The following is a 144,179-nucleotide window of genomic DNA, read 5'->3' on the forward strand; positions in this document are numbered from 1 at the left end:
TTGAAACATTTACTATTAACAGGATAACCTTGGTAACCCTGCTTTACATTTTTCTCAGGCTAAAATTATCACAATCATGCTCTACGTGGGAACTTTGATTCTTTGTTCATCCATATGTGAGAATGAACCCAGAATGTTTCCTGAGGAAAATCTTAAGCCTGCCTATAGTATTCCAGAATTCTCTCAGCCCACTCCTGTGCATGTCTATTCTGACCTGTGTCTTGGTCTTACTCCTGAATTTCCCTGAGACTATTAATTTTAAATTCCATTTATTTTAATGCCGAAGTTTATATCTTGTCTTTAATTGGCAACATAGAGCATGCTCACATTCTTGCCAAAGAATATAACCTTGAGCTGTCTAATGCTCAAAAAGATCTAATCTTTTGATCTAATGATCAAAAGCTCAGTTATGAAAAATGATATTTTAGGAGGATTGCCAGAAGGCTCTGCAGTCCATCCTTTCCTCCATCAGCATATCTTAAACTATCTTCCACAGAATATTAATTATGATAGATATTAATACCTGTTTCTTGGAAAAGAAAAAAGGGTTTTTAAAAGTCAAATGTTTCAAATGTTAACATGCAACATCAATCACAAGAATATAATATGCAGTACCACCCAAACATATTTGAAATCTTTTCGGGGGTGGATACCTATTAGCATTTCTAATATTTTTGGAAATTGCCCACTTGAGATCTTCTAAAGTTGATCCCTGAATCAGGTCACACCATAGGAGAAATGAGCAATTAGCATTTTTTAAAACTCCTGATTTACTTACTTTTACTGATTTGTGCTTTGGCATTATGACTTTGACTTGTACTATAAGAAGTAGCCTGGAGAAACTGCTCCTACTGAATTGCTGATTTGTACTGAAAACATGTTTTGGGTTGTCTTCGAGTACAAATCTAAAAAAGCCATCATTTTAACTCTTTCACAGTTGGCAAGGAGACAATCTGTTAATTATAACTAATAATTATTTCTTTGCTTTACTATTGGTTTACAACTAATGGTTATATTGTCCCTTAGTGGGTATCACAATAATTAGGAGTAGGGGATAATTCTGACAGTTAGTGAGTGGAGGTTAATAATACTAACAAATCTGTCTCATAAAGCATAATCTCACATAATAAAGTACTGTCTAATCTAAAATGAAAATAATGTCTCTTTGAGAAACTCTTTAGCCACTAAGAAGCTTATAGTCAAATTTATCACACACCTCTAAAATATGATCAAACTCTTATGATTACTGAGGCTATATAATTTATTATCCAAACTTGACAACTTGACTCTAAAATATATATATATATAAAAAGCATCAAGAACAGCCAAAACAAGTATGAAAAGTAAGGTATAAAAACCCTTCCAGATATCAAGACTTACTTTAAAGCAACTATAATTAAAACCATGTATTTAGAGACGCAACTATAAAACTATGTGTTAGTAAACTATGTATAGATGGACAACTCAATCCATAAAATAGAGTTCAGAAACAGACACATGTGTATGAAATGTGACATATGACAGCAATGGTATTGCTGCCATATGAGATGAGGGAGAAAGGATTATTATTCTAAAATTCATACTAGAACAATTGGTTATCCATAAGAAAAACTAGAATACAAGTGAACCTAGTGGTATGTTGGTGCTAGATCAAACCGACCAGTTGCTAAATAAATAGTCAAGAATTTCACAAGTGTATTGTTAAAACAATGGTAGATGGGAATCAGCCACAGTGGGAGTATTTATACTGGAAATCTGCAAATGCTACATATCAGGGCTATTTTTTCCCCCCTGGAGAGGCAGTTTACCATCACATCATTGATTGGATTTCTACCTCATACCATACACAAAAATCAGCTCTAAGTGGATTAAAAACCTAAGTGTTTAAGAGCAAAACGTTAAAACTAGAAGAAAATATACAGAAGAAAATATCTTTAAAATCTTGGTACTAGTAAGGAGTTCTAAACAACAAAATCATGTAACTTAAGGATCAAGTCTGTCAAATTTGACTACATTATAGTAAATTTAAAACTACGCTAAGGGGCTTCCCTGGTGGCGCAGTGGTTAAGAATCCGCCTGCCAATGCAGGGGACACGGGTTCGAGCCCTGGTCTGGGAAGATCCCACATGCCGCGGAGCAACTGGGCCCGTGAGCCACAACTACTGAGCCTGCGCGTCTGGAGCCTGTGCTCCACAACAAGAGAGGCCGTGATAGTGAGAGGCCCGCGCACCGCGATGAAGAGTGGCCCCCGCTTGCCTCAACTAGAGAAAGCCCTCGCACAGAAACGAAGACCCAACACAGCCAAAAATAAAATAAATAAATAAATAAATAAATAATTATAAAAAAAAAAAAAAAAACTACGCTAAGGTGTCATCAAAGGACACCACAAAAAAGTGAAAGAATAAGTCCAGACTGGGAGATGTAATTGCTCCACACGTAACAAAGAATTTGTATCCAAAAACATATTAAAACCATCTACAAATCAATAAAGTATAGATGGATAACCCAACTGATAAATGGGCAAAAGACTTGAAAAGGCACTTTATTCAGAAGAGGATGTTGCAATGGTCAATAACAAAAGTTCTCAATCTTACTAGTTATCAGGGAAATGCAAATTGATAGTATAATGAGACATTTCACTTCTCTCATGTTAGCTGAAGTGTGACAAACCCAAGTGCTGAGAAAGATGTGGAGCAATTCTCATGCACTGCTGGAGAAAGTGTACATTGGTAAAACCACTTTGAAGAGCAATTTGCAACAGTCAAGAAATTGAAGACATTGTAGCAAGATTGCTAGTTGGTCCCTAACATTCATTCATTATGATCATCTCTTGGTGGAGGGGGAGGAGCAATTCTATTTGTAATGTTTTATTTCTTGAAGACAGGGGAAAGTTCATGGTTATGACGTTATTCTCTTTACCTTTTTGTAGGTCAAAATATTTCAAAATTTAAAGATGTTTGTATTAATAGCTTATTGGGTGATACTTCACTTTCTTACACTTTGCATTTAATTGCCCATTAGGCATCCAGTTGAATCCCCTTACGGAGATGAAAATGTGGATCTGCCCCTCCGTCTTGAAACTCTGTACTACTTGCACGCCACTCCTTCTTAACTGGATTTGGTAGATCTTCTGATCTCCCATAATTGTAGAGCCCCTAAAATGTCTTCCCAAGGATTGTGATAAATCAAACTTGTGTAGAAGCTATGATCTTTATAGTGGAGATACCACTTTATTTTTTGATTGCATACAAGAGGTCGATCTCATATAAGCAACTATAAGCCTACCTGAGGAAAAGACACAGCTCTGCAATCATAAATTGCAACTGAGTAGCTCTCTAGATGATCAATTAAGATTAAGTGCTATATGGGTTTTATACATAAAGGTATCAAGGGATCTCTTTTCTCAGAATATCTTCAGGGACTAATCACTATAAAAATAACTGGAACTTTTAGTGAATACATTCCATGGAGATGTCCATTATCACCTATGGACAGGGTCTAAATGTTTCCTCAACAGCTCGTGACATTCAGTAGAATCAATAACATGTTTGAGTTATTACTAAGTCTTATCTAACTAATTTAAAAATTTTAAATATGCAAACTTCTTGTAACATCTTAATAGGACAAGAAATTAAAGTGCGTTCTCAATCGCAAACAGTGATAGAACTGGAAACACCCAAATGAGTAGAAATATCCCAGTAAAACCTGGCCTAGGCACTGGGCTTCAGAAATAAGTTGAGAACATAAGTGGGAAAAAAAAAGATGCAAAAGTTGAAAAACGAGACGCGTTCGGGAGTTGAATTGGAAGAGTAATCGCGCAAGAAGCTAGCCTCGGGTTCCAGGGTCGCGCATGCGCAACCCCAGTACTCCACCCTCCCCCTCCCCAGGCCACGAAGGAAGTGACGCAAGCTGAGGGGGCGGGGTGCGCTCTGCGCCGGAAGTGGCTTGTAGTTAGTAAATAAGCACGAAAAGGCGAGAGGCGCTGTCTCCATCTTGTTGGCATCTGCTATTCCTGCGACGCTGTGGAGATGGGGAGCGTCTTGGGGCTGTGCTCCATGGCGAGCTGGGTAAGGTGGTTTTTAGCGGCCTTCGGGGTGCTAGCGTGAGAGACAGAAGAAAGGCACCAGAGCTGGGCTGGGTGAGGCCCAGCGGGACCGTGGCACCCCACCCAACGGGGAGTGCCTTCCTTCCCCATTTTCTCCCTGTCTCGCCTGGCCACTCCGACTCAGCTTCGGGGCCCTGAGTCTTTCGAAGAGCTGACCGGGGTGGCCGTGAGGAGCAATGGACATGAGAAGTTGAGCCCGGTGGGAGAAGTGTAGCAGAGAGCTGGTGGTCTCCCTCCCCCACCCGTCTTTCGTGAAAGCTTTTCCCGATTCTTCCAGGCCCCTTTTTGTCCTATTTTTCTTATGTCTGCCTAGGCTATTTCTACAAAGGTTTTAGGCCCCTTCCTTTTGTGGAGTACCCCATCTCTTCTCGTCATCTCTTCCCAGCGACCTCAGACTGCAGCACTGTCATCCCTGGGGGCATGTCGGCCTCTTTGTTCTGTCGCGCAGACTACAAATAAGTGACGGATATGTAGGGCAGCTTGGCAGTAATACTGATATAGTTATATCCTTTTTAAATAGTCCTAACTCTGCGACTGGGTCCTCGACCTCAATGGTATGAGAAAATTACGTACTTCTCAAGTAATAATTTATGTATCTGAAAAAGCTGGTCAGTTCTGTTGTATTAAATACCTGTTTTTTGACATAAAGATGCTTGTGTAATTTGACATCTCAGTTTTAATTAGGTGCACGTTGCATTTTGATTAGATAGCGTTGTTAGAGTGACACCATTCTTCATTATAGTGGCAAGATTTCTTGTTTCAGGTGGTACAAATAAATTTGAGTTTGATATAACCACTCCCCCGCTCCCCAATAGACAAAAATTGACTTTACAGCTAATAAAGATATTTGTAATATGGGGCGAGATATTTGGGTTCAAGTCATATTTCTTTAATCCATGATTTATAAATTCCACTTACAACAATTGCTGGCCTGACTTCTCAGATGACCCCATTATATACATTAGCCAGCATTTTTAGTGTTTTACATACCTTACCTCTTTTTAAAAAGTTTTTGATATGGCTTGAACTATAAGTGTTAAATTTTAGTTAAATAATACATAGAGGTTACTCCAACCCAGGTCATTGTCTTATGTTATTTTTTCTTGTAGTTCGGTGTGGAAAGCTGGTATATTTTTCTTTCTTTCAAAGCTCAGAAAGTAGAGAATCTACTTGAACCCATTGAGTATCTTATAAGAGGCATATTTAGTGTAATAATTTAAATGTATTACAAAATGATTATTATAGAATTGTCTTAATTTGGGGGATGTTTAATTCGGTTTGTAAAGTCAGATTTTGTCCATTTATCAAGTGGGCCTGTTATTTGTATATAGTAAGTCATTAATTTAGATCAGTTAAGCCAGAATTAAAATGAACCTCATTCTTCCCTTGCTCAAGTTTCTTTAGACTTAATCAATTTTTGTAAAGGTTTTTTGTTTTATAAAACTGTAGAAAATATCTCAACTATGAAAAAAAGTATAAAAAGATTACATGTAACACTACTATGTAGAGATTAGAGTGTTGATTTTTTAATTTCATTTTGTGGTTTTCTTGTTTTGTGTTTTTGTTGTTAAGTGGCCTAGAATTAGATTGATCTTAATTCTTGGTTCAAGCATGGCTATTTGATTGATGATTACTTCAAGCATTATTATAAACATCTGTGGACCTCCTGCCTAATCCTGTAACTACAACATTACCAGCAATTTATGCCTACTTAAGTGCTTTTCCCCACCCCAATCTTACAATGCTGTTAGTGAATAACATTGATTTTTTGAATCACTGTACTTTATATACAGTAACTATCATTTTTTGCCCAAGATATTTAATGTAGTTAAGTAATTGAGAAGAAGGAGCTTGTGATTCCTGACTACTTATTTTGTGCAGCCTCTGCTAGATTTTTATTTTTTAGTACAATGACTTGATTTTGTAGGAATGATTCATAGTTGTTATGAATAGTCAAGCAGTGCAGAGTACAAAATGTAAATGTCACCAACAAAGTCCCACCACCAATAACATTCTTCTCTCTCAATGCATATATACAGTTGGATGAATGAACAGACAAAAATACCTTGTTAAGGAACGGTAGCATGGTGGACATGTATTTTTAAAGAATTTAATTTTTTTTTTCTGAATTTAACAAAAGAATGTAAAAGTAAAGGCATAGCTGAATGTTAAGTAAACATTTCTTCTCAGGAGAGGTTCTGAAAAAGAGTTCTCTAAGGAGGTGTTTCTAGAGCAGTGGTTCTCAGCTGTCCCGCAGGGAATATTTGACAATGTCTGCAGGTATTTTTCATTGTCACAACTTGGGATAAGGGGTGCTAATAGCATCAAGTGGGTAGGATACTGCTAAATATTTCACAATACACAGGATAGTCCTCAACAACAAAGAATTATTTGGCCCAGGATGTCAGTAGTGCCATGGTTGAGAAATCCTGCTTTATCCTCTTCACTTGGCCAGTGTAAGAAAGGGAATGAAATTTAAGAGTCTTAACTGCTCTTTAAAAAGGCATTCAACTAATCATCCTATTTTCACCTCTACCTTCAGCCTCACTTATGGAGGCACCTGGTGCCACCAATTCCTGATGTATATGAGGATTCTATACAAATTTTATTGCTTAACTTTTTCCTTTGATGGTTTATAATTCAACTTTCTTGACCCATTAAATCAGTTATTATTTTGTTCCTTCCAGGTTTATTCTCCTGGGTTTTGTTTTTTTTTACTTTTTTTTTTTATAAAGCAGGTAGGCTTTTTTTTTTTTTTTTTTTTTTTAATTTTTTTTTTTTGGCTGTGTTGGGTCTTCGTTTCTGTGCGAGGGCTTTCTCTAGTTGCGGCAAGCGGGGGCCACTCTTCATCGCGGTGGGCGGGCCTCTCACTATCGCGGCCTCTCTTGTTGCGGAGCACAGGCTCCAGACGCGCAGGCTCAGTAGTTGTGGCTCACGGGCCCAGTTGCTCCGCGGCATGTGGGATCTTCCCAGACCAGGGCTCGAACCCGTGTCCCCTGCATTGGCGGGCAGATTCTCAACCACTGTGCCACCAGGGAAGCCCTTTTTTACTTTTTAAGTTTATTCTTTCTGTTAAAAATCCTTTTATTTTTCATTTTATTGGTGTTTCTAAAGTAATTCATATATTCAGTTTGCCATCTTTAACCAGAATTCCTTTGTATTATTTTTTATATATGGCTGTATTGTCTTATAACCATAATTCCCACAGTTGTTTAATCTTAGAACTAAACCAGTCATTCTTAAAATCCCGGACCCAGTAGCATCAGCACACTGGGAGACTTACTGGAAACAGTGACTGGGCCCCAGCATTCTGTTTTAATATGCTCTCCTCGTGATTCTGATGGAAAACCACAGTTCTACACTTAAATGGATTCAAAGCTCAAAGCATTCCTTTCTACCATGGCTTCTCCCAGTTTTTTTTTTTTTTTTTTTAATGTTAATGTCATCTCATAATTGACCAAATTTGGTCATCCAGTAGATTTTTTCAAAAAGGATTTATGGATGATGAAATCCCTGAATTTTTTCATATTTAAAAATGCCTCGTATGTTCTTGAGAGACATTGTAGACTGGTATAATAGTGTACACATTTCCTTCAGGACATTGTAGTTATTTCTATGAATTGTGTTCTGTCTTATCCCACCCTGGTAGTCATTCCCTTCCAACACATCTCATATACACAATTGACCTGTTTCTTCTGCTTGGGTATCTGAAGAGCTTTACTTATCTTTGAAATTAACCAAGTATGTCTGACTTTAAATCTTTTATCACTTTTTTTTTTCTGGAAAATATTGTTCTTTTGAAAATACAGATTTATTTCTTTAAGGAAATTATTATTGTATTATATCTTTGAATGTCCTTTTTTGTTTTATTTATTTAGAGGATTCTCTCTTTTAAAGGCGTGAGTTACTTTCATGTTATATTGTCTTAGTTTTCCTTCCATATTATTTTTCCTATTTTTATTTTTGTCATTTTTTTAGTTGATATAATTTATATAAAATTCATACTTTGTAGTATGTGGTTCTGTGAGTTTTGACAGATCATGTAGTTGTGTAACCACTACAGAACATTTATCACCTTAAAAAATTATGCCGTCCCCATCCTGGAGAATCCCTGTTTTTTTCAGAGTCCTCCCTTTCCAGAATGTCATGTAAATGGAATCATGCAGCATATAGCCTTTGGAGTCTGGCTTCTTTTACTTAGTGTAATCCATTTGAGATTCATTCATATTGTGGTGTGTATTAGTAGTTTTTTCCTTATTATTGTTGCATAGTATTCCATTGCTTGGATGTACCACAGCTTGTCTGTCTATTCACCAGTTGAGGGGCATTTCCAGATTTTGGTGATTAAGTAGCTGTAAGCACTGCTGTAAAGTCTTTTTCTGTGACTATATTCTTATTTTGTTTACCTAAATACCTTGCAGTAGGATTGCTAAATCATATGGTAAATATACATTTGACTTATAAGAAATTGCCAAACTGATTTCCAAGATGGTCATATTAGTTTTTATTCCCACCAGCAATATTTCTTTCTTCAAGTCTGTGGCTTGTCTTTTCATTCTCGTAATGGTGTCTTTCAAAAAGTAGAAGTAATTGTTCTTTCTGTATTGATTTGCTTTGGCACTTTTGTCAAAATCTTCTTTACCATATTTGTTTAAGTCTGTTTTTGAACTCTGTTCCTTTTATGTGTCCATACTTTTGCCTAAATTACCCTATTTTAATTACTGTAGCTTTAAAGTTAGTCTTGAAATCAGGTAGTGTGAGTCTTCCAACTCTGTTCTTTTTCAAAATACTTCGGGCTACTCTAGTTCTTTTGCCTTTCCATAAAAGTTTTAGAAGCAGCTGGTTTGTTTCTACCAAACTCCTGTTGGAATTATGATTGGAATTGGGTTGAATTCATATATCAGTTTGGAAAGAATTGATATCTTAATATGGATCCTTCCAATCCATGAGCCCAGTTTATCTTGCCATTTATTTAGATCTTTGATTTCTTTCATTAGTGTTTTTTAATTTTCATCATTTGAAAGCTAGTGTATATTTTATTAGATTTATACCTAAGTATTTCTTTTTGTTGGTTTAATTTCAGTTTCCAATTGTTTGTTGCTAGTATGCAGAAGTATAATTGATATGTCCATACTGATCTTGTGTCCTGTGACCTTATTAAACTTTCTTGTAGTTCTAGTAACATTCTTGTAAGTTCTTTGGGGTTTTTCATGTTGACAATTACGTGTGGAAGAAAGCAGTTTTATTTCTTCCTTTCCAAAGTATATACCTTTTCTTTCTTTTTCTTGCCTTGTTATATTGGCTGGGACCTCCAGTGTGCAGTTGAATACAAGTGGTGAGAGCAGAGATTCTTGGCCTTGTTTTGGATCTTAAGGGAAATCATTCAGATTTTCACCATGAAGTATGGGTGACAGCTATGGTTTTTTGTTTTTTGTTTTTTTGGTAAATGTACTTTATCAACTCGAGGATATTCTGTTTGTTTGCGAAAGTTTTTTAGTTTGTTTTTTAATGAATGGGTATTGAGTTTTTTTCAAATGATTTTTCTGCATTCACTGAGATGGCCAAAATGGTTATCCTTTAGTCTGTTAATGTGGTGAATTCATTTGATTGATTTTCAAAAGCTTAATCAGCCTTGCTTTTTCCCAGCTAAACAAACCCCACCTGATCACAGTGTATCCTTTTGTATACTTTTTCTATTTTGTTTAAAGCAGTTTTAGTTTCACAGAAAAATTGAGAGGTAGAGATTTTCCATATATCCCCTGCCCCCACACGTGCATAGCCTCCCCCATTGCCAACATTCCCCACCAGAGTGGTGCATTTGTTACAATTAATGAACCTATCAGTACATCAACACATCATAATCACCCAAAGTCTATAGTTTACATTAGAGTTCATTCTTGGTGCTAGACATTCTATGGATTTGGACAAATGTATAATGACATGTATCCACCATTATAGTAGCATACAGAGTAGTTTTTTCCCTAAAAATCCTCTCTGTGCTTTGCCTATTCATCCCTCCACCCACTCCCCACTCCTGATCTGTTTGCTGTCTCCATAGTTATGCCTTTTCCAGAATGTCATACAGGTGGAACTATACATGTATGTATGTAGCTTTTTCAGATTGGTTTCTTTCAGTTAGTAATATCTATTTAAGTTTCCTCCATGTCTTTTCATGGTTTAATAACTCATTTCCTTTTACCATTGAATTATATTCACTGTCTGAATGTACCAGAGTTTATTTATCCATTTACCTACTGAAGGACATCTCATTTGCTTCAGAGTTAGGGCATTTACAAATAAAGCTGCTATAAACATCCATGTGCAGGTTTTTGTGTGAACATAAGTTTTCAACTCCTTTAGTTAAATACCAAGGAATGCAATTGCTGGATATTATGGTAAGAAATGTTTGGTTTTGTAAGAAACTGCCAAACTGTGGGGATTTTGATTTGGATTGCATTGAGTCTGTAGATCAAGTTTGAGGAACTGACATCTTAACAATATTGAGTCTTCCTAATCCATGAACATGGAATATCTGTCCATTTTTGTAGTTCTTTGATTTTGCTAATCAGAGTTTTGTAATTTTCCTGATATCGATCTTGTACATACTTTGTTAGATTTATACTAAGTAATTTGTGTTTTTGGATGCTAACATAAATGTTATTGTGTTATTTCAAATTCCACTTTTTCATTGCTGGTGTATAGGAAAACAATCGACTTTTGTAAATTAACCTTGTATTCTGCAACCTTGCTGTAATCGTTTATTAGATCCAGGAGTTTTTTTGTTGATTAATTTGCACTTTCTACATAGATGACAATGTCATCTGTGAACGAAGACAATTTAATTTTTTTTTTACTAATATGTATACCTTTAATTTCCTTTTCTTGTCTTATTACATCCTGGACCTTCCAGTAAAACGTTGAAAAGAAGTGGTGAAAGGGAACATCTTTGCCTGATTTTAACGGGAAAACTTCCAGTTTCTCACCATTGAATGTGATGTTGGCTGTAGGTTTTTTTTTTTTTTAATCTGACAAATAGCGGCTTGTTTATTTATTTATTTATGGCTGTGTTGGGTCTTTGTTTCTGTGCGAGGGCTTTCTCTAGTTGTGGCAAGTGGGGGCCACTCTTCATCGTGGTGCGCGGGCCTCTCACTATCGCGGCCTCTCTTGTTGCGGAGCACAGGCTCCAGTCGCGCAGGCTCAGTAATTGTGGCTTATGGGCCCAGTTGCTCCGCGGCATGTGGGATCTTCCCAGACCGGGGATTGAACCTGTGTCCCCTGCATTGGCAGGCAGATTCTCAACCACTGCACCACCAGGGAAGCCCCCTGGCTGTAGGTATTTTGATGATATTCTTTACCAAGTTCAGAAAGTTCTCCTCTACTCCTAGTTTGACAGTTTTTATCATGAATGAGTGTTGGGTTTTGTCAACTGCATTTTCTTTATCTAACATGTGATCATATAATTTTTTCTTATTTTAATCGTCTTGATTTGATGGATTACTTAATTGATTTTTGAATGTTGAACCCAGTCTTGCATTTCTGCGATAACTTGGTCATGGTGTGGAATTCTTTTTATACATTATTGGATTTGATTTGCTAATGTTTTGTTAGACTTATGTCTCTATGTTCATGAGAGAGTTAATCTTTATTTTCTTGTAATGTGTTTGTCAGGTTTTGTTATTAGAGTAATGCTGACTTCATAGAATAAGTTAGGAGGTATTCCCTCTACTCCTGTTCTCTGAGATTGTAGAGAATTGGATATATTTGCTCCTTAAGTGTTTAGTAGAATTCACCAGTGAACCTGTCTTGGGCGTAGTGCTTTCTGTTTTGGAAGGCTATTAATGATTGATTAATTTTCTTTAATAGAGGCCTGTTCAAATTGTCTGTTTCTTGTGTGAGTTTTGGCAGCTTGTATCTTTCAAGGAGTTGGTCCATTTATGAAGGTTATCAAAATTTGTTGGCATAGAATTGTTCGTAGTATTCTTTCATTATTCTTTTAATGTCCATAGGACCTGTAGTGACATCCCCTCTTTCATTTCTGGTATTAGTAATTTGTGTTCTCTCTTTTTACTCAGTTAGCCTTGCTGGGGGCTTATCAATTCTGTTGATCCTTTCAAAGAACCAGCTTTTGGTTTCATTGATTTTTCACTATTTTCTATTCCTACTTGCATTGATATCTGATCTAGTTCTTATTTTTTCTGTTTATTTTTGATTTAATCTGCATTTCTTTTTCTAGTTTCCTAAGATAGAAGCTTAGGTGGTTGATTTTAGATTTTCTTTTCTGATAAATGCATTCAATGCTATAAATTTTCCTTAAAGCACTGCTTTCACTGTATCCCACAAGTTTCTATAATTGTGTTATTTTCATTTAGTTCAAAAATTTTTAAAAATTTCTCTTGAGATTTCTTTGACCTATGTGTTTATTTTAAAAAGTGTATTGTTTAATCTCTAAGAATTTTGGGATTTTCGTTATCTTTTTGCTGTTGATTTTTAGTTAATTTCATTGTAGTCTGAGAGTAGTCAGTGTGTGGTTTCTGCTGTTTTAAGCTTGATAATGTGTTTTATTGTCAAGAATGTGGTTTTGGTGAATGTTCTGTGTGATCTTGGAGAGGAATGTGTATTCTCTGGTTATTGGATAGAGTAGTCTATAAATGTCAGTTACCCATTTGGTGTTGTTGAGTTCAACTGTGTCCTTACTGGTTTTTTGCTTACTAAATCTGTCCATTTCTGAGAGACAGGTGTTGAAGTCTCTTAACTATGATAGTGGATTCATCTATTTTTCCTTGCTGTTTTATCAGTTTTTGCGTTACACAGTTTGATGCTCTGCTGTGAGGTGCATACATATTAAGAATTGTTATGTCTTCTTGGAGAATTGACCCCTGTCATTATGGAATGCCTTTCTTTATCCCAGATAACTTTTGTTGTTTTGAAGTCTGCTCTGTCTGAAACTAATATAGCTATTCCTGCTTTCATTTAGTGTTAGCCTGTTGTATTTTTCTCCATCCATTTACTTTTATTCTGTATATGTGTTTAAAGTGGGTTTCTTGTAGATGACATAATTGGGTCTTATTTTTTGATCCACTCTGACAGTCTCTGTTTTTTAATTGATAAATTTAGACCTCTGATCTCCAAGATGATTATTGATAGATTTGGATTCATATTTACCATATTCGTTAATGTTTTCTGTTTGTTGCCCTTGTTTTTCCTGTTGTGTGTTGGGGGAGGGGCTGTTTAAGCATTGTATATGATTCCATTTTCTCTCTTATTTAGCATATCAGTTAAACTTTTTTTAACTTCTGTAAAGTTTTATTTATTTACTTATTTTTGGGTTGTTGCCCTATTTATTAGTGCATTTGGGCTGCTGTAAAAAAAGACCACAGACTGGGTGGCATGTAAAGAACAGAAGTTTGTTTCTCACAGTTCTAGAGGCTGGTAGTCCAAGATTAGGGTGCCTGTGTGGTTATCTTCTCTGTCTAGTGAAGGCCCTCTTTGGGTTGCAGACTGCGAACTTCTTCATATGTCTTCACATGGCTGAAGGGGTGAGGATCTCTCTCGGGTCTCCTTTGTAAGAGCACTAATCCCATTCATGAGGTCTCTGCCCTTTTGAACTAATTCTTCCCAAAGGCCCTATCTCCTAACATCATCGTATGCATTAGATTTTCAACATATGAATTTCAATCTGTAGCACCATAGGATTTGCAGTGTACGTTTACAATTAACCCACTTTCAAGTAACAGTATATCACTATACACACTTCAGTATAATGCTGTACCAGTTGATGGCTAGTATGAATACCTTGTAATAGCAGAACAGTCCGAATTCTTCCCTCCTTTCCCTTCTACATTACTGTCATTCACTTTGTGTGTGTGTGTGTATATATATATATATAAACAATGTGTGTGTATATATATACCTGCATATACTTATGTATACAGAAATATGTGTATACGCATAACATGTGCAGACATAATTTAATACATTGTTTCTCTTGTTATTTTGAGCAAACGTTAGCTCAACTAAGAAAAGTAAGTTTTAATTTCACTTTCATTTACTTTCTTTATGCTCTTTCCTTTTTTATGTAGATTAGAGTTTCTGATCTATATTATTTTCCTCATCTCTAAAGAACTTTGAACATTTCTTGCAAGTAGGTCTACAATTTGGCAACAAATTCCATCAGCTTTAATTTGAGAAAGTGTTTCTACTTCTTTCAAAGGATAATTTGCAGAGTAGAGACCTATAGGTGGGTGAGTTTTTTTCTCTCAGTGCTAAAATATTTCACTTCACTCTTGTTTGTGGTGTCTGAGGAGAACTTGGATATAATTTGTTACTTGTTTCTCTATAGGTAAGGTGTTTTTTCCTCTGGCTTCTTTCAGGACTTTTTATTTTCTGTAGTTTCAAGCGATTTATCTAGGTGTAGGGTTTGTTTATTTTGTGGAGGGTGGGTTATATATGTCTGATGTTAATTTGGGAAAATTCTGTCATTTAAAAAAAAATTTTTTTTTCCTTCTCCTTCTGGTATTCCCATTATATTATACCATTTGTAGTTGTCTCACAATTCTTGGATATTCTGTTGAACTGAATATCAGTCTTTACTCTCTTGGCTTTTTTTTTTTTCTATTGAGATAGTCTACAGCTCAGAAATTATTTTCTCAGCCATGTCTGCATACTTCATTTCTGTTAGTGTTCTTTATTTCTAGCATTTCTTTTTGGTTCTTTTTTAGGATTTTCATGTCTGCTTCTTGTAGGCTGTCTACTTTATCCATTAGAACGCTTAACGTATTATAGTTGTTTTAAATTTTTGGTTGGTAAGTCTAACTTACCTGCCATGCTGGTTTTGATGCTTGCTCTGTCTCTTCAAATTGTGTCTTTTGCCTTTTGTTATGCCAGTAATTTTATTCCTAATAGCCAGACACTATGTACCAGCTAAAAGGAACTGCTATAAATAGACTTTGGATCGTGTCATGGGGAGGTGTGGGGAAGGAGAAACATTCCATCATTCTCTGATTAGGTCTTAGTCTTTTAATAAGCCTATGCCTCTGGACTGTGAACTTCACAAGTGTTTCTCAGTTTTTTCCTCCCCCCTTAAATGGGGGAGGATGGCTAGAATAGGCTGGAGTTGAATATTTCTCTTCCCCTAGATTATTTATCCTCTGATAATACCCTAGCAAGGTAGACTCTATTTAACTAGTTTCTTTTGAGGTCGGGTGTTAAGAACAGTGTTCTAGTGTATTTCAAAATGGTTCCTTTTCCCCTTTGCTGCAAGAAGCAGGGGGGGAATTTTTCTCTCATGTTTACTATGAGAACCTGGTTGAAGTCCTAGAGGAAAAGTTCACAAATTTGTGGGACCCTTGTATACTGGGTTTTCCTGGAATTTTTAACTCTCAGACTTGTCCACAATGAGGCTCCAGCAATTCTTCAGTTATTCTCCAGGATATCCTTCCTGCACAGTGGTTCCCAAGTCAGTTTCCACTTGTGGGCTCTAGTAAGCCACAACTCCCTATACTCACCTGTCTGTCTCTTCAGTCTTGGGGGCAGTGACTTACCCTGTGTCCTCACCTAGTTTATGGATCCTAGAAGAATTGTTGATTTTTTTAGTCTGCTTGGCTTTTTACTTGTTGTTAGAATGGAGTGGGGTTTCTAAGCTCCTTACCTGTGGAAATGGAAACTGGAAATCTTTGTATACTTTTTATATTGTTGACTTGACAAGATATTAGGGATTTTTTTTAATGTTCATAAAAGATATTGGTCTGTTGTTTCCTTATGGTATCTTTGGATTTAGTATCAGTTTTTTGCCTCTTCAGTTTTCTGGAAGAATTTGGGTAGAGTGGTTTGATTTATTCTTTAAATGTTTAATGGAATTCACTAGTGAAGCCATCTGTGCTTGCGAAGGTTTGTAACTACAAATTCAGTGTCTTGAATAGATACAGGGCTATTCATCCTATATATTTCTTATTGAATGATTTCTGGTAGTTTGGATTTTTCATGGAGCATGTCCATTTTATCTAAGCTGTTGAATTATTGAATAAAATTGCTCATAGTTTTCTCTCATAATCATTTGATGCTTGTAAGATCTGTAATAATGTTTTCTCATTTCCTACACTGATGATTTGTGTGTTCACTTTCTTGCTGTTTTTTATCCTGATCAGTCTGACTATATAGGTTTCTAAATTGTAATGTTCTTCTAAAACTAGCTTCATGGACTTCCTTGTTTACTGTTTTTTACCTCATTGATTTATCTTTATTCTGCCTATTTGGGCTACAATTTGCTCATTTAATAACTTAAGGTGGAAGCTCTGATCAGTGATTTGATATATTTATTCTTATTTAATATAGCCATTTAATGCTATAGGTTTCCTTTAAACACTGCTTTAGGTGCATTCCAAAAATGTGATATGTTATTTCCTTTCTCTTTAATTTATTCTTTGATGTCTTCTGCCTGTGGGTTAATTAGACTATGCTATTTAGTTTCCAGAGATATTTTTCTGTTATTGATCAGTATTTAATTCCATTGTGGATCAAGAATCCATGTATGATTTGAATAATTTTATATTTATTGAGATTTGAGATTTGTTTTATGGCCCAGAATATAGTCTGTTTTGGTTAAGTGTTCTCTGCTTTTGAAAATAGTTTTTACTGTGCTTTCATTAGATGGAGTATTTCCTAAATGTCAGACACAGTTGATTGATAATGTCGTTCAAGTTTTCTATATATTTATTGGGTTTTTTTCATTCTATTTCAGTTAATGAAAGAACATAAATGTGGATTTGTTTGTTACTCCTTTTAGTTTTATTAATTCTTTCCTTGATGCATTTTGAAGTTCTCTTTTAGATGCAGAAATATTTAGGATTGTATGTTGTATGTTTCCTCCCTAAATATCCCATATTTCCATGTATCGATATGTCCCCTTTTATTATGAAATGGCCCTCTTTATCCCTGGTAAAATTCTTTACTCTGAAGTCTACTTTGTCTGATACTGCTGTAGCATGGTATGTGTGTATTTAGTTTTTAGTATTTAGTATTTATCTTTAACTTAACTACAGTCTACCTTTGTGTGATATTCACTTTATTTCTAATTTAAGTGTACAGTAGTATAGTTGAATGTCTCCTCTTCCAGCCTATTTGTTTTTTTAAAAAATTAATTTTTTTTATTATTTATTTTTTGGCTGCATTGGGCCTTCATTGCTGCACGGGCTTTCTCTAGTTGCAGTGAGCGGGGGCTACTCTTTGTTGCGGTGCATGGGCTTCTCACTGCAGTGGCTTCTCTTGTTGCAGAGCACAGGCTCTAGGCTCATGGCCTCTAGAGCACAGCCTTAGTAGTTGTGGCCCATGGGCTTAGTTGCTCCGCGGCATGTGGGATCTTCCCGGACCAGGGCTTGAACCTGTGTCCCCTGCATTGGCAGGCGGATTCTTAACCACTGCGCCACCAGGGAAGTCCTTCCAGCCTATTTGTAATTGTCACACATTTTACTTCCATCTTTGTTATAACCACCAGAATACATTGCTATTATTTTTGCTTTAAAAAAATAATAATCTTTTAAAGTAACCTTTTTGATGTAAGAAAAAATACACACTACTTCTTTTGTTCATTTCTGTTGTTTAGATCCACATTTCTGCTGGTGTAACTTTCCTTCTTGAAAGATAGTTTAGATTTGTTAGTTTTGGATTCTTTTTTCTATGCCTAAAAATGTCTTCACTTTGCCTTAATTTTTGAAAGATATTTTTGCTGAGTATAAACTTCTGTGCTTACAGGTTTTTTTTTCATTCAGTAATGACGTTTGGCTTGCAGTATTTCTTACTAGAAGTCGATACCTTTCTTTGTTCCTCTTTATATAATGTGCCTTTATTATTTTGCCTGCTTTTAAGATTTTTCTGTTTATCATTGTTTTTCAGCAGTTTATGATGTGACTTGGTGTGTAGTTTTCATTATGTTTGTATCACTAGGGCTTTCTTGAGTTTCTTGGATCTGTGAGTTTATAGTTTTCATTAAATCAGGAACATTTTGGCAATTATTTCCTCAAAAGGACTTTCCTGTCTCCTGTCTCCTTCAGGAGCCCCAATTTCACATATATTAGGCTGTTTGAAGTTGTGTCACAACACTAATCCTCTGTTATTTTTTTTTTAGTTTTTTTATCTCTTTAATTTTGGATCATTTCTTTTGTGATGTCTTCAAGTTCATTAGTCTTTTTTGCAGTGTCTTATTATCAAGTACTTTTTGGTTCAGAGATCTTATTTTTCATCTTCATAAGTTTGATATAGATCTTTTAAATTATCTTCCATATCTTTTCTTGACATGCTGTGTTCTCTATTTGAGCAAATGAAGTATAATTACAATAACATTAGAATACCATTATTTATAACTGAATTAAGTCATCTGTGTAATTTCAGGTTGGTTTTGATATATTGACTTTTCTCCTCATTGTAGGTTGTTTTTTCCATACTGGCATGCGTACCAATTTTTTTATTAGCTGTTAGATATTGTAAATTTTACCTTGATGGGTGCTGGATGTGTTGTATTTTTAAAAAACATTCTTAGGCCCTATTCTTAGACACAGGTGAGTTATTTGAAGAGAATTTGATCTTTTCAGTGTTTGCTTTTAGGCTTTGTTAAGTGAGACTGGAGTGGCTTTAGCCTTATGGCTTATTCCCCCCGCCCTGCCATACTGTGTAATAGTAATAGCCTTATAACTCTGCTCAAGGCCTCATGGATTATAAAGTTCTTCCACTCTGGCTGGTAACACCACCCTCCCCACTCTCCCCAGCCCCACCCCACAGAGTAATTTAATCAAATGCATGTACTGATCAGTGCTCTGCTGAAGACACAAGTTGAAGCTTCTGCAGATATCCGGAGCTCACTCTTGGTGTAACTTTCTCCTCTCCTTGTTTCTGCCCTATGAACTTTAGCTGCCTTCACTTCCCTGAACTCTCAACTCTGTCCCAGCTCTGTCTCCTCAATTCATTAGACTGCTGTCCTCTGTCTGGATTCTCCTCCCTGCACTGGAAACTCTTTCCCAGGCAGAAAGATTGGGCCAATCATAGAGTTCACACTGTTTCATCTCTCAGAAACTAGTGTCCTACATTGCCTATTGTTTTCTGAAAAACCATTGTTTCATTAATTTTTTCCCTTGGATTAAGGCAGTAGGGTAAGTCTGGTCACTGTTACTCTATCTTGGCTTGAGTTTATGGTACTTATCCCAAACTTTATTTATCGATCAGATTTTATTTTCAGCTGTTTTTGTTTTGTTCCATGATAACTACTGTTTTTTTAAGCATGTTTTTCCCCTTCTCGTTTCTTCTCAGCCTTGCAATCCTCCTTTTCAACTTGTTCTATTCTTTTCATTTTGAGCTCTCCTTTTTGCTTCAGATATACCAATTTTAGGCAATTTCCTCTTCTTACTGAGTTATATTTTATTTCAGATTGGATTTTTCAAATGCCTTTTTTTTTTGTCTGAGGGGGCATGTTTGCTTATTTTTATGTTTTGCTAAAGTGTGTTTGCATTATTTCCACGACATTTATTTTTATCTTACTGAAGTTTAGTGTAAGTGGTTCTTATCCTACCTTATATTGGTTACTATAGTGTGTCTGACTTCTACAATACTCCCTTCCTGTGGTATCTGATGGTCTGGTGGAGCTCAGCCTAGATTATGTTCAATTCTTTTGAGGATACTTTTCATTTTGCCTTTCTTGAGATATTGTTAAGTTCCCTTACTAGTATTCGCTTCTCCTGCTGAGGGAGATATTCTATTCCCCTAGGATATACTACTAGTTTAGTGTGGAGTTCTGTTAGACAATGCTAGCTAGCCCCACTTGTTCACTTATCCTGTTTCAGCTGATTCTAATAGAAAATTTTACTGTTATCAGTACCACCAAGTCAGAAGAGGGAAAAGATAAGGATACCAATTCACTTCTTTTCCTCCTCTGGCGTATCTGAGAAATATCAGACTTTTGTGAATTCACCAGCATGATTTCTGGGGTTAAAAGGCAGGAGTTGGAGATCAGCTTGTAATTATGAATATTCCATTCCTTTTCTCAGCTAAACTTTGGTTGCTGCTGCTGGGTTTTTTTCCCCTTTTGTTTTAACTGAGTTTACTCATTTTGCTTGATATAAAGGGCAAGCTTTACTTTGCTTCAGTTTTACCCAGAAGTTACTAAATTTTATAGTTTATAAATAATGCATGTGAACCAAATTTCTTGGTAATTACTTTAGCTTCAATCCTTTCTTTTTTGAGTAGATAGAATGTAAATTTTCACTGTATCATTTTAAACTATACTGATTTTTAATGTTCTTTTTCCAGATACCATGTTTGTGTGGCAGTGCCCCATGTTTGCTGTGCCGATGCTGTCCTAGTGGAAACAACTCCACTGTAACTAGGTTGATCTATGCACTTTTTTTGCTTGTTGGAGTGTGTGTAGCTTGTGTAATGTTGATACCTGGAATGGAAGAACAACTAAATAAGGTTAGTTTTCTTTTTTTTTTTAAATGATTAACTGAACCTTTAGTATGTATATGCATAAAACTGCTTCTTGTGTATTGGAAACAGAATACTGGAAAAAGGAAGAATACTTAATCCCAGTTTTAGTAGTTCATGATCATTTAGGAAAGACAAACAGTGAAAGGCAGTTTATTAAAATTCTTTGATGATAGGGCAGAAAATGTGTTGTGTTAATATGAGGAAATCGGTAATTCTAACCAGGGAAATGTCGGAATCACTGTGGGTCTCATGGAAAAAGGGACATTGTAAGAATCAGTAAATTTTTGTATGCAGAAATTGAAAAATAGGAAGCAGAATGAGGATAAAAGCTTTTTGAGCTAAGTGTGTACGCCTTAGGAAGATTGATCTGAGAATTAGGATAGAAGGCAGCAGTTAAGTATGGCGGCTGTTGGAATGGTGTAATCAAGAAAGGCATAGAGGGCCTGAAATAATTCTCTGAATGTAGAATTGACTGAATCTGGATTTAAATATTGGCAGTGATAGAATAATAAATAATAACCAGGTTCTGATCCTAGATAACTGAGAGGAAACTGTTGCTGTTAACTCAGGAAAAACAAGAAAGAAAAGGTGTTTTATTAAACTTTTTTTTTCCCCCAGGGAGTCAGGTTGTGCAAAGAGATGGGGAAAATATAATCTAGTATATAATATTGTTGGCTTGTGGGTACTGCACTACATTGTGTGTGTGTGTGTCCAGCAGGAAGTAAAAAATTTGGGTGTGTAACTCATAAAAGAAATCAGAGATAGAGATGAAATTCAAACTATGGCAGCATATGCTGAAGAAGACCATTTGGAGTGAGGAGAGCTAGAGCTTTGACAAAAGCTCTTAAGGGAGTTGGTGGAAAAAAGGGAACCTCTGAAGGAACAGTGAAAAAAGAGAACCAAGAACCTGTTTAGTAGGCCTTAGGAACAGAGTCTTAAGAATGACAGCATAATGTCTGTGTGAAAAAAGTAAAGGAGTGTGAGGATTAAGAAGTAGCCTTGGGATTTGACAGCCAGTATATGTCTAGTGTCTTGAAAAAGCATTTATAGAGTGCTGGCCTAGAAGGATTGGGAGGGAGGGTTAGATGGCTATGAGGAAATGTATCCAATGAGAATAGACTGCTGATTTAAGGAGTTTTGTAATGCAGATAGTAAGTCTTAGAGGGAGGCTGAATTAAAGAAGTTTTTAGGCTGGGGAGATTTAATTATTTGTATTTTGAGAATAGTCATAAGGGATCTAACCTGTGAGAGAGAATGTGATCAAGAGAAGGCATATAGAAGTTACTTTTCCTCCAAGGAAAAATGAATGATAATAGAAAATTTGAGGTTGAGAGAGTGTTCATGTCAGATAACCTCCATTTTAAACCACAGTTGTCTGCTTAGGGCTGACTTTGGGGTAAGGAAAAATAGTGTAAGTTTGGGAAATGAGCTTATTACAGTTTGAAAGTAGCATTGCACATGGCATATGTAGATGCTCAGTTAATGTTACTCAAGTCCTTGGTATAAGCAGAAGACGTTCATATGGTTTTTGTTATGGATCCAGTTGACTGTTGTTATGAATGGTTTAGTTGATAGATGATAGTTTGTAACCCCCAATATTTCTGCTTCTCTGCTTTCTGAAGGTCATCAGAGAATTGCATTTCCTAGAGTGCTTGTGATATGTAGGGTCATGTCTCTAGTACTGGTCAGTGAGTTATGAGTAGAAGTGATAAACATCACCCTCTACTTGCTAATGCAGATTCTCCTTTCTTTTCTCTCACAACCTGTATATCATTTGAGATGGTGGCTTCTCTGGCAGCCTGGATTCTTTTAGTTGACTACTTAGAACCAACCATGTACATGTACGTGAGCAAGAAATACATCTTTGCTGTTTAAGCCACCTATATTTGGAGGTTGTTACTGTAGCAACTTAACCTGACTAATATAGGTGATTGAATTAAAACTTAATGATGGGAATTAGCCAGGTGGTGTGCTGCTCTCATTTAAGGGCATGGGATAATTAAGGGTGCTAGTGAGTACATGTTGCAAGTGAGTATGGGTAAGTACATACTGCCATAATTGTTAAACTAAGTTGGGAAAGTAGGGTTCAAGTGAGACCAAGAAAGAGCTTATAGATTGTACAGGAACTAGCAAAAAGGAAGTAGCACCTGCATTAACTTATATATAATTTTAGGTTCTTGATTTTAAAGGCACACATTAACAGTTGTATGTTGGCATATTGGTTTACTTTAACGTTTCTGGAGGCAGTAATTCACTCTGATATATGTGAATAGTGTATCTACTCCCATTTGTTTCAATTAAAAATATTTTAAAAATACTTTCTGGTACTCTGATTCCAGTGTGATTTTCTGAAATGGTCATCAGTCTTTTTTAAGATTTCAAGTTAAAAAATAAAAATACAGCCAGCCATTTTGCTGTTAATCCAAATCCATCCATTATCAGAAATAACACTTGTAGAATGAGGGACCTGAACTCAAAATGCCATCATTGTTTTCTTTAGTATTTAGAAACTGATTTAGTTACTCTGTGATTCTTTACACTTTTATTGATTGTATTTTTCTCTTATACATGTGATTAGTATATCCCAGTGGAATGCAAGTTTTAAAAAAAACTTAGAATTAAGTCTGCAAGTTAAAATAAGCATCCAGGGCTTCCCTGGTGGCGCAGTGGTTGGGAGTCTGCCTGCTGGTGCGGGGGACGCGGGTTCGAGCCCTGGTCTGGGGGGATCCCACATGCCGCGGAGCGGCTGGGCCCGTGAGCCACAGCTACTGAGCCTGCGCGTCTGGAGCCTGTGCCCCGCAGCGGGAGGGGCCGCGGTGGTGAGAGGCCCGCGCACCGCGATGAAGAGCGGTCCCCGCACCGCGGTGAAGAGTGGCCCCCGCTTGCCTCAACTAGGGAAAGCCCTCGCATGAACCGAAGACCCAACACAACCAAAAATAAAAAAATAAAAACAGCTTAGGACCAAAACAAATCATTAAAAAAAAAAAAAAAAAAAAAAAAAAAAAATAAGCATCCACTTTAGGATTGACATTTGTAGCTTATCTGGTGCTCACATAAAGTAAAAAAAGAGTTACACTTCTGTCTTATGAAAATGTGTAGACTTACCTTGATTACATTTCAGCATAAACTGTAAAGTGAACTTCAATTTTCTAAACCTTAAACTATTTGATTACACAGAATTTTCATTTTTTCTTGAAAAAATTCTGGATCACAAATTCTTGTTTTGTTTTCAGATTCCTGGATTTTGTGAGAATGAGAAAGGAGTGGTCCCTTGTAATATTCTGGTTGGCTATAAAGCTGTATACCGTTTGTGCTTTGGCTTGGCTATGTTCTACCTTCTCCTATCTCTGTTAATGATCAAAGTGAAGAGCAGCAGTGATCCTAGAGCTGCAGTACACAATGGGTAAGGTTTTTAATAAACGTCAATATAAAGTCTGGATAGTCTCTTCTCAGTAATTTTGAGTCTGTCTAAAGAAAGTTTAAAGTGAAATAAACTTGAACAATCTGCAGAATTATTTTATTCATGAATGACAAGGTAAGAAAATCCTCTTGTCTCTACTAGAGAATGTGTTGGAATTTGGAAATATTAAGTAGTAGCCTTGGGTCATTTATTGGTATAGTCTCTGCATAATGTTTAATAAAGTTGACCCTTGTGAACAACGCAGGTTTGAACTGTGCAGGTCCACTTATACGCAGATTTTTTTCAACAGTAAATACTACAGTGTACTACACAATCCATGTTGATCTCTAGTTGGTTGAATTCACAGATGAGGAACCTCGGATACAGAGGGCCGACTATAAGTTATACATGGATTTTCAACCATGCAGAGAGTTGGCACCCCTAACTCCAGCATTGTTCAAGGGTCAACTGTATTTTCATCCTAAAGAGGAAGATTTATCATATCTGTGACTAATAATGAGGAGCTTATTCCTCCTTCTCCTCTTAGCTTTTTGTAGGCCAATCTCACTACATAAAACTGAACTCAGTTCCTAAGACATACAGTGAAGCCAAAATGAAAAACTTTATTCCTTTGAAACAAGGTGATTGATTGATTTTCTAAATGGTTATACTGAACAACCTAGAAACTTCAGGGTCCCTTTTATCAGTCTCCCTTAATATAGAGCACTACTTCTCACACTCAATTTTGAATGTTTTGAATTTTATCACTGTTTTTTCCCCCCCATAAATTAAAAAATTTTTTTGGAATATTTGCTATCGCTTATCTATTAACATGCTACCAAAGACAGGAAGAATGAACAAGTGAAATATAAATATTAATGAAAAAAGATGTGCTGTGCCAGGTTGATTTGATTTTGTTTATTTTGTTCCCTTAGTCATTGGTTGTTTTAATTTTTTAATTTTAATTTTTTTTGCACTCTTAAAACATCTTTACTAAATGTGTTTTTAAACACTTCTCAAAGTGCATTACAGGATGGCTATCACAGTCATTTCATGAGATAACATTCTTCTCAAAGCATGCACTAAGCACTCATGTCACTGTTAATGTTTTTTTTTAAATTGAGATATAATTGATATATAACATCGTGTTAGGTTTAAAGTGTACAAAGTGCTAATTTCATACTTTTATATATTACAATATGATTACCATCATAGTATTAGCTAACACCTCTATCACATCACGTAATTATTATTTCGTAGTTGTGACGAGAACAGTTAAGATCTAGTCTCTTAGAAGCTTTAAAGTACATTTTTCTTTTTCAGATTCCACATATTGGTAATATCATAAATCTTTGTTTTTCTTTGTCTGGCTTATCTCACTTAGCATAATGCCCTCAAGGTCCACCCATGTTGTTGCAAATGACAGGATTTCCTTCTTTCTCATGGCTGAATAATATTCCATTGTGTATATATACTACAGTTTCTTTATTCATCTGTTGACAGATACTTAAGGTTGTTTTTATATCTTGCCAATTATGAATAATTCTGCAATAAACATGGATGTGCAGATATCGTTTCAGTACCCTATTTTCACTTTCTTTGGATATATATGTAGAAGTGGGATTGCTGGATTGTATGGTAGTTCCACTTTTATTTTTTTTGAGGAACCTTCATACTGTTTTCCATAGTGGCTGAACTAGTGTACATTCCCCCTAACAGTGCATAAGGGTTCCCATTTCACCACATTCTTACCAACACTTGTTATTTCTTGTCATCATGATAGCCATTCTAATAGGTCTGAGGTGGTGATATCTCATAATGGTTTTGATTTACATTTCTCTGATGATTAGTGATGTTGAGCACCTTTTCATATGCCTGTTGGCCATTTGTATGCCGCCTTTGGAAAAATATTTAGTTCCTCTGTCCATTTTTTAATTGGATTGTTTGTTTTTTAATGAGTTGTATGAGTTCTTTATATATATTTGATATTAACCATTTTTTGATACATGGTTTGCAAATATTTTCTCCTATTCTGTAGGTTGTCTTTTCATTTTGTTGATTGTTCCTTTTGCTTTGCAGAAGCTTGTTAGTTTGATGTAGTCCCACTTGTTTGATTTTACTTTTGTTGCTTGTACTTTTGCTGTCTCATCCAAAAACTCATTGCCAAGACTAATGTTGTGGAGTTTCTTCCTTACTTTCTTCTTCCCAGTATCAGCATCTTTCTAGTATTGATATCTTTTATGGTATCAGGTCTTAAATGTTTAAGTCTTTAATCCATTTTGAGTTAATTTTGTGAGTCGTGTAATAAAGGAGTCCATTTTCATTTTTCTGTGGTTACCCAGTTTTCCGAAGACTGTTGAAGAGACTCCTTTCCCCATTGAGTGTTCTTGACTCCCTTGTCAAATATTCGTTGATCCAAAATGGAAGGGTTTATTACTAAGCTCTCTCTATTCTATTCCATTGGTCTATGTGTCTTCTTTTATGGTACTACTGTTTTACTTACTGTAGCTTTGTAGTATAGTTTGAAATCAGTAAGGGTGATATTTCCAGCTTTGTCCTTCTCATGACTGATTTGGCTATTTGGGGTCTTTTGTAGTTACATAACAAATTTTAGGATTGTTTTTTCTATTTTTTTTGTAAGTGGCATTGAAATTTTTATAGGGAGTACTTTGAATCTATAGGTGGCTTTGGGTAGTATGGACATTTTAACTATTCTTCAGATCCACAAACACAAGTTATCTTTCCATTTGTTTGTGTCTTTTTCAGTTTTTTTTAAAAATTCATCCAGCCACTGTGCCTTTTGGTTGGTGAATTCATTACATTTACATTTAGCGTAATTATTGATATGAAGGACTTACTGATGTCATCTTACTCATTGCTGTCTGGCTGTTTCGTATTTCCATAATTTCTTTTTTCTTTGTTAACGCCTATGTAAATTGGTGATTTTCTTTGTAAATTGGTGGTATGGTCTGCTTCCCTATTTTCTGTAAATCTAGTTTAGGTTTTTGCTTTGTGGCTACCATGAGGCTTACATAAAACATCTTACAGATAAAACAGCCCATTTTAAGCTGATAGCAACTTCAGTTGCATACAAAAGACCTACCCATTTTACCCATTTACTCTTTTTTTTTTTGATATCACAATTTATCTCTTTTTATATTGTGTATTTATTAACCAATTATAATAGCTATTGTTTTTTAATACTCTCTTTAATCTTTATACTACAGTTACATAGTTAACACACCATCCTATTAAAGAATTAGATTCTTCTAAATCTGTGTATTTCCATTTACCAGTGTGTTGTATACTTTTGTATGTTTTCGTGTCACTAATTTAGTGTCTTTTCGTTTCAGCTTGAAGAATTCCTTTCACCATTTTTTACAAGACAAGTTTAGTGGTGGTGAATTCTTTGGATTTTGACTGGGAAAATCTTTATTTCTCCTTCGTATCTGAAGGATAACTTTGCTGGACAGAGTAATCTTGGCTGGCATGTTTTTCCTTTCAACACTTTGAGTATGTCTCTTAAAGTCATTCTACTCTCTCTTGGCCTATACAGTTTTCTACTGAGAAATCCACTGAGAGCCTGATGGAAATGACTTTGTAGATTACAATCTTTTTTTCATCTGGCTGCTTTTAGGATTCTCTCATGTTCTTTGATTTTTGACAGTTTTCATTATATAATATGGCTTAAAAGGTTTGTTTGCATTGAGCTGATAGTGTGATCTATTAGCTTTGTGAACTTGGATGTCCAGATTTAGGAAGTTCTCAGCTATTATGTCTTTAAATAAACTTTCTGCCCCCTTCTTCCTCTCTTCTCCTTCTGGAACCCAATCATTCTAATATTTGAATTCCATAGATTACTGAGGCTTTCTTCCCTCTTTTTCATTTTTTTCTCTGTTCACCCCTGATTGGGTTATATCAAAATTCCTGTCCGCTTTTTCTGTCTTCCATTTGATCTGCCCTTCTGCAGATCTCTATTGTATTTTTTTCATGTCTTTTGTTGAATTCTTCAGCTCCAGAGTATGTTTGGTTCTTTTTTATGATTTCTGTCTCTTTGTTAAATTTCTCATTTTATTCATATATTTTTTTCCTGGTTTTTGTTGAATTATCTTTGTGTTTTCTTATAGCTCATTGAGTTTTCTCAAAACAGCTGTTTTGAATTCTTTACCTGCTAGACTGCAAGATTTTATGCCTTTGTGCTCAATTATTGCAGGATTATTGTTTTCTTTTGGTGGTGAAATGTTTTCTTGATTCTTCATGTTCCTTGTAGTTTTGCATTGCTGCTTCCACATTTGAAGTAGCAGATGCCTCAAATCTCTACCAGTTGTCTTCAGGTAAGTTTATTGATCCTGTTATATCTAGGGTTCTCTCTGACTCTGAACACCTGCTTCTCACTTCTTGCTCCTTTCTGTGGCAGAATTCTTAAGCTTTTATGTCTTCTCTGGTTCTTTCAACTCATCTGGCTAGCTAGTGGAAATCTGTTTTCCAGGCATTTATTGTGTGTTTTCAAAACTATTCATTTGTACAGTGTACCTTATTTACACTTTTCATGTACACCAATTATAATAGCTATTGGTGTAATGTAAAATAAACCTGTGAAATGAAACTAATATTCTCATTTTATCATAATGAATTAAAACTGTCCTAAAATAGTTTACATGATATTCTTCACTTCTCGTTTTCAGGATATCCTCAGAAAAAATAGAATAGTCACATAAAGTGTAGCTGTTCTTTAAGAATAGCTCTTCAAAGATTTCATATGTGAAATTACTTGTTGAATTAATATTTATTAATAAAAAATTATTTCTTTTTGTTTTAGATTCTGGTTCTTTAAATTTGCTGCAGCAGTTGCAATTATTATTGGGGCCTTCTTCATTCCAGAAGGAACTTTTACGACTGGTAAGAAATCTTTTTTTTTTTCTTTGTGTGATGTTGATATTTTATAAGGAAATTGAAATAATTGTTGCCTGGAACTGTAACTATTTGTTTTGTTTTTTCCTTTTCCTCCCCCCCCCCCCCCCCCCCCCCCGGTTGGCAAAATCAAGGCATTTATGTAAAATTTTATTTTTTCCTTTTGTGTATTGATTGTGAAAATGAAATAATGAAAAGTGAACCAGTCACTCATTTGTGGTTTTTTGCTTTTTTTTTCCTTTCAGTGTGGTTTTACGTAGGCATGGCAGGTGCCTTTTGCTTCATTCTCATACAGCTAGTCTTACTCATTGATTTTGCCCATTCGTGGAATGAATCATGGGTTGAAAAAATGGAAGAAGGGAACTCAAGATGTTGGTATGCAGGTAAGCTTTTTGTCTTACAGAACATCTTCAAGATAGTTGAACTTTGAAAGTGAGAACAGATATGTAGACTATGGGAAAATCACGATTTTTATGGTATAATTTTCTGTGAGGAGGTTTTTAGCTTAATTTTGTGAGTGGCATCTTATCACATTATATCAGCAACTTTACTTGTAGAGAGAGTTTTTGACATGTCAACTAGGAACATACCCAAGAACCAGGAAATAATCCAGAAGACCATGAATGGCTAAAATAGAAGTTCCAAAGCCTATTGCTGAATGCATGTATATTTTACAGCCTAATTTCCTGGGAAGCCTACAGAAGGTTAAAAGTAAAAATATTAAAGGGACAAGGACTGCTAGAAATAGATGAACAAACAGTGGTACAATTCTTAAACATCAGCAAGCAGGGAAAATAAAAAAGCAACTCTGAAACATTTTGCCTAAGTGCAAAGAATGCCCTTATGTGTAACTAACACCTAAGGGAATTTTTACAGTAGTGTATTTAATGTTTATAATGATGAGCTTGAGTCCTGTGGTTATACTCTAAAACAGGGATCAAAATTCAGATGCTTACAACAGGTAACAAAAATGAGGGAGGAGAACCAGGTTTAAGTGCATTTTCAATCCTTTTGCTAATAGAAGGGACTGTGATGAATTGGAGAATGTAAAGGCCTTTATCTAAAATGCATATAGCTACTGCTCGGTTCCATCTAGTAGTTGCCTTGTGGAAATGTGAACCCAGTGTTGCTTAATTTTTCTGATTTTTCCAAAAGAAGCCATAAATCTGGATTTTTATGTGAAATGATCTGAGTTTCAGCTTAAAAAAAAGAACAATTTTTTTTTTTTTAATCAGAATGAAAGCTAAATCCAGCATGTCTGCTAGCTTCATATTTTCTCTCATACAACTAGTTTGTGGTATTTGATCTCAGTGGTTAAAATAAAGGGTTTGGTGTTCAAAGAAATGAGCTTTGGTCATTTGGAAAATTTACTTATATAGAATATCTCATTTTTTAATGTTAAATCTAGTGTAAGAGTTTCTGCTTTGTTCCCTACTATATCCCTAGGGCCTTTGTAGGTACTCAGTAAATATCTGTTTGATGGATCCCCTGTCAGTGAGGCACATCGACATAAATACATGTATATTAAGCATACATTAGCACAGAAACTAAAACGTGTGTGTGTGCTAGAAGAAGCTTAGGTTGTCTTACTAAATAATAATGACTTACTCTTGAATAATTTTTTTTTTTTTTAAGATTTTAGTTGATGAGGAAAAGCATTGTTTTGCAGGCTTAGCATTAACAAAATAATTTTCTTAATGCCCTTGTTTACAACTGAATGATTATCATTCTTTAAAAACCTTAATATTCTCCTCCTAGTTATTTTTCTGTATTTTGAAAATAATGGCTAATACATCTGAATGTGTTTTGGAAACTCTATGTAAATATTACTATAAATGAAGATCATATTAGTATGTTATTGTCCTTGAAAACACATCATCATAATGAGCTATATGTTAAGACTATAAAATTCTTAATGTGATAAAGCTCAGAATATCTTTACCTACTTATATAGCCTGTGTAATGCTGACACAATGTTAGTTGCTTAAAGTAATATTTTTGAATAAAATAAGATTGCTTGTAAAATGAGCCGTATGCCTAATTCCTAATATTAGTGATAAAATCTAATTGTCCAATGTATTTCTTTCACAGCTTTGTTATCAGCTACAGCTCTGAATTATCTGCTGTCTTTAGTTGCTATCGTCCTATTTTTTGTTTACTATACTCATCCAGCCAGTTGTGCAGAAAATAAAGCGTTCATCAGTGTCAACATGCTCCTCTGCCTTGGTGCTTCTGTAATGTCTATACTGCCAAAGATCCAAGTAAGCTTGGATTAGTTCATTAATTTTTATGAAGCTTCTATTTTTTAAGTTTTTCTAAATCTTGAAGGATAACAATATTTTTCTGTTTTGCTTGTTTTTTTGTAGGAATCACAACCAAGATCTGGTTTGTTACAGTCTTCAGTAATTACAGTCTACACAATGTATTTGACATGGTCTGCTATGACTAATGAACCAGGTATGTTCGTTTGCCTGGATTTGTTTCTTTTTAATGAATCCTACAGCTTTTCGTTTTTCAAAGATGGTCATTTTGTAAAATTAAGCTTACAGAGAAATGAAGAGAATGGGAATAATACTATTTTCATCTTTGATGTATTGCTATATTTTTTCACTTAGTTTCTTCTTTCACTAGCAAAACTATAAGAAATTATATGAAAATTATAAGAAATATACCTCATTTGTACAGTGCATATGATAGTATATGTAGAAAGAAATAAGAGCTGTTAAAATGTTTGTTGATTCTACTGTGAATAGTTTTTTTCACTTATTATTTTTTGTCTGTGATTACCTTAAAAGTGAATATGATTGGTCTTTGTAATCTTTTTATAGGCCAGTTTTATTGCATTCTGTGGGAGTAGAAGCCCGTATATGTCATTTGTGGTGAAACAAATTAGAAATAATTACAGTCGATCCTTGAACAACAGAGTTTTGAACTGCACAGGTCCACTTATCCATGGATTTTTTTCAAATATATGTACTGCATTACTACACGATCTGCAGATATGAATGGCTGGATATGGAGGCCAGCCATAAAATTATATGCAGATTTTCGACTGTGTGAGGGGGTTGGTGCCCCTCATCCACTTGTTGTTCAAGAGTCAACTGTACTATTTTTTGAAAAGGAAAAAAATGGTCTCTCTTCCTCAGAATAAAGAAAAATTATAAAATATGTTTTCTGAATCTTATATTTCATTGAGTTTATAAATTTCATAGGTGCTTTATCACTAGTTGGAGAAAATGTTTTTGTTTTTTTTTTAGTATACTAGAGAAAGATTCCTTATATTTGTCCAGGTAAGTGTCTAGAAAAAAACTAATAGTTAGGGATTATCCTTATATGAATGGCTTAAGGATAAAAATCATTTTTCATTGATAAGGTGGCAATTGACATATCTGGCTTTGTGGGAGGAAAACATATGTGGGACACTTAAGTGAATACCAACCCCATTTAAATTCTTTATTTACGGGAGTCAAGAAGCCGAATAAGCATTAGGTCATTATGCCTTATTTGCTCATTTCCACAAACTATTTGCTAAAATTCTAGTAACTGATTTTATGTATAAACTATATAACAATGTAGTTTGACAAATTGATAATAACAATAGTCATTTTATAAAGTTTATCTCACAGTTTGTAATAGAAAAGCCAGTGCATTTTAGTTTAGAATATCTGAATTTTATTCTTGACTCTACTTGAGCTTTACTATGCTTTAGAGAGGTCATCTAAATTTCACCAGTTTCCTGATCAACAAGAAGCTTAATGTCTCAGCTCCTGCATGAGGTTGAAAATGAAATTGTTTTCCAAGCACGTCTATAAAATTAGCACTATAAAATTTTTATAAAAAGGTGTCTATAAATAAATATAAGTTGTCTTAAAGTATTTTTTTGTTATGTTTGTGCCTTTTTCTAACAAAATGTTTTGAATTTGCAAGAGTATAAGAGTTAAAAAGAACTACATTGTGCTCTGAAAAAATTTTTATACTATTCTAACATTTTAATTTGACCTTAATTTACATTATAGAAACAGAATGCAACCCAAGTCTACTGAGCATAATTGGATACAATACAACAAGCACTGTCCCAAAGGAGGGGCAGTCTGTACAGTGGTGGCATGCTCAAGGAATTATTGGACTAATCCTCTTTTTACTGTGTGTGTTTTATTCAAGGTAAGAAAAGTTATGGATTTTCTTTTTTAAAAAAGAAGTCCAGCTATCATTCATATATGAATCTTTAAATTCCCCTTTTTTTTCCTTCTCTCTTTCTAAACTGTCTTCCATGCAGCATCCGTACTTCAAACAATAGTCAGGTTAATAAACTGACTCTAACAAGTGATGAATCAACATTAATAGAAGATGGTGGAGCCAGAAGTGACGGATCACTGGAGGACAGAGATGATGTTCACCGAGCTATAGATAATGAAAGGGATGGTGTCACTTACAGTTACTCCTTCTTTCACTTTATGCTTTTCCTGGCTTCGCTTTATATCATGATGACCCTTACCAACTGGTACAGGTACTTATATTTCATGAAAACTTTGCATGTGGAAACTGATGGCTTTTTTGTGATTCCATTGTTAAATGTGGTATGGAGTACTTTTTAATCCTCCAATATATTTCAAAATTTACAACTAAATGAATAGTGAGATCAGTTTCAGAAATGCAGGCTTTATTTCCTTGCTTCAGCAATAACAGTCATTGAAATATTTCCAAATCTTGAAGAGACTGAGATAAAGTTTCATGAAACTAACACATTGCTTAGGGAAATACATGTTGACAGTTGATCAAACACAGTGCTTGCTTTTCTTTTTAATACTAACCAGTTCCCAACATAGTACAATAAAAAGATACGTTTCTTCTGTTTTGTTCAAACTTTGTCATTAAAATCTTTGAAGATTTCAAAATTGAGGTGCGAATACATTAACATAGATGGATTCTTAGAATTCTTCAAAACTAATTTGTTTTTTTATCACTTCAAAACTAATAAATCTTTTTCTGTTAGTTGGAAGATAGCGGTTTATATTTTGTTTTTAAAAATTCTAATTTTGGGACTTCCTTGGTGGCACAGTGGTTAAGAATCCGCCTGCCAATGCAGGGGACACGGGTTCGAGCCCTGGTCTGGGAAGATCCCACATGCCGCGGAGCAACTAAGCCTGTGAGCCACAACTCCTGAGCCTGTGCCTAGAGCCCATGCTCTGCAACAAAAGAAGCCACTGCAATGAGAAGCCCGCGCACCGCAGCGAAGAGTAGCCCCCTCCTCACCGCAACTAGAGAAAGCCCATGCACACAGCAACAAACACCCAGTGCAGACAAAAATAAATAAATAAATTAAAAAAAAAATTATGATTTTGTCCAAAGGATTACTGGAAGATTTAAGATTCAAGTTGAACTATATGGTTAGGGCAGTTCTATTTTTAATAATTTTTAATGCATAATATCCTTAAGTTTGTAAGAGGGCTTTGAATACCAGCAAAACATGTAGAGAAAAGATTATTCTTTGCTTTATTTCTTTGAGAGCAGCCTCTACCAGCATTTATTATTGAAAAATACATATATTTAAAAATTCCTACACTGCAGCTTCTTAAGGTATAAGAACCCAAATAGTTCTCAGTAATTCACAGCTTTGGCTGTCAGGTTAATAGTAAATGTTAAGATTAGATGAAAAATATTTTTGGTATGTTTCATCAACATAAAAATCAGCTAACTTTGGGATGTATTTCCTTCCCAGTTTCTTAAATCTGAGAAGGTGGAAGGGGTTCCCATATACACTCTGAACAGATTATATTCTTTATTTATCTATTTATTTATTTATTTATGGCTGTGCTGGGTCTTCGTTTCTGTGCGAGGGCTTTCTCTAGTTGTGGCAAGTGGGGGCTGCTCCTCATCGCGATGCGCAGACCTCTCAGTGTCTCGGCCTCTCCTGTTGCGGAGCACAGGCTCCAGACGCGCAGGCTCAGCAGTCGTGGCTCACGGGCCCAGTTGCTCCGTGGCATGTGGGATCTTCCCAGACCAGGGCTCGAACCCGTGTCCCCTGCATTGGCAGGCAGATTCTCAACCACTGCGCCACCAGGGAAGCCCCAGATTATATTCTTTATACAGTTTAGAATTGCTAAGTCTTTATGTTATAATGTCTTACTTATCTAGAGGTCACACTTCCATTTCTCTATCTCGTAATTAGTGAGCCAGAAAAACATATTCTCTGAGTATTATCTACAAGAGCTATTTCAGAGGCCTATGTCCTCTACTCCTTTAAAGGAAATTGATTTTTTTTTATCTTCACATTAGCTATCAAAGTGTGTGGAAAAGCAAGGCAACAGATAATTAGTCCAGCAACTGTATATCTGTTATCACAAATTATTTACAAAGAATATTTCTGAAGTAATGAAGCCTGATGGCTTGATGACCGATATTCCAACCTCTCTCCCCTTTTTGTTTTCCTTAAATTTTAGGTATGAGCCTTCTCGTGAGATGAAAAGTCAGTGGACAGCTGTCTGGGTGAAAATCTCTTCTAGTTGGATTGGCATTGTGCTGTATGTTTGGACACTGGTGGCACCACTTGTTCTTACAAATCGTGATTTTGACTGAACGGGACTTCTGGCATGAAAGTCTCACTTTGATCATCACTTATTTGAAATTAACAGTATTCCCAACTTTCGTAAAGTTGCGTATATGTGTGCTTCCCATGTAACTTCTCCAGTGTTCTGGCATGAATTAGATTTTACCGCTTGCCATTTTATTCATTATAGTCTTGCCAAGCACATTGATAGGTGTTTTAGATTGAAGCAGAGTTTTGAGTATGTTGGTGGTGGTAAGTTAGGAGAAGTGGACATTGTTAGGTTTATCCTTTGCTCAGTACCTGTGAAAAGAATAAAAACAAAACTGCTTGACAGTTTGATTTTTAAATTGTTAGAACTTAAGCTGTTTTAGAAAAATACGAAAAGAAATGTATGGCTGCCTTCTGAAATATTTGATGCCTTGCCCTACAGGATACTGCAGAGAACATGGCTATCCTAAAATTGTATAAACAAGTCAGTTAAATGCCAGTTTTCTAAAAAATCTTTTCAGATTTTTCCCTTGATATGAAGAGAAGGAACTTACACAGGTATGGAGTGTTTGATTGACAACAGTGTAGCTTATGGTGGAGATTGAGACACAGAGCTTTCAAAGAAAGATTGCTGGTGGTGGGTACTAAATTGAATACCCAAGTTGGTTTGTAATGATTCCTGGGTAGGGATGGCCTTCCTTACTTACATAGTGAACTTTGTTTTGGTCATTATAAACACATGCAGATGTGTTAAAATGTGTTCAGTGGGTTCAGTGGAGTGGTTAGGAACTCTGAAGGATTTAGACAAAGGTCTTGAAAAGGATAATCATGGGTTAGAAGGAGGCTGAAAATCACTTGGAAATTTCATTTTGAAAATCAGAGTTGATAAACTTTTGACAGAACAGGAAGAAACTGCAAAATAGGCTTCAGTAGACAAAGTCTAATTTAGTTTTCTCATTTAAAAAATGAAGAAACTGAAGCATAGGCTTAAACACAGCTAACCAGTGGCAAAGCTGGGAAATCCCAAGTCTGTCAAAACAACTGGCATTCTTTCTGGCATTCAAAAATAATTACTATTCAAATATATGCATAATAGATTTTACACCTTGTGAGTGGTGGATAATTTATGTGATGTGAGTTGCTGGTGTCCAGCATGCCTTCTACACACAGACAGGCCAGGAGAATGATGGACTGCTGTAAACTCCTGCTTACAGTATACTATACAGTTCAAAAGATGCTTTTGTATTTGCTGCCATCCAATTGAAATATATAGGTTATTATAATCTTTCAACCTGAAAATCAAGCAGTATCAGTGTTAATTTAGGTAGAAACTCTTAGGTACCTGTGTCATTAGTGTCTTAATGAATCTTAAAATCTACATTTGCTTCTTTTAAGATATTTATTAATGTGAATGAAGTGTAACAATTTAATTTCCCACCTGTGTTGATATTGTGTTCATTTCAAATGGCTGTGTTCTATCTTTAAATAAATGAATTCAGAGAAAGTGTGTGGAGTATTAATTCTTTAGCAGTTCGAATTTAGGTAGTACAATATTCAGATCTACATTCTTCGTGTGTATTAAAGAACGTGACACTAAGGGTTAACTGACCATTTTCTGTACTGAAAAACTGAATTGTTTTTAAGGTGATAATTCACCCTTTTGGTCCTCTGTAAGAAACTCCTGAGTGGATCTCAAAGGTAATTCAAGTGGTGTTCTCCTAAAGAAACTTCAGGAGGGAGACCAGTTAAGTTTGGAGAATATTTTTAATTCATTTGATTGATTGATAGATATTCTACACTTGCTGTGTCCTCCAGGCATTTTTTCCCTGAGTGGCCAACTGATGCTTCTTTCTCTGACAATTTAGATAGTATTAAAAAAAAAATAATAAAATGCTCTATTCCATAACAATGAAATACCAGGAAGAGAAATTAAAGAAACAATCCCATTTACCTTTGCATCAAAAAGAATAAAATACCTAGAAATAAACCTACCTAAGGAGGCAAAAGACCTGTACTCTGAAAACTTAAGATGCAGATGAGGGAAACTGAAGACAACACAAACAGATGGAAAGATATACCATGTTCTTGGCTTGGAAGACTCAGTATTAAAATGACAATACTACCCACAGTAACCTACAGATTCAATGCAATCCCTATCATATTGCCAATGGCATTCTTCACAGAACTGGAACAAAAAAATTTTTAATTTGTATGGAAACACAGAAAGCCCCAAATAATAGCCAAAACAATCTTGAAAAAGAAAACTGGAGCTGGAGGAATCACGTTCCCTGATTTCAGACTATACTACAAAGCTACAGTAATCAAAGCAGTAATGGCACTGGGACAAAAAAACACATAGATCAATGGAACAGGATAGAAAGCCTGGAAATAAACCCACACACTTGTGGACAATCTATGACAAAGGCAAGAATATACAATGGAGAAAAGACAGTCTTCAGTAAGTGGTGCTGGGAAAACTGGACAGCTACATGTAAAAGAATGAAATTAGAACGTTGTTTAATACCATATACAAAAATAAAATGGATTAAAGACCTAATGTAAGACCGGATACTATAAAACTCCTAGAGGAAAACATAGGCAAAACACTCTGACATAAATTGCAGCACTTTTTTTTTGGACCCGTCTCCTAGAGTAATGGAAATAAAAGTAAATGAATGTGACCTAATTAAACTTAAAAGCTTTTGCACAGCAAAGGAAACCATAAAAGACAAACTGCAGAATGGCAGAAACTATTTGCAAATGATGCTACTGACATGGGATTAATTTCCAAAATATACAAACAGCTCATACAGCTTAATATTAAAAAAAAAACCCAATCAAAAAATGGGCAGAAGACCTAAATAGACAACTTGTCACTATTTGGCCATTGTTACACCCTTTTTAGTACTGTCCTGTTCCAGAGAGACAGACCAATAGGGTATGTGTTTGTGTGTGTGTGTGTGTGTACAAATTACAGAGGCTGACTGGGCTGCTTGGGTTGGTTTTGAGACTGCACAAGAGGTATTACAGCAGCTTTGGGCTCAATTTAGTAAGTCAAGGTTAATATCAGCAGTGAAAAATCAGGTTGATGATAGCATTTACCTTTCATGTGTTGAAAGTGGCACTTCACTTCTATGATCTTTCCCAAAACTCATAATCCCAGTCTAATGGGAAGAAACATCAGGTAAACCCAAATTGGGGGGCACTACAAAATATGCCAGTATGACTCAGAATTGTCAAGGTCTAGCTTATTTGTATTGTAGTTAGTCTGTTTGAAACCAATTCCCTGAAATTTGACTTGCTTTATGGCCTAATATGCAACTGATTCTCAAAATATTTCATGTATACTTGATATTTCAATTAGGCTCTAATTGTCAAATGTAGCATTTTATGTATGTTCATCATGTGTCATTTTCCCAGTCTGTGGACCTTTTGTTCTCACACTTCAGCCTCTTAAGCTCCTGAGTATATACCATCCCTATGAAACACACAGTGACACACCCTAAAAGAACACTTAACTCTAAGTCACAGGCTCTCCTATGGGCCTACTTGTATCCCACTGAGGCAAAAGAAGCTTGGAGGTGGGATGAAGATGAGGGGTACCCTCTAAAGTATTCATACTATGCTATTTGTTTTCCAAACAGCACACAGACTCTGCTGTAAACACAAGTTAGGTTACTTTTAAAGGAATCAGTTTCCAGATCTTCAATTTCCATGCTTACATTTTCCTAAAGTTGATGTGCCTGAAAAGATGCCTCAGGACAAGGCATCATCCCTCTTAACAATTACTCTTTTCACATTTGACAAAGGATATATAATACCTCTTAATTCATTCTGAATCTTAATACCAAGGCACTTTGGATAAAATCGCTAAACACAGAAGTAGAGACAATTTTAAATATTGGTAAGAGAACGACACTGGTTTAAAAAATCCTGAGGTGATTTTTATTTCTTTTCTTTCAATGAAATTGAATCAGGATGATCTAATGAAATTACTCGCTAATAAATTTTAAAATACTTAGTGAATTCTGAAGGACTTCAAATAATTGAGTGACACTGCTGTAACAAAATCCCTTCTATTCTCTTTTTTGTATTATAAAAGTTTCTTAGGACTTTATAGAAACAAAAAAAATTGATGCTCTTATTATATTGATATAAACTTACCCCCAGATAATAAAACATTTGGGGGAAAAAAGATCCCTGAGATCTGTGCACCCCACAAAAAGATGTATTTCTGGTAAAATTTTACTTTGTATGTTTAACAGTTCATCAAAATTTGGACTATATTCTGTTAGTGAACACTAAAATCTCTAACAGATCAGTCCCCCAAAATTCAGAGGCAGAACATAATGAAGGTTTGTCTCCCCCCACCCCACCTGAAGTCTAAATGAATATCCAGGATTGATGGGGGTGGCTCTCCTCTAAGCGGCGATTCAGGAAGCCAGGTTTCTTCCTTCTCGTGTGTATACTTGGAAGCCACATACTCCTCTGCATCAAGCTAGTAGACGGGTAAAAAGGTGAGGAGGGTTGCATGGGGGAGATGTTCACAGACCAGACCTGCAAGTTCTGAACATCACTTTTCCTGATTTATTAGAATTCAATTACATAGCTACCCTGTTTACAAAGGTGGAAATAATCTAACTGCATGATAGGAAATGGTTCAGCAATCAGTTAACAGTCTCTGCCACATACGTTTATACTGTTTTGATCAACTGTGTATTTATAATCGGAGACAAACTTTAATGCTTAGAATCTTAAGGTTACAGGACGCAATTTCAAATTTAGTTGCAGAGAAGTGCAACAATTATTTTCAATGTATGACTGTCACGCATAATAAAAGTAGGATAAAACTCTTTGGAGGAAGTGGAATGGATGATGAAGAACATCAAATCACTATGGCATTTAGATTCTTTCAGATACATTTAAAAGCACATAACAACTATTTTTTAAAATGGCAGTATTAACAATATCCTAAATTCTTCCCGAATACTTAAGATGAAAAAATTTAAATGTCACCTTAAAAAGTACTATGAGGTATAAGGTTTTCAAAATTATTTTTTAAATACTTCTCAAGTTATCCCCAAAGGAGAAGCAACTTAATCATATCCCACAGTGAGGAAGGGAAGCGAAAAAGAGAAAGTCTCTGAAGCTCTCTTCTCCTCAGTCTCTAAGCTCTTCGCACCTTAACAATCTCTAAGAAAGTGACCTCTAAAGCTTACGCAGAAAACTGTTCTGGGTTCTTAAATTAGTTCACCAAGATCCCATTGTCAGAGCCAAGTATTTTAGGATCTGCTAAGGAAGGGTTTCTTATCCCTCTGTGCTATGCTTTATTTGAAATTTTACATCACAGTAAGAGAAGTTCCAAGATACTGAGAGACTATAACCAACAGGAAGGCCATCTTTGCAATTCCTCATCAAGCAGCCCTATAAAATATTCAGATGCTAGCTCACTGCTTTCAGTCCTCTGCTTGAAGGTACAATTCTTCAAGTGATAGTGCCCTGGCCTTGGATTAAGTCTCTCTAATTCTTCTGAGCAAGTGTTCCAAAGGAAAGAAGTGATTTAACTGTTTCTCTTATCTTCTCTCAGGGCAAAAATTATAGGCCCTTGGCATCCAGTGATAATGTTCTTTACCTAATTTGGGACAATTGGAAGCATACTTTTCTCAGTTCTTTAATAGCAACATAGAAAGCAAGCCAGCATAATTTTTAAATTTGGAGGCATTGTATTTCTTCCTTGTTGCAATACACAGTCTCTCCTCTGAGATGAGGCACAAAGATCTTGGTATGACTCATATTAAGAATAATGGACAACAGATAAAGTTTACAGTTTAAGTCTGTCTACTTCCTATGAAAAGGAAAAACTGTCACATGGATGTCACCTCCAAAGAAGACACATAACAGACACTAGTACGCAACATTCATTATATTTATTTTACTAAATAGTATGCTTCAAAAAAACACAAACAAACCCGAAAACTTTTACTTAAAACTAGTCCAGTGAGGTGGATGGGCTGACACCATCCCATCCCCTTTTTCTATGTATATGGGGCTGCAACTGCATCAGACAGCAAGCACTCAAGTGTATGTTGCCTTTCCTGTTGAACATGAATGAACTTCTCTGAACCAAGAGAGACAAATGAAGTTTTACAAGATACAGGCACTTTATGTTCCCAGTTTTATAAAGAAGCCAAGTGAAAAATACTTAATAAAAGCAACTGGAACAGAGGAAGCTTTAGGAGTTCTACCATTAGTTATAGTGACTTACACTCAATGCAAACAAGACAGCATCAACAAGTAAAACAAACAAACAAAAAGTTTAACTGGGGTTAATGAACATACACGTAAAAAACAAATCCAATTTGCTGTAATTGGAGAAAAATGGCCATTTGAATCCAACTTAAAGATATGCCAATACTGTGATTTAACGCATCAAATCTTATGTACCTACGTAGCTGAGTAACATCTGAAAGCTTTGCAAGAGTGTGTGGTTAGTGAGAAAAGCAAAAGGTGCTTTTGATTCCACAGTATCTGATTAAACGAAACAAAGCAATTTACAAAAAAAAAGTACCAAATGATACTTTAAAATAAATAGTTCATCATTTTGATGAATATATACACGTAGAGTCCACTTCTTGGGGATTTAGCTATCTAAAAGTGGCATATCACTATCCAGAGGTGCAGGAGCAAGTTCACATAAATAAAACAGTGTGGCTTCACTAGCTTCAGCTTCAGTCAATGGCTCCAGGCGAACAAGCTTACTTTGGGTTGGTTCTGGGTCCAAGCTGCTGTCCAGAAGCTCATCAACTTCTATGGGTTTATCTACAGAGGACATAACTTCTGATGATGCTGTACTCCCCTGTTCAACAGTAGAAGCAGGGCTCCCATCGAGGAATGCAAGAAGTGGAAAGGCAGTGTACTGTATAAGCTGCTTATCTATAACAAAGATAAGAAGACTGGTCTTTTATCACCAGCTTATATAGAGTTCAAGCTATATGGTGGAAAAAACAGAAGCAGATGTGCATATGCGGCAATCATTACCCTTATATAGCCAAACAAGAAATATCACACTTTGTGTCAGTAAATTTAAAAATGTACAAGTCAGAAAATGTATACTTTTATTCAACAATTAAGAACTGAGGGTTCTTTCAGTTCTCCTGAAGTTAAACAGGGGGGAAAAAATGACAATCTTTAAGAACTATTAATACACCAATTCAATTTCCTTTATATGCTGGAACCTTAATACGTTATGCATAGAACTCAGACTAATACAAATCTGTGTTCAATTGTTAAGCATGGCAAAACCTTCCTTGGCCCCCAGTTTCTACATAAAAATCTTTATTTAAAAAAACTAATACTACATTTATACCTACCTGTTTTGGGTTTAGATTTTCTTCCCTCTTCTGAAACTGGCTGAACTACATTGCTCTTGGTTTCTAATCCTTTATTCTCAGACTAAAAGAGAAAAAATAATATAAAAATACTTGTCTCACATTTTATATGTTCCTGAAAAATAGCAAAAAATTAAAAACTGGTACAGTATAAGAATATTGGTACATTCTCTGAAATATATGGGAAAGGGGAGCATCAGGAAAGATGAACTAGGGAGAGAAAGAGATTTGAGTAGAGGTAATGAAACTGGCTAAGAAAACTACTGCTGTCATCAGGTGGATGAAACAAAGAACCTAAACTAGGATGACACTAAGTACAAAAAGGAGGGAGCATTTCAACAGTAGAACAGACAGAATTTGACAAGAGTAGAAGATGGTAATGAATCAAAGATGGCTAGTTTCTAATTGCTAATGAAGAGATAATTCTTTAAACAATTAAATTCATTTTAAACAGCTTTGATTTAAAACGTATTACACATTTCTTTTCACTCACAAACAGAATATTTAGCATAAGTGAACACGCTTACAGTAACTCAGGATAACATCCTTCAAACTATTTATCCCTATATTTGGAAGCCTCAAAATTGAGGTGGTGTTTCTTCATTTCCTTTTTTGGCTCTTTCAATTCTTTTCTGTCATTTAAATTGCTTCTTTCAACCACTGTCTTCTCTCCTTACATCTGATTGTAAGGGGATTAATCTTTAAATGTTAAGGTCTTCAGTGCTCTTTTCAACGATGTTCAAACTGAGGTGCTGAGGTTCACAATTTTTCCTGAATAGCTGTGAGTCCCAGATATCTGCATGCTTGTAAATTATATATGATGTAACAAACATACTAATTCCTATAATTTCCCTGATATTCATCACAAAATTAAGCAGTACAAGTTTCCAGGCTTCATAGATAATAATGACTCCAAGACATAATAAAAACTACTTAAACTTCCCCAAAAATTTACATTAAAATATTTCTCATTTAGCATTCACAATAAATAAACATTAATGAAATAATACCTTCTGTATTTTTCTACTTCTTAAAATAGGTATTTTCCAAGGATGCCACTGTTGTTATTCTAAAGCATATGAGAACCAGGATGACAAATGGGTTTCATCTCCCATACAAATTGTTGCTTATTAGTAGTGACCACTTAGACTGCTACAGTGAGGAGTATAAGGCATCCTGACTCATTAGTAAAGAGTGCTGTAATACATGTCACATAATACCTGTCATGAGCAAGGGAATGACAGCTGTGTCAATTATTTAAAAACAATCTAGATTCTAAAACTATGATAAAAAAATCACTCTCAATTTTAATTTTTCTATAGTACTATAGAGCAATATGTAAACTTGATGTTTAACTGCTATTTCTAAAAGCTTTTGGGAACAGGAGATGATTCAAGAATAGAGAACAACTCAATGTCTAACAATAAACAAACAGTACAGCACATTCACTAAATGAATGCATGATATGGGTTTATTCAACTTAAGGTCTAACATTCAATAATATATTTACTGAAACACAGTACTGACGTGGTCCACAGATTCTTATAATATAAACCTAGCCAAACTATAGTCCAAATGCCAAATTCAGCATCCTGTCTGTTTCTGAAAGTAAAGTTTTACAGAAGCACAGCCATACTCATTCTTTTATGTATTGTCTACGGCTGCTTTTGCACTACAATTGCAGTTGACTAGTTGTGACAGAGAACACCTGGCTTCATGCAGAACCAAAAATATTTAGTCTTCAAAGAAAAAGTATGACAACCCCTGATATAAATCATCCAAATACTGAATGTATAATCAACCTTCTAGTTCAAAAATTCACAAATTCCTTCAACTTTAAGTTATCCAGGCTATAACTTTGAAAATGTAGAAAATGTGGTCAGGCCATCCTCACACATGACAATGGTCAGAAAAATTCCACCTCCTCACTCTAATACCTCATACTTATTTAATATGTGTTCATTTTTTACTATAAAGAACACGAATAAAAATTAAATTTTGATTCCACTAATCTAGAATTTGTACACATTTCAGGGGACCTGACGTACCTTTTCATTCAACGAAAAACAGGGATTACAGAACAATTTGGTATAAATACAAGATAAATGAAGTATATACCTATTCAAGACAATAAGCTACACAACGAAACAGAATGATTTCTAAATGTCTGCTCTAACAACTTCACATTGTTCTTATTACTCATTAAAAACCAGTTCTAAAGAATTTGTTAACATCTGCTAATCCTAACTGCAGGTACTATACATTTAAGAAAATAAAACAATTACTTAAAAAAAAAGTCCAAAATCCATACTTCACTGTTTCAACTCACCTTACCTACAAATAGTATAAATCCCTGTGCTTTTACTGTATGCTAATAAAATGAAGGAACTTATTTTAAAATATGGGTACCCTTAAATTTTCAATAAAAAATGCTGAGAAGTTATTTATAGATGGAATAAGAATGTAAAATGAAGACACAGAACATGAAGAAATCATACTTTAATAATTTTTTTCAGTGATATACCTGAATATGCCAAATTTAGTCAGTTTATCTCCCAGCACATTGAGGGCTGATTTCACACTGGTACTTAATAGCACAAGGCACAGAAGAACTGGGCAATGATTCACCCCATAACCAAAAGCTAACTTTTCATCTAGAATTTTATTATCTTGATCACATGTACTAGGTAAGAATATAAAATGTTTTTTGTAACTGGGAGTGATACTGCTCTCTACTTACTAGGACTTTTTTCAAATTCTTACAGCTACGGGTCCTGAGCAACACAAATTAAAACTTACTTTTGTATTATTGATGTAATCTGTGGGATTCATCTGCACAGAACTAGTGAAAAGCTGAAAGACCAAACAAGAAAGATGATAAGTTTAAAAAATATTTTTAAAAAATTAACTGTGTGTTCAAAATTTTTATACAGCCATGTTGGGTGAAGAGATGTAGCTCCTGCACTAGGAAGTTTCCATATAGTAAAACAAGTTTGGAAGAGAAAAGCAGGAAAGCGGAAAGAAAAACGAACAAAAGCAGAGCAAGCTAGCCCATGCATTAGCTGTTTTAAGAATTTCTATTCTATAAAGTAGTAAGGTAAATCACTTGAGACAAATGGTGGTTTTCCCCACCTCCCCTCTCCTTCATTTCCTTTATTTTTTCCTCCCTAAAAGCCTCTGGCCTTAAATGGCACCCAAGGCTGAGTCCCTTGCCCTGACAAGAGCCTTCACTGACTACCTGCTAATTATGTGATACATTTCTAGAATCTGCTCTATGACAGTGGTTCCTAAATTACACCTCAAGTAGAGCCCTCTGACCAAATGGCTTAACTCCGTGTTGGTTCTTTTCACCTCACCTAGCAAGGGAAGCCATGAATGCAAAGACCACTGCCTACTGCTTACTGCACTCCTCAGACCAGCCACTTCACAAACATAACTTTTGTTTATGTCATAAGTTTCAAAGTCATCCAGTCCACAGGGATTTATTGAGCATCTAAGAAATAATTGACATCATGAAGAATACAAGATGAAGACACTATTCCTGCTCTCCAGGAGCTTACAATCTAAAAGGCAAAATAAGAACAACATCAAATAGCAACATATGATCAGATACAATCCAGTATTACAATAATAATGGATGGTGGGGCTCAAAAGTACTAAGGAGCTAAGAGAAAGGAAAACAGACACACACACACACCCCGTCCCTCAGATGAAACAAAAAGTCTTGATAAAACTATGTGATATGTAGTTCCTGGAGAATGGTTAGGACTTAGAAAGGAGAGGATGAAGGAGTACACTGTTACAGCATTAGCAACAACAGAGAGGAAGAAATGCTTGTGAGGTAAGTTCTACGAATAAGATGACAAGTCCAAATAATGCAGAAGTTCTGAGTTGAATAGTAAGTTGTATACATAAGGTTCAAAAGGTAAGGCAAGGCCAGTGAATGGACAGGACATTCTGTCAGCAATAAGAGACTTGGGAGTGGCCTGAGTAATGAAATATACTGACTAAAGCATTTTAAGAGAATGAGCACACCAAATGGTTTGCAGGATAGAATGAAATGCAGAGAGGCTCCTCCACCCTCTCTAAACACTGATTCCTCTCCTTCAAGTTCCACATTCATTGTAGCCCTAAAAATATCCCCAGCTCTTCTTTTCCTTTCATTAACTTTTCCTCCTTTCATACCACCTACTGATCCATGAAGAGGAAGAGACTCAGTTTCTTAAGAGTAGGTAACTATACATCACTGCCAATCTCTACCAGTTCAGCTTGTACTTGCCTCAGAGGTCTGACCAGATTTTGTCCCTAATGAGAGTGGCATCTGAGGAGGACCAGAAGTATAAACTCCTCACTCCTTCTTTGCCCCAATCCCTCTACCCACTGACTCAGGGATACCTTCATGCATTCCCAGCAGACACATGGTCTGAAGTCGGAAAATAGATCATGTATGAGGAGCTGACACGGTTGAATTCTAAGGTCAAGTCTCTCCTACTGATTCCACACTGGGTCACTTGCACTGAACTCTGCAGCAAGAACCCATGAGCTTCTCAGCATACTTAAGACTCCCACATGTTCTTACCATCTTTGCCATCTCAGAGAACAAGGCAACCTATGGGTAGATTTTTTATTTATGACAATACCCCATAATTCAAGGATGAAACAATAAACAATAAAGGTCTTAGATGAGAAAGGCAACAGTGAAAATATTGGGTTGGCCCAGAAGTTCGTTTGGTTTTTCTGTAAGATGGCTCTAGTAGCACTTAGTTGTCTTTAACTTCATTTGAAACAATCTTGCTAGACTGTATTGTGACAGCTGTCATATCAGCGTGTATTTAAAAAAAAAATTAAAATTGGTGAATTTTTATGTAGTCATTTTAATATTGAAGAGGGAAGAAAAAAAGCAACATCTTCAGCATATTATGCTTCACTATTTCAAGAAAGGTAAAAACGCAACTGAAACGCACAAAAAGATTTGTGCAGTGTATGGAGAAGGTGCTGTGACTGACTGAACGTGTCAAAAGTAGTTTGCAAAGTTTCGTGGAGATTTCTCGCTGGACCATGCTCCACGGTTGGGTAGACCAGTTGAAGTTGATAGCGATCAAATCGAGACATTAATTAGAACAAGCAACATTATACCATGCAGCAGATAGCTGACATATTCAAAATATTCAAATTGAGCACTGAAAGTCACTATGAAGTTTGTTATGTTAATATATATATTAATCGCTTAGAAGTTTGGGTTCCACATATGTTAAATGAAAAAACCTTCTCGAACATATTTCTACATGCGATTCTCTACTTAAATGTAACGAAAACATTCCTTTCTAAAACAAATTGTGATGAAAAGTGGATACCATACAATAATGAAAAGTGGATACTGTACAATAATGTGGAACAGAAGAGATCGTGCGGCAAGTGAAATGAACCACCACCAACCACACCAAAGGCCTGTCTTCATCCAAAGGTGATGTTGTGTATATAGTGGGATTGGAAGGGAATCCTCTATTATGAGCTCCTTCTTGAAAACCAAATGATTAATTCCAACAAGTACTGCTCCCAATTAGACCAACTGAAAGCAGCACTTGACAAAAAGCATCCGGAATTAGTCAACAGAAAATTCATAATCTTTCCATCAGGATAATGCAAGACCACATGTTTCTTTGATATCCAGGCAAAAACTGTTACAGCTTGGCTGGGAAGTTTGGATTCATCAGCCATATTCACCAGATATTGTACCTTCAGATTTCCATTTACTTTGATCTTTACAGAATTCTCTTAATGGAAAAATATTCAATTCCCTGGAAGATTGTAAAAGGTACCTGGAATAATTCTTTGCTCAAAAAGATAAAAAGTTTTGGGAAGATGGAATTACGAAGGTGTATGAAAAATGGCAGAAGGTAGTGGAACAAAACGTTGAATATATGTTGTTCAATAAAGTTCTTGGTGAAAATGAAAAATTGTCTTATTTTTACTTAAAAACCGAAGGCACTTTCTGGCCAACCCAATAGAAAGTAGGGATGATTTGTGAATGTTATTTTGGGAAATACACAGGCTTGGTGAACAAGGAGATGAAGAAACCAAGATTACTGTGATTACTATCTTGTGTGGGTAAACAGAAGTCTGATACCACTACAGAAAATAAAGCTTAAAAAGGTAGCTAGTTTAGAAAATAAACAAAGGTTTGGTGTTAAACACAAATAATTTAAGGCAAGATCTAACTGATGATCCCAAAGGCATGGAATTAGAATTCAAGCAAAGGTTACTTTAAAAAATATTAAGAGCTGGAAATATACATTTGAGAGCAATCCTACAAGCCAAAATCCCTCCAGAGAGGCAGGAAAGAAAAAAGAAGAGAGGTAGGCAAAAACAGGATAAAAGACTGGGTACCTTGGGGAATATCCACAAGTAGAAGACAGCAAGAAAAAGAAAAGCTCTTAGAGGAAACAGAATGGTTAGGGAGATAGGAAGAGAACAAAGAGGTCCAGTGCCTTTAAAATCACCAGGAAAAGTTCTATAGTAGAAATAATGTTAAATAGTAATAGTGTTAATTACTTATAATCCTTATAAAAGCCCTTCATGTCAGGCATCAGCCATATTTAACAGATGGGGAAACTGAGCAAGAGAGGTTAACTTTCCCAAGATTAATAACTTAGCTAGTAAGTAACATGAGCCAAAAATGGAACCCAAATCTGTCTGATTCAAAACAAACCTTCTTCTACTAGCCCAGTGGCTTAATTTGGAGGAAGAAAAAAGAAAAAAAAAAAAAGCTGCAGGCTACTTACAGTGGATATACCAAGACAGCACAGGCTTCGAGTAAATAAGCAAGACAATCCAGGGTTTCAAAAGAAATATAGAGTGAAAAAAAAAAGTAATGAATACAGCCACTCATTTCTACAGTTTTGTAGTGAAAGGATTAGAGAAGCAGAATGGTAAATGAGCAGAGCAACACATCAAAATGGAGATGATCTGTACCCACTGAAGGCAGTTGGAAAAGATCAAAGATAGAGAGAGAAAAACAGAGAGGCGGGGGGCAGGTGTACAAACTGGCTTTAAAAAGGAAGTACTTCCTCTAAGAAGAAAGGATATGAGATTCCACAGCTGATGAGAGTACCAGGGCATGGTGAATTATGCTCTGTGAATAGGGAAGTGTTGGCTGGATAAGGTCGTGAGGACAAAAGAATGTGATAACTGTTCCAAAGTTAAATTAAAATGACCTACTTGAAGACTGTGGGGATTTGTAGAGAGTCAGAATTACAGGATTTTATTTCCTTCTTAGTGATCTAAGGGAGAGATATTCTAAAAGGTCTCTGGATTCAGATTGGGGACAAAGACTGATAGAATCAAGAAGGGCTGTCAAGTTACTGTTAAACAAGTCCAAATAGGTCATTAACATGGATGTTGAATTCATTTAAGAGAGTAACATGGAAAGGAAATCTTCAAAGAAGGTGAAATCCATCCTGTGAGGCACTGATGATTTAGGAAAAATAACAGTCATGTGACACTGACAAACTGTAGAATCTTCTGATGTGAGAGAAGCTGTATTTTAAGGAAAAAAATGCAAAAAAAAGAACAACAAAACTTTTCAAGAAAAAGAACACAACAGAAAATGTTCACAACAGGAAATGGAAATAGGGGAAAGAACAAGATTCATCTGGATGAGACCAGGCCACATAGAAAGCTTTAGGTAAGAGAGAGAGGAGTGGTAGGAACAAGAGAAAAGAGAGCAAGGTTAGTACCAGAAATGACAGACAAGGATTCAAAGTCCAGACAACATAGGAATCAAGTTCATATAGGTGGTGGTGAGGACTGGAATAGGGGAATCTTAGGACTCAATACAAAAATTTTTTAAATATAATAACATATAATACATTTGACTGAAAAACATTAATTCCCAAAGTATCAGGAAGTGCCTCCATGCTGTTTCCTGGCTAATTATTTATACTATTTCCACTGATTTCTATTCAATGACAATTTACTCTAGAGCAAAACATAACACAGCAACAAGTCCAGACAAGACCTGGATTTAATAGTACTGTTGAACAGAGTTGATATGTTGTTACACAGGGATTAACTGAACTTCTACTCAGAGACGAATAGTGATCACCCTCCTTCACTGTCCTGAACCCATCTGTTCATTCTAATAAACAAAACCATTCAATTAAAAAAATAAACTGCAAAAACAGTGTAGAATTCAAGAATATGATGCATTGATTTATAAATACTATACATAAATACACAAACTGCCGGTACAACAAAGAATATTCAAAGTACCTACATCGACCAGGAGATCTGGGTCTATGCTAAACTGTCTTCCTGACAGCATGGCTTGGAAGTCCTCTAAACTGCAATCAATACTGTCAAGATAATCCAACAGCTCAACCCTAAGGAAAAAAGATTTTAAAAAAATCAAATATTAGGTTTCTTTGCTTTTATGTTTAAAATCACACTGCAGTCTAGCTAGGCAAAATATTCCTAGCAATTGCTGAATCCTTACCAATTCTTAACCTTAAGAGATCCTATTCAGTATTTAGGATTCAAAAAAACTTAGTTAATTGAGAACCCACAGACTTTATACAAAACTTCAGTATTTAAAGAAAAAAGGTTCTGCAATAACCCAGTCTGATTTATCTTTTTCCTCTATACTATAAATTATAAAATGTTTAACCTCTTACTACTGGTTATTGCTACTAACTTCTAGTTTTCTTTTGCTATAAAATAAGTTCCTTCATAGAGATTGTATTATTCCACAGTCCTGATAAAAACACAAATACACACAATCACACACACTTTTAAGACATTCAAAAAGAAGTATTTCATTACAGAAATCTGAGGAATTGACAAGAAAATCCCAAGACTGCTCTTGGGATAATTAAATCTTTCTCAAAATACCATTTGCAGAGCTCAGCACTAACCAGAACAGAAAGGTTGACTACATAGGTTCATAACCTGAAAGGAAAATCATTCAAAGAGAAAAAGAACATGTGAAGTAAACAAAGAAAGCAAATAAATTTAGACAACCTTTAGATGAGACTCACTTTCCCAAAAGATTGATGTTATCATTTAAAATGGAATCCATCATGGTCACAGGATCTTCTGTGGTCAGACTAGATGAGCCATTTAGCTGGACGGCACTAGACATGAGAGGGCTGGTGCCATCACTGCCTGAACTTAGGGATTCTCTGGCTGGTTCACTCTGATCTCCACTCTGAATGACAGGTGCATATTCATCTTCATTGTCATCTTCAACAATGACAATATCAGGGTACTGGCTACAGCTAGATCAGCAATATGAGAAAAAACCAATTACATTCTCAGACTAATTCAATAAATTCACCCTATCCAGTCACTCTCCATGGAAACTCTCTCCCAAAACCACCTGTCAAAAGGCTTTTCTTGGGTGTGTAGTTTAATGAAAAATATTGATACTTCATACAATATAAGACCACAAAGAATCAATTAAAGGTCTTTAACTCCAAACTTTAAAAATAGGAATTAGTTCTCATGACTTTTTGCTGGGAGTCTTTTTGCTGGAGGGAGGGCGGTTATGTGCTTGAATAATTTGGCTTAATTTTTCAGTTCAATAATTAAAATATGAGTCAGATATTAGTTTATCAAAGAATAAAGTAGTTTTAAATTTAGATCTCTGATAAAAAAAGAGTAATATTTTCAAAAATTTTATTTCACAATCTCCTTACTTGGAGGGATCAGATATAACATCCTCATTAGTTTCTGGAATAACTGGGATATTTTCTTCATCTGCATTATCATCAGTAACGTCATAAATAATGATATCGTCTGAAATCCGCTCCCTTGGCTTTAAACCTTCAGTCCTACTGTGGGGAACCTAAAAAATCAGGTAGAAAATATATCAAAAAAATGAAATTATTTTGACTACCAAACAACATACCATTTAAAAAATGTTACCTGGGCACTGAGATACGATGGTAAGCAAAACAGATATGTTTTCTGCCTTTATGGGACTTAATACACTAAATTGGTATTAGAAGTACCAATTTACAGAGGTATGAGATGTATTATCTGCATGCTACTTAACTATTTCTTTTACTGTAAGGGACTTTAAAGATGACATGCCTCAGAATGTTTCTATGAAAAGATCTTCAAATTTTAAAGTATTTTTTATATCCAAAGAGTAAAAAAGTCTTAGGACTTCATCAGAAATCTCAAACATAACCAGATAGCCACTGGGCTGATGGGGATTATTTCATCTTAAGCTACTCTGTTTGACGCCATGTTTTATTCTTACTCATTAAACGGTTTCTTTAATAGGGGGAAATAAACACTTCAACTATTCCACAGCTAAATGTCAGTCTGGCATTTTAGCAATTATTATTTTTCTTAATTCAGCTACAGCTATATTCAGACTATGGATACACTAATAAAAAAACATTCAATTCTCCAAAGCAAACTAAAGTCATTATTATAATAGAAAATTCTATCAATTTCAACTCTAGATAATACAGAGGCAAAAGATGTAAATCAAGATAAATTAAGAAATCTTCACCCATTTACGTGAGTCTTCAATCCTAAAAACAGGTATGCTTGATTACTTAAACAGTGGGAAGAGGAACCAGATGTCAGGTTAACTCTGACTTGCCTGAGAACAAAAATCTCAATACTTTAATAATAAATCTAAAGCAGTATTTAGAATTCTAAGATTTGAAAGTAACAATGATAATCAGGTATTAAAAGAAGTCTGGACTCAACTAATTGCCACTGGGTATAAGTTTGACAATTTATCCAGAGAGCTTGTGAAAAAATGAAGGTAAACAAAAATATTTTTTGAAATTGCTACGGTAAAAGAGTCTAGGTCTGTACACATTTATAATAAAAGTTGGAAACAACTTAAAATAACCAATGGACAAGTGCATAATTAGATTATCATAATATTCAATTAATCTCATATAGTAGTTAAGATCAACTAAATCTCTATGTTTAATAAATCTCAAAAGCAAGACCAAGTGAAAGAAGCCACACTGCAAAATGATATGTACAAAATAATATCATCTATAAAAAGCTTAGACATATGCAAAATAATACCAAATATTGTTCATGGATTCACACATCAAATAGCCATGGGAATGATATATACTAATTCAAGATAGTGATTTATCTCTGGGTGACAGGGGAGACTGGAGAGGGAGAGAAAAATGAACTTGGGAACAGGCAACTGAGACAACTATATTTGTAATAGTTTATTTCTTAAAATAATCTAAAGCAAATGATAAAAAATGTCATGATTTTTAAAAGCTGGAGGATGAACAGTTAGATTATTCACTAAACTTTTTCAAATGCATGACATACTGATGTAATAAAATTTAGTTTGAGATAATAAATATAAAACAGAATTTTAAAAATTACTTTATGATGGTGATTATCAGCTGGTTCTTTTACTATGTGCTGAAACAAATTCTTCTTTTGAGCTCCATTAGTGTTTAGAAGTAGCGGTCTGAAAATCAGAAGATATACATGAAGTTCAGTGAGCAAACATACATGGAGTTTAAATTGCTTCTAATAATTTAGCCACATATAAACACACTCATTTTAATAATGAATAAAAAATTTCAGTACACAAGAAACTCTTAAAAACGATTACCTCTTTGGAGGGGTATGGGGGATGAGTGTATCTACGGCTTTTATTTCTCCATTCTTCTGTGTTATCTTTGTTATAATAAACACTATAAATTACTCTCCCCAAATCTACTTCATTGCTGACTGAACTATATAACTCTTTATGGTACTTACATAGTAAAAAGTAGGTAATATCACAAAGACTCAGTGGAAGTAGAGTTAATTCTACAGCATAAGCTGTAAGTATAACCAAGCTCTGCTAAAATCCTTTGCCTTACAAGATAATCTTTTTCTCCTTCTACTTATTCCTTTGTCCACTGTTTTCCTTATGTTTTAATTGTGACAAAGGTAGTTACTGACATTTATGGGTATCACAACTCATGGCCAATGTACAGGTTTTTAAAGACCCTTGTGAGTGGATTAAACATGAGATATCAAAAATTTTTTTATGCTTTTTTCAGCATGCATCCTCTTTTTAAGAGTTTCTCTCACTGAGGCCTTCTAATGCTACAATAATTTGCTAATGTGAATGGAAGATGAACTCTTTATAAACCGTATGTATGTAAAACGACCATTTAGGCTATCCTAATCTCTCAAAAACAGCAAGATGACAATAGTAGGAAACACCACCACTCTTGAAATGTTAGAAGTATAATTTAACAAGGGAGGACTGTTCATCTGGGACAACACGCATATACTCAGCAAATGTAGACCATTCATGATTAAATTCTAACATGTCTGGTTGTCTATAGATAGGTCAAAATGTATTATCATAAAATCTTACCTTTTGCGTTTTAAACTCACAAGTTGGTTATTCTGAACCAACGTAACAATAAACTGGACAATCTAAAAGGAAAATATAAATAAGAAATACTCCATCATAGATTCTTAATTCTTTAGTCTATATTACAAGTCTTATAAAATTAATTCAGGTACTGTATGTCCTCTATTCTAAGTCACATAATTTCTCACATATTAACATTTTAAATTTGGATGCATCTTACAATGATATTTAAAGAAGTATACCAGCATCCAGGCAGAAGAACAACCTGTGATAAAGTTGCTGCTACCTAAGATATAGAGGTACCTAGGACATCCATCTACCCATATATCTATCTATATATCTAGCTTCCTACCCACCCATCCATCTATTTATCTATCAAATATTCAGTTCAATTATTTGTCTTGATGATAAGTACCAAGCATGCCTGGATACAGATCCCTATTTTTACTTAAAATTCTTTCAAGAAGATTATGATGCAGAAAAGAAAACTAATGTTTGACAGATATTTTTCTTATACCAGGTAATACAATTAGAGGCAAAAGAAATTGCCAACTCTCTCAGAATAGATCTTAATATTTTCAAGTTAGAAAAAGTTTATTGGCTAACTCTAGAAAAATTATTATTGAGACACTGAACATCTGTCAAAGCTTCCTGCTGACAATCACAGGAAGCTGATTTAATCTTCAAAGTCTGATTAAATTTAGAAAAAGACTATTAAACAGATCAAGACATGCAAACAATCCTTCATATTTTATGATAATGTTTCTTAAAATGTGGTCCATGGACCAGCAGCACTGGCCTAGGAGCTTTTTAGACATGCAAATTCTCTGCCTCACTCCAGAATTGCTGAATCTTAAATGCTGAGGATGAGGTCCAGCAACATGTGTTGTTTAGCAAGACCTCCAGGTGATACTGATGTGAATGTGAGAACCACTGGTTTAGGGTATGCCTTGAAATTATACTGCCTAAAGGAGTTAAAAAAGTAAACTATTAAAAGCAGTATAGGGGCTTCCCTGGTGGCGCAGTGATTAAGAATACGCCTGCCAATGCAGGGGACACAGGTTTGAGCCCTGGTCCGGGAAGATCCCACATGCCGCGGAGCAACTAAGCCCGTGCGCTGCAACTACTGAGCCTGCGCTCTAGAGCCCACGAGCCACAACTACTGAGCCCACGTGCCACAATTACTGAAGCCTGCGCGCCTAGAGCCCGTGCTCCGCAACAAGAGAAGCCACCGCAATGAGAAGCCTGCGCACCACAACAAACAGTGGCCCCCGCTCGCCACAACCAGAGAAAGCCCGCATGCAGCAATGAAGACCCGAGGCAGCCCAAGATAAATATTTTTTTAAAAAATTTATTTAAAAAAAAAGCAGCAGTATATCACTGAGATGTTATGAATAAAGGCCAAGTGACCGATGACAATTTAGACTCTGCAGAAGAGTTCCTTGTACAAGCTTTATGAAATATAATTACGTAATTAAAATAGAGAACTGTCCACTGAAAATACACATTGTATAGCTTTAATATTGTACATTCTCCTCCAAACGAGGCTACTAAATGGTTTGCCTTACAATCAGTATTAACTTTGCCATGGAGAAAAATATAGACATTTTAGCTGAATAGTTAGACAGCATTAGAGTCTATGAAAAGGAGGTTAGCCGCTAAATTGCTTATTCAAAAGAAAATGCTGACAGCTGATGAAAAGACAACATTTAACCTTAAAGGTATCTATGAAATAGTCCAATTACTTTTGTTAATTTATAAAAAAGTGTTAGGGAAAATTCTTAAAACATTAGTTGGCTGAATTTACAAGAACATGAATCTCTGGCTAAATTTCTCCTGAAATTTGCTGTGTATTTCAGGTCTCTTTTGACACTTTGGCATTATGTTTTAGAGTTCGTTTCCTGAAGGAGAAGATGAGGCATTTAACATTTACATCACTGGACTTCTTTAGCTGACAAGTTCTATAACAGACACCTCCCATATATTATTCCAATTAATCCAAGGCCAAACAGTAAATGGTAGAGTTAGAAACAAATTCCAGGAATAGAGAAAAAATTATCGCCTGTCATCATGCATTACGTAAACTCCCTAACCCCACTAAAACACATAGATTCAAACTCAAATTTGAGCAGAAAGAATGTTAGCTTTCATGAAAAACTGAAATGTTAAATAAGTATTTTACCAACTATCCTTGCTTTCAAGAAAAAAACCCCAACAAATTATGGAGTACTGTGAGTTGATATTTAACCATAACATTGTTTTCTGAAAAAGATAAACAGATTTTAAAAATAAAGCACAGGTTAAGGTAAACCTATCATTTAAAATCAGGTATTCTTAAACAGGGCTTCAAGTTGGAATCAACTATGGAAGTTTTAAAAATACATGTACTTGGACTAAACACTTAAAGTTGAATCCTATATTCAACCTTCACTTGCATACTTATTTTTTTTTTTTCACGGGTTTTTAAAAGTAATTTATTTTTATAATGGGGTTTAGCTGCTTTTCACTGCTGTGTTTATGCCGCTTTACACCCACTTGACACACTTACAGAGAGATATCAATACATAGGTTTTAAGATTATTACTAGTCAGATATATTCTTGTGCGGTGAATAGGGCGTGTTGAGTCCAGTTCTCTGAGCAAGGAGTAGGTCTTGTCTATTACATATTGGGTTTACTGCATACTTATTTTTAAAAATCAGTATATCTGTTTTGACTATGGGCCAAAGGCTACAGCTACCATTCATCTCTGTGTTCTAAGCCTGCTCCACTACACCCATATCCTTTCAGTCATAACACTATTTTTAGCTAACGGCCTCTGACTAGGAACAAACTGAAGCTCTCCCACCCTCCCTGCCCCCATAAAACCTGTCGCTTAAACTTAGTCCAGTTTACTCATGAGCAAAAAATAGCTGCCTTAATTACTTTTATGTTTCACCTCTTATTAACATGTGAAAGCTGATATGAGAAGATTAAATCACAAGGACACAATTGCAGCAGAGAGATTTTCTGTTCCCCCAGTAATTTTCAGCTTATATACTAAAATCTAGGATTTATTTTACAACACTACATTAACTGCTTTTCTGCACATACTAATAGTGGCATACACTTATAACTCATTTTTTTGAACACATAATTTGATCGACTGACTTGAAAATATTAGTCATTTATCTTCCAAGACCATATCTATGCCTTTTAGAATAAAAAATAGTAAGACAAAAAACAAAAAAAAATCCCACACAGTAAAGCTATGTCTTTTATATAAAATGTTAAGAAATTGGTAGTATATTGATTATACTACCAAGAATGAAGTATAATAAAGTTGTTATATCAGGCAAAAATATTTTACTAAAAGTTAACGAAACATTATCTGGAGGTATGGAATGACTACATTTAGCTAATAAGAAATTTTTTTTATTACAAAGAATATGTAACACTTGGCTTAATTTGTTTGATTTCATAGTTTTACTTCTGTGTGCCCAATACATAAGAAACTAAGATCAATCACTGACTACTGAACAGAGATTTCTGGGGGGATCACAAATGGTACTCATTAAACAAATGCAGATTACAGTCACAGAGAAAAAAGCTTACCTTTCGAATAACTTGTTGCTGTTGTGCATGTTTTGCTCGTAATTCTGACACCTCCTTCCAAAGGGACTCATTCTCACTATGTTATCATTTATGAAAAATAAAAATAAAAAAATTCAGTCAGACAAGCCAGACCTCAATATCTTTAATTAAGAATACCAGACTTGAACTAGTTTTTACTATATATCTTTATGAGACTAGGAAAACTTTGGTTCAATTACACAGACTGGCAACTAACCTTGACACAACTCCAGAATCCTTCCTTCCTAACTGTAGTATCTTCTACTCATGGCAATGTATGCACAAAAACTTAAGATTTATGCTTACATCCATACATAGTAGGCCATTTACTCCTCTGACAATCTGCTTCATTACTTCTTGTTTAAAAAATAAGCTAACTTTTCAACTACAGCTACCATGTGAATTCAGGACTTGTGCTTAGGAAACAATTCTTAAAGGGGAAATGACATTTACCCAACACTTGCTATGCCAGGCACTATTCTAAACATTTTATGTATATTACTTAAACTTCTCTAAAATCTGTCAAGAAAGGAATTATCTCTATTTTATAGATGAGAAGACAGACTCAGAGAACTGAGAAGACTTACCCAAGATCACACAGACAATTTGGTTAAGTATTGATGTCGAGCTAAAGTCTATAAGACTCTAAAACTGTCTAAAGATCTGTCTCAAACACAAGCATATAAATGTTTGGTTTTTTTAAAGCATATTTAAAAATGTGTTTTTTTAAAAGCATATCTAAATACATGACAAACCAATTATATGCCCAGCAGTAATAGTTTTTTTTTTTTTCATTCACCACCTTCTATTGAAATTGCAGTTATTAAATGTTAGCAGCAATGATAATTTTGAGAAGGCCTGAAAGATAATTCCTCTATTAAATGCTCTAATTTTTGCTCTTTTGTTAATTTACACAAAAGCCATCTTCCTCAATCCAAACTATTACAAAAGGGACTGAATTTAAATATAGAGGGCACAGAAAATAAGATTCTGATACTTACTGAATAACTACTGTACTTTTTCTGACTCAGAAATATAAAGATACTGTCATCTGCCTACTAAAGATAAGTAGGAGAATGGTTACCACTAAGACTTACAGGATGAATTTGGGATCCCACTCCTTAAAAGCTAAACCTGAGATTCAAGGAACTGGGTCAAAGGGCACTTCAACAGACACAAGATACATAGAGTAAACCAACATAAGTGCTTAAATAAAACATGCAAAACAAGCAAGCTTCAAATTAAGGCTTATTGAAAAAGGGAATCAAAGTCCAAGGTTACTCTCAATGAAGATACTTGAGTTAAGAATAGCTAAACTAACGTCCCACAATTGAAATGGGACAGACAATACATAAAATAACTACTCTTAAGACCTTGGCGCCTATTTACTGTAAGAGAATTCCAAGTACTTACTAAGAAGAGAAATATAGGTCTACTCTATACACAAGTTGTTACTGTGGCATTAGGATAACGGTGCCAAAAATTGTACTAAAACAAAATACAGCACTTTTCTGTAGATAAAAGGTTTGAATATCACTTTCCCAAGTCTATGTAAAGTAAGTATCAAGTAGGACAAGTCTCTAGTGTCCTTTTTTCCCTATTTTTTGTGTCCTACTTTTTCCTAAAAGATAGGCCACATAGAAAATGTCCTAAGAAACTACTAAGAAAGAAAAGTTAGGTAACGTATGTAGTATTTTTTTTTTTAAAGATTTTTTTATGTGGACTAATTTTAAAGTCTTTATTGAATCTGTTACAATATTGCTTCTGTTTTTTTATGTTTTTTGGCCACGAGGCATGTGGAATCTTAGCTCCCCAACCAGGGATCGAACCCACACCCCTGGCACTGGAAGGTGAAGTCTTAACCACTGGGTCCAGAGAAGTCCCTGTAGTATGGCTTGTGGTCCTCATATGTGTGTAAAGATATGAAAGTCAACCTAAGTAGAATCATAGTTTCCTACACCAACTTAATGATCTATTATTTCATCAGTAACACTTGTGTATCAAATTGTTTTGACTGACCAGGTTTATATATTCTTTCGACACCATCATGAAAATACAATATTGGGGTAAAGTCTATGGCTACAAATAAAAAATAAAGGGAATCAATACTTAAGAAAAAGGCTTTTGATCTTGGCTTCAACAATGTAATCTAGGTACTTAAAGCACCAACCTCCAAACCTCAACACACACATACACACCAACCCCCATATTAGGATTATATTTGGAAATAATACTTTACCTTTTTAATTCAGAAAGCCTGGACTCAATAGTTTCTTGTTTTACTTGAACCTTCTGAGCACTACTTATAATTTTTGTTAAATCTTCCTGACGAATTTTATTTTCTTCTGGTTTTGCAGATGAAACCTTTCAAAAAGTAAATGTAGGAAATTAAACAAATACTAAACACCATGATTATAATTCAAAACTTCCCTGTTATAAGACGTTTTTGTAGCCTGTCCAGGAAGTGAGATTTACTTCCAAAAGCCCAGGAAAAGAATAGACTTCATAGCTCAAAGAGAGGATAAGGAATAATCAGTTTATTTATATATTTTTAATGTGGAAAAGTTTCCATGAGCAGGAGCAACTTAAGGGCTTTTTTTTTGTTTTCATTTCCTTCTGTCAAATTCCCTGTAATTTCCCCAAGCCTATTTATTATTGCATTCCACTTTTAATTAAATTTATGTAGAATAGTTGCACGCTAAGACCATGTTCTTTCATGGCCCACTACCCTTTTACCGCCCTCCACCCCACCTTGTGAATTTAGTCAAAATATCTTATTTCAGCAAAACATATCATCCATTCAAAAATGTATTATTAAATTCCTACTATATATAAGGGACTTATTCTGAGCACTAGATATTCAGCAGTGAACTAAAGAAAAAGGCCCTCCAGACAGCTGACTTTCTAGTAGGAACTTATGTTTTTTAAGCTAAATTATAAGGAGTGAGCTATCACAATATAGATGACTCCTTATCCTAAGTCAGAATGTAAACATTTCCTTTCCTCTAAAAAGTGTTTAAAGACTGAGCCCTCCATACAGTTGAGCGCAGAGGAAAAAAAAAATAGAGGACAAAATAATTAAAGCTTTATTAGTTTAAGTTGTCCCAACAAGAAAACCTGTGTATTTCAGTACCTTCTTAATTTCAACAAATGAAATACGTCTTGGCCAAGTATACTACATGTTAATGCCCTAATTAAATCATGTTAACAATAGCTCACCTTCCTTTTAATGTTCTCCAACAAGTCATCCTGGCCTTGTTTGAAGTAAGGATGCTGAAATTCAACAGGACCATCTCGTTCTTGCTTCACAATTCCAGAGTCAATATGTACTACTTTACGAAAACCATCTGAAAAAGATTCAAAATTCAGATTCTGAATAAAATTTTAAATAGACAAAAGTAAAAGCTTTAAAAATTAATGGTGCTTCTATGGAATATATTTTCCTTTATCAACCTAATGGGGGAAATGGTTTAATCAGTGACTGATGACAGTACTCCAATTAAACTGCTGTCCATACTTACACATATTTAGTTGCCTCACAAAACTTGCCATGTTATTGTGCTTGAAATATTTGGGAAGAATTTCTTTTGCAAATCTTTGTTCATCCAAAACCAGAAAACTTTGGCCATTCTGAAAAAAATTGAAAACGTCAATTAGTTAAGATCCTCTGAAATTAGGTGATACATATGAACCCCAAAACTTGGCAGTCCTTCCATGACACCTTCAGACCATCATTTTATTCCTGTTAATAGCAGAAAAAACAAACTGCAATTAAGTTACAAATTTCAATTAAGCTCCAAACTGCAATTAAACTTTCTGATGTCAATCTCAAAAGTTTAGGAGTATGTATCAAACCAAAAGCTGCATCAAACTTTATAGTTAAATATTAGAAAGATTTCCATTCTTCTAATCAAAAACAAATAAAATACAGTATGTAACTAGTATAATTACTTAACAATGTTTTAAAGCCAATGCAATTAAGACAAAAATAAGATAAAATTTGAAAGTCATATTTTATCAATAAACATAATTATATCTTTGTACAATCAACTGAAAAACCACAAGAGAATTCAGTAAGATATCTAGCTACTAATTAACACACTAATAACGAAAGTTCAGAAAGAAAAATTTTTTAAAAATCCCATTTACCACTGCAACAAAGAGAATAAAATACATAGAAATAAACCTACCTAAAGAGACAAAAGACCTGTACTCTGAAAACTGTAAGACATTCATGAAAGAAATCAAAGATGACACAGATGAAAAGATATAACATATTCTTAAATTGGAAGAATCAATATTGTCAAAATGACTATACTACCCAAGACAATCTACAGATTCAATGCAATCCCTATCAAATTACCAATGGCGTTATTCACAGAACTAGAACAAAAAAATCTTAAAATCTGTGTGGAGACACAAAAGACCCTGAATAACCAAAGCAATCTTGAGAAAGAAAAAATGAAGCTGGAGGAATCAGGCCCCTTGATTTCAGACTATACTACAAAGCTACAGTTATCAAAATGGTATGGTACTGGCAAAATAACAGAAATATAGATCAATGGAACAGGATAGAAAAGCCCAGAAATAAACCCATGTAGCTATGGTCAATTAATCTACAACATAGGAAACAAGACTATACAATACAGGAAAGACAGTCTCTTCAATAAATGGTGCTGGGAAAACTGGACAGCTACCTGTAAAAAAAAATGAAATTAGTATACTCTTTAAAACCATACACAAAAATAAACTCTAAATGGATTAAAGACCTAAATGTAAGATCAGATACTATAAAACTCTTAGAGAAAACATAGGCAGAACACTTGACATAAATCACAACAATATCTTTTTCAAGCCATCTCCTAGAGTAATGGAAATAAAACCAAAAATAAACAAATGGGACCTAATTAAATTCCTCTGCACAGCAAAGAAAACCACAGACAAAACAAAAAGACAAACCAAAGAACGGGAGAAAATATTTTCAAACTCCAAAATTTACAAACAGCTCATGGGGCTCAATATCAAAAAAACAAGCAACTCAATCAAAAAATGGGCAGACGATATCACCTCACACCAGTCAGAACAACGATCATCAAAAAACCTACAAACAGTAAATGCTGGAGAGAGTGTGGATCAAAAGGAAGCCTCCTACACTGTTGGTGGGAATGTAAATTGGTTCACCCACTACGGGAAACTATGAAGGTTCCCTAAAAAACTAAAAATACAGCTACAATATGATCCAGCAATCCCATTCCTGGGTATATATCCAGAAGAAAACATGGTTTGAAAGGATTACATGCACCCCAATGTTCACTGCAGCACTGTTTACAATAGCCAAGACATGGAAGCAACCTAAATGTCCATCGACAGATGAATGGATAAAGAAAATGTGGTACATATACCCAATGGAATATTACTCAGCCATCAAAAAGAATGAAATAACGCCATTTGCAGCAACATGGATGGACCCTGAGATTACTATACTAAGTAAAGTAAGTCAGACAAATATCATACAATATTGCTTATATGCAGAATCCAAAAAAAAAAAAGATACAAATGAACTTATTTTCAAAACAGAAACAAACTCACAGACTCAGGGAACAAATTTATGGTTACCGGGGGAAGGGTGGGAGGCAAGGGATAGATTGGGATTTGGGGATTGACATGTACACACTACTGTATTTAAAATAGATAACCAACAAGAACCTACTGTATAGCACAGAAAACTATACTCAATATTATGTAACAACATAAATGGGAAAAGAAATTGAAGAAGAATAGACACACGTATAACTGAATCACTTTGCTGTACACCTGAAACTAACACATGGTTAATCAACTATGCTCCAATATAAAATAAGAATTAAAAAAATAGTCACTAGTGTATTTCCATATAAAAAATAAACAATTTGAAATTTCCTTCTAAAATAATCAAAATAATATGGTAGTGACATAAAAACAGACCAATCAATGGAACAGAATAGAGAACCCAGGAATGAACCCTCATATATACAGTCCAAGAATTTTTGACAAGGATGCCAAGACAATTCAATGGAGGGACTTCCCTGGTGGCGCAGTGGTTAAGAATCCACCTGCCAATGCAGGGGACATGGGTTTGAGCCCTGGTCCAGAAGATCCCACATGCCGTGAAGCAACTAAGTCCACGCGCCACAACTACTGAGCCTGCGCTCTAGAGCCCACGAGCCACAACTACTGAGCCCGCGTACCACAACTACCGAAGCCTGCACGCCTAGAGCCCGTGCTCTGCAACGAGAAGCCCGCGCACTGCAACGAAGAGTAGCCCCTGCTCGCCGCAACTAGAGAAAGCCCGCGCGCAGCAACAAAGACCCAACTCAGCCAAAAAAAAAGACAATTCAACGGAAAAAGAACAGCCTTTTCAACAAACAATGCTGGTAAAACTGGATACTCACATGCAAAAGAATGAAGTTGACTCCTTACCTTATACCATATACAAAAATCAACTCAAAACAGATCAAAGGCTTAAACGTGACAGCTAAAACTATAAACGTCTTAGAAGAAAACACAAGGGGGAAAAGCTTCATGACAACGGATTTGGCAAAAATTTCTTGGATAACGCCAAAAGCACAGGCAACAAAAGCAAAAACACACAAATGAGGCTACCTCAAACTTAAAAACTTTTGCATAAAGAACACTATCAAGAGAATGAAAGGGTAACCCACAAAATCGGAGAAAATATTTGCAAATCATACATCTGATAAGGGGTTAATACCCATAACATACATTAAAAAAAACTTCAACTCAACAACAACGAAAAACAAGCCACCTGATTAGCAAAGGGCAAAGGACTTGAATAGATATTTCTTCCCAAAAAAGATACACAAATGTTCAATAAACACATAAGATGCCTAGCATCACTAATCATTAGGGAAATAAAAAGCAAAACCACAATGAGATATCACTTCACTCATTAAGATGGCTATTAAAAAAAAAAAAATACAAAAACCCAAAAAATAAGTATTGGTCAGGATGTGGAGAAACTGGAACCCTTCTGCACTGCCGGTGGGAAAATAAAATAGTGCAGCTGCTATGGAAAACAGTACAGTCGTTCCTCAAAAAATTAAACACATAATGACTAAATGATCCTAAAATTCTACATATAGATCCAGAAGAATTAAAAGCAGGGGCTCAAAAAGATATTTGTACACCGATGTTCACAGCAGTATTATTCACAATAGCCAGAAGATGGAAGCAACCCAAACGTCCACTGACAGATGAATGGATTAACAAAATGTGGTACATACATACAATGGACTATTATTCACCCTTAAAAAGAAAGAACACATGCTACAATGTGGATGAAACTTAAAGACATTATGCTAAGTTAGACTAGTCACAAGAGGACAAATACTGTATGATTCCACTTATATGAGGTATCTAGAATACTCAACTTCAAAAAGACAGAAAGTAGAATGGTTACCAGGGGCTAAGGAGGAGGGGATTGGAAATTACTGTCTAATGAGTATGAAGTTTCAGTTTGGGAAAATGAAAAACATTCTGGAGATGGATGGTAGTGATGGCTGCGTAACAAGTGAATGTACTTAAGGTCACTGAACTGTACACGTAAAAATGGTTAAAATGGTTAATCTTAAGATATATGTATTTTACAACAAAAACCTAAAACTAAAATGGAATAAAAAACTCCAACAACAGAAAAATATCAAGTGTCTAAAAATAAATTTTAAGACTACACAAGACCTTTAAGGAAATATTAAACTACAGAGAGACAGTGTTGTAAAAGATGTCAAGTCTAATTAAGTTAACCAGTGCATTGACTTCTCTCTCAATTAAAAAAAAGTTTTTGGAGACAAAGTGAATAGATGCTAACACAACCAAATATTAGATACTAAAGTTCATTTCATAAAAATTATGTAACAAATAGGCAAGAAAATACTAAAAACAATGGAGAGAGAGGTGTTAACCCTACCTTACACAGACAACAGAATTATAGTGTCTACAAGAGTTTGGTACTAAAGAAGGGATACTCAAATAGCTGAATGGACAGACTAGAGAGAACAGAAGCAGCAGCAAATCTATTTGAGAATTTAATAGGTAATAAGTAAGGGCAGCATTCAAATCAGGAGGAAAAATTAGGAGGGAAAAGGATTAGTTAATAAACTTTCCATTTGGAAGGAAAAAACAAAAGCTCAATGCTAACTCAAAGCTACCTCACTCTTTATAACCAAGCTTTTGAAAGCATCACATAAAAAACCCCAGAAGTCATACAGGTAAAAATTAATAAATGTATTCATGGAGACTACTAGCTGCCTACCTTATCTTCAGATTTCTCTACTTTTTTTTATTTTTTAAAACTAAAATTGTATATATTTAAGGTGTACATGATGATTTAACATATATTCACACATGCACAGTGAAATGACTACAAGTCAAGCTAATTCACCAAACTAAAAAGCTTCTGCACAGCAAAGAATAATCAACAGAATGAAAAGACAACTTAATGGAATAAAAATATTTGCAAATACATATCTGATAAAGGATTAATATCTAAAATACATAAGGAACTCTCACAACTCAACAGCAAAAAGATGCAACCCAATTAAAAAATGGGCAAAGGATTCGATTAGACATTTTCCTAAAGAATACATACAAATGGGCAACAAGTATGTGAAGAGGTGCTCAACATCACTGATCACCAGGGAAATGCAAATCAAAACCACAATGAGATATCACCTCATACTTTTTAGGATGGCTATTCCTAAAAAAACAAAAAAAACGAACCAACAAGTGTTGGTGAGGGATGAAGAGAAAAGGGAACCTTTGTATACTGTCAGTGGGAATGTAAATTGGTAATGTCATTATGGAAAATGGTATGAAGGTTCCTCAAAAAGTTAAAAATAGAACTACCATATGATCCAGCAGCCCTCTTCTGGGTATATACCCAAAGGAAATGAAATCAGTATCTCTAAGAGATATCTGTGCTCCCATGTTCACTGCAGCATTATTCACAATAACCAAGACACAGAAACAACCTAAACGTCCAACAAAGAAAGAATGGATAAAGAAATTGTGAGATATATATATACATGCTTTATACATATATTGATATATTTTATACATACATACCCAATGAAACATCATTCAGCCTTAAAAAGAAAAGAGATCCTGCCACTTGCAACAACATGGATGCTCCTCTAATTTCTTACTAACACAATTTTGTCTGATGCTACAAATACATTTCTCAGTCCCTCTTAGAAGCAAAGGTGGCCAAATAACACATCTGGCAAACAAGATATAAGCAAAATGGATTGAGCGGAGCTTCCACAAAAGCTTCTAAAAGGGAAAAGACTCAAAGTGTCAAACCCCTACATCTCATATTCCTGCTCAGAACCTGGAGCCAACAGCTAGAGCTCCAGCAATCACTGAAGTAGAGGAACTAAGTATGGCTGAAAGGTTGAGAAGGTGACTCAGTATCTTCAGATGTAAGAGAAAAATACAGTACATCTCTATTTTGTTTAAGCCATTGTTGTCTGGATTTCTATTACTTGTGTCTGAACTTAAACTTAACTGGCAACAGACATTTAAAAAATTCAATAAAGTTGAAAGCTTACTAACATAAAAATATATCCAACATTTATGACAAACGATTAACTGCATTAATTAAAATTTTTCTAACAAATCAGTAAGATGAAACACCCAATGTGAAATTTAGAAGATCGGATCTCATTCATAATAAAATGTACAGCAAAATAATGATTTTCACTTATTAGATTGGCAAAATTTTTAAAGTTTAAAAATAACCACTGTTGGTTATTAGGTAGTAGCTATTAAAATTTAAAAATGCATACATCTTTTTCTATCTTAAAAGGACTTTCCCTCTACCTTACTTCCTCTCAATCTACCCATCCCATCTGTCTTTTCATTCACTGAAAAATTTGACAAACAAATATTTTAAAGCCCCCTTCTCTAATTCAGGGCCATCTATTTACTCTCACTAAAATTTGGTTTCAGTTTTTGTGCCTCTACTGAAACTGTTTTTTCTAAAATGCCAAATGCCAAATTCAATGCCCTCTTTTCAGTCCTCATCTTCCTACACCTCTCTGTGGCATTTCATTTGGCACTTCTGACACTCCCCTTCTTAAATGCTCTGCTCTTATGCCTTTGAAACTATACATTGGGTCTCCTATCTCTCATATTTCTTTTCAATTGTCTTCCAGCTATCAAGAGGTAGTGGGTTTTTAAAGTTTCTATCCTTGATTATGATACCTTTTATACTCTTTCCTTAGGCAGTCTCATCCACACCAATTTCTCTAATTACTGACTTTATTATGTATAATGATTATCACAACTATACCTCTGCCCCTGACCATCTCAAATTTCCCACTTGAATTTTTCAATCGTTAACATTTTTACACAATGTTCTTTGACTCACTCACTTGTCTATTTCAAACCCATCATCCTACTCCAAAATCAACTTTTTCCTGTATTCTCCATCCCGGCATGCCCTGTCCCCTCTAAGCTACCCAATTAATTTTGTCATCAATAACAAAAAGGCAAATTAAAAATTCTCAATTTTAACAGCTAGTAACTTAAAGGGGAAATATTTAAAACATTTCCTTTAAAAATAAGAGAAAGGGATCCCATGATCGCTGCTTCTATCTGACACCCTGAGGTGTCTTAGCCACTGCAAAAAAGAAAACAGAAGGTATAAGGGTCTGAAAATAAGAACAAAACTGTCATATCCAGACACCTATGGATGTACACTTAGAGAATCCAAATCAGTAAAATGATTAGCTCACTGGTTTATTATCCATATACAAATGTTACTTGTATTTCTAATTACCAGCAACAGCAATTATTTTTCATTAAAGGATATCATTTAAAATATCTCTAAAATCTAACAAAGCCGTGCAAGATCTAATTGCAAAAAATATAAAACTTTATTAAATAACAAAATGAATTTAGAAAAATGCCTTGTTCCCATGAATATATCATATCATAAAGATACCTATTTCCCCTAATCTGATTTACAGTTTCAGTACAATTGCAATTAAAAAAATCCTAATAGGTTTGCTTTTTTTCTTTAATGGAACTTGATTTTAAAACATATATGGAAGAGCAAAGACCAATAGTAGTCAAGGCACTCCTGAAGACTAGGTTGCCCTCCCAAAAAGCTTTACAGAGCTACAGTAATTAAGACATGTGATACAGGAAAAAGGATAAATTATCCAGTGGAACAGAACAGAGAACCTAGACACAAAAACACAATCTACATATAATTTTGCTTATAAGACAGAGGTAGCAACACAAATCACTAGAGGAAGAAGAAACTGTTCAATAAAGGGGCTAAAACAACTAAATATGGAAAACAATGAAACAGGATCCCTTATACCACACACAAAAATCAATTCCAGTGAATTAAAGATTTAGATATAAAATTCAAACCTTTAAAACTTTCAGAAGAAAAAAAAAAAAAAAGAGATGGAAAAGTATTTTTCTCTCCTTGGGGTAGGAAAGCAAAAACATCCTGAAGAAACAAAGAACATGAACCACAAAAAAGGCTGATCTATTAAATTATACTAAAATTAAGAACTTATACTCATCAAAAGAAAGTAAAAAAAAAAGCCACAACTAGGAGACGACAGAGGCAACACATACATCCAAAAAGATGCAGAATTACAAGTAATTCCTACAAATAATAAAAGATAAACCACCCAATAGAAAAATGGTCAAACATTTCATAGAATACAAAACACAAATGGCCAATAAATAGGAAAAAGTGTTTGAACACATTAATTATGAGGGAAATATAAATTAAGACCTCACTGAGATAATATTTTATATCCACTAGATTGGTAAAAACTCAGAAGAATGAGAATATCAGGTTTTGAAGAGACAAATTAATGGGAAATCTCATGCATGGCTAAAAGGAGTACAAGCTGATTTGACTTCTTTGGAAAATAATTTAATCTTGAGGTTGAGCATGTCTTACCTTATTTTCCAGAAATTCTACTCTTCAATGTAGGTGTAACTACCTTAGAGAAATTTTTGCTTATATACACCAGAAGAGGTGTATAAGAAAAGTCAAAACAGCATGTGACATGGTTGATCATCTCTTTCTTGAACCATTTTCTTCCATTAACTTATATGACCTCACTCCCTTGTGTTTTCCCCTTTCTCACTGTTTCTTCTCAATCTCTCTTGCTGGCTTTTTCTTGTCTTCATACCCTCTAAATATTAGAATACCCTATCTTGCAGGTCCTTCTGTCTTCATCTGTCTCCCTGGATGATCTCATCCAGTCCCATGGCTTTACCACTCACAAGCTCCAAACTCCACCTTGAATGCCAGAGTGTTACATCATCTAAATAACCTACTCAACATTGCCACTTGAAGGTCTTGGAGTACAGAAGTCATTCATGCTGTTCTCCTTTCCAGCACTGCACTTCCCCAGCTCCTTTGAAATAAGGTGTGGTCGTATGACCAAGTGTGGTCAGTGAAATGCAAGCAAAACAAAACATGTCTGAAGTAATACTAGCGATCCATTTGTAATTTCAAAGTTAACATGGCCAAACAGAATCCCCACCTGCACTTTTCCGAATCTTCCCGCATCTCAGCAAATGGCACCATCATCCATCCGTTGCTCAGGCCAAATATATGAGTCATTCTAATTCTTTTCTATCTCTCCTCCAACTCCAGAAAATTTATCATTAAGATCCGTGACCTTGCCTTCAAAGTAGATATTACATCTGCTGCTCACCACCTCCACTGCTATTACCCTAGTCTCAGCCACGCTATTTTCAATCCCATAGTGGAAAACTGTGATAGTCTTCTAACTAGTTCCCTCAATTCCAATCTCCTTACCATGCCCTAAGGCCCTATACCATCTGCTTCTGCCTACCTCTTTGACCTCACTCTCATGTTATCTAAAGATAATCCAACCACATGGGGCTTCTGCAATCATATGAACATGCTATGCTCAAGGCCTTTACATTTTCCATTCCCCTTTGCCAGACCCATCTTTTCTAATCATTCAGATCTCTGCTCACATATCACCTCCCCAAAGAGGCTTCATCGTCACTCTACCTAAAATACAACAGATTCCAGTCATTTTACATGCTAGTTATGAACTTACTGCGCCAAATTCATTCTTCAATGTCTGCTCTGCAAATATGGAGCTGAGTCTTAACTATCTTTCTTTTCGAGCACGGTGTTAAGCTTTGTCATGGAAGATACTAGAGAGATATTACAAGAGGAAGGGATTACCCTTCCTGGTTCCAGTGTGTCCTTGGCAGGTTCCTGCTGTGCAGGAAGGTTCTCCAGCACCTAGCTCTTGCAGTGCACAGAAGGCAGCAGCACCCTAAGGCCAGCAGCTTCCCCCAACACTCCCTCTCCCTTGGGAGGGTTCAAATCAGAGTATCTCTGGCCAGGCATCTCTCCATGAATAGCTTTCTAGGGTACCCTAGAGCATAGGTTAACAAACATGTTCTTAAAGGGCTAGACAATAAATATTTTAGGCTTGCAGGTCATAAGGTCGTAACTCTGCCCCTGTAGCAAGAAAGCAACTACAGACAATATGTAAGTAGACTGAGCATGGCTATATTCCAAATAAACTTTACTTTTAAAACACATGGTTGGCCCACAGGCCATAATCTGCCAACCCCTGCCCTAGAAAGCATATTTCCCAGCAAGTTCTGAAGGATGGATTTCTAGTAAGTCCCACTAGTGTGGCATCAGTGAAGTCTTTGCCATTCAGTGAGATATGGTCATTCTCTCTCCAACAAGGTCTTAGACTTCGGGGAAGGGCTCTTACTTGGGCACTCGCTCTTAGGCCTACCAGTGATGGCTGCTTCTTATAACTGCTATTCCTATCTTCTTTAGAGTTTTCTTTACCCCAATTCTCCTGATATAGTTATCCTATTAAACTTTCTCTGTTCAAAATACTGTGTGATTTCTGTCTCCTAATTGCACTCTCTCTTTACCCTGCTTTATTTTGTTACTTATCACTAACTGAAATTATTTGTGTTTGCTTACTTCTTAATTATCAGTATCCTTCACTAAAATGTAAGATCTATGAAGGCAGCTATTTTGTTAACTACTGAGTGAATTCCTACTACCTAGCACACTGTCTGGTTGTAACAGAGTCACAACTATTTGTGAGTGACAATAAATGAGTCTTTGATCACAGTGGACTAAATTATATTTTTAGAATTTCAACTCTTGGATTATATATATCAAATGAGAAGATGAATGCCTCTTGTTTATATTGCTCTTTCTCTCAAACACACACAACCCTAACTCACTAATATCGTTCTGTGTCTCTGCTTATGGTATTCCTTCAGTCTCTACTTCAAAATTAGTAAATAACTTCTTTGAGTGCAAAATTTCTACCTTACTGCTGTTTAAACCTGTGAAGCTTAGCACTGCAACACAGAACTCTCCCTATGCATTTTATAAGGGACAAAAAGCCACTATTACTCAGTAGGGTGGGAAGGATGGTAGCTTCTCTTTAGGCCTAACCCATAAATGTTAGCAAGCTTCCAAATAGTAATTGTTTCTGCTCAAACTGGTACTCTTGGTTATAAACGTCCAAAATACTCTTAATAATAATCTAATACTTCAGCCCCATTACTTTAAAACAGTTTCCAAAATAGAAATCTCTTTTTTAAACAACCAGTCTATAATTTCTTAATGTTTACCAACCATTCCTTGCGAGTCTCTAGCTCTTTCTCTTACGTATACAAATAAAAAATACTTGTCTGTGAGTCAGTCAACTTTTCTGTAGGTCCTTCTAAAGTGGATTTAACCCCTATTCTGCCACATTTGTGGCCTTTCTTGTTTTCACTTGAGAGTACTGCTGGGAAATTCAAAACAATACCATAACACTGGCAAGTCTAAAGATCTACTGTTCAAATTCATCCAAAACAGCTAGAAAACACTGGACAAATTCTGGTTTTGCTCCCTTTCCCTCCTGTTTCCTGATTTGTCTCTGCTGACTTGAGATGGATAGGGAAGTAGAGACTGCCATAGGGCACAAAAAGGTGGAACAGATGGGTATGAAGTCTTTAGTGGAAATCCCTTCTTGGTATTCTCAAGCAACCTGAAGAACTGAGACAAAGGCAGTAACACTGGTAAAACAGTGACTTTACAGTTCTTTCTTTTTTTAATATTGCTTCACTTCAACATACACTGAGTATCATATATCAGTAACAGTAAAGGCTGTTCCTTACGATCAATGGCAAGAACTTCCATTCAACTTCCACAACTTCTTGCCCCTGAAGATCAAGTTTCCCCAGTTGCTACCAAGCTAAACCTGTGCCCTCTGTTTAGGACTCTGTTACATTTAAAACAGCTTTAGGTTGTTCAACAGTACTATCCCTGTCCTCGATTCTGGTAACAGACTGCCTACCAGAGCCAAAATAGCTATAGGAAATGTAAAAACAGGCAAAAAAAGAAAGAGAAATATCAGTGGGGAATTTGGGGGATGTACTGTATGTTTTAAAGACACTCAGAATCTAAAGACATTTCTATTATTTGAGTCTATAACAGTATAATTTTGATTGTTCAGAATATTATATTTCTACAATTAATGACATCAATGGGGGTATTAGTTCATTTCTGTCATACTACAAATTTCAAGGAAAACTAAAGTTATATAAGTCTTCAGGAATATTAAGCCAAGCTTTTCAAACTGCAGTTGGTAAGTTTTCTCCCCTTGCCTTATACTCTAGCTAGAGTAAATTATTTTCCACAAGTGAAAACAACTGCATAAAAGATCGCCTCCTTTCCCAAACATCTGCTACTTCTAAAAGGTCTTAATATGATTTTCACTCAGAGAGTATAAATGCTAAATTACCTCAACAGAAGTCCAGCAAAACAAGTTTGAAGGAAACCAGAAACAATCATAAACAGCAACTTATAAAAGATGAGAGTAGATTATTTTGGTTTTTCCATCTAACATCATTGTTCAATTAAAGTTTTACCTTTCATTGTTAACACTGTTTTCGGAAAAATCTGTGGGAATGTAAGACAACTTCCTTAGGCAACTAAGCATAGCCCTAGACATTAATCCAGAATTGTCCACTGACTTGTGGAGGAGTAACATTTTGGTATAAAAACTAAATACTGTGACGACCTGTATTAAGTGTAGGGCCGTTGATGTAAGAATGATCTGGAAGCTCAGAAATCTATGTTAGAGTCCCACCTCCAATAATGCTAGCTTTGTAATTATAGATAAATAATCTAACCTAAGCTTCTAAGCTTCAAATCCTCATCTATATAATGAGACTAAACGAGATGATCTTTGAGATTCTTTTCAGGCATCATTCCACTTTTATCATTCCTACCATTTCCATTACATAGTCCAAGGATTTCACTGCTTCATCAAACATTTATTAAGTACCTACTGTGTCCCTTGGCACAGATACTGTCCCTGTCCTCACTGAATTTATACTTTAATTGTCCCACTATGTGTTTAAAAAATGAGTAGCCAAAACATAAGCTTAGACTTAATAATGGAAAAAAAATAAGAATGATTTTTAAGTGGTTTGTTTATTTGGCTTAGAATTCATAAAATGATGCATTTATGGATTAGTATGAAACTCTACACATTTAATACTGCCCATAAAATAAAAATATTATTAAAATATTTGGCTAATGAGAATTTATTAGACCTGCTGACAGAATACCCTTTAACTAAAACCAATTTCCAATATATTTAGGTACCATTTCTAGGCAATAAAAACAAGAAGGCCCACCCAAGACAAATAGGTGTGATAAAGTCAGCTTGGGAGTGGGGAGACTCTCAGTCCAATCTCTTACACATGCACAAGGCTGAGTAACTGCAGTCTGTGCTGATCCATCCTTGTCAACTTTTAATCCTTATGACTGATGAAAAGCATGAGACATCTGTTTATTTTTAAGTGTATACTGGTGGCTGGCTTCCTTATTTTCACCCCTTCTTTGTACAACTGTGCAGAATTCATCAAATGCCTAATGCACAACATCCACTCGATGCTACTGACCTTCAAGAAAATTAAGTCCTAGAGGGAGATAAAGAAAATAAACAAATGACAGCAATATAAGGCAGACCGTGGTGTTACAGTAGTCAAAACTTCACGTACTCAATACAGTGCTCCCTGTTAAGGTAAAATAATAAAACTGAGGGTTCCTAGCATAGGAAACAGAACAGAAAAGGAACAGAAAAGAAAGTGAGAAAGAGGGGAGATAACATTTACTCAGCACTTAACAGGTGCCAGGCACTGTGCAGGTAGTTTTCACTTACTCTTTTTCAGGCCTCTAAACAAAATAATATCCAAAACAGATGACCATCTAAAATAAGAGAACTCCACTCCCCTTCACAAAACGATTCCAATAGCCTAAGTGTATTGTAACGCAAATGCTCTGTTTGTGTAATAATCATTCTAATTAGAATCAGTATTTGGAACTAGAGGGGGTCTTGGATCACCTAAGTAACCTATTCATCTTATGGACGACGACACTTGGGTCAGACGAGATAAGGAGCCTGTTTAGTGGCAGAATTGGGATCAAACCAATAATCAAGACATCTATACACCACACTGCCGGCAACTGTTTAGTGAAATTCAGTGATTCGTTTTTGCTCTCCACTATGGTACTGAACACCTGTCTACTGGCACTTTTATTTAAAGTAATCATAAAAATCCGTTTATAAAAACGGCTCAGAATCGCGAAAGAATAACGTACCATTTTCTATACAATATTTTCAAGCCTCCTGATAAGCAGTAACCTGCGTTTGAACATTTGCCTCCTTCCCTGACTGCCGTCCTCATAAAGATCTCAGATGCGAGGCGGACTGTGTGTCTGTTTTAGGGGCGAGAATCAGGTCGCGAAGGTAAAGACTGCCTCACATAAACCCCGCGTTGAAGATCCCGGCCAGAGCTGCCCGTGCCCCCAGCGAGCCGCAGCCCGCGAGCCCGGCGGGAGGACGGAGGATGAGTGTGCAGTAACGTGGCTCCCGCTCCCTCGGCTCGTCGGCCGCCCTCGTTCCGCCGGGCTGGTTCCGAACGCCGCCCGGGTCGGACCGTTACGGGGTCTCCCGGGCCGCGGCGCCCCGCGCCGGCCGCCCCTCCCCCACCGCGGCCTGAGCCAGCGGCGCCGGCCGGGACCCCCGCGGCTCCCCGCGCGAACAATACCGGGGTCCCCCGCGAGGCTGCACGCCGAGGCCCGTGCCACCCCCGCGCCGCGGGCCTCACAGAAGGCGTCGAGCCGCAGGCCGCGAGAGACAACCCCGCGGGAGAGCGCGAGAGAGGAGGACGTTAGTTAGGGGGTTCGGAGGCCGCCGTGCCCTCACCCTTACCTGACTCCAGGTGATGAACTCGTTCGTGTGGGTTTCCTCCACAAGCGTCCACAGCTTGCTGAGGAAAGCCGGCACGTTCGAACTCTGCTTCATTGTTAACGAGGCGCAGGAATTCTTAATTCTACACCCAAACGCGGCGGTAGCGGCGGAGGCGGAGGCGGCGGCGGAGGCGGAGGCGGCGGCGGCAGCAGCTGCTCCGCGAGAACGCCCACAACGCAGGCGCAGCAGCTCCCGGGCCCCGCCCACCTCGCCCCGCCCCGCCCCGCCAGGCGCGCAGTGAGGCGGGGTAACCGGGCGGCCGCACGTGACTGACCAGTCTCCCCGCTCGGCCTGTGCTCACTGGTCCCGCGCCGGTCCCGATCCCGACCAATCCCAGGAGCCGACCGCACAACAGAGGAAAGCAATTGGATGCTGCAGATGGGGAGGGGTGGGAGCAAAGGGGGACGCTGCTTTCTCATTTGCCCTGTCTATAGGAGCTCTCGCTGTAGCGGATCTTCTGCTTGTGGGACTGTGTTTGGTTGTTTCACGTGGAAGCAGCTTTGGATGTTTGGGCTATGTCTGCAAGGCTACAGAAAGTCCTCAGGGGCCTTTGAGTCATAAGTTTGGTAGGTAAAGTGTGGGTTGCGCCAGTCAGGCAGGAGGAAGGAGTGTAATAGTTCACACGGGGGAAAAAAAACAGCTTTCAAGCATGATTTGCTAGGCCCCAAACTGAAACTGTGTTAATAATAATGAACCTTGTCCTTAAATTTTCATCAGGAAAAAAATCGTTCCTATAAAACGCGTTTATCAAATAGAGGAATTTAAATAAGTCACTCTTTACTAAACACGTACTACAGTGAACCAAGAACTGTAATAGGCAGCTTACATGCTGTTTAACAGACATGGAATGCGCACTATGTGCGCAGCATAAAAAGAAATAGTATCATTTATTCTGTTTTAATCAATTAAAATAATTGTTCCTGTAAGTACTTTACAGGTATGTTCTTAAGATAATTATCCCTGTATGTCCTTTTCAGATTTGGCATAGTGGAAAAAATATTGGACAAGGAGTCAGCATATGAGTTTAGACCCAGCTTCAAGGACACATTAGTGGATATTTAATTACGCTGGTAGTGTATGTAATTAGAGCTATCCCTTAACCTGTCTGTGCCGGTCTTTCCCATCTCCTCATTGGGAATAAAACTGTCTCTCTTTTCACCCCTTAAGATAACATTAATAACATAGGAGGTTTGAAAATATAAAGAATTGTACAAAATTTAAAATTTTTTAAGAGTCAGAATGTAAACATAAGAATGTACAAAAAGTCAGATAATAATTAACATTTTATAAGAAATTCAATATAGGATTGGTTTACCTCCTGGGTACATGTAATTTAATACAATAAAAAATAAAATACAATTTCCAACAAGCATATATTTATTGAAATTTGTGTTTGACTTTGTGTCTAGCAATGATCTGTTTGCTGAAACAAAATCAGGTGTGTGGTGGGAGACATCCAATAAATGAACTAATATTTGATGAGCACTTACATATGCCCAGGGTTTTACGTATATTATATCATTTAATCCTCACAACAACCCAGTGCAGTAGGTCTTATTAACCCGTTTTTCCAATGAAGATTCTGAGACTCAAGAGCAAATTTACCTATATCACAGCTAGTAAACAAGAGAGGGTATTTACACTCAGGCTTTATTGAGTTTGAAAGCCTATGTTCTTTCCATTGTATGATGATGACACCATCTCAATACTTAAGATGTTTATACTCTGACTTAAGACACAAGAGGAACACAATGATGAGCAATCATTAATATTTTAAAAAGAGCTAAATATGTCATATAACTAGTACTGAAACGTTTAGAAAGAGTTGAGTGAGTTAAGGTCGTAAGGGAAGAATTCTCAGAAGATGGGGACCTTAAGTTGGGTCTTGAAGTACAAATGCATTTGGCTAGCTAAAAAGAAGACAACACTGAGCAAAGATGGGGAGGCCAATGAGCACCGTCTGCCTGTGGAGACTGACAGCACAGGAGGTAGTGTCTGAGGAGAAAATGTGGCCCACTTTCATGGCATTGTATTGTTTCCATCTAAAAACAAAACAAAATGGTGTGGTTAGATACAAGCAAAAACTCCTCTTTGGGCATTCAACCTGTGTAGTTGTAGGCCTATGCTTAGTAGGGCCCCTTACTTGGTTTAATGCTCTGCTGTCACCGTCTTGAAATTCTTAGTTTTTGAACAAAGGACCCTGTATTTTCATGTTGCTTTGGGCCTCTCAAATTACGTAGCTGGTCTGCTTCCAATATATTACACTTATAGACCAGTGGTTCTCAAACTTAAGCATGTATCCAAATCACTTGGAGGCGGAAGACTGTCACTATAACAGATGATCAGGTTATCACTTATAATACTCACGAGGCCAGCTATGGGGTTATTAACCAGATAATGTGATGATGGCACCAGGAAATAGATGATGTGTCTAAAATCAAATGTCTGAGGTTGGAATGGAAACCATGTCTTTCATAGTCTGAAACATATGCTTTCTTCCTTTATATCAATGTGCCTCAAGCTTTAACCTACATCAGAATCACCTGGAGGGCTTCTGAAAAAACAGACTGCTGCTTCTCCCCCACTCCCCAGCTCCACTCAGTAGGTCTGGGGTTCAGGCTAAGAATTTTTATTTCTAACAAGTTCCCAGGTAACGCAGAAACTGTTGGCCCTCGGACCACACTTTGAGAACCATTGTTATATAGGAAAAATTAGTAAACTGACTTTCCCTTGTTAACATTTACAGACTTATTGCTACTCACCCTTCACCTCAACAAAATCCAAACTTTCCAGGAATAATTTAAACTACTGTGTTTTCTTTTTCTATGAACATAACCTTTAATATTTATTGTAATTAATAAACTCTTTGAAAACTTTAAGTACTGATTAGAGACATTTGGGGGAAAAGAAAATCATTATTGGCTCGTTTGCACCTAAATATAAAACTGAGAAGGGAAGAAAACCAAATCAAACTAATTCTCAATTATTTGCCACCTACAATATCCCACAAATATCAGAAGAAACATATTTGAGCCAGGGTCAACAATTTTGAAATGTTTATAATATTCGAGGATAAAAATGTCATTTCCTTAAAGTGAGTTGCCTCCTGTTGGCTACAAATTAGAAAAGTTGGAATATTTCCATGGCTCACTTGCAGCCTGGAATGTAAGATTTAGAAGATATAGAATAACATTAGAAAATATGAGTGACCCACACCTTTGCCTAGGAAATAGAAAAGCACACTGTGGTGTGCTTTGAAACTTCAAAGTGTCTGATTCAAATTGAATCAATTCTATCTAATCGATTATGCAAAACTACTTAGAGTCGGCACTACAACTGGAACTAGCTTGTAATTATTATTTTCAAGGGTAGCAAGACTGAAGCCAAAGGCTAACTGCATAGAGGTTCCCAGCTATTTATATTCCTATCTGGACCAAGTGTTGATTTTCGTCAATTTTGGAATGGCCTATGGGGCCTTAAGCCAATCACTTGACACCTCTAAATCTTAGATTCTTCTATGTAAAATGTGAGTAAAAATACCTGTTATACTCACTTCACAGAGTGGTTTTGAGAATTCGATAAAGCGCTTCTTCCTTCAGTCCACGCTCACAATCTTTACAGAGATCTTTCCAAGACACAAATCTGAAAAGATCACTTCCTGACTTAAAACTGTTCAGCGGCTTCCCATTATTTTCAGAATAAATCCAAACCCCTTAAAGATGGCATAAAATGACCTTCTGTGATCTGATGCCACCTACAGTTTCAGTCATTGTCTACCACTCTCCACAAACACCTAACCCTTAGCCACACCCAATTCTTGTGCTTACCTTGCAGATCCTGTGCTTCCATACCTTTACATATGTCCATGAGATGTTGCCTCTGTGTGGAGAGCCCTTCTTCTTCCCCATTGTCCCAAAAGAAAGTTCCTCCTTAACCTTCAAGGTCAAATACAATTCCATACAGAAGTCACCTCTTTCAGTCAAACTCTCCCCGGAGGCCTTTATAATAGCACTTATTAATAACTAAATAAATAACTACTTGTTATTTATTTACACATTTTTTTTCATACTAGACTATGAAACACTTTCAGCATAAAGACTGAGTCATATTTACATTTATTCTCATCTAAAATGGCTCTCACAGTGCTGGTACACATAAGACTCTCAATAAATATTTATTGAATTAAGCAATGAATACGTGAACAGATGAGTGCTAACCATCCGTTTAATCTTCCATGACCCCCAAATTTGGATGACTCGTTCCTCCCCTGTGCCCCCATAGCATGTGGAACTTGACCCTCATGGTATTTGCCACGTTGCAGTTGCTCATTTACTTCTCAGCAACCCTCACTAGCCTAGCAGATTGTGCTTGCGTTGTTCACTCTTGTATCCTTAGCAGTTAGCACAGTGCTATAATATAGCAACAGCTCAATAAATATTTGTTAATGAATAATTTTAGTTTCTGATACCTTTTGCATAAAATGTACTCTACTTAATAATAAAGAAACACCTTACAACTTATTAGGGCTCAGTCCATACAAACTTTTTAGTTTATAGGAGAAGAAAATGAAGGGAAGGGGAGCTTAAGGATAGCTCAGCTGAAAGGTATGTGATTGAGGAGCTATTTGTGGAATAAGTATCAGAATCCTGGAAATGCCAGACATTAATGGAATGTCATAGAGTCCCAGGCTTGAGGTCATTTGTCTTTGAAACAAACGAACCTTTGGCAATGGCAGCAAAATGCTTAAAGATCCTATGGCTTTTGAATAAGTAGAGGGCTAGGAGACTGTGAAAGTTAATTTCTTAAAATTTTCAAGAAGGTCAAAGAAGAATCTTCTTTCTTTCTAAGGCTACAACTTGGATGTAAAAGGGACTGGCCGGAGGAGCTTTTTAAGTAGGAAATGTGTTAGTATCACTGTACCAGCCTTGGGCGGGCACTGCTGTACATGAAACTTCCATTGTATGCCACATGTGCTAAAATCCAGCCAATCACCCAATGACAGTAACAAACTGGTCCAGATTTGTGCAGGACTTTCCCATTTTAGTACTGCAAATCCTATGTCCCGGGTACTACCTCAGCCCCAGGAAAACCAGGAATGTTCATCACCATAACTCCAGCCTCTTCAAGCTACCAATGTTGGACAGGAAGCGTTGACTTATCAAGCTAAGCCAGGTGACTTGTATAGCAGCTAGCACAAATGAGAGATCTACAACTTTAATGCAGTTCTTAGCCTTTCTGGAAGCAAGGTGGAGGTACTCTTTCACAGGCGCCCCCAACAGATAGCTGATAAAAAGAAGGAATCTATGTACCCCACAAACCAATATCCTAGTGGAGGCCCAGACCCAAGCTGAAAGATATTGATAAGGAAGAGAACTCAAGGCCAGAAAACTTAAAAGAACTGGAAGCATTAGAAAAATGTAGTAGATTGGTGACATGGCCTGTGATGTAAGCCTTCCACTAGAATAGCATCGTGCTAGGGGTCCGGTTTCCATTCCCTTGGGACTGGTTTTGCTCCAAGTGGAGGTGGTAGCCAAGATAGGTGTTTGGACTTCATCTTTCTAGACAGTGGGGTTTAAATGATCATTTTATTCAAATCATTTGATGGTGGAGATCTGAGCCCCCTCAAATGAGTTGGGTGGGTTATATGGCTTGTGTACAGAAATTTACCCAGACCTTGAACCCAAGATTGAACTGGAGAAATTGGCTTCAGTGAGGAGATACCACTGTCAGCGATGTGTGCCATGATCTGAGAGGTGTGTAGGGAGCGGTGGCAACCACTTCTAACCTGTTTACAGTTTAGCCAATTACTATGAGCAGCGTCGAGGGACCAGCTGGAAAGGGAGATGTCCTTTCTAGTCTCTGGGCTCACAGTGTGGGTTCTGAACAGCAGATATCAAATTGACGTCTGTTAGGATAGAGTTGAATGACTTCTGACCTTTCAGAGAAAAGTCTGGGCATTGTTTGAATGCAAGAACATATTAAAGACCTGCTAGTTAATGGCAGAAATCATGATTATAAAGCCCTTATATACGGTGATTGTTACATTTGCTATAATTTACTTTAAAATACTGCTATTTAAACAGTGGTATATAGTGTGATAGTTCAGTGTAGTTTGCACCCTAAGGGCAGTTAGTTAACATTTGAATTACCCTAGTTAGGTATGCAGACTCCAGGGGTGTTAGTTAGCACTTGAAAGGTTAAGCAAAGCTCACTCTCTGAAGGCTTTATCTTAATTTCATTTAAAAAAAAAAAATTAAAAAAAAAAATTAACCAAAACCAAAAGTTTTGTTAGTTAGGAAAATGGATGTGGAAGTGACTTTTCCTTGGCGAAATGAATGAACTTCAGGATACATGTATCGACTAGAAACATCAACTAGAAACAGAAAGCCAATAGGCTTTCTCCACTCTCAACTGAACTGAGTAACAAGATATCTTGAGCCAGTAGCCTCTGCCATTCTGTAGGTGCTCTAACCTTAGGACTCTCATAAATCCTGTGTTCAGAGTGCTTTCCAGGCCCGTTCAGGAGATTCGGGTAGCCTGGGTCAAAAGTAAAAATAGAGGCCCGCATACGCATTTTAGAACCTTTGAACATCACAAATCAAGTTAACAAACTGTAAAAACAAGGTAGAAATCCTCCTACCTTGACAAATATATCTTCATAATAACATTTGAAAGATATGTGTAAAACTATAGTTTTATAAGGACCATAAGTTGGCAAAATATCCAAAAGACCAAATTTAGTTATTTTTGTCTGGTGTCCATTGAATAGGAAGTGTTTTACATGACTAATAAAATAAAGACATATATAATTCATAAATCATTATATGTTTATTCTATAAACTTTTTTTCTTGCCTTTATTTCAACAAAATCATTAGTTAGGTTGTCAAGATTTGATCTTGTCAAGATCAAGATTTTTGCATAATCTGTGTTCTAATGGTAATGATCAAATAATTTAAAATGTAATTGTATTCAAAGCATGATTGCATTTAAAATCCAAATTTGAATATATTTTACAAAATGTATTTTAAAGTAAATGTAAAAGTATTTAAAATTAAGGTTATATTAATATGTTTTAAAGTTATAAAATATTAAGAATTACAGGGCTTCCCTGGTGGCGCAGTGGTTGAGAATCTACCTGCCAATGCAGGGGACACGGGTTCGAGCCCTGGTCTGGGAAGATCCCACATGCTGCGGAGCAGCTAGGCCCGTGAGCCACGATTACTGAGCCTGCGCGTCTGGAGCCTGTGCTCTGCAACAAGAGAGGCCGCGATAGTGAGAGGCCCGCGCACCGCGATGAAGAGGGGCCCCCGCTTGCCGCAACTAGAGAAAGCCCTCGCACAGAAACGAAGACCCAACGCAGCCAAAAAAAAAAGAATTACATAATCAAATTTTAAATGCTTCCACCTTTTGACTATTGTGAATAATGTTGCTATGAACATTACTATAGATACATAGTTTTATGCATTTTGCTTTCCTCACTTGACAACGCAGGGTGGAAATTCTTTCAAGTCAACTGACATAGCTGTAATTTACTTCTTTTAATGACTCCGTGGTATCCGAGGTGTGTGTGCAGCACAATATATTCAGCCATTATGTTACTGGCGGGCATCCATTTTGTTTCAAGGCTTTTATTTATTTTTTCACTCTGAAAGATGCTGAAAAAAAAATCCTTAAATATAAGTTATTAAATACTCGTGTTTTATCTCTCTGGATTAGTGAGTTCAGATATTCATGTATAATTTGCATGGTAAATCTATACATTCGATTATTGTACCAGCATAGAAAAAGAAAGTCCTGCTGATTAAAAGGTCCCACATCTGAGCTGACAGAATGCTATTGTATACGTACCCAACACTATGACACTCCTAGCAACCAGAAATGTCAACACTACGCTACTATGGCAATAAGCAAATGTTTAAGCTTAACAGAAAATACTCTAATATGTGGTGTTCAGGGAAGTTTTGACTATTAGATAGACATTAAAGGAGATACCTTTGTTCTTAGATATTTCCATAACATATTAATGCAAAGTCAGGAAACTGTACATTTATTACATGTGACTTTGTGACACTGGTGGCTGAAGATACATTCCATGTTGCTACTGGCCCGATTTAGTTCTGGTTTACTTTTCACTAGATTACATTTATAATTGGTAATTATCTCCTCCAGTCCTACTCAGCTGTGCAAAAAGGGTAAAGAAAAAGAACTAGTGTTTATGGAGATATTTACTGAATTTGAGACCCAAAGAGGTGTGATCACATTTTCATAGATTCACAAACAGTATGATTCATATTTAGTGTCTTGATTCAGAACTTTTTCACTTTAAAGCTGATGTCTTTCCACCACTTTGTTTAGGATTTACCCTTCGGGGACTCTAAAGGAATCCAAACCAAACCTGGTATCCCAGGCCTCCTATCTGATGTACGTGGAGTGAGGGTGTGGCTTTCCCGGTCCACAGTGGCAGCCTTCCCTTTCAACTCTCTTAACTCTTGTGGACCCTATAACTGGAATTCAGTCATAGTCTTCTGATTTGCATTCTAATTCCCATGTTAGGTCAGAGTCCTGCCTTGGCTACCCATCCACTTACCTGGGCTGCTCCCTTAGCCCTTAGCCAGGATTGGCCACAGACTGGCTAAGACCCTTAGAGGCCAATTAACAAGACTGTTATCATAAGTATAAGAAAATGCAAAAAAGTTCTGCTTTTTCCATGATGACTGTTTTGATGCTTTTTAAAAATATCAAAATCTGCAAAAACAAAACAGAACAAAAACCCCAAAATACAAACAAAAACATGTTTTGGTTCTCCTGCTTTGCCTAGTGCTTAGTTAGGTAATTGAGTGCTACAGTTCAAGTCTTGCTTTAACCAGATAGATGATTCAGATCTTGATGCTAGGTGTTATGGGCTGGATTGTGTCTTCCCCCACCCCCTCTGCCAAAAATTTCTATGTTGAAATTCTAACTACCAGGACCTAAAAATGTGACTGTTTGGAGGCAGGGCCCTTAAAGAAGTAATTAATAAGGTCAGATGGATGGGCCCTAATCCAATATGACTTGTGTCCTTATAAGAAGAAGAGGGTTAGGACACAGACAACATGCAGACCAAGGGACGAGCACGTGAGGACATAAGGAGAAGGTGACCATCTGCAACCCAAGGTGAGAGGTCTCAGAAGAAACCAAACCTACCAACACATTGATCTTGGACTTCTAGCCTCCAGAATAGTGAGCAAATAAACTTCTGTTGTTTAAGACATCTAGTTTGTGATATTTTGTTATGGCAGTTTTAGCAAACTATACCTCAGGTGAGCATTACAGCACCCCAACTACTCCTTGGGTTAGCTTTCTTGGGCATCAGTCCTGGCCCAGGTAAGGAAGAAGTTCACCTTACTCTGTGATATTTGTCATTAGCTAGAAAATGTTTAATGAATAAGCAATACTTGATACGTAAAAAGAAAAAAATGGAACTGGCAGAAAGACAGGCTCCATTTAATAATGTATTAGCCCTACTCCAAGTTATCAAAGAAATGACCCACTAATGGGGTCAATAAAAAGTTTAGGTTGACCCTTAAAAACATGAAATACAAATCAAGGTACTTTATTGCTATTACTTGTTCCCTCAATAAACATGTATCTAAGATTTTCCATACCACTTGTAAAAAATATTACAGTAGTAATGATTTGAGACTTTACAATAAATTTACAGAGTTCTAATCTTTTATATTAGTTACTTTTTGACATTTGCTAATTCTTGCTAAATTTCCTTGGATAACTCTAGAAATATGCATTTTGATTTTTTATTCTCACTTTATTGGTATTTCCATAGTTGTTTTGCCTGTGTAATATAACTGTTTAATCCAAAAAAATTATTTCTCCAATTTATCTTACTTCTATTATAGAAGAGCACATACTTGGAGTTTGGTAGACATGGATTTGAACCCCAGCTCTGTCATTATTAATGACAGTGTGACTATAGACCTTTCTGAGCCTCACTCACAAAATCTCATAAGATGGTTGCAAAAATTCAATTAAATAATTAATTCATTGTGGATAAATAGATATGTAAAAGTAAAATATCTGACAAATGTTCCCTGATACTGTCAAATAACCCTGAAACAGTGAAATACTGTTTATTTATTTGAGCAGTTCTCAGATTTCTTCTGAGCTTACTAATAATTTTCACTTTCCACTAATGAATGTGCAGGCTTACATGTCATACTAGTCACTTATTCACTTCTAAGACATGGAATACATTGATGAGTTTAGCTGATGCTTCTTTGAGTGTCTCTTAGGTGCCCTCAATTATATTAGTTTCATGGACCAATCAAGCAAGCATACAATACTTTGTGGGACCTGCCAAAAGGAATTTATGATCCAATGAAGACACAAAATGAAAATACATAAAATAATTAGAGAATAAATACTAACTGGGTAACAGTGTCTAGGAGTACAGTGAAATTAAAAGTCAGAGTGAGTTGGAGAGATTAGAAAAAACTTCATGGAAAGAGTGTAGAGTACTATTTGAATTGGCCTCAATTAACTCTTAAGATAACAAAAACACCAACAGTAAGAAATACTTTTACAGCACGTAATATGTTCCAGGAACAATTAAAGTACTTTACATTTATTAACTCACTTAATTCTCACCAAACCCCTATGAATTAAGTACTATTTTAATCCCATTTTATGAAGGGGGAACGAGGCAAAGGAAGGGTGAGGATTAGTAATTGTGATATTCAGTCTTTCCTACCAAGTCTACAGGAAGGTGGAAGAGGTTAACTGAAAGGGAGAGTCTATTATGAATATTGCAGACGGACCATCCTCGTTGTTTGACAAATAACGTACAAAACCCCCAGTTATTCTTTAACACGCTTAAACTTCTCCCTCTCTCACCTCGTGTTATTTTTCATTTTGTTCTCTCCATTTACACTCATTGGTAACCCTCCATCCCTCTAGATTCCTCACAGAGTTTGTGTCCTTAGAAAGTTTTCATGTTAATCCCTTATATCCCCATAGAAAAATATTATATTTTCCTGATAGTACTGATATTATACTGCCTTGATATTTATTTGTGTCTATTTCTTATTATATTATGAGCGGCAAAGGAAATGAATAATGTCTTTTTCATTTTCATTTTCTTCATTCATTCCTTATTGCTACCCCACCCTGCAACCCTGTTGCCTACTACATATTTTTCATACTGTAGGCATGCCTTAAGCATTTATAAAATAAGTAAATCAGTGATTACAGCAGCAGATTTTGTTATTCCCATTTCACAAAAGTGGAAAAGAGGTAGCTTTTTCAATGAATGTGAAAAGAGAAAGAGGAAAAGAAAAATTTTGAAACAATGGCTGATTATAAAAGAGGGGAAGCTTGCAGATGGAAGAAAAGGAGGAATGAAAAAAGGAATAAATTATGAAAAAGAAATTAAAGAGCAATAAAAATAGGGGTTGAAATAAAATGTGATTGGAACAAAAGATAAAAATAGAAAACATAGGTGTCATTTGGAGAAAAGGAGTTGTAGAAATGAAAGAAAAATTAAAAGAAGTAAAATACAAAGGAAAAGAAATATATGAAAAAATAAGTGAGAAAAACATGAGACAATAGAGAAGAGAGTAGTGAATAGGCATTTTATTTATTTATTTATTTATTTTGATAGATAATTCTTGTTTATTGCTTACAATCCGGGGCTTTATATAGGATACCGATGTTGGGAAAATTGAGTAGTGAAACAAGCATCCACAAAACGGTCAAGCAAAGCAGACCATCACTGGAGTCTCCTCAGGGTTCTTGGGTTCATGATGTGAGTATGCGAGACATTAGCCAGAACAACAGATGCTGCCGAGATGAGCAGGACACCCAAGGCCTTGCAGGCAGCCCTGTCTCCAGGCTTGTCTTACCGCCTCTCAACGTTGAATAGGCATTTTAAAATGCCTCACTTGTGGGAATAAATCTGTAACTGGGCCACCCTAGCAAGTCCTTCTTAGTAGAAGTCATGAGTCAGATGATTTGTTTTGGCATAATTCCCCACCCAGGGCGTCAAGTCTTCATATAAGTATCCCAGACTCTGCACTGATTGATGGTACTCACAATGACGATCACGGAGGTGGTGACATATTTGCTAATGGTGTTTCCAAAATATTTTAAAAATATAATTTCCTAATTATATTTGCCCATGAAATAGTATTTGGCGAGAATGAGCTCCATTAAGGGTAGTTTGAAAGTTTCATGCTATTTTTGAGAATAAAGAAATCTCTCAATTATTTCCACCAGTACGCATCGTACGCCCTTACGTTGCGGAGTTTTGCATATGCATGCCTCCTAGGAGTTCCAGCGTGGTTCAGCTGTAGTGGTGAGACACTAGGCTCACTGACATTCCCAGGTTGGCCTGTGCCTCTAGCTCCCTCTGCTGTTCACGCTGCATTACTGCTGCGACCTGTGAATCCACGCGTTATTTTTGGCCGCTCAGTGAAAAATATATACAGCAGAAAAAGACTACTTATAAGAAAAAATGCCTATTAAAGAAAGATGAATCTCATTTTAAGAAGCCCCAAATGGTATTTAATTTGATTAATTTCCTAAGTTCCACTATCCCAGCACTAGAATTGCTCATTCTTAGCAAAGCCACATCACTGAATATAGTACTTCAGAGAGTTGTTTCCTAGGATCAGATTTTTCTCACCTTGGTTAGTATCAGTTTTATATTTAGTGATAAGACATGAATGCATAGCAAGTGATTCTATTTGTAGGTATGTTTTTTTAAAAAAAGTGTCTACATGATGCTAAAGGCACATGATTTCTCTGAGTATTTCAATGATTCACTAGAACAATAGAGTTTTGTAATACCCTTAGAGTATGGTTAATATTTATTTAAACATTTTTAAAAGGTTATTTTCTTACACTTTAAAAGTGTGGTCATTTCTGAGATCCTAGGAAATGATGCCAGCATTATAATATAGAATAAATTGCATTTATAATATGTATTACAATAACTATGTTATGTTATTGATATAAATTTTAATTTCTGAGAAAACTATTTCCATGGTCACCAATCCACTGAGTATTAAATACCCCCAAGAGGGATAAGTTAGCACTGTAAGACAGGCCACTAACATCCTAACGCTTAGGCAGGGCAACCAGTATAGAGGGAGAGAAGACAATGAAAGAGAAAAAGGGATGGGTGGGTTCAGGGGGAGGGGGAGGGTGGGGAATGAAAGGAAGTGAAGGGGAAAAAGAAAGGAACAATTGATGTATGTAGCAAAGGGGAGTAGAGCACCAAAACATTTTTGCCTGGAAGATCATAGAAGGATGAGAATTTGGGTTAGTTGCACTCATATTAATCCTTTAATTCAATTTGACTTTATAGAGGTGTTTACTACTATTATGAGAGAGCTTAAAAATTCATCATATAAATTTAAATTTGGCTTTTCTAAGCTTTGGAATTAACCTTAATCAATGGTAAGACATGATTTTGAAAGTTATTTTAAACAAGTACTTTTCCTGTTATCAGAGCAATACTTATTCTTGTTAAAAGAAATAAAATAATAAGAAAGGTAAATAATGAAAATTAAGAGCCCTGTGGCTCCCTTCCCCATCTCCACCCTCATTACTCATCAAGAGGCATAAAATACACACACACAAACACACACACACGCACACGCACACACACATTTGTATTTGGCACCCACAATATACCAAGCAGTACAGTTGGCCTTCTATAGCCACATGTTACGATCTGTGGATTCAATCAACCCTAGATCAAAAATATTAGAAACAAAAATCCAGAAAATTCCAAAAAACAAAACTTGAACTTGCCATGCACACGTAACTATTTACATGGCCTTCACATTGTATCAGATATTATAAGTACTCTAGAGATGATTTAATTATACACGAGGATGAGGTAGATTATATGCAAATATCACATCATTTTATATTAGGGACTTGAGTGTCTTGAGTATGATTTTGATATCCGAGGAAGTTCCAGAACTAATACCCTGAAGACACCGAGGGATGGTAAGGGATTTTATGTATATTAACTCATTTAATCCTCACAATAAACACCATGAGGTATGTACTATTATTGTTCTTATTTTACAGATGAGGAGATAGGCATAGTGGTTAAGTTAATTTAGCTCTCACACAGTAAACCTCTATCGCTAAAATATGCTTATATATCTATTGCTAGATTTATCAGTTTTATTCTTTATTGACTTCTTGCTATGATAGATCAGGATTTAGCTCATTTTTGCCAAGCTTTCCAGTATTCCCCTGCTTCTCAGTATATTTTTATCAAAAATTTAATCTTCTATGTAGTAGCTTTAGTTTAGTTTAGCTAGTATAATTTTTTACTATCTTGATTTCTTGTTTCTCCAACTATAGAGTATCTTTTGACACTTCTCTATAAACACAAACAGTAACCCTGTTCTTCAGTTTTCCTAGTTTCCCTTCCGCCTTCACCTTTTGTCACTGAACTTTACTTTTTTCACGGTTCACATCACATACATTCTACGCTATAACCACGATAATTTTATACTTTGTCCATAAGTTGATTTTAACATATAAAATTCAGTAGACACTGTTCATGTTTTTAGTGATTGTGTAAAATATAAATGTCATTCACTGAAGAGGCAAGTAGTGCATTATATTTATATTTCCTTTTACAATTGTTTCTTTCTTGTAGAGTTTCTAACTGGTTTTGTTTTTTCCTTGATCATTTGCCTTTACTGCATTTTATATTTTGTTCAAATTACCCATCATGCGGTCTATGACACTGTGAACATTTTTTTCCTGCCAAGCTCTCTTGCTTGGAGCCCTCCATCATCCTCATGATTAGCCAGTATGACTTGCTGTTCGGGTGCTCCACTGTCATCCTGCGGCTTATCTTTACTGCCCTTCTGAAAAGAAGCCACTCTTTGCTGGTATTTTACTTTTTCTTGGATTATCCCTTCTTTTTTTTGGCATATATCCTAGAAGGAATTTCATCAGAAAGCACCATGGTAGCTGAACTTTCCGACTGCATACATGTCTGAAAATATTTCTTGTTTCTGCCCTCACAGTTCATGGGTGGTTTTGCTGTATACAGACTTCTAGGTGGAAAATCATTTTCCCTCAGAATTTTAAACATTCATCCACTGGTTTCTATCATCGGGCACTGCTGATAATTCTGATGACAGTCTGTGTTTTGTTCTTTTTTATGGAATTTGTTTTTATTTCCACACTATAGAAATTTAAAGTATATTCTCTTTGTTTATTGTTTTGAGGTTTTAAAATGCTATGACTCAGTGAATGTCTTCCTTTTAGTAATTGAGCCAGACATATCATTGAGCAGACTTTCACTGAAGTACTTTAGCTGTAGGAGATTTCTTCTAGGATGATTATTAGTATTTATTATTATTATCACCTCTCTTCTATGATCTCTGTTCTCTCTTTCTAATGTTGGGCATCTTGTTTTATATTGTCTATTTCTTGTCTTTTAGTTCTATTACGCTGGAAGATTTTTAGTATTCATATTTTAATTTGACATATATTGTAACACATTTGCTTTCTGATATTTAATCTTTAATAGCATCCTGTTCTTGTTTTTTTGTTTGCTTTATACATGCAATGGATCTTCTTGAATATTTCTGAGGATATAAGTTTTTTTTTAAAAATCCCCTTGTTGAGGAATTACCTCTGTTTTTCCTAGAGTCATTTTTGCTTATTTTGATCTTTCTCATTCATAGTGCAGGTTTTTTTCTTCAGATATTTGGTGGTTCTTGCTTGTTCGTTTATATTTTAGAAAGACGTAATAGAAAAGCTGAGGTTTTTTTAAAAAAATTAATTGTTTATTTTTGGCTGTGTTGGGTCTTCATTTCTGTGCGAGGGCTTTCTCTAGTTGCGGCAAGCGGGGGCCACTCTTCATCGCAGTGAGCGGGCCTCTCACTATCGCGGCCTCTCTTGTTGCGGAGCACAGGCTCCAGACGCGCAGGCTCAGTAGTTGTGGCTCACGGGCCCAGTTGCTCCGTGGCATGTGGGATCTTCCCAGACCAGGGCTTGAACCCGTGTACCCTGCATTAGCAGGCAGATTCTCAACCACTGCGCCACCAGGGAAGCCCCTGAGTGAGTTTTTGTCAAAGGCCGTTACTGCCCTGACAAGCCTTGTTGAAGGTGTGTGGGTGTGGAGATGAACATAATTTGGGACTCTTAAATGTCAGAGTTCCAACTCCTACACAAGCTGCCCTACTTCTTCTCAAGCACTGTATTCAATTTTTATAGAGAAGAATGGCTACTTTTACTACTTCCTTTCTTCTTTTCTCCCCCCCTCCCTCCCCCGCCTCCTTTCCTTCCTTCCTTCCTTCCTTCCTTCCTTCCTTCCTTCCTTCCTCCTTCTTTCTTTCTTCTTTTTTTCTTCCTTTCACCCAGCTTTGGGATGAGGGTGAATGCTAGGTAATTGGACCTTCTGAGAAAGATGTTGGCTGAGAGAGGAGGGTGTAGGGGGAGATAACATGTTTTCTCTGAAGTCTTTCAATGAATCTCTTCTTTTTTAGCCCAGGCCTCACTTCGGCTCTCCACTGTAGTTGGCACTTCAAAGTTCTCAGGCATCTGGATTCCACCGGGCAGATTAGCTTTCTTCTACAGCTCACTCTGTGTGCATACTTATAGCATCTTCCTTTGCCTTAATTTATCAGTCATTAGTTCATCATCATCTGCTTTCAGTCTTCCCAAAATTTGTTGCAATCATTTGGTGAGTGCCACGCTTTCGATCTCTTTCTCATTGTCCATGTATATCATTTTTGTGTACACCTCTATATTATTTTTATTAAGTCTTGGGAAAGAGAGGAGATAAACATAGGTACTCTGTCTTTCATCTTGATTTTTTTTTCTTGGAATGAAGACAAAAATGGCCTTTGTTGTTCATGTATTTATTTGTTCATTCAAGAAATATTAAGTGCTTGCTAACTCTATGCCATGCACTGAAAATACAATGATAAGCAAACCCAGAGAGTTTTCCTATGCTCATGAGGACAACAAAGGGGGCAGATAAGAGAGGGCATCTGGCCTAATCTCAGAGGGTAGGTTCCCTGAGAAAGTGAATTTGAGTTGAGATCTGAGGAATAGGCTGAGAATGAGGTGATTAGATTAAAATGGGGTAAGAGGAAGCATGTTCTAGAAAAAGCAAAAGTTATTTACAAAGGTCCAGCCTGGGAAAAGAGAATGGCGCTTAGAGGAACTGAAAGAATTCTGGTGGCTACAATGTGGAGGACAAGGGGAAGAGCAGTGTGACCTGAGATGGGTAAAGCAGGTACTGGCCGGATAAGATCAGTGAAACTAGCGTTCTTAGGTAGATTCAAGACTGGAGTATTGATCCCTAGGAGCACTGGGAAGCCACTGAAGGATCGTAAGAGGGTTTCGGGGGTGGGAGCAATGTGATGAGAATGGCCTAGCTGTTGAGTGGTAAACTGAGCATGGGTGGGAGTGATGAAGGGAGATGAGTTTGGACATTAGGACAGCTGCCCAATTCAGAAGTGTCGGTTGTTTGAACTAGGGCTGCAGAAGTGGACATGGACAGCAGTGAACAGATTTCAGAGCTATTTAGTGGTTTGGACAATGGAGTAGATTTGAAGAGCAAGGAAGAGGCAGTTTTTAAGGATGACTTTCAAGTTTCATGGTGTCATAGCCTCAACAAAGGGGAGCTGCAAGAGAAGGAGGCTTGGGGGGAAAGAACATAATGGTTCTGAACAGGTTGAGTTGAACTGTCCTTGAGATATGCAAATAGAGATACTGAGTTGGCTTTTGAATATGTAGATGTAAGATCTGTATACTGTATACGGATACTAATTTGGAGTCAGTAATGTAAAACTATTAACTGAGACTTTATTTTTGAATGAGACTAATTAGGAAGAGAGAGTATAAGTGAGAAGAGTTGAAGGCATAGCATTTTAGTCTTAAGTATTTTCAATAGAGCATAGTAAGGAGCCTCTTCTCATTTAAAAAAATTGTGTTTATAAGTAATATCAATAATTTTTCTAGAAAATAAATTGAATATATGCCATAAAGACAGAGTTGCATATTAAAAATGTTTACTCATAGAGGGTAGTGTAACTATTAATTGAACACACTTTGCTACATAGAGGCTATGAGGCCCAGAAAGATATCTGGTAAAAATGGTCATGAAATTCAGTTATTTTTCCTTCTCTTTTTTGGTAATAAAACATTTAGGTTTGGAAGTTTTTATAATCTACATTTCAGTTTCCCTGTCAGTAATACAGTTTTGTTTTGTTTTGTGTTTTTTGGTAAGGAGAATAAAAGAGAGAGAGGTTTTTCCTTGTTATTTAAACTATTTGTTGGTAACACAAGTGTTACATTTAATTTTAAATAGATAGACTTTGGTATAATGTTAGAAGAAAATCTAGCTGTAGGCTTTCCAATTTACGAAGGGAAATTAGAGTTTAAATTATGTTCAAGAAAAAATTTTTAGTAACTGCAACTATAAGTATTTATGCTAGACTCCAACTGACATCTACTTCATCTAGATAAGATTGGAAATCATTCCAGCAGGACTACCTGAAAAATCACCGCAGGCAGATGAAAGTAGTTTCTCTTTTATAACTCTAATGGTGAGATTGTTCACTCAGTCTCTATAACCAATGCAACTATGTTCAATATAAATTTTACATATTTCCTCTAGGTGGTGCACAAAGCACAGTTTTTTTTGTTGTTATTGGAAAATCAATAGAAAACTCCTAAAGCCTTTCTCGATTTTATCTTGCATCTGAATAAAACCAAATCTTCTCTATCTATCTATTATAATTTAATAATTGAGATGACATTTTGTCATATCTTTGAGATAGTGGCATGATTACAATAACTGCTTGGAGTATACTAAATTGCAGATATAATTTTTTTCTTGGTATTATTATAAAATTAATTTCTAGCCCTCAGTGAAGAAAAATTTAATATATCCTATCCATTTCTTTTAGTTATTTCAAGTGAATCATACATTTTCAAATATCATTACCATCATTAACCATACCGCTATCAATGTAAAATGCAAAGTAGTCTACATTCAAGTACTTCATATTAGCTCTTAGAGGTGTTTACTGCTGCTGTGCCTTCATATACATTAAGTAATTCCCATCTCTTCCCTAACAGCAGTGAAAGATACAGGAAGTCTGAATGTCGTGGCTTATACAGTTTGGATTAATTTTCTTCCCGTTTGTTGCATAGGACAGAAGCCACCACAAGAGAGCAGGGCAGGCTTTTGTAAGAAATTGTACGGCAGTGGATTGGTGAGCACTGGACTGGTGTGGCTGGACAGAATCCCTTTTTAGGTGTTAATCTGAGTTTTCATAATTTTTAAAACTTAGGTTGTTTTTCTAAAAGAAGTAGCAGTATTCAAACAACCCTTAAAATCTTTCTTTATTAAATCTGAATAATTCTTTAAGGTTGCATTTTGTTTTCTTCTGATGACTGATTGACCCAGAAGTTTAAGACTATGGTACTTAATTAAGGTCTGTGTTTTTCAAATTAGGATCTTCTTTATTCTCCTCTTTGTGGTAGACAATATGGTACAGCTATTTTGTGAACAATCCATTTTTAGCAAATATAAAGTATTAGTATTGCCATGATAAACATTTCTTGAGAACCCTGCTATCCCAGGGTTTAGTATTTCAAGGAAGACTTTTCTAAATCCCAAATACATAGTGTAAACAATAAGTAAATACCTCTGGAGTTCAGAGTTCTATTGAGACCTCAGGCCCTCTGTTGGGCTTTGAAGAAATGGCATGAGCAAAGGTTCAGACAAGAAAAATTCCTTCTTTCCCTTTCTTTTCTCTTTCAGTTTCTTCCTACTCATTATCCTCCTGATCAATTTTAAGTTATAAATGAAATACATGCTAATACAAAAGAAAGTAAAACAATAAAGAGCTGGCCCCCAACTCTTCCTAACATTGCCTAGAGGTAGCCAGTATCAAGACTTAGCTGAGGATATTCCCTGATATTTTAATACATAAATATTCTTATATTTTACACCAATGAGATATACCAATCTGTCTATTTTGCAACTTGTTCTCTTTATTTTTGTTTACTAAAAGGTTTATTAAAAGATCATAAGGTTATGTCAGCATGCTCTATAATTCTAACCTTCTTTATACAAAAGTGATCTCTTAGTGTACTAACTATATTCAGCCTTCCTTTCTAGTAAGACTTGCACAGTTGTTACACTCACATTATATTATATTTTGTGTGAACACAGAAAGAGTGCCTATATATTTAAAAAATTTTTTAATTTTAACATAATTATATATTCACAGGAAATGGCAAATATGTGTATGCGGAGGTCCCATGCACCCTTCACCTACACTTCCTCAATCTGTAGTACAGTGTCAAAACCAGGAAATTGATATTGGTACAATCTGCAGAGCTTATTCAGACTTTGCTAGTTATATATGCACCCATTTGTGTGTGAGTGTGTTTGTGGGTGTATACTTCAGTGCAATTTCATCATAAATGCAGCTTCCTGTAGTTACCACCAGAATTACAGTACAGAACTGTTCCCTCACCACAGGCTCCCTGGTGCTATCCTGTTACAGCTACACCCGCAGTCCCTCAACCCTGACCATAAGTAACCTGCTCAACTCTATAATTTTATTTCATGAACGTTCTGTAAATGGAATTGTATACTTTGTAAACTTTTGAGATTGCCTTTTTTTAAAACTCAGCATAATTCCCTTGAGATTCATTGATGTTATTGCAGCAACTTTTTCTTTTTACTTAACGACATATCATAAATATATTTCCATATTAGCACATATAGATCAATCATATATATATATATATATATATATATATATATGTATATTTGTTAATTTCCAAAGTGCAGTGTGCCATTGTGTAGATGCATCATAATTTATTTAGCTGGTTACTTATTTCTTATTTGACCTTTGGGTTGTTTCCTAGATAGTATTTTTAATAGCACAATAATGTTTAGTAAGTAAATTTGTATATATATATATATATATGTGTGTATATATATATATAGGCATATATTATATTTGCCTACTTGTGTTAGAGAATTTATAGCACAAGTTCTTAGAGTTATAAAGGATGCCTTTTAAATTTTTGAGAGAAATAGCCCTCCAAACACTGAAGTAGTTTGTGTTGTCAATGAATTAGAGTGCCTATTTTCCCACCTCCTTATTAACACTGAATGTTATCAACCTTTTAATTTTGTCTTTGTCTATGTCTTGGATTAAAATTTTATTTCATTGTTTTAACTAATGTATCTTTAATTGTGAGTAAGGATGAACCCATGTTTTGTGTATTATTTGTTGTTTGCATTTCACTTAGGAGAAAGAAATGTAAGCATATATTCAGGGAACTATGAAAAGGCAGTTTGGAGCTGAGTCTTTGATCTGGGGATCAATAGGATATTAGATTTGAGATGTAGGTCCAGATTGTGACAAAATAATGAGAAGTTTAGTCTAAAGGCAATGGTAAAGGATCTAACTGAAGGGCTGATGTAAAATTGATATGTAGTGTGTCAAATCTACTGTAATTGGGAAACTAGAAACAGGAATTCAATTATAGGTTTGGAAGTTTTTATAAGAAGCACCACAATTAAGGTTCTATTGTGGTGCTTCATGATCTAAAATGATGGGGGTCTAGGCTAGGCAGGATAGTGGTCCTGAAAAGATTGATGAGAGGGGCAGTCTTAAGAATCAACAGGAGAGGCCAACAACAGATTCTGTGAGAGTGGACTCCAGATTGATGTTGTGACCTAGGGGTAGAGGGATGTGGGAAATGATATACTTTATAGAAGAAGGAAAATTGGCAGCAACTGATTTGGAGGCTAAGAACTGGATGGAGGTATATGATTTTGTTTCAAATATTATAAGTCAAATGAGTGAATATTACTCCAGTGCGCACAATGTGCTGGCACCATGTCCATGCTTTTATATACTGTGTGATGTTCCAAACACTTTAAGATTCCTGATATTTTGCCCTGGAAAATGTTGAAAACAATTGGAATTTGGGGGGAAGGTGATGGGAAGAAAAGGGCAAGGCTGTCAGGGACTAAACAAGAAATGAAAATGTTAAGGGTTCCCAAGTCAGGCAGACCCAGCTTCCAGTTCTGGCTTTGCTTCTTTCTAGCTTTGTGACCTTGGGCAACATTTAACTCCTAAGCCTTATCACCCTTCTCTCTAAAACAGAAATAGTTACAGCCATTATCTCAAAAAACTGGTACATCAAGCGAAATAGTCCATGTAAGAGTGCTCAGCATAAGTCCTTGCATATAGTAAATCTTTTAATTAATTATGTTTATTATTATAATTATGATTGGATAAAATTGTATAAGTGTTTTCAGTTCTACCCCTCTCATTTCCCCTGAAGAGGATTCTGGCTGTGCTCACTTAGCCTCTTCCCCTCAACCACCTTCCAAAGGGGTTCTGATATTTCCAGAAAGGATTTTAGGTTGTTTGTGATGCTGAGTGATGAGAACAGGTGCAGATATGGAAAGGATAAAGTCAGTGGGCTGATTCTTGCAGAGAAAAGTCATGGACATTTTAGATGACATCCCTCAGGAAGATAAAATTTCAGGAGCATCAGGTGTGAAGGTAGATGAAGAGAGAAGAAGAACCGGGCTCAAGAGGAGGCAGCAACAAAATCTCTGAGTTAAAAATTGGGAGTTTAGAGACTGAGAATTTCTGGAAACCTTGGGGGAGCAAGAGAATTGAGGAGAAAAACGAACTCTGCTGTGTTTTTGTGGACCATGCATTTAGACCTCCTTTTTCTGTTCTTTGATGAATGCAAGTAAAGGATTTGGATCAGACATCTTACACTGTGCTGTATGTTATGTGCTACTGTTGCTACTGCTGGTGCTGCCAGGCAGGAGACAATGGGGTGACTGGCAAAGAGCTTCCTTCATGCTTTTTCATCTGTGTACCACTAACTCATAACATAGTTCCTGGCACATGGATGTGCTAAGAGTAGTGATATCATGCTGAGCTCTGCTTTCCCATTTCTTTTAACAGGAGCACTGTCATTTTTCAGGTTCCTTTCTGTTTCCCCAAATAAAATGTTTGGCATCATCTATGAAGTTTCCTTCCTTTTACCAAACTGGTACCAACCTATCACTAAATCCCATCCATGCTCCTGCTGTGATTATACTGTTCCAGGGGTCATATTTAAATATCTACTTGGGTCAGATTGGTACCAGAGCTGTCTGGTGTGAGGCAATATGGTTTTGGTTCATCTTGTAGAATCAGAGAGATCTGGGGTTTGGAGAGGAGCAGTGCATAACATCCACCTGAATCTTTCCTCTTAATTCTGATTCAACTGGGATAGACAAAGAAGTCTAGCTGAGGAGAATCTAAATGTTAGTTGTATTATTGCCAAGGCTGCTGGGACACTCGTCTTGGGTATGTGGCAAAGATACTGAACCCCATAAATATTGAATCCCATCCAGACTTTCCAACCCACAGGCCTGTCTAGACTCTGGCAGGCCTCCTCCCCCAGGGCAGAGATGTAACGTTATAGTTGTGTTAAGGATAGAGGATAATGTGTACTCTCTGCAAACAAATTATTCCTAAAAGGAAGGTGAGGAGGGGAAGGATCTCAGCTCTGCTTGTCTGGTTCTTGTTCCCAAACTTGTCAGTTGAATACTGAGTTTCCCCCATTCTCTATTTGCCACATTCCATGGAGTTATTGTTTTTGTTGTTTTTAACCCATTGGGTTTAACCATTAAGGCTATGGTCGGGACTTCCCTGGTGGTATAGTGGTTAAGACTCTGCGCTTCCCCTGCAGTGGGCCCGGGTTTGATCCCTGGTTGGGGAACTAAGATCCCACATGCCATGTGAGTGGCATGGCCAAAAAAAAAAAAAAAAGACTGTGGTCAATTAGGAGTGTGGCTCTCCCTTTTTTTGGGAGAAGATGAACATCTTGAGACAGCTTCACTCCTCTCGAGGGCACTCCCCTCCTACTTGTTATTGAACTTCTACCACCACCGGTTGTCAGTATAGATTTAGCACTCAAGGCTCTGAAATAAGTCAGAACATCATACCAATTAAATTGACATTTTGTAACCAAGGCTGACCATAGTATCCACAATCGCTTAGCAGTGTTTTGCCGTGAGGTTGAATGCAAACATTAAGATACTCTGGTAATTAAGTGCTATCAACACAGAGATGTCCTAAATTTGAATATAAATCCCTTCTATGTATAACATTTCTGGGGAGATTCCAAAGATTTAAAGTCTCGAATCAAATTGTATTTCTGAGGTTAAATTAAAATCAAAGGACTTCAAGTCTTCCCCAATTTCTTATTCTCTCTCTGGTGCCTGGATTGTGTCAGGTTTTCTTTAGCATCTCTGGCTAAGGTTTTTCACCAAAAAACATGTAGTGCCTTCAGTTGTAAGAGTTAAGTCTTTCATATCCTTGTCTTTAAAAAAGTGTCCAGATAGTTAACAGAACAAAAAAATCATCTGAGCACCAACCCCTCACTAGCCTAATTGAGAAAGTGGGCCAATTCCCATCTCCTAGAGCAGTGGTCCCAAGCAAAAGTTTGTCTCCAGGGCCTTTCACTTAGTGTTGCCAAAGTCCAAGTAGTATTTGAGAGGAGAAAGTTAGATTTTTCTCTGTTTAGAGTTGCTGCAATTCCTGTCCATGATTAGTTCTTTGAAATCCAAATCTACAACCAGGGAACTCAAAAGCCTGAGATCTCTCCTAGCAAGAGGTAATTTTGGCAAAATCCCATGGCCAGAATTGGGGAGCGGAACGTATCCATGTGCTGTGTATTTTTTCTCCAAGCTTAGGAGTTATGATGGTGGCAACTTTGGCCCATGGGTCTCATTTGAAATGTTTTTCTTTACCTTCTGTGTATTTAAACTCTTTCAACTCCCAGTTTTCCTTTTGAATCTTGTGCTTCTGGCACTCCAGAGCTTAATGAGTGTGGACTCTTACCAGAGGTATAGCCATCCAATGTCTTGTCAGCAGGCATTTTCAGACCCGTACCTGTTCTTTCCTTTTAATATGAACAGCCTGATCCCAGAAACCTGTTGCTAGGGAAGTTTTCCCCTGGCACCTACCTGAGAATCACTCAATAGATTTTTCAACTGAAGACCCTTTTGATAACTGTGAAAACTGCACCCCTAAGGGCCGGCTGTTTAAGGCATTGTACTTAGTTTTTAAATGTCTTGAGTAACATTATTTTCTCCCAAATATTTTTCTGTAGTTGTAGAATATTTGTCTCTAGTTTCACTTATCTCTACTATTCTGTTACATCTTCAGAGAAGCTCAACTGAATTTTTAATCAGCTTCTTAAGTTGTTTTCTTTCCTTTTCTAACACGGTTTGCTTGATCTATTCACTTTTTTACTTTTAATTTATTCTTTCTATTTCTACCCTATTCCTCCAGATTACTTGTAGATGCTAATAGTGGTATAGTATGATTCCAGGACTGCCAAAACCTTTGCTTGTCAAATATATCTTGCCCAATTTATATGTTTTGGGTTGGATAATCTTACTCAGGAGCTATTCTCCCATCAGACCAACATCGAATTCAGACTCCATCTGCTTTGGTCTTGCTTGGCTCCACTTTTATGTGCCTCTTCTTTGCTTTACCATCCCTTACAGTCCTAATTTCACCCATATTTCTGGTATGTGCTTTCAGGGCACTGTATTACTCTGAAACTCACCTGATAGTTCTTGGAGTATTTTACTGTGATAATCCCGATGTTCTCCCCTCAAATATATGCAGATTTTTATGTTCTTTAACAATTTAATATTGCTGTCCTAAACTTAAGAGTTTGTTCCCCAATTACTTTTACAATGGAATCCGTATTTGTAGCTTAAGAAACCACATCTTAATAGTTTCCAGGATCCTGGCCTCCTTGGGGAAATCATTCCTTTCTTTTCTGAGACTTTACCTCTCTCTTCCTCTCTCAGATGTTGTTGGGCTCTAGTAGCCATTAGATGTTTCTTCCTTTTCTAATGACTTCTTTAACATCAAACATTCCTGGATACATCTCTTTTTCCTTTTTATATGTTTCTATTCAGACCTTCAGAATCTCATTTTTTTCCATCATATTTGTTTATCCTTTCTTCCATATTTCAATTTTCTCTTGTGAAGATGTCTCTCTTTCTCCAGCTTAGTTAGTCTCTTATTTGTGTTCAGTTTTCTACTTGGAAAATAAGTTTGAAAAGGCAAATTTGAGTCAGATTGTAGAGGGCCTTGAATGCAAATTCTATCCTATAGGTTGCTCTAATGTGGCTGCATATTATAATTATTTGAGGAGCTTTAAACAAGCCAAAAACTCGGGCTCATTTCCAGAGATTTTGAGTTAATTGATTTGATGGAGACTGGCATGGTGTTTTTAAATATCTCCCAAGATGATTCTAATTCTTAAGAAGAGTGACGGGTCTGAAATTTTACTCTATTTGCTAGCTAAAAAGTTAGTCTGCCACAGTTTCAAGGATGCTGGCATAAAACATGAGATTCCTTAGTTAGAGATGAAGGGCAGCTTATTATTCATAGAAATATCAACGTTTTTGGTGCTGGTTCCTCGAGCCATAAGTCCCATAGGGTGATACAAAGAGGGCCAGATGATACCTTTACACATAGTAGGTTTCATTACAGAAGAGGATTCATGAGTTTAGGGGACCTGCATATTTTATACTAGAAAGTAGCATGCCTACCCTTTGCTCCAGAGGGAGAGACGCTATCTCTATCTTCTATATAAACATCCTTGAAAGATAATGTGAAACAAAGGGCAGTCAGTGCTTTGTTTCTCATGATGAACCTGTGGTAGACCTGTGCAAAATTGACTCTCAACAGAGTTGAGACCACATCTCTGGACAAAGGGGAATCTTAAAATTATTTTAAGCAGATGAATAAAAGAAATGCTTTAAATAATATATTTAACCAGGAAAGAAAGAAAGCAGAGTCACAACTTAGAAGCTATTATACTAATTCAGGCAAAACTTGAAAAAGGCTTTGACCAGGTAGTTGTAGAAGACAGAGATTAATGCAAGAAGAAATTTTAAAGAAAAATTGATAAGCATGGGTTATTGATTAGATGTAGGGGAGAAAGTGACTGACAATGAAATCTAGTGTTCTTTGTGGGAAAGTTATTTTTGGTTTCTTTAATAGATAATGAGATATTCAGGTTATCAGTTTCTTCTTGAGTGAGATTTGGTAGTTTATATTTTTTAAGGAATTTATCCATTTTATCTAACTTGTTGAATTTACAAGCATGAAGTTTTTCATTAGTCAGACAGGGATGGGATATAAAAATAATTGCCCATTACAAGGATGTGGAGAAAAGGGAACCCTCTTGCACTGCTGGTAGGATTGTAAATTGGTGCAGCCAGTATGAGGTTTCCTCAAAAAATTAAAAATAGAATTGCCATATCATCTGGCATTTTCACTTCTGGGTGTTTATCTGAAGGAAAAAAAACATTAATTTGAAAAGACATATGTGCAAAAATGTTCATTACAGCATTATTTATAATAGCCAAGATATGGAAGCAACTTGTGTCCATCAATAGATGAATGGATAAAGAAGATGGGGAATATATATATATATATATATATATATATATATATATATATATATATGCCTACTATCCAATATTACTCAGCCATAAATAATTGAAATCGTGCCATTTGGGAATACCATGAATGGATCCAGAGAGTATTATGCTAAGTGAAGTAAGTCAGACAGAGAGAGATAAATATCATATGATTTCTCTTTTATATGGAATCTGATAAACAAGACAAATAGATAAAACAAAACAAAATCAGACTCATAGATGCAGAGAACAAACCAGTGGTTACCAGAGGGGAAGGGATGTGGTGGGGAGAAATAGGTGAAGGGGATTAAGAGGTGCAAACCTCCAGTTAAAAAAAGAAACCATGGGGATGTAACATACAGCCTAAAGAATACAGTCAGTAATATTGTAATAACTTTGTATGGGGACAGATGGTTACTAGACTTATTGTGGTTATCATTTCATAATGTATACAAATGTCAAATCACTATGTAGTATATCTGAAACTAACATAATACTGTAAGTCATTTCAATTAAAAAAAATTGCTCATTCGTTTTAAACAGTTGAAAATATAGAAGTTTTTTTCCCACTAAGAAAATGATACTTTTTTCTCTTCCTTCCCTCCCTCCTTCCTTCCTTCCTTCCTCCCTCCCTCCCTCCTCCCTCCTTCCCTCCCTCCCTCCTCCCTCCCTTCCTACCTTCCTTCCTTCCTTCCTTCCTTCTCTCTTTCTTTCTTTCCTTGTCTTTCTACGTGTCTGGAGAAGTAGCATGGCACAGGAGAAAGTGTCTTCAACTTTGGAAGTGTTCAGACCATCCATCAACAATTATTGATCGAACATCTGTTGTGTGCCCGGCACTGTTTTTGGAGCTAAACTCACATTAGTAAATTGTACCATGTTGTCCCTGATGGAGATAATATTCAAGTGATTGAAGACACTATCTGATGTCTGAACTCTAGTTTCCTCATCTCTAAGGCAGAGTTTTCCTAAAATAAAGGTATTGTGACTTAATGAGGTAATGAATACTAAGTTCTTGAAACACAACATGTATTTATGAAATGGTACCTATTATTATTATTAGCATATTTTCTTTGGTCTATAACTAAGCTTTTTCAATTTTTTTTGTTGAAATTTACTAAATTCCAGGTAGAACAAGTGGAAGTCTGAGGTCCCTTGGCAACAGGTACAGTTGTCATGAATAGCTCTCTTGAGCTACCCAAGCAGGTAACTCAAAACTACCTGTTGAAAATTGGTGATTAATCTTCTCTAAAAGTTCTTTGAGGCTAACATTTTCCTTCTGAATGTATGAAAAACACCTTTCCCTTCTTTACCTCACTGCACACATGGTCTTTTTGACTCACTTGTCACATGAGTGACTTTAACAATGTATCAATGGCTAATTTACTTAATATGTGGCCAGAAACCACATACAAGCCACAGAATTTCTGTTTAAGCTGGAGAGTTATATCCATAGTTTCTATCCTGTGGTACATTTCCAATCAAAGTTTGTGAACATGAGGAGAAAACACCTAATAGATTTTTTTCTTCTTTAGTCTATATTAATTCCATTTTACAATATCAGTATGAAAGCCAAACAGAATAATTTCTTGCTGTTTCATGCAGTTCTTGTGAATCATTTTGCTTTTGGCCTCAGGCCTTACAACAGCCACTTAAGGTACGGTCTGTGATAACCACTCAGAAATGTGCTGCCTAGCGGTCTGCCGTGCTTAGATAATCCAGTTTTGTTATTTCACTCAGCAGTAATGTGACTTTGAACAAGATGAACTTAATACCAAACACTCCTTTCTAAAGGAAAGCAAAGTTTAGAGTCTTAAAGGAGAGGATATCTCATTTTAAGAGGCTTCTGATCATTGAATGGTATGTGGATTATTGCCTTCTCTGTATGATAAAGGAGTAACCAACACTTTCATTCTCTTCCTTAAATCAGAACGTGTTTCTGGATTAAAGTAGATTTGAAGGCTTTTTCTAACATTTTCATGCATGACTGAGGTTTTTGGTAACTGAATATATGACTATATTTGGAACTAATGCATATAGCTAACTCTTGGGTTTTTGGAGGGGCCATCAAGAGTTCGTAGATCATTCTACCCAGATAGTTTACTTGATGACAGATTGATTTCAGTGAGGTCAACATGACTGGCTCTCTCTATGTGTTGGTTAGTGTCACACAGAGACACACATTGTTCCTTAGCCACAGGCTGTATTCAAGTTTCTGGTTGGCTGTTCCCCATATGCTTGTTCAAAATTGAAGGTTGGAGCAAACACATCTATTAATAGAAATCAACTTGAAGTTGCATCTTGTACGAATTCTTTGGAATTTCATCTGTGAAATCATCTTATCACTAACTATTCTTTCTAGTAGGGAAATGTAGAGGAAAATAAGAGAGTAATTAAATGCATATTCACAAATATGATGCACTGAATAGTGTGGGGATTTTTCTAAATTACTTAGAAGAATTTTTTAGTTGTATGTGCATCGGTGATATTTTAAGAAAAAAATAATCATGGTATTTTCTCCGAATAGCCTATCTGTTAAAGTAATTACATAAGTAGTTTTTCTGTAGTTATCAGCAAATGCAATTAAATGACCATATGTGGTCTTCACAGTAAATGGAATAACTCATTGTCTAATTCACATATTTGGTGGATTACCTGCATTTATTGATACTAGTGGCAGCACAGAGCTGTGGAGAGAAAATTTCTTTTTAATTTTTTAAAATATTTATTTATTTATTTATTTTTGGTCGTGCACCATGGGGCATGTGGGATCTTAGTTCCCTGACCAGGGACAGAACCCATGCCCCTTGCAATGGAAGCGCAGAATCTTAACCACTGGACCACCAGGGAAGTCCCGAGAATAGGTTTTGGAGTCAGAAAAATTTAGATTAGAATTCTCATCCCCTTCATTGGCTCACATTGAGTCATGATAGTCTTTAACAGAAGGTCAATAATATCTACTTCCTAAGGTTGCTGTAAATATTGTATTTAATGCCCTTAGCATCAAAACAGGAACACAGTAGTTGTTCAGTGAATTGGGTTACTTTTCGTCCTGAGATTTTCAGAAGTGTAGCAAGGGGGATTGACCTATGCCCAGGCTTTTTGCCATTACCATGAATATTTGCATGATTAAAACTGTAAGAAAAAAGATCATCCATGCCACTCTAACTTACTGATGGAGAAAACATCCAACAGAGACATAGTAATTTCTGATGTTGGACATAAATGTGAAATATCTTCTTATTTTTCATTAGTTCAGAAGTCTGTATGGTATCTATATTCCTCAAAGCAAAAAAAAAAAAAAAAAAAAAACTAATAAATCTTCTGATTGAAGTTGATTTTGTTAATTTTATAAAGGCATTTTATAAGAAGCCTTGTTATTTTCATGTATTTCTATTTTCTCTATTTCAAGATGCACACAAAAAAGAGTTTTTAGCAAAAACGAGCACCCATTCCTGAGAGTAAGTGAGAAACCAAGCAAGCCTCAGCTTTTATCTTTCTTCTCTATTGATATATTTCTATTGAGGGTTTGAGAGGTTAGATGTTCAAATTTTTATTCTTCCCATCTCATTATTTATGCCTAATCTTCTCCTCTGGGACCTGCTATGGAAAGTAGAAAAGGGTGAGGAAAATAATATAGTGACCTGGATTCTGAATCCTTACTCTTTTGTGCAAAACATTTTTTCACCATCTCTTGATTTATTTCCCTGTCAAGCATCCAATAAGTCTTTTGCACAAAAACCATGCTAGCTTTGAAGCACTTAAATTAGTGTTTTGGTTTTCAGTGGGGAAGGATAAAATTCATGTGGGTTATTGCTGGAACAAGATGTATATTTGAGACTCTGGAGTTCTACTATGATTTTCATCCTTTTTTTTTTCTTTTTTGGTAGCAACGATCAGGGCTGGGTTATAACATTTGTCTTGTTGTTGCTTGTTTAATTTATCTTTAAATGGAATTGAAGTCTGTACACAAAACGAGTTTCTGCTTGTTAGAGCATCAGTGTTGGCGATTTAGAATGGGGAGTTATTCTTTTGAAACAGTTCTGAATCAGTACCTTACAATTGAATTAGTCCTGTGCTCCTGGGAAATCTTAAAGTTCTGACTTCTTAAAACCTCATGAAACTTCTCCTTGATGGTAGCAGTTCTCTAAGAACATTACTAAGGTGACAATTATTTGAGCTGTATCTACTTTTTCATTTTGATAGTTACTCAGCATCATTTAGATTCCCCATGTCCTTTCAAATTGGTAACGTTATAGTCTGTCATTTGAATTTAATTTGTTTTTAGTGATATGCTTCAGTAGCTATTATATTTCATCCTAGGAGTATCTCAGTTTTACAGGTGAAAATGAATTACCTGTATCTTGTAAATGAAGCTTAGTAAGAGGATACAAATGATAGGATGATATATATGGTAAAGATCAAAATACAATTATTGTTAAACTTGGTCTCAGCACTGAGACAACAGCTAAGGAATAAAGCTTTTGTGGTAAAGAAAGCCTTGAACTAGAAGACATAACATTTGGCTCCTAGTCTTAATGCTGCCACAAATTTGCTATATGATTCTGACTAATTAAACTATCTGGGCTTAGTTTCTTCATCTATAAAATTAGTGTGTGTTCCACAAGAGTTTTTCCTACTTTAACATTACGTAAGAAGCCCAGAAGCATTCCTGAGTACAAAAGACTTAGTTTGAAATGCCATTAGAACCTAGGATGAAAAACAAGAGCGTGGGTGTACTTGAATATGGATGTCAGGACTCTGGTCGGACTCAGGAGGAAACACATGGCCCAGGGCAAAGCAGGCTGGAGGATTCGAAATCTGATCAGTCTGAACTTAGGGAACTGACAAGAGCCATAAGTGTAGGACAAATGAATAGAAAGATAGATTTAAGGCTCTATTCCAACATTTTGCCTCCTCCAATCCCTCATACACTTCCTGTTCAGGCAATGACAAACCCCAATTAAGTCTGGCTTAAGAATTGAAAGAAGAGAGAGTAAAGCAGGAATATATTGCTGATGTAAACTGAATCTAGGTAAAAAAAGAAGACAGACTAACCCTTACATATGTAAATCAAGCCATTTTTCCCCTTCATTTACGATTTTTAACAAAAATTGCTTTCTTATATTGAATTTAGGCATGTCTTGATATCTAAGGTGACATACTGTAAACCATCCCTTAAATTCATAATTTTCCTGGTGTTGATTATTTAATTTTTAAAAAACAATGTCAAGTTAATCACATAAATATTTTGAACCTCCATGTCTTTGCAACTGGGACTATAAACCAGGAATTTGATATTTCTACAAAAATGGAAGGATTCATTTCATTGAGTTTTCTTTTCTCTGGATCTAAAGGTATGTAAGCGATAACAGACAATATAGATATGACTTTTAGAAATGAAAAATGAAAGGGAAGGATTCAGTTCCTAGGCAAAAATAGAACTTAAAATACCTATTGGATATGTCCATTTGAAGATCATGCCATCAAGCCATCTTCCGAACTCCCCTCTCTCTTACTCTATAATTCCTTTTATGTTTCTTATTTCTTCCAGGTATCCAAGTTTAAAACTCAAAAATCATCCTTTACCTTTTCCCCTCTCTGGCCTTTTGTAGGCAGGTAGTTCTAAGACCTTTTAGTTCTCCATCTAAAATGTATCTAACATCTAACTTATTTTTTTTTCATGTCCATTCCCCAAACTACCATTGCCTTCTTAATTTATTCTCAATATATTCTAATTCAGAGGTTACTTCTGCACATCCCTTTATTAATTTTCTCATTCTGAATTTTATATTTTGAAAAGTTCTAACCATAAAATAAACTGCATTTATAAGTTGGCATGGTACTTAGTTAATTTACCTATATCTTATAAATCCAAGATATGTAATGTGTAACTACCATAAAAGTTTGATCCACCGGTAATAATCAGCATAACTACACAAAGAAAATATGCTCTTTTAGCACCCTGTGCAGTCCTCCATTTGTGGACCACACAACTTGGGGCTACAGGCTACATACCACTGTTCTAATCCATTATAGTGAAATACTAATTTCATTATGTTTAGAGCAACTATAGAATTTATTGTTCAAACTGGATCACTTTGAACAATGAAAGGGAGGATATTAATAATTATTATAATTACTCCTAGTGGTATAAACTAGAACTGTCCCAGGCAAAGTGGGAAGTAGGCTCATCCTAGTCATGTCACTCCCATCTATAACCTCAGTGCCTTCCATCACGAATGAATAGAACTAATTTTTTTAGCTTGGCATTCAGGAACTTCATATTAACCCTTCCTGTCTCTCTGATGGGTGTATTCACTGATCTCCTCACATCCTTTGTTTAAACTTTTCGACCCTTGCACCTTTGTTTACATTATTCTCTCTCCTTGGAATGCTATCTCCATACTACTTCACCAATCTAATCCCTATACAAATTTTAAAGTGAAGTTTATCCCTCCTATTTCTGATAAAGCTCCCATACTTTTAGTCTGCTGAGATTACTTTCTCTTCTCTCTGAACTCCTAAGCACTGGTTGATCACTTGTCTTATACATGTAAGCTTGCACTGATAACAGATTTTTAGGTTTAATTATCTGATAACTCTCAAATGGATTTCAGATTCCCCAAAGGCACCTTTCCTATCTTATACTTCCTTTTGGTACTTTAGGATCTTCTTTTATTCTTTCTCTTCACTCTTGTTATCTAGACAAGAAGCTCTGGAGGTGATGTTAAAATGAAGGAAGGGATTCTAGAGATCAGAGACTACAAGAGATACTCTCCATTGAGATGAGAAACATGGAGGCTGGACAGATGGACAAAGAGACAAACTGTGTGGCTACACCAATAGTTAATAGAAGGGGAATTGATGTGAGGCATCATGACAGTGGGTCATGGAGAAGAGAATAAGTAGGTTGGGAACAAATCATGGGAAAAGTTGAGAGAAATGGCTGTAGTAGAATCTGAATACTGTCCAGCCCTTGAAACTTGTTATTCAAAATGTTCCACAGTCCAGAAGCATTGGTATCACCTAGGAGCTTATTAGAAATGCATATCATCAGGGCCTGTTCTAGACCTGCTGAGTCAGAATCTTTATATTAATAAGATCGCTAGGCAATTCCTTTGGGAAGTACTGGCCTAAAGTATCCATTTGTCTTTGCATATAGATTTTATGGTCAAGCTGGGTTCTGGTGCATGAGTGGATCTGTCTGAGTTGAATATTCAGGGGTGACCCTCAGTATATCCAGTAATAAAGGTGAGTTGATTAAATGCTAAGTTTAAATCTAGTTTTAATTCCCCATTATTTCCTTAGTGCTTCAAATGATGGTATAGGACTTGTATAGACTTTCACAGAGATGGGGATGGAGGAGATTTGAGCTCTGTGTGTGTTAGAATAATATTTTTTCAGATAACAAACTGTGAATTAATAAGAGTTGGGTGGGGAATAACTGAAATCATCTAATTATTGATGAACCAGAGTTTTCAAGTGTCTGTTCATGTCATTAGGATCTGTAAGGTTTTTGACCTCATATATATTCTTGCCAGTTTCAAGTGCTTCAGTACAGGAAAACAGTTGGCCATCTGGTTTTACTAAACACTTTCTCATGTACAAGGACAAGATGTATTACTTGGAGCAGCTAGAATTGCACTGTTGGAAGAATTTAGGACACTTCTCTATACAAACTATTACTCAAAGATGAAGAGCTTGGCCTGCATCAAAAATTAAAGAAATTTTTGTTGAGAGTACTTCTGATTCTTTCTTCATATGCTTCAGTTTTCTGCAGCTGTGTATAAATAAGCATTTGTTTAACTAGAGAAGGTATTTCACAGTTTGAGCTACACATAGCCACTTACCCACCCTTCCCTTCGTGGAATAGAGGATTTGCTCTCCAAATCTTTAAGTGAATCGGTTATGTTTTTCTTGTTGCTTTCATTATTAAATTGGAAATGACACTTAACTAGTTAAAATTTTGTTACTTAACAAGAAAAAAGTGAAGTCACAGATTGAAAAAGACTAATGGTAAATTTCTGATAAAACATTAGTTGTATTGTCCTATAGAAAAAAAAGCAACATTAAATAATAGAAAGTAACAAAATTCAGGGTATGGTGTTAAACATACTGTTTCCACTACGGATGTAACAAACTCAGAAACACGGAAACCTTTCAACATTACTTAAAATAAATAAATCTTTTCCCCCCATGATTTGATCTAACTAGTTTTCAGCAGACTTTCTTTTTTCCAATGATCCCTGTACAATTTGTCATAGGATGCTTTGATCACAGTTAATAGCAGCAGAAAAATATAAGGTCAAAACTACCAATTTATATCTAGGAGGACAGAATCAAACAGATGTCAGCTGGCATATGTATTTGTTCAACCACAGGCAAGATTACTCAGCAAATAGTTAGTTGATGTGTTTCTCGACTTTTGTATTTGATCCAACTGTTTGTTTAGCTAATAATTTGTGCTTGAGGCAGTAACATACAGGCATTTGTCAAAATATTGCTTATTGTAAGATATTAGCCAGTAGCTAAATTTTAAATGTAATTTAACAGGAGGAGCAGGATATTTAAACTGGGGATCAAGAGAACTGGCAGAAAACAGTGGCATAATGTCCTCAAATTCAGTCAGATTGGAGTAAATGTATTTATAGAGAATTTGTGACCTCAAGGACTCCTTACACATGTACAGGCATAACTCAGAGATATTGTGGGTTCAGTTCCAGACCACTGCAATAAAGTGAGTATTGCAGTAAACCAAGTCACATGAATTTTTTGGTTTCCCAGTGCATATAAAAGTTATTTACACAATACTGCAGTCTATTAAGTGTGTAATAGTATTATGTCAAAAAAAAGTACATACCTTAATTAAAAATACTTTATTGCTAAAAAATGCTAACCATCATCTGACACCCCTACCCCTCATCTCTGGGAAATTAAAGATTGTTCATGTAAGAGGCCTGTCTAACTCCTGATACTTTCAATTTCAATACTTGTACTGGTTCCTTTCAATCAAAATTCTAACTAATTTAGAATCATGGAAAATTTATTATGCTGATGTTTAAACTTATTTGGTGGTAAATGTGGCAAATTCTTTTTAAATACCATGATGACGAAAAATACTGACAAAAATCATTTTATGGGTTTTCACGTATTTTTTTAAAAACAGTAATGGTGACACATTTTTGAACACTAAAAAAAAATGAAATGTCATATTTAAAGTCAGACTCCAGGCAATTTGTTTGAATAACAAATCTGTTTCTAAAACCAGCAAAACAATTGAGTTTAAAAAAATTCAGATGCTAAGTTAGTACAATAAAGTATACTGTATTGTTATGTGCAGGAATCACTGCCGTCAATAGAGAGACCCCTGCAGCATCTACACAACTCATAGCTTAAAATGAAGTAGCAATTCAGGTAAAAAGTGTCACTCGAATATTTCCTTTTCTTTTCCTTTTAATCCACTTGCTCATTGTATATACAGTAATCCACTTTTATTTATTTATTTATCTATTTATTTATTTGGTTGCACCGGGTCTTAGTTGTGGAAGGCAGGCTCCTTAGTTGTGGTACGTGGGCTTCTTAGTTGTGGCATGCATGTGGGATCTAGTTCCCTGACCAGGGATTGAACCTGGGTCCCCTGCACTGGGAGAGCAGAGTCATATCCACCTTACCAACAGGGAAGTCCCAATATTTTCTACTTTTTTTTTTAAAAAGAGAGAGCTATGATATTTTTTAGACCATTAGAGTTAGCTCTTTAGTTATCCAGTGACAAACGTCATGAGGCAGGTATATTAGTTTTCTATTGCTGCTGTAACAAATAACTACAGATTTAGGGGCTTAACACAGCACAAATTTACTATCTTACAGTTCTGTAGGGTAGAAGTCTGACACCAATCACTGGACTAAAATCAAGGTATTAGCTGGGCTATGTTCCTTTTTGGAAGCTCTAGGAAAAAATATGTTTCCTTGCCTTTTTTTAACTTCTAGAGACTGTTCACATTCCTTGGCTCCTGACCCCCTTTCTCCATCTTCAAAGCCAGCAATACTGTATCTCCATGACAATTCTTCAAGACTCACATCTCTCTCTTCCTCTGATTTACTCTTCCATCTTTAAGGACTACATTGTGATTACATTGAATTACATTGGATCTACCTAGATAACCTCCCTATTTTAAGGTCAGTTGATTAACAACATTAATTCCATCTGCAAACTTAATTCCCCTTTGCCATGTAAACCTAACATATTCGCAGGTTCCAAGTATTAGGACACATCATTGTTGGGGGCATAATTGTGCCTACCATAGAGGGAGATGATGTGGAGCTATGAGAAAACAGGTGGAAATGCTAGAGCCACATGAAGTATAATTCTTTGGGGGAATCCTTGGAATACTGTGAAGATGGCCCAGGGTCCTGCTTTGCAAGGTCTGGTCCATGGATCAGAACATGGGCATCACCTTGGACTTTGTTAGAAAGCAGAATCTTGGACCCCACCACAGACCTACTGATTTGGGAATTGCAGTTTAACAAGATCCTCAGGTGAGATTCATATGCATATAAAAGTGTGAGAGGCAAGGTTCTAGAAGAGGGGCTCTGTTCCTTTAACCAGAGAAACTTTCAGTTGTATGTGCTTCAGTTATTGGGCTATTACTAAGTTTTCACTTGAAGAAATTGTATGGGAACTGAAATAAAAGTTTGATAATCCCAGCTGTAAAAGATGCAGAGACATTCTCTTCTCAGACGTTTCTATTCCCACTGTAAGTCCATGACTTCATTTGGCATTACTGACCTGCTTCTTTAAGTATCACAATTTTCTTATGGGGGGGTGGGTGCTGGGGAGGAGTGGGAGATGAAAAGTGACAGAAAAGTGTAGACAGCTAATTGTTAAACTTCTGGAGGATGAAAAGAGATGGTTAAGTCTAGTATAGAGATTTAGAATGAGGCTCTATTTAGTGACACACTGAGCAAATTTAACTTTACTATCTATTTCTAATATACTGGTTTCTGCCAGACTTTTTTTGGCTCAACTTATCCATTTTAAGTACCTTTTCAGTCTCAATTTAACATGCCATTCTTTTTTTAAAAACATCTTTATTAGAGTATAATTGCTTTACAATGGTGTACCATTCTTATAATATATAACCTTATTAATGTTTACTGAGTTTTAATGTTTTCCATGTGACTCTCAACTATATGTATTATTATAAATTATTTTTGGTATAAGCTTATGCTTTAATAAATATGTCAGCACATAAAGTTAGAAAACAGTAGTTTCCTAAGTCTTGAGAACAAGACCTGAAAACATAATCTCAATCTCTAGGAAAAGTGTAGAATGCAGTAACAAAAAAACGGCGAGCACTTTGGAGAATTTTGGAGAATTGTGACATCACAAGGCTTCAAAATAAGTTCATTGGAAACAAGCCATAATATATTTTATATCCTTCTGTAATAGAGTTGTTAATATGGTAAATCAGGAAAATATGTGCACAACATAACTTGAGTAAAGTACTTGATATGCTTCGTGTAATTTTCATTTGTAAATCAATTGATAAAATGCAGGGTGAATGACAGAAGTGATAAATTCTGGTCTGGTTAAAAACACTGTACTCAAGGTGTGTTGCATGGTGATTTACACAGAGCAGAGAGGTCGAAGGCTTATGATAGGTGTCTGTCCTTGACTCCAAGCTACTCATTTTTATAAAAGCCATTTAAGAAGATGAAAAATGATGTTTTTTTCTAATCTTTGATTTAAGGGTTTAACGGGGTGATGAATAGAATATACAGTACGGGGAACTGGAATTAAAAATTGTCATTCTTAAAGGGAATGCTGTGATTAAAGTCACAGTGAGTTTCATCAGTGTGGAGGAAAATTTCTTTACATATCAGTAGACAGAGATGGTGATCTGCTTGTAGAAACACAAATGAAAAAGAACTAGGGTTCTAATTGATCATAAGTTTCCCATGAGCTAACAGTGCAATACAGCTATATGAGGGCAGGGACTACTTGATTTTGAATCCCCAAAGTCTAGCCTAAAACGTAGCACTTAGGTACTTGGTAAATGTTTGCTGAATGAATAATTACTGAATTATATAAAACCTAGCATTATGTCTGGTTGTCGTAATAGAAGTCTAGAGTCTATAGTATAAGATGATTTACACCCAAAATAGTACATCTGCTCTGGGTACCATGTTTTTAGAGTTACATTGATAAAATGCTATGCAGGAGAATAAAATGGAAACTCGAAGAAAAACTAAAAACTGTGTCCTATGGGGAATGTTATAGTGGAACAAAAGAGAAAATGGAGACATTTTAAATAGTCATTATTTTTAAAACTTTATGTAAACATGAGGACAGGTTTGTTATTATAATAGGTTAAAAGCAAAACCAAAAGTAGGAAAAATGCAAAGCTATAAATTACAGTTTAACCTAAGAATTTTCTAACAAGGTTGTCCACTGATGGAACGGGCCTCCCTTGATGGTGATGCTTTTCCCATCACTGGAGGCTATATGACCATTGGTCAGAGATGCTGGGTAAAGGAGTGTTCATGACATGGAAGGATGCCTTAAAGAAACTTCTGATTCTCAAGCATGTTAGGGTGTGGTTTGCAGATTTTTATTTTTAATCTATCATACTATTCAGGAAATATTTATTGACTTGGCATTTGTTAACTTTTATGGGGTTAACGTCTCTTTAGTTTGCATCTGTAAATTTGAATGAGCCAAAGGGAGAGGGTATGGTGCATAAGGAATGGGAAGGAATAGGACTCTTCAAGACATTTAGGAAATTCAGAAATTTCTAGTTAACCCCTGGCTGCTAAATTTCTATGCAGTCCTCTTATTGATTTCTCTCCTACAGTGAATAAGTAAAAAATTTAGACATGCAAATGAAGCATCTCTGGGTTTCTTCTAATTCCTAGTAATTACATTAGATTTGTATTTCTTGAATACTTTTTGTTTAATCATTCACTCATATCTCTTACTTTTAGGAATAAAAAAATATTTAAGACATAATCCCTCAAAACATGAAGGGGGACACAAAACTTACTCTTGTAATATAGAAGTGGAGGGGGACATTCAAGATGGCAGAGGAGTAACACGTAGAGATCACCTTCCTCCCCACAAATACATCAGAAATACATCTACATGTGGAAAAACTCCTACAGAACACCTACTGAATGCTGGCAGAATACCTCAGACCTCCCAAAAGGCAAGAAAGTCCCCATGTACCTGGGTAGGGCAAAAGAAAAAAGAAAAACACAGAGACAAAAGAATAGGGATGGGACCTGCGCCTCTGGGAGGGAGCTGTGAAGGAGGAAAGGTTTCCACACACTAGGAAGCCCCTTCGCGGGCAGAGACTGCGGGTGGCAGAGGGGGGAGCTTCGGAGCCACGGAGGAGAGCACAGCAACAGGGGTGCGGAGGGCAAAGCGGAGAGATTCCCACACAGAGGATCGGTGCCGACCAGCACTCACCAGCCTGAGAGGCTTGTCTGCTCACCCGCCGGGGCGGGCAGGGGCTGGGAGCTGAGGCTCGGGCTTCGGAGGTCGGATCCCAGGGAGAGGACTGGGGTTGGCTGCATGAACACAGCCTGAAGGGGCTAGTGCGCCACAGCTAGCCAGGAGGGAGTCTGGGAAAAAGTCTGGAACTGCCGAAGAGGCAAGAGACCATTGTTTCCGGGTGCTCGAGGAGAGGGGATTCAAAGCACAGCCTAAAGGAGCTCCAGAGACGGGTGCGAGCCGCGGCTATCAGCACGGACCCCAGAGACAGGCATGAAATGCTAAGGTTGCTACTGCAGCCACCAAGAAGCCTGTGTGCAAGCACAGGTCACTCCTAACCCCCCAACCCCAGGAGCCTGTGCAGCATGCCACTGCCAGGGTCCCAAGATCCAGGGACAACTTCCCTGGGGGGAACACATGGTGTGCCTCATGCTGTTGCGATGTCATGCTGGCCTCTGCCACAGCAGGCTCGCCCTGCATTCCAGTTATCACTGCCGTACCCCTCCGCCTCCCTGGCCTGAGAGAACAAGATAGCCCTAATCAGCCACTGCTTTAAGCCCCTCCTGTCTGGGTGGGGGGAAAAGATGCCTGAGGGCAACCTACATGCAGAGGCGGGGCCAAAACCAAAGCTGAGCACCAGGAGCTGTGCGAACAAAGAAGAGAAAGGGAAATTTCTCCCAGCAGCCTCAGGAGCAGGGGATTAAATCCCCACAATCAACTTGATGAATCTTGCATCTGCGGAATACCTGAATAGACAATGAATATTCCCAAAATTGAGGTGGTAGACTTTTGGAGGAACTGTAGACTTGGGGTTTGCTGTCTGTGACTGATGTGTCTCTGATTTTTATGTTTATCTTAGTTTAGTTTTAATGCTTGTTATCATTGGTGGATTTGTTTATTGGTTTGGTTGTTCTCTTATTTTTTTAATTAAAAAATTTTATTTTATTTTACTACTTTTAAATTTTATTATTATTTATTTTTTATTTTTTACTTTTTTTATGTTATGTTATTTATTTTTTTTCTTCCTTTTCTTCTGAGCCATGTGGCTGACAGGGTATTGGTGCTCCAGCTGGGTGTCAGGCCTGAGCCTCTGAGGTGGGAGAGCCGAGTCCATGACAGTGGACCCCAGAGACCTCCTGGCCCAAATAATATCAATTGGCGAGAGCTCTCTCAGAGATCTCCATCTCAACACTAAGACCCAGCTCCACCCAACGGCCAGTAAGCTCCAGTGCTGGATGGCCCATGACAAACAACTAGAAAGACAGGAACACAACCCCACCCATTAGCAGAGAGGCTGCTTAAAATAATACTAAGTTCACAGACACCCCAAAACACACTACCGGACATGGCCCTGCCCACCAGAAAGACAGGATCCAGTCCCACCCACCAGAACACAGGCACCAGTCCCCTCCACCAGGAAGCCTACACAAGCCACTGAACCAAACTCACCCATGGGGGGCAGACACCAAAAACAATGGGAACTATGAATCTGCAGGCTGTGAAAAGGAGACCCCAAACACAGTAAGTTAAACAAAATGAGAAGACAGAGAAATATGCAGCAGACGAAAGACTAAGGTAAAAACCCACCAGACCAAACAAATGAAGAGGAAATAGGCAGTGTACCTGAAAAACAATTCAGAATAATGATAGTAAAGATGATCCAAAATGTTGGAAATAGAATGGAGAAAATACTAGAAATGTTTAACAAGGACCTAGGAGAACTAAAGAGCAAACAAACAATGCTGAAAGCACAATAAATGAAACTAAAAATTCTCTAGAAGGAATCAATAGCAGAATAACTGAGGCAGAAGAATGGAGAGTGACCTGGAAGATAAAATAGTGGAAATAACTGCCACAGATCAGGATCTTTATCCTGATGAGAAGAATGAGAAGAATTGAGGATAGTCTCAGAGACCTCTGGGACAACATTAAATGCACCAACATTCGAATTATAGGGGTCCCAGAAAAAGAAGGGAGAAAGAAAGGATCTGAGAAAATATTTGAAGAGATTATAGTTGAAAACTTCCCTAACATGGGAAAGGAAATAGCCAATTAAGTCCAGGAAACACAGAGAATCCCATACAGGATAAATCCAAGTAGAAACATGCCAAGACACATATTAATCAAACTATCAAAAATTAAATACAAAGAAAAATATTAAAAGCAGCAAGGGAAAAGCAACAAATCACATACAAGGGATTCCCCATAAGGTTAACAGCTGATCTTTCAGCAGAAACTCTGCAAGCCAGAAGGGAGTGGCAGGACATATTTAAAGTGATGGAAGGGAAAAACCTACAACCAAGATTACTCTACCCAGCAAGGATCTAATTCAGATTCGACGGAGAAATTAAAACCTTTACAGACAGCAAAAGCTAAGAGAATTCAGCACCACCAAACCATCTTTCCAACAAATGTTAAAGGAACTTCTCTAGACAGGAAACACAATAGAAGGAAAAGACCTACAAAAACAAACCCACAACAATTAAGAAAATGGGAATAGGAACATACTTATTGATAATTACCTTAAATATAAATGGATTAAATGCTGCAACCAAAAGACATAGACTGGCTGAATGGATACAAAAACAAGACCTGTATATACGCTGTCTACAACAGACCCACTTCAGACTTAGGGACACATACAGACTGAAAATGATGGGATGGAAATAGATATTCCATGCAAATGGAAATCAAAAGAAAGCTGGAGTAGCAATTCTCATATCAGACAAAATAGACTTTAAAATAAAGACTATTACAAGAGATAAAGAAGGACACTACATAATGATCAAACGATCAATCCAAGAAGAAGATATAACAATTGTAAATATTTATGCACCCAACATAGGAACACCTCAATACATAAGGCAAATGCTAACAGCCATAAAGGGGGAAATCGACAGAAACACAATCATAGTAGGGGACTTTAATACCCCACTTTAATCAATGGACAGATCATCCAAAATGAAAATAAATAGGGAAACAGAAGCTTTAAATAACACATTAAACAAGATGGACTTAATTGCTATTTATAGGACATTCCATCCAAAAACAACAGAATACACTTTCTTCTCAAGTGTTCATGGAACATTCTCCAGGATAGATCATATCTTGGGTCACAAATCAAGCCTCGGTAAATTTACGAAAACTGAAATTGTATCAAGTATCTTTTCCGACCACCACGCTATGAGAATAGATATCAATTACAGGAAAAAATTTAAAAATACAAACACATGGAGGCTAAACAATACACTACTAAATAACCAAGAGATCACTGAAGAAATCAAACAGGGAATTAACAAATACCTAGAAAAAAATGACAATGAAAACACAACCACCCAAAACCTGTGGGATGCAGCAAAAGCAGTTCTAAGAGGAAAGTTTATAGCAATACAATATTACCTCATGAAAGAAGAAAAATCTCAAATAAACAACCTAACCTTACACCAAAAGCAATTAGAGAAAGAAGAACAAAAAAACCCCAAAGTTAGCAGAGGCCAAGAAATCATAAAGAGTAGATCAGAAATAAATGAAAAAGAAATGAAGGAAACAAGAGCAAAGATCAATAAAACTAAAAGCTGGTTAATTGAGAAGATAAACAAAATTGATAAACCATTAGCCAGACTCATCATGAAAAAAGCGAGAAGACTCAAATCAACAGAATTAGAAATGAAAAAGGAGAAGTAACAACTGACACAGCAGAAATACAAACGATCATGAGAGATTACTACAAGCAACTCTATGCCAATAAAATGGACAACCTGGAAGAAATGGACACATTCTTAGAAAAGCACAACCTTCCAAGACTGAACCAGGAAATAGAAAATATGAACAGACCAATCACAAGCACAGAAATTGAGACTGTGATTAAAAATCTTCCAACAAACCAAAGCCCAGCACCAGATGGCTTCACAGACGAATTCTATCAAACATTTAGAGAGGAGCTAACACCTAATCTTCTCAAACTCTTCCAAAATATAGTAGAGGGAGGAACACTCCTAAACTCATTCTACGAGGCCACCATCACCCTGATAGCAAAACCTGACAAAGATGTCACAAAGAAAGAAAACTACAGGCCAATATCACTGATAAACATAGATGAAAAAATCCTCAATAAAATACTAGCAAACAGAAACCAACAGTGCATTAAAAGGATCATACACCATGATCAAGTGGGATTTATCCCAGGAATGCAAGGATTCTTCAATATATGCAAATCAGTCAATGTGATACACCATATTAACAAACTGAAGGATAAAAACCATATGATAATCTCAAGAGATGCAGAAAAAGCTTTCAACAGAATTCAACACCCATTTATGATAAAAACTCTCCAGAAAGTTGGCATAGAGGGAACCTGCCTCAACATAATAAAGGCCATATATGACAAACCCACAGCCAACATCATACTCAATGGTGAAAAACTGAAACCATTTCCCCTAAAATCAGGAACAAGATTGCCCAACCTTTGGTAAACAACAAGGTTGCCCACTCTCAACATTGTTATTCAACATAGTTTTGGAAGTTTTAGCCACGGCAATCAGAGAAGAAAAAGAAATAAAAGCAACTCAAATCGGAAAAGAGGAAGTAAAGCTGTCACTGTTTGCATATGGCATGATATTATACATAGAGAATCCTAAAGATGCTACCAGAAAAATACAGAGCTAATCAATGAATTTGGTAAAGTAGCAGGATACAAAATTAACGCACAGAAATCTCTTGCATTCCTATACACTAATGATGAAAAATCTGAAAGAGAAATTAAGGAAACACTCCCATTTACCATTGCAACAAAAAGAATAAAATACCTAGGAATAAACCTACCTAAGGAGACAAAAGACCTGTATGCAGAAAACTATAAGCACTGAAGAAATTAAAGATGATACAAACAGATGGAGAGACATAACATGTTCTTGGATTGGAAGAATCAACATTGTTAAAATGATTATAGTACGCAAAGCAATCTACAGATTCAGTGCAATCCCTATCAAACTACCAATGGCATTTTTCACAGAACCAGAACAAAAAATTTCACAATTTGTTTGGAAACACAAAAGACCCCAAATAGCCAAAGCAATCTTGAGAAAGAAAAACGGAGCTGGAGGTATCAGGCTCCCTGACTTCAGACTATACTACAAAACTACAATAATCAGACAGTATGTACTGGCACAAAAAGAGAAAAATAGATCAATGGAACAGGATAGAATGCCCAGAGATAAACCCACACACATGTGGTCACCTTGTCTTTGATAAAGGAGGGAAGAATTTACAGTGGAGAAAAGAGAGCCTCTTCAATAAGTGTTGCTGGGAAAACTGGACAGCTACATGTAAAGGAATGAAATTAGAACACTCCCTAACACCATACACAAAAATGAACTCAAAATGGGTTAAAGAGCTAAATGTAAGGCCAGACACTATAAAACTCTTAGAGGAAAACATAGGCAGAACACTCTATGACATAAATCACAGCAAGATCCTTTTTGACCCACCTCCTAGAGAAATGGAAATAAAAACAAAAATAAACAAATGGGATCTAATGAAACTTAAAAGCTTTTGCACAGCAACGGAAGCCATAAACAAGATGAAAAGACAACCCTCAGAATGGGAGAAAAGATTTGCAAATGAAGCAACTGACAAAGGATTAATCTCCAAAATATACAAGCAGCTCATGCAGCTCAATATCAAAAAAACAAACAACGTAATCCAAAAATGGGCAGAAGACCTAAATAGACATTTCTCCAAAGAAGATATACAGATTGCCAACAAACACATGAAAGAATGCTCAACATCATTAATCATTAGAGAAATGCAAATCAAAACCACAATGAGGTATCACCTCATTCCGGTCAGAATCAAAATATCTACAAACAATAAGTGCTGGAGAGGGTTTGGAGAATAGGGAACCCTCTTGCACTGTTGGTGGGAATGTAAATTAATACAGCCACTATGGAGGTTCCTTAAAAAACTAAAAAAAGAACTACCATATCACCCAGCAATCCCATTACTGGGCATATACCCTGAGAAAAACATAATTCAAAAGGAGACATGTACCACAATGTTCATTGCAGCACTATTTACAATAGCCAGGACATGGAAGCAACTTAAGTGTCCATTAACAGATGAATGGATAAAGAAGATGTGGCACATACATACAATGGAATATTACTCCACAATAAAAAGAAACAAAATTGAGTTATTTGCAATGAGGTGGATGGACCTAGAGTCTGTCATACAGAGTGAAGTTAAGTCAGAAAGAGAAAAACAGATACCATATGCTAACACATATATATGGAATCTGAAAAAAAAAAAGGTTCTGAAGAACCTATGGGCAGGACAGGAATAAAGACGCAGACGTAGAGAATGGACTTGACATTTGGAGGGGGAAGGGTAAGCTGGGATGGAGTGAGAGAGTGGCATTGGCATATATACACTGCCAAATGTAAAATAGATAGCTAGTGGGAAGCAGCTGCATCTCACAGGGAGATCAGCTCAGTGCTTTGTGACCACCTAGAGGGGTGGGATAGGGAGGGTGGGAGGGAGGCACAAGAGGGAGGGGATATGGGGATATATGTATACATATAGCTCATTCACTTTGTTATACATCAGAAACTAACACAACATTGTAAAGCAATTATACTCCAATAAAGATGTTAATAAAAAAAGTGGATATTTAAAATTCATAGATATAAGGATCACTTCCACTAGAAGTGTTGTGTTGTTATTCAAGGACATGCTTTACTTTTGATGTGACCTTATAGTGCAAACATTACCTCTGGACTAGAACGATTTCCTAAGGGAGACATGCATTCAGAAAAAAGACTGGCACGTATGACGGTAGTATGCTAGAATATCTATGGCGATGGGGGAAATAGTGACAAAATCTCTTGGTAGGAAATGGGAAATTACAGGCTCAAGATTTTCAAGGTCCATTGTAGTTTCTAATAACATTTGTATTAAATCAAAGTGTAAAGGTTCTGTACCACAATCAGACTACGTAAAGTTCTGGAAATGCTCTTTGTGACAAAGTTGCTGCCAAAATACATAGAAAAACCAAACAAAAACACTTGAATTGATGTTTGTCATAACTTTTCCCCTCTTACTTGTCCCTGGTGGATTTGAAGACAAAGCCAGTGTTCTGGTTAAACAAAGAAATTGTTCGGGCATAACAATGTGAAATAAAAGATTTTCTGTCTAATTCTTCCCATATGTTGGACAAACTAAGTTTACTGTTTAGAGTACTTTGATAGAGCAAAAAAGTTAATGAAGTAAAAACAAGTAATGAATCCAGTAAATTCATTATAATTCTAAGTCTCCCACTGTCAGATGTTGCTATTAGTTGTTATTACATTGCCATTTCTCTAGGGTAGGATCTACAAATCATGTTTACATCTAACTAGAACAAGATTTTTTTCTAAAAAGAAAAATGTTTTAAGGCTGCCATTTTTGAACACTTTTATTACCAGTTAAAAAATATGCTACTTGTTACAAAACAAGAATATATGTAACTTATATGTGAATTCTAATGTATAATTATATAATGGACACCAAAGAACTCTGCATTGAATTAAAAAATGCTACCAATGTTTTATATCTAAACTGGATGCTCGTTTCCTCTCTTCTCTTCACTCTGAGAATCAACACAGAGGTTTATCATTCTCTTGTCTTAAATTAAAAAAAATATGTGTATGTAAGCCTAGATGATATAGTATTATTTTTGCTTGTTTTGAGCTATAACATTTGTGTCATACTGGAAATAGCCTGCAGATTTGTGCTTTTTTCATTTAATTATGTATGTAAGAGGCCATCTATGTTGTTACAACTTGTAGTTATCCATCTATACTATTTTATTATTCCATGTGGGAGCACACTACAATTTATTTATCTATTTTCTTTTAGATGACCATTGGGTTTTTCTAATTTTACTTTATTACTATAAACATTGCTACTGTGAGCTTTTTGGAGCACATGTGCAAGAGTTTCTCTAGTGTATGTGCAAAAATTTCTTTAGAAGTGGAAATTCTAGGTTATGGGCTATGCACATGTTCTGCCTTTACAAAGTAACGCCACACTGTTTTCCACAGTGATTGTTCCAACTTACCCTAGTCCTCATGTAAGTGTTACAGTTAACCTTTATCTTCTCTAACACTTCATATTGTCAGACGTCTCCATTTTTGCTATTCAAGTTATCATAAGTAAAATGTTTTATTATAAATGTGAACATTCACAGACATTTTTAAACAAAAGGAGACAGTAATAAAATGACAATCAAGGAAAAATTGATGTTGTTCATTCATTCAACAAGTATTTATTGAATGCCTACTGCTATGAAAAACATGACTATATAAAGGAAAAATGTAAAAAAAATGTTCTCCCTTTAAGGAGATTACAATATACATAAAACTGAAACATTCAAATAATAGTACAAGACAGTATTATTATCATTTTTTGGATTTCCTCCTCCTCTCCCTTCATATTCTTTGTCTCTATAACTTAGGACTTCCCAAGAAAGAAACTTAAGTGGTTTCTACCTTCAAAATGACTTTGACTGTCTGTTCTGTTTTATTCCTGCCATTTATTCTATCAGCTTACACTCAGACCATTGTCACAATCTTCTATTGAAGGATGATCCAGATCTGAATATGAGCAGAATGGAGAGTTGGATGAGTGAGGCTTTTCTACACGGTGAAAAGATATGCAAGAAGGTAAAAGAAAACAAGGTGCAGGGCCTTAAATGGAAGAATGAAAGAATTTGAACTTTATCCTGTAGACAGCAGGGAGCAGCTAAAGGATTAAAATATTTTTTTCTTAGTTCCTGATTTACTCAGAAGGGATAAGAGATTATATTTAGAAGAGATTTGATGAAGCTAAATGTACAAGGAAAAAAGGCCATATATGTAAGTCCCTGGAATATATTTTTTTTAATTTTTATTGGAATATATATGATTTACAATGTTGTGTTAGTTTCAGGTGTACAGCAAAGTGAATCAGTTATACGTATGCATATATCCTCTATTTTTTTTTTTAGATTCTTTTCCCATATAGGCCATTACAGAGTTTTTTTCTTTTTTCTGAATAAATTTATTTACTTATCTCTGGCTGCTTTGGGTTTTCATTGCTTCGTTTAGGCTTTCCCTAGTTGTGGTCAGCAGGGGCTACTCTTTGTTGCGGTGTGCGGGCTTCTCATTTCGGTGGCTTCTCTTGTTGTGGAGCACGGGCTCTAGGCACGTGGGCTTCAGTAGTTGTGGCACGTGGGCTCAGTAGTTGTGGCTCGCGGGCTCTAGAGCACAGGTTCAGTAGTTGTGGCGTATGGGCTTAGTTGCTCTGCGGCATGTGGGATCTTCCCGAACCAGGGATTGAACTCATGTACCCTGTGTTGGCAGGTGGATTCTTAACCACTGCACCACCAGGGACGTTCCTGGAATATTTCTTTCATGAAAAAAAAAAGAGTAAAATAGCATATGGTACCAAAAAGCAGTGTCTAAGACAATCTCTAAATTAGCATTTTCAATAAATACAGTAAATTATACAGACAACATTATACTGGAAAAAAATAAAATAAAATCAACCTTCTTTACTTCTTACCTGGTATAAATTATTCTGGATAAATTTAATGCCTACCATAAAGCAGTAGTATTCTGTTTCTAAATAGTTTATTGCTTTATTTTTAAACTTTTGTATTGTTTTAATGTCAAATATGATCAGCTACTTTCCTAATTTGTATATAACACAAATTCCTACCAAACCCTGTAGCTCAGTATTCACTGATTTGGATTCTTAGTTTACATATCAAGCATGTTTTTGTAAAGAATATGCAAAAAGATCCAGAGTTCGAATGAAGTATGGAATGAATGAGAATCAGGCATTTGGCTGAATGACATTCAAAATGTCCTATTTCTCTTAATACTTCTTTATAGCATAGTTTTTATGAGACTATTTTCCTGTGAGAATCTTTTCTAGTGAGTTGTGATGTCTTGGGGAGAAAAAATATTATTAGTTAAGATAAAGTTCTGTAAGTAGATCCACTGTGGTTCAAGGATAACAATGAAGGGAAGAGAAAAGAAAATTTCACGGTAGAAACCAGTCTGGAAACTCTTTTATGCTGTAAATGGTGTACGGCATTGTTTTTGGCTTCATTGTATAATGTTTACAGACCTAACTTTACAAAGTAGATATTAACCTTTCAAAAGTAAACAATGAAACCTAAACAAACATACAATCTTAAAATTACAATTTAGTTTACTCAATCAAGTCTGGGACATATTTGCTTATGATTGAAGGAAGCTGTTTTATGCCTTTATTAGAATAGTTTATTTTTGTATTTTATTCATTCCCTTTTATTCCTATTCTCTTTTTCCGATCCCCACATAGCCAATAACTGTACTGTGTTTGATGTGTATGTTTTACATTGTATGTTTGAAACAGTCTATACAACTTTCACTATTAAAGCAGACTTCTAAAAGCAAACTAAGCTAAAATTTGTACCTTACTCTTTCTCAATTACATTATTCTTGACCTAAAAAAATAGCAATAATTTTCTTTATTTGGTGTGTGGCTATGTTCTGGCTGTTTTTTTTTGGAGAAAAATGTGGAAAGTCCTAATCAGGATAAAGTATGGGAAAAATAAATCACACATAATTCTACTGCCCAGAGGTGACCAGTTAACATATTGGTTTACTTCCTTTTAACTTTTAAAAATAGTTCTTTAAAAACAGACTTGAGATCATATTTTAAAAGGAATTTTGTGATTTTTCTACATGGGCATTATAATATAAGCATTTGATTTAAGTATTTTAAACAAAGTTTTATTGGCTATATAATATTCCATGTATAGATATATCATAATTTATTTAATTACCCACTATTGTTAGAATTTTTAGTTGTTTTTGATTTTTGTTATAAATAATATTGAACCTTTTTGTACATAAATATTGGTCTTATATTTTATTTATTCCTTATGATAAACTATTAGGCATGGAAATACATTGCCAAGTTATTTTTAGAAAGGCTCTACCAGTTGTCATTTTTATCAGCACTTATAAGAGTGCTCACATTATTAAGCTCTGGCAAATATTGAGTATAATCTTTTTTCTTATTTGGTGGGTTAAACTAAGGTAGCGTTACATTTTTACTTATTTTGCATTTTTTTCAAATATTCACTATCCATTTGTAATTCTTCTTTATGCATTGTCCATCCACTACCTTCGTTCATTTATCAATGAAGGCTTAGTATTTTTCTTATTTATAAGCATGAGTTTTTGTTGTATTTGCAAAGTATTTAAAAATTTTTTTTTAGATTTTGATCAATTTTTGCATTTTTATTTACTATTTAATGTTGCAAAGTTTTAAATTTTGGGTTATTCAAAAACTTTAAACTTTTGTTTTTTATTATTTTCATTGCTTTTATTTTAGAAAACTTTTTCTTTTCCATAGATCAGATAAGTATATATTTACTGACTAAATGTAACTTGAATCCATGTGTAATTTATACTTACTGAGTATCTAAATTATATATTTCCCAAAACTCATGTACCTCAGCCTTGTCCCCTCTTCATCTCTAACTTATGATGTCTCCTCTATTGTATCTGAGATTTGCTGGCAGTTTTTCTATTTCTCTGATCTGTCTGTTCTTACTATGCTGATTTAATTTAATTTCTGTAGTATTTAGCAGCTATGTTGCATATATCTGATGGGACTTGCCCTGAAAGCTTGGATTTGAGGAATTTTACCCAGTGGTTGCCCTCAGTTTTAGGATTGTTTGGCCTCAGGACACTTCTTCACTGCTTTTCCCTCAGCACATGGATGAACCTTCATTGTGTTTCATCCAACGACAATAGACTAATAACACTCTGGTCAAATCCTAGGAGCTATAGGATTCTTGGCTATTAAAACAAAACAAAACCAAAAAAATGAGTCAGCAAAGCAGCTGCTAGTGACTACAGCACAAAAGAGAACTAGGCAAGAATTACCTGCAGCCTCTGAATCATCTGTGAGGAAGTGATGGGGAAAAAGAACTCTTAGAACAACATATGGCCTGTGACCTGACTAGGAAGGAAATGGCCAATGGGTAAATATCCACATGAACCTTGAGAGAATTTTGTGAGTGTGAAACTGTTAGGAAAGTTCAAGAGAATGAATATAATTGTCTCTACTGATTAAGACAGCTTCAGATCAGCTGGGGTACTCAAATCTTTAATGCAGTATAAACTCTCTGAGAGTAGTTTAGTAAGTTATATGATTATTGTAGTCAATTAGATGTGAGATAAAAAGTAAGACAATTTAAATTCCAGGTAGAATTGCATTTCGGATCACCAATTGGAATGAGACTTGCATAAATGATCGTCGTGATGCATTCTCTCATACATTATGCTAGTGAAAAGGAGGTAAGAAGAAAGAGAGCTCAATGTTTTCCCTTCCCTACATGCACAAGCAAGGAGGAGTAGAAGCTTAACTGGCACAGGAAAGCATCTAAAGGCAATAACTCCTTTGGAGGGAGTAATACTGATTATTGTTGGCTGTCTAATGTACGGGCTTTAAGAGGAGGGCCAAGACTGTGATTTCCCCAAAAGAGGGGCTAAGGGAACCCCATGTTGTTGTTAATTCCTTCTTATATCCAGGCTGCTTCTTACCCAGAGGTCATCATCTTGAATATGAAGCCTCCTTTAGCCCTGTTTAGCATCTACTGTCTTCATCCTAAAGCAGGAAATAGGCAGTGGAAGAAATATATATATATCTATATATATATATCTATATATATATATCTATATCTATATATATATATATATATATATATATATATAAATATATATATCCCAATTTCCCATCTCTCAAGAAAACTAGCCAGCAGGATACTGAGTGAATAAACAGAGCTGGAATTTTGAGCATTCATTTGGTTTGATTTTTCTAGCATTCCAAGTTATGTAGAAAAGATTTTACCATTATCTTGACAATTGACTTAGTACTTCCTATTTCCCATAAGGCAGGATGTTAAAGAGAAACAGCAGCACAGCCCCCAATACCACAGAGTCAATACCCTCATGTCCTTTCTTTAGTAAGAAATATATTTTAAAATATTATCTTTTAGAGCCATCAATTCTCCCATTACCTTAAGCCAAAGGCTTTTGCTGGCTAGCTGTAGTCTTATTTATGCACATCATTAACTATTTTTCCAGCAGATGGTTATTTCGGCTAATGGTTCATAGTAAACCTTCTTAACTATCCATTTATTATCAGACTATGGAAGGTGTGGCCAGTACTACCACAGGATGCTAGAAGTTAGTTTTATGCAACCATTAACATTACTAGAATAGGATATCTTGAACAAGAGATTTTTAAAAATCTAAGGCTTACATAATTTTAAATCATGAACAATCTTGTGATATCTATCAGCCTTCCAACCATCTCCCATAACAGAAGCCATTGTGCAAGGCCTTACTGTGGTGTGTGCCAAAAGAGGGTGACTCTCCCCAAGCTGGCGCAATGTCAGTGTTAGGAATACCCAACTGTGATGTAAAAGTACTAATCTCTCCTAGTGTTTTTTTTTTTTTTTTAAATTTTATTTATTTATTTATTTATTTATTTATTTATGGCTGTGTTGGATCTTCGTTGCTGTGCGAGGGCTTTCTCTAGTTGCGGCAAGCGGGGGCCACTCTTCATTGCGGTGCGCGGGCATCTTGTTATCGCGGCCTCTCTTGCGGGGGCCACTCTTCATTGCGGTGCGCGGGCATCTTGTTATCGCGGCCTCTCTTGCGGGGGCCACTCTTCATTGCGGTGCGCGGGCATCTTGTTATCGCGGCCTCTCTTGTTGCGGAGCACAGACTCCAGATGCGCAGGCTCAGTAATTGTGGCTCACGGGCCCAGTCGCTCCGCGGCATGTGGGATCTTCCCAGACCAGGGCTCGAGCCCGTGTCCCCTGCATTGGCAGGCAGACTCTCAACCACTGCGCCACCAGGGAAGCCCCTCTCCTAGTGTTTTTATAGAACCTTTTCCTAGAGAGCCAAAGGCACAGAATCAATACCAACACCCTTTCCTGATGGTAGGCTTATTGATTTAGGCTCATCAGCACTTACTCTCTATTAGCCAGATACTGTGCTTGGTGATGAGACACGGAGAACAACACATAAAATATGGGCCTTGCAGTTCAGTGACTTTCAAACTTCAGTGTGCCTAAGAATCATTTTGGAGGCTTGTTAAAAATGTATATAGCTGGTTCTCTTCCTCAGAGATACTAATTCAAAAGATCTGGGCTGGGCCTAGAAGCCTAAATTTTATCAGGTAATTCTGGTGCAGACAGTTGTCAGGAATCAGTTGATGAAGGTTTAAGGCAGGACACAGACTTTGCGATCAGATTGGTCATGTACTGGTTCCCCAGTTACTATCTGTGTGATGAAATGAGTTACTAGTTCCTGGACTCAGTCTCAGTTTCCTTATTTGTAAATTCCTACTTTATAGAATTATTGGGAAGATGTAAGGAAGGTACTTAGCAAAGGGCCTCATCTGGAGTAGAAACTCATTAAGCGAGTGTCTTTGTTAGTATTAAAAAGCAAATCTGGACCAACTTTACTACTTTGTGCAATCCAGTTGGGAAATGTTCAAAGTAGGAGTCTGGGGATAATTGAAGAGTCTAGGAGGAATCCACTTATGATGAAAGGCAGGAATGATTCAGCATTTACATCTGTAAAAAGTTAAAAGGTTTAGAGTGGTTGTGGGAAGAGACATAGCTGAAAGGCATAGAGAAGACATCCCTGACCAAAATGCCGAATAAGGTGATTAGAGTATTTGATGCAACTAAAGAAAGGAAAGGGAAATTGCAACAGTCTTCCTAACAATTGGCAGGGAGGGTTATGGTCATCCTGATATGTGGGAAGGAACAATAATCTAAAAAAAATGTTAAAATACCATTTCAACAAGAGCAAAAAAAAAAAAAAAAAGCTGATCTTTGTTGATAAAAAAAAAAAAAAAAAACAGACAAACAAACAACCACCCTAGGGAACTTTGTCTCCAAAGAGCAAAGAAACAACAAATTGAGGACTTGGTAAGGGATGGAGATCATCAGATTAGAGATCCACATCCTGGGATTATTATTATTTTTCAAATGTCATGCAGTTGGAGTGAAAATAATGAACTATATCTGTTTTTCATAACATTTTAGTGGTCTTATTAATTTATAATATAATTAAACCAAAAACTATTATTTTAATTTTTTTCAAAAATTTTTATTGCATTATTTTTTATTGTACTATTTTTAGCACTTTATTCACAAACGTTTATATAGTGCTTGAGTAAGGAGTTTCTGAACAATGGAAATAACCACTATTTTTGTAAAAGCTTATACAGTATGTGGTGTATGAGGCAATAAAGGTAAGTAAAAAAGTCATTAAAAGTGAATCATTGGAAAAATAATTTACCTTTGCGAATTGCTTGAACCCTAAAGCAGAGGACCGGATTGTCTTTTATTGAAACAGGAAAACCCATATGGCCCTAACCTACCTGGAAATCTTTAAGCTATGTTCCAGTATAGGGAACCAATCTAAAGCTGCCAAAAGCCAATCGGAAAGTCTCCTCATCTTACTTCCCCAAATCCCACCCACTAGAAAACCCCACCTTAACAGAACACTGACCAATCAAAGACTTTCTTAAAATATCCTCCTTTTGGGCTTCCCTGGTGGCGCAGTGGTTGAGAATCTGCCTGCCAATGCAGGGTACACGGGTTCGAGCCCTGGTCTGGGAAGATCCCACATGCCACGGAGCAGCTGGGCCCGTGAGCCACAATTACTGAGCCTGCGCATCTGGAGCCTGTGCTCCGCAACAAGAGAGGCCGTGATGGTGGGAGGCCCACGCACTGCGATGAAGAGTGGTCCCCACTTGCCGCAACTAGAGAAAGCCCTCGCACGGAAACGAAGACTCAACACAGTCATAAATAAATAAATAAATAAATAAATAAACATGAATTTCTTAAAAAAAAAAAAAAATCCTCCTTTTGCTCTATAAAATTTACTCTCCTTTCAAGCCCCTTGCAGTCTACCAGAACTAAACAGATAGTAGCTAACTTTTCACTAGAGTTAGCTCTGAATAAACAGCATTTGATTAATTCTGTATGTGGTTTTCAACCTTCTGACAATTTTAATAAGGATTAATTTTTAGTATTCCTTATTCACGGCCATATACTGTGATAATGTATCACTCGAGATCACAGAACCTGTGTCATATCATCGTCCCCATACATGTAGAGACACATCACAAAACATATACACGAATTTTTTCAGCAAGCAGCTTCCCCCATAGAAGCAGAATATACAATCCTTCAGTGTTTTAGCAAAAATAACTCCAGAGAAAGTACCTTTATGTTGGAACATTTGGTTCTTTCTGGATTACAGTGTCATAACTTCACTGAATCGTCGGTTTTTTCCCAGTTTACTGCTATTGGCCTACCTCTTGCCAATCTCTTCCGCCGGGTGATGGACATGATCCATCCTCATACCTTTATTGTCTGTCAGTTTTGAAGAAGGGGGGAAAGATGAGGAGACGGGACAGGAGCAAGTGTCAGCTGTGAGAATGGAAAAAGGTATAGTTAAATACAGGGTGAAACAAAAATCAAATAATGATTTGTAACTAAGCAGGTTAATGCTTGCCTGATACATTGTAATGCTTTGTAAATATTTTAAAATAAATAAACTGGTCATTAATAAGAAGAGTATACGTTCTTAGTCCTCAAATTAAGTTAATTCCTCTCCCACCCATGATTATAACATGAAACAGGTAGTGGATGGGATTGAGGGTACTTTTAGAGCCAATCTCACCTATAAATGAGTCAGATAGTTAATGTGGTTTGGTAGATTCCTAAAAGTCTATTCCTTCAGAATTTCTCCCATACTCAATGGCTATGGTGACTAAAACTTTCAGCACTGGAGGAATTTACTTTTAGAGAATCCTGGTGAATTGATTATATATAATTTAGGGGCCATTTAGAAGTCTCAATAAGGTATCTGGAAACGACGACACATTGTTATGTTAGTATCCATTAATCCTTAATATTGACTTATTCATAGGATTGAGAGTTTCAAAGGACATGATTCTGAGGGAATGGGAGTAATTATTCAAACAGGGACAGGAGTCATAAAAGAGCTGTAGGTAAGAGTGGGACACAAAATTTACTCATGCTGAAATTTTGGATAGGGTTGCTGAAAGCCTTTCTCTATGTTGTTAATTACATGCAGTTGGAATCTCTTCTTTCAATTTCCCTTCCCTCCTCTCCTCTCCCCTTCCCTCCCCTCCCTTTCTTTCTTCCTTCTCTCTTTCATTTTACATTTAATTAAAGTAAAATCTTACAATTGAAGATCCTGTTAAGGGGTAAAATTGAAATGCCTAATTGGTATGATTTAGCATTCATTAATCACATAGATCAAAATATTGATAGTTTTAAGAACATTGGCAGACCTCACTGGGGAGAATGTAAAATGGGATAGTTTCCCAGCTCACCTCTGGAGAAAAGGTTTAGCATAAACATGACCTGAGAGGATGAGCAAGTCCCACCCAGATCACAGCAGGCCTGACTGCAGTCTTATTACATGGCCAGCTGACTTGTCTGGGACCTAGGGAACTACTCATTAAATGAGGTCAGCAGTTGTGAAGAAAAGAAAGCTTGCAAAGGAAAATACCTCAAGTACTGAGCCTAGGGCGTATGCCGGGAATCAAAATAATGTAAGGGGATTTATTAACAACAGCTAACGCTTATTGAGCACTTGCATGATTTCAGGTCCTGTTTTAAGGATTTACATGTTCTAACTCATTTATTCCTTACAACAACCCGGTTAGGTAAGTATTAATTTTATCCCCTGTTATGGATGAGAACCTCATCAATATTAACAGTAGAGCAATGACCCTTCTTGTGCGTGTCTCATGGTGGTCCATCCAAGAGTTTCTTTAGGGTACCTACTTAGGAGTGGAAGTGCTGGATCAGAGAGAATGCACATCTTCTCCTCACTAGATAAGACCAAATTGTTTTCCAAATAGATTGCACCATTTTACCCTCCCAATAACACATGAAATCTCCCAATTTCTTTATGTGGTCAGGCTTTCAAACTTTTGCCAATTTGAGGGGTGTGAAATTGTATCTTATTTAACTTTGGATTTCTCTGATTACTAATGCTTTATCATATTTTCATATGTTTATTGGCCATTCCGGTTTCCTTTTCTAGGAATTTACTCTTTTTATTCTTTCCTCATTTTTATCGTTGTACTTTTTTATTGATCACATGTGATTATACGCTTTGGCTACTAATTTTCTGCTGGTTATATGTAATGCAAATATCCTTTCCAAGACTTCCTCCCTCCCTTCCTTCCTCTTTTCCTCCCTCTTACTCTCTTTTTCTCATAGTGTTTTTTGACGTACATAAAATGTTTTACATTTTAATATGGTCAATTTATCAATCTTTTCCTTAATGGTTTATTCTTCCCATCCTGAAGGCCTAAAGATATTTTCCAGTATATGGTAACCTCATCTTCATCATGTCCTAAGTTCTCAAATATTCTGTTTCTGGGCTTTCTTTCTGATCTATTTTTCTTCTTTTTTTCTTAAATCCCTGAGCCAATATCACATTGTCTCAATTAGTTTACAGTTAGCCAAGAGATCACAAGGGTGATTCTCCATACCTTATTATTCTTCTTCAGTATTGTATTTCTTTATCTTGAATCTTACTATTTTTCTTCAATATTATATTTAGTATTCTTGGGTCTTTGCTTATTCTTATACATTTGATAAAAAGTTTTGTTAACTTCAATAAACTGACCTTCTGTGAGTTTGGATGTAACTGAATGATTTAATAGATTAATTTGGGGGTGTAGATTTCCATTTATTTAGATCTTCTTCAATGTTTTCCAATAATATTTTATCATTTTTTTCATGACATCTTTTGTTAGCTTTATCTCTGGTATCTTATTGCTGTTATAAATGGAAACTTTAAAAAATTTCATTCTCTAGCTGTTTGCTATTGGTGTATGGGAGTATGATTGATTTTCTGCATTGATTGTTACATTGACCATGCATCTAGCAACATTACTAAATCTCTGATTAATTGTAGTTATTTGGCTATCAGTTCTCTTGTGAAAAGAGCACTTTTATTTTACCTTTCATATATGTGTGTATACATATATATATATAATAACAAAAGCACACACACATATATATATAACATATATGTAGATATCATAATATAAATAAGCATCTATGTATCTATGTATCTATAACCTATATACCTATCATCTATCATCTATTATCCATCTTCCTATTCTTGTCTTACAGAGCTAGCTAGGTCTTCCAATACAATATTATATGGCATTGTTGACAGGGAGCGTACTTCCAGTGTTTCACTCTTTAGTGTCATCTTTGCTTTAGGCAAAGAGGAAATTTCCTCCTACTTTTGGATAGGATAGGTTAGGCTGTAATAACAAATGACCTTAACATTTCAGTGGCTTTCAAAGAAAAGTTTATGTCTGGCTCACACTTCTTCTCCATTATAGGTCAGTTGTGACTCTGCTTCCATCACCTTATGCCAGGTAAAATGATAATGGAGTTGTCTCTGTAATATTACCAGTTACATGGTGAACAGAGTGTCTTGGCTCCTAAAGCTTCTGCCTGGGAGGGGCAGGACACATCTCTTATGCTTATATTTCATTGACCAAAGGATGTCTAATGGCCATGCCTGATTTAAATAGGTTGGGAATATACAATCCTCCCTTAGTGGGAGGGTATCATAAAGAGAGGCTGCAAATATTTTGAACACTAGTATAATTGCCCACAGTGGGTAGAGTCAACTGCTTTAATACCTATGTCTATTTAAGTTTTATAAAGACTTTTGCCCACAGTTTAAAACTTATGGAGTTATTTTATTCTCCCCCCTTTCTCTTTTTCTAAACCCAAGAAAGAATTTATGAATAAACAAGTAAACTTTCCTAAGTCTAAAATGTCTTGTTTAAATAATCAACATCATTCTTCACTTAGTTAAAAAGCTTTTGGGGTGAGAATCCTTAACCTTTGAAGCTAAATTGTTGGCATTCTTCTCTGTCTTGGGTCTGCTTATAACTGTTGTGATAGACACAGGAGAGCTAAAAAAATGCATACTTTTTTCTTGATATAAAACCTATGCCCCTGGGCTTCCCTCGTGGCACAGTGGTTAAGAATCCGCCTGCCAATGCAGGAGACACGGGTTCGAGCCCTGGTCCGGGAAGATCCCATATGCCATGGAGCAGCTAAGCCTGTGAGACAAAACTGCTGAGCCCGCGTGCCACAACTACTGAAACCTGCGCACCTAAAGCCTGTGCTCTGCAACAAGAGAAGCCACTGCAATGAGAAGCCCACACACTGCAACGAAGAGTAGCCCTCGCTCACCACAGCTAGAGAAAGCCTGCACACAGCAACAAAGACCCAATGCAGCCAAAAATAAATAAATTTAAAAAATAAATAAAATAAACAGACAAACAAACCTGTGCCCCTGAGATTTTTCATATGAGGGTACTGGATATTAGAATATTGTCTTCCATGATTGACATTGTCTTAGGGGACAGCATTAGGGAATCCATAATGGTTTGAGATTATGATTGATTGTATTTTAGGAAATAATATATTTTTTAAAAGATAGGAAAAGCAAAAGGGAAATATTGGAAGACTCATTTGTCAAATATTATAGATTATCACTATGGAATGTGAATTAGTATAGTAATGGGAAGGTATATGTGTGCGTGTGTGCCTGTGTGTGTGTATATATGTGAAGAGAAGAAAGTTAGAGAAGAGATTGTAATAGCTGCCAGAGAGACATCTATAAAAACATTTTATGCAAGTTTTCTGCTGTGTCAGACTTGAGAAGAGTACAGTCTGCTTCCATGGTGTTCCTGGGCATGAATGTCAGTTGAACAGCCCAGGACTCTGAGGTACTCTGGCTGAGTAGAGAACCTCAGTATGCTTGCATCTCAAAGACTGAGATCAGAGTTTTTTACACTCTTCTTTCTCATCTATTTTACTTTTTCCTTCTTTTGAGTAAGTAACCCAGGGCCAAATCATTTAGTCATATGTATTATATTAGATTTCTAAAACTGCACACTCATTTTGAACACTTACCTTAAAAGTTTTACCTATTTTTAAAAATAATATTTCAAATATTTTAAATATAAAAACTTCTTTAGTTTTCAAACATCATTATGTGAAAACTACAAAAGTAACTGAAGGCATAGGTAGAAAGATTCTTGGAATGGGGGTCAGAATGCTTGAATCCAGACTCTCAATAAGCTTCTTTCTAGTTATGGGACTTAGGTAAATAGTGTAACCTCTCTGGGTCCCCTTATTCCCTGTGGTTAAAATATGTGAGTGGGAACAGGTAAAATTCATTGAGTAGTTTTTCACTAGGGTTTCTAAAATAACTTTTCTTATTGCATGTATTCTCTTCAAGGTAGGTCAACCTCCTTCAACACAAGAATGAGGAAGTAGGTGGCAAAGAGAAAAGGGTCTATTCTTATAATTAAAGTTAAAATATTTTTGGAACAGCTAGCACAAGTCTGTAATTCCTTAGCTAAGCATACAAGTTCTTCCATTGACTGACTGCTGCTTGTCTCTTCAACGTTACCATCTTTTCTCATGCCAAGCTAGTATACCTGTAACTTTCCCAGATAAACCGCATTGTTTCATGCTCTCAAGACTTAATACACACTATTTTCTCTGCTTTGAATGTTCCTCTTTATCTTATCTGTCTTATGAGTCCTTAGTTAATCTTCAATTTAACAGCTCAAACCTTCTCAATCTCCTTCATGAGCCATGTTTGCTAGTTTCTTTGTACCATAAGTGTTGCCTAATATATTCACTTATCATGGACTTATCTGTTTGTTGAAAAGGAGAATAGATAAAATCCTAGCACAACACTTGGCACATAAGTTGTACCCAAAAAATGTTGGTCATTATTATTGGGATTATTGTTCATCTGTCTTCTGAGCTCCTTGAGGATAGAGACTATACATGGTTTATTTTTACATTGCTAACAACACATTAAGAGTCTGGTATATGATAGGTGCTCAAAACACATTTGTTAAATTAATTAATTAGGAAATCTTTAGGAAAAAGTCTCTCCTTTAATTCATTAGCCCGTTCATTATTTTGAATTCTTATTTTTATACTTAAAATTTCAATTTGAAAAGGAAATTATTAAATCCATGTTTTACTTCTAGATTCACATAAAAATGGTTTCCACAGGCTGCAATCAGAGAAAATATATCTGTTACTTGGTTAAAATGAATGGCATTCCCATAACAAGATGATTTCTGATGCCAAATGTCTTTCCAAAGGCTTTTTGTTTTTTTCAACATGATATTAGTTTTTTATTGCGTGTAACAATTTACCACAAACTTAGTGGCTTAAAACAATAGTTGTGTATTATTTCATTACATAACTTACTGTTATATAAGTCAAAAAACCAGGTGGGCTCAGCTAGTTACTCTAGTCTCACAAGGCTGAAATTAAAGGGGCAAATACTGTAGGCTTTTATCTGGTGGCTTTACTGGAGAGGCAATGTGCTTCCAGGCTTATTCAGGTTTTAACAGTGAGGGCTGCTGGTTGGAGGTGGTTCTCAGCTTCTAGAGAGTTATCTGCATGCCTTGACTCATGCCTATTCCATCTTCAAAGTCAACAAAGGCATGTTGAATCCTTCTCCTTACTTTCTCTTCTCCTACCAGCTAGAAAAGTTCTCTTCTTTTATGGTCAGAGTAGATTACATTAGGACTTGTGTGATCCCCCTATTTTAAGGTCAATCATGCTCTACAATATTATATAATCATTGGAGTGATAATAATATCATATTCATAGATTCTGGGGATTAGAACAAGACATCTTTGGATGACCATAGTTTTATCTACCCCAGTCTACTGCCCCCCTCCAAAGGTTCATATCCATTTCACATGTAAAATACATTCACCCCATTTCAAGATCTCCAAAAGTCTCATTCCAATACAACATCATCTCAAAATTCAAAATCTCATCATCTAAAGCATCTGAATCAGTGCAGATGAGGCTCCTGTGCACAATTCCTATCATCTGTGGACTGTGATACTAAATAAACATTGAATCTGCTTCAAACAGAAACTGGTGGGACATCAAGAAGATAATAGTTACAGACAGTATGGCTCAAAATGGGAGAAAAGGAAAATAAAAGGGAGTTTCTATTCCAAAGAAGTTTTGAAATCCATCTGGGCAGACTCCCTTAGGTTTCAAACCCTGGGAACAGTTCTCTGTGGCTCTCAGCTCTCCCCACTGAGCTCTCAGTTCTACTCTCTGGGCTCTAGGCCCACTTCCCACAAATGGAATTTCAGGGGTCCAATAACCTTTCATTTTGTAATTTTTTTCCTTTTTCTTTTTTTGGTCTATACTAGCAGTATTTCTGTTGACATAGATTTCTCAAGAAACTTGTGCGTCTCCCTGGCACAGGGATTCATCTCAATAGACAGATCTCAAGTCCATAACACATTTTGAGATAATCTTTTCTCTATCTTTGGCTTCTGTTGAAATGGCTGATGGAGAGTACCCATAAGCTTCCTAGAAACTCCCTGTTTTAAGAAGATCTGTGAAGCAAACCCTTAATCTCTCTTTTTTTTTTTTTTATAAATTTATTTATTTATTTATATTTATTTATGGCTGTGTTGGGTCTTCGTTTCCATGCGAGGGCTTTCTCCAGTTGCAGCGAGCGGGGGCCACTCTTCATCGCGGTGCGCGGGCCTCTCACCGTCGCGGCCTCTCCCATTGCGGAGCGCAGGCTCCAGACGCGCAGGCTCAGTAGTTGTGGCTCACGGGCTTAGTGGCTCCGCAGCACGTGGGATCTTCCCAGACCAGGGCTCGAACCCGTGTCCCCCGCATTGGCAGGCAGACTTCCAACCACTGCGCCACCAGGGAAGCCCCCCCTTAATCTCTTGAGACTTAATATTCTGACCTTCTGGTCTTTCCAAAATTTGAGCAAAGGGGTGCCCAGACACACTCAGCTTTTTCTCTGTGCTTCACTTTCAGAAACAATCTCTTAATTTTAGTAATTTTTGCCATCAGGATAGGCTGAGGATTTCCCAGAGCAAGTCCTGGTTCCTTTTTGTTTACTGTTCTTTCATCAATTTTTCTCTCTCCTCTCACATTTTACTATAAGCAGCAGGTAAAAAACCAGGCAGCACCTCCAACACTTTGGTTGGAAACCTACTCACCTAAATAATTAAGTTTATCATTTAGAAATTCTGCTTTCCACATAAATTCAGGACAAAATTCTGCTAATCTTTATGCCACAGTATGATATTGATCCTCCTTCCATAGTTTTCAGTAACATGTTCCATGCTTCATGCTGAGCTGTCCCCAGTCTATGTACTTGACATCCATGGTTCAACTAACAGTTTATTCATGGCAGTCTAGGCTTCCTCTACAGTGCTCCTTAAGGTTCTCCTCAAACTTCTTTCAGCCTCCACTCACTGCCTAATTCCAGAGCCACTCCCATATTTTGTGTATTTGTTCTGGGAGCACCCCACTCCTGACACCAACATCTGTATTAGTTCTCTATTTCTGTGTAACAGATTACCACATATAAAACAGCTTAGAGCAACACATATTTATTAGCTTACAGTTTTGCAGATCAGAAGGCCAATGTGCTGAATTTTCTGCTTAGGGTCTCCAAAGGCTGAAATCAAGATGTTGTCTTGATGGGCTGTGTCTGGGGGATCTGGAGAAGAATCTGCTTCCAACTCATTCCTGTTGTTGGCAGAATACGTTCCTTGGAGTTGTAGGACTGAGGTTCCTGTTTCCTTGCTGGCTGCTAGCTGGGGGTGGCTTTCTGCTCCTAGAGGCTCCTTGCATTCTTTCTCTTATGTCCCCATCCATCTTCAAACCAGCAATGGTGTATTGAATACTTCCTCAGGCTTTGAGTCTATCTGACTTCCTCTTCTGCTTTTCTCTTCTGCTTTTAAAGGGCTCATGTGATTAGATCATCTCTCTCCCACAAATAATTTTTGTATCTTCAGATCAGCTGACTTAAGACTTTAATTACATCTGCAAAATTCCTTCAGAACAGTACCTAGTTTGGTATTTTATTGAATACACAGGAGTTGAGAACTTTGGGTTGGCATTTTTAGACTTCTTCCAGGTAAAACCATTACTAGAGAATTGATTTAAATAAATCAATTTGAAATCAAGATATGCAACACTTTTTTTTTAGTACAGTGTTTGAAATATATATTAAACACTATTTTATATTCTATAACTTCTTTAATGATGATAAGCATTCCATATTACTCTTTGGACATGTAATTAACACTTCTATTTAAAGAAAAATTGCTACCTTATTAATAGGTTTCCCTGAATTTGACTAACATCATCAGTGATTTCAAAGTTTTGGCCTAATTATAGATCTTTGTGATCCTCTAGTGTATATGTGTTTCTATCATAGTGTAAGACAACACAGAGGATCACATTTTTAAATCAGACCAACAAATTAAAAATCTTAAAATAGTCACACAACTCAATTGCGGCCAATGATTTGAAAGTGGAAGTGAGGCTTCTGGGAAAATTCTTTCCAAAGAGCCAGATTTAGCTGGTATATGTCTTTTTGCCCTTCTTCCTGACTAGACTGTGGATGAGTTCCAGTTGTGGAGCATGCATCTTATGACCACAAAGCCATCCCGACAGAAGGATCCAGAGGAATGCAGAGACTTGAGAGCTGATATTCTTGAGCTGCTGAACTAATGCCACCAACAACTTATCTCTGGACATCTCATGATGTGAGAAAAACACAACACATTATTTGTTTATGCCACGTTTTTGGGGGGTTTGTATGACTTGGCTGCAATTTTTAACTGACATAGTAGTTCAGAGCAGTGCCTAGAGAAGATACAGCCATAGAGGAGGAAGGTACATAAATCCTTTGACCTGTCAAAATACTTGATTTATCTCTCTCATGACATTTGTGTGCCACTGTTGTGTAAATGAA

At 36.2% G+C, this 144,179-nt stretch overlaps 2 protein-coding genes across 4 annotated transcripts; one reads left to right on the top strand and one right to left on the bottom strand.

The window, feature by feature from the left end:
• The first annotated feature begins 3,911 nt into the window (after positions 1 to 3,911).
• Positions 3,912 to 36,925, top strand: SERINC1 (serine incorporator 1). The gene is made up of 10 exons (XM_036871408.1): positions 3,912 to 4,067; positions 20,396 to 20,557; positions 23,806 to 23,975; positions 28,792 to 28,871; positions 29,129 to 29,266; positions 30,975 to 31,144; positions 31,250 to 31,340; positions 32,900 to 33,044; positions 33,160 to 33,390; positions 35,324 to 36,925. Exons 1-10 carry the CDS (start codon positions 4,029 to 4,031, stop codon positions 35,457 to 35,459), a joined length of 1,362 nt encoding a protein of 453 aa, XP_036727303.1. The 5' UTR covers positions 3,912 to 4,028; the 3' UTR covers positions 35,460 to 36,925.
• Positions 36,926 to 39,317: 2,392 nt separating this feature from the next.
• On the bottom strand, positions 39,318 to 77,332 carry HSF2 (heat shock transcription factor 2). 3 transcript variants are annotated; one of them, XM_036871679.1, is made up of 13 exons: positions 77,122 to 77,332; positions 62,311 to 62,419; positions 62,009 to 62,136; positions 61,029 to 61,153; positions 58,772 to 58,847; positions 55,180 to 55,241; positions 54,186 to 54,273; positions 52,502 to 52,650; positions 51,842 to 52,081; positions 51,082 to 51,187; positions 45,606 to 45,659; positions 42,789 to 42,870; positions 41,327 to 42,351 (listed from the first exon to the last, which is right to left on the bottom strand). In XM_036871679.1, exons 1-13 carry the CDS (start codon positions 77,212 to 77,214, stop codon positions 42,059 to 42,061), a joined length of 1,605 nt encoding a protein of 534 aa, XP_036727574.1. In that variant the 5' UTR covers positions 77,215 to 77,332; the 3' UTR covers positions 41,327 to 42,058. The 3 variants fall into 3 exon arrangements, with proteins under 3 accessions (XP_036727575.1, XP_036727574.1, XP_036727577.1); XM_036871682.1 differs by having other exon boundaries at positions 42,351 to 42,406; positions 77,122 to 77,314; XM_036871680.1 differs by lacking the exon at positions 45,606 to 45,659 and having other exon boundaries at positions 39,318 to 42,351; positions 77,122 to 77,314.
• Between the last annotated feature and the right edge of the window lie 66,847 nt (positions 77,333 to 144,179).

The sequence above is a fragment of the Balaenoptera musculus genome, chromosome 12 (assembly GCF_009873245.2).
Source record: "Balaenoptera musculus isolate JJ_BM4_2016_0621 chromosome 12, mBalMus1.pri.v3, whole genome shotgun sequence".
Lineage (NCBI taxonomy): Eukaryota > Metazoa > Chordata > Mammalia > Artiodactyla > Balaenopteridae > Balaenoptera > Balaenoptera musculus.

Excerpts from the sequence above, each read along its gene's own strand:
- SERINC1 (XM_036871408.1), top strand. The coding sequence starts at position 4,029 with ATGGGGAGCGTCTTGGGGCTGTGCTCCATGGCGAGCTGG. Across the intron at positions 29,267-30,974 it reads CTCAAGATGTTGGTATGCAG|CTTTGTTATCAGCTACAGCT; the intron begins GTAAGCTTTTTG and ends TTTCTTTCACAG. Across the intron at positions 33,045-33,159 it reads CTGTGTGTGTTTTATTCAAG|CATCCGTACTTCAAACAATA; the intron begins GTAAGAAAAGTT and ends TCTTCCATGCAG.
- HSF2 (XM_036871679.1), bottom strand. The coding sequence starts at position 77,214 with ATGAAGCAGAGTTCGAACGTGCCGGCTTTCCTCAGCAAGCTGTGGACG. Across the intron at positions 62,137-62,310 it reads TGTGAGGCAACTAAATATGT|ATGGTTTTCGTAAAGTAGTA; the intron begins GTAAGTATGGAC and ends AATCTTTTTCAG. Across the intron at positions 42,352-42,788 it reads AAAATCTAAACCCAAAACAG|ATAAGCAGCTTATACAGTAC; the intron begins GTAGGTATAAAT and ends TCTTTGTTATAG.